The sequence below is a fragment of the Schistosoma haematobium genome, chromosome 2 (assembly GCF_000699445.3).
Source record: "Schistosoma haematobium chromosome 2, whole genome shotgun sequence".
NCBI lineage: Eukaryota > Metazoa > Platyhelminthes > Trematoda > Strigeidida > Schistosomatidae > Schistosoma > Schistosoma haematobium.
Window position 1 is genome coordinate 39,269,671 of NC_067197.1, and position 144,179 is coordinate 39,413,849.

General features: G+C 32.6%; 2 protein-coding genes across 2 annotated transcripts; both read left to right on the top strand.

The window, feature by feature from the left end:
• Positions 1-23,967: 23,967 nt before the first annotated feature.
• On the top strand, positions 23,968-98,295 carry CDH2_5 (Chromodomain-helicase DNA-binding protein; the record flags this gene model as incomplete). Its single annotated transcript, XM_035729651.2, has 2 exons — positions 23,968-28,315; positions 97,965-98,295. The coding sequence occupies one exon, from the start codon at positions 23,968-23,970 to the stop codon at positions 28,042-28,044; it is 4,077 nt and encodes a 1,358-aa protein (XP_035586460.2). The 3' UTR covers positions 28,045-28,315; positions 97,965-98,295.
• MS3_00006931 (uncharacterized protein) lies at positions 36,276-39,245 on the top strand. The gene is made up of 2 exons (XM_051215167.1): positions 36,276-36,502; positions 38,313-39,245. Exon 2 carries the CDS (start codon positions 38,479-38,481, stop codon positions 38,809-38,811), a length of 333 nt encoding a protein of 110 aa, XP_051068357.1. The 5' UTR covers positions 36,276-36,502; positions 38,313-38,478; the 3' UTR covers positions 38,812-39,245.
• Positions 98,296-144,179: the final 45,884 nt, after the last annotated feature.

Consider the following 144,179-nt stretch of genomic DNA (forward strand, 5'->3'; position numbering starts at 1 on the left):
CATCATCATCATCATCATCATCATCATCATCATCATCATCATCATCATCATCATCATCATCATCATCATCATCATCATCATCATCATCATCATCATCATCATCATCATCATCATCATCATCATCATCATCATCATCATCATCATCATCATCATCATCATCTTTATGTTAACAATCACAATCATTATAAATATCCTGAAATGTTTTGTTGAAATAGTAAGTTTACTTTTTGTTAAGAAATGTGATTTATGGTTAATTGCAAAATCTTATTCTTTCTTCTATAAAGTATCCAGAATGATTAAGAATAAATGGGTTAATCGGTCATGTTACCGTTTCAATATTTTAAATTTGTTTAAAAAAAGTATAGATTTGATCTTTTTGTATAAATTCTTTCGAAAGTTCAATCTATGACATTGGGCGTAAGGTTATTTTTTTCTAGAAAAAATACAAGTTAGACATTAACATTATTGGATTCCAGCTTAATGGTCTAGAGTTTAAGTGTTCGTGCACGAAACTGATAGGTCCTGGGTTCGGATCTCCCGAGGAGGGATCGTGGATGCACACTGTTGAGAAGTCCTAAAATAGGACGAAACGGCCATCCAGTACTTGCACATTTTCCATGGTGGTCTAGCTTTAATTGACTTATGATCTCAACAATTAACCTTGATTGTTTTTATCTGAACTTATGTGTGTACACTTAATCCTACTCATCACATGTTTGTAGCTTACTTTTGTGTGACTGTAAATTTTGATTAACTCTTGCCTAAATAGAGTTGGCTCACACGCCCTCTTCACTACGCGTCATTTAGTTACGCTTCGCTTTTTCTTCTTCGCTTCATTTGCCGCGATTCTCTGATTGTCTGTCCAGATCAATGAGTGTATAAAATATACATATTCAAACATCCATTCTCGCATTTGACTTATTTGATTCCATTATTTACCAACGCCATTTCAGTCGATGGTTATGTACAAAGATTGACGATATTTAGATTTCAGTAACAATCAGATATATGATATGACTGGATTCAGATAGCGGTCCACAAAAATACCATTAAGATATTCACAAATAATCAATGAGAAATGAAAAATATTAAGGGTTACACTTACAATATATCGGTAAACTCAGTAAAAAGTATTACAATGGAATTTTCATTGTTGTGATGTGAGTAGTTTGAGAAACACATCGATTATAAGATTTTGTACTGTTCTAAGTAAAGTAGTTAATATTGTGTTCCAGGATAGAAGTTCTGAGTCTCAATTTGTAACATAACTATACGTGGTCTTCAACCATAGGTTAACTGTTATTGTTCGACAGTAAAGAAAGAGGGTATTGGAGTAAATTTTCAAAAAAAAGACCATTAGATGAAAGATGAGCTAGTTGATTATTAAGCATGTAGGATGTGACTAAATTAGTTGATAAGGGCAGTCAAATACGATTAGGATTCAAATAAATAGGTTTCAGGTTTGATACACTGTACTTATAAGCTTTATTGGGTATATCACAAGATATTTAGCTGTAATTCAGTGTTTCTAAGAAGGGCTTGAAGATAATTCCTTTTTTGAACATCAAAATTTTGTTAAGTACTAAGTACATAAAATAGAAAAATGAAAGGATTTACTATCATCAGTCTAAAAATATAATACTTCACTACTTCAGCAGGTCGAGGTCATCCCAACATGTTACTCACAAAAGAGATCTGTATTAAATTATTTAAGTGACCTCCAAATATCTGAACTCAGGAACACAGCGTATAAAGCGTTAACGTTAAAAAACAAAAGGTATCAGGTTCTAGTTCCGCTGTAAACATGAGCATTGAATTACAGGTATTTTGAATGAACGAGTAGCAATTAGGGTTGGGGGGGGGAGGAAATCAAGTTGCGGATTTTAATACTAACCACAATCTAATTTTATTAATGAGTTTAATTCAATTAAACTAATTCAACGAACAACTGACATAAATTACCTCAAGCATTTGTAACCCTTCAGATTATTTACATTCTTTTATTTGTTCAAATAATATTGTCTTGAGTAATAAGAAACTCATGAATAAATTATGTTCTTTATAGATTTCTACAAATGTATTTTTTCCTTTCTATAAACTGAAATGATTTAATCCACTCAAAATACACTTGTAAAGAATGAGATTGATCATTTACTATCTTACGTAACAAAAATGAAGTTCTATATACCTTTACTTAATAATTCATCTGTATAACCGAGTTTTTTTATGTATATCAACAAACATCATCAGATGGTGGAGAAAGATTTGTAGCTCAGGTGGATGATTTTGGTGGAGTTTCGTTCTCTGAGCTGGAATGTTTGGTCGTGGAGCTTTCACTGTTCTTCTGAAAGACATCATCCGCACAAACTTCAGATAGAAGTGAATTTCTAATTTCTCCAGCTCACAGAACGAAACTCCATCAAAAACAGACATCATCAACTATGAATTTAATTTGCATATACTGTACTAATTTTAAGATGATTAACAATTGTTGAACATCTTACTGGACGATTTTCGAAATTGTATTGGTTTTGTACAAGGACGTAAATTTTGTTTTCATTTTGAAAAATCGTCATGAATGATAAAGTTCAGAATTAGCTTACGGTATAGAATGACAATGTATTTGTAAATTGATGGTGGAATTCACCCTGAAAAACCTAGAAGCACTGGATGGCTATTTTGTTCTAGTATAGGACTCCTCAGCAGTGCACATCCACAAAACTCGAACCCGGGACCTTCGATCTCGCACTCGAACTCTTAACCTCTATTTATAGTCATTTTTATAATGAATGTGAGGAATACAATCCGACAGATATTTTAAAATAATTCATTTTTGAAATTGATATCATGAGACGGATCACTGGCGAGACTATAATGTATGGACTAACCAATCACGTATAAGATTACAGATCTCACATTTTGGATTGAAATTCACTCATCCATTTGACTAAATAGAGTTTTGGTCTTATAGGTGATGTGAGTTCGAGATGAAAACCCTAAATCTAATTTCTAACCTTAACCATCAAATGCAAATCATAATTCTAATTCTTCACATAGATTGATATAACTCATTTGGTCCTGGTTATTAGATGGACACTCTCAAGGTCAGTTTAGCACCACTATAAGATGGTTTATAAATTATAGTCTCATCATAACTAGTATTGTGGGGAAAAGAATTATCTTTGGAAAACCAGATATAAATATCGTGTTTAAATTTATTTTCAAACAAATCCGTAATCCTTCCATATATTCATATATACTATTATCTTTATTTAACTGTAACTCATTATGAAATTTTGTAACAACCCTAAATTTATGTTCTAAGCTTAATCATCAACTGTAATTTGTAATTATAGGTTGATAACGCTCATTTAGTCCTGGTTATTAAGTGAACACTCAAGTTTAGTCTAGCGTTGCTCAAAAGTCGTCGATAAATTATAGTCTCACCGGATCACTTTCAATTATAGATGGATCATTATTGTAAAGATGGTGCTATTTCTAAAATATTTGCTCAGAGAATGAGTATTTAACTGTACATTATATTAGTTAATCAATTTTCACTATATTACATGAATTATCAGAAGGGGTTTGTGGAGATTTTTTGAAATTTCACAGGTTGAAATCATGATTCAATTGGAGCTAAACCACCATGGAAAACCTGGAAGCACTGGACGGCCGTTTCGTCCTAGTATGGGACTCCTCAGCGATGCGCATTCACGATTCCGCACCCCACGAGATGCGATTACAGGACCTATCAGTCCCACACCAAGCGCTTAACCAACTAAACCACTGAGTCTACCTCCAGTTGACTCATGATTTCAATCTGTGATATTACATGAATTAATGTATAAATTGACTTATAACTTCTGTAATAAATAGATTACATAAACCCATAAACATTCGACTAACCTAATAGTTTTGTACATTTACAATGCTCATCAATACAAACAACAAATACTATTGAACTAGAAACTATTTTATTTAATTAACACTGTACCAATTTTCGGACACTAATTTATTCTGTCTTTAGTAAAGTAATAAAATTTTTCTATAAATAAAAAATATGTATGTAGGCATTTTTGGTTATTCAACTGTTTAATTAAACACATTTTATGTAGGATAAAGTAACTACACAAACCCTGAAATAAATTCCTTTACAAGCATAATGTTTAGCTAACTAAACTTTAACGGTGGTTTAAGAAGACAAATTATATAAACAATAGTAACAATCATTGAAAATCAGAGAGCAAACAACACAGCTTATTCATTTTAGTATGGAAATTGCAGCATTTTACAAACAGTAAGCTATAAGGAATTGAACCCTGAACGTTTAACTTTCATGATGAACATTTAACGTGTGGATCAATGAATTAGAGTCCAGTGGTTGACATTTAAAACTTTAATCAGTGATCTACTTCATGGTTAAAGAAATTGTATTGAATCAATGAAGATTTCTAAAGATTTAAAATTTGATGGCTTATAACTTAATAAGTGACCGAACAGTTGATCAGTCTTTATTAGTCATGTTACTATGTAAGCTCTAGTATAAGTTATTTGTGGTTTAAGGTATGCTACTTATACGGATAGATATAAGTATTAAGTATCAAGAATTAGAAGTAGGATTCTTATTGACAAAACAGGAACATCAGTAGAACAGAAAAGAAAACTAAAATAGTCAAAGTAGCAAAAGGAAAGCAAGAACGATGAAGTTTGTAATACACAATTCAGGGAAGACATGAAAATCTTGTATTCAATGTATTGTTTTAATATTTTACAAATGATTTTGATTGATATGATGAACTGATCAAGCTTACCTAAGTCGTTATTCACTACACTGTCGTTAAACGTTAGGTCACTGAAAACAGTCAGCAGGGAATACCTCTTGGCAGTTAATATTCATAAGTAAGATGTATCTTTAATCTTAAGATACCCTATGTTTACTACGGCAATTGAAGCAGTGTCGTCTAACTTCATAGCAAGGAACAAGATAATTGATCTATTCAGTGTGCAACTAACGTCCTATTTGACAGAGATATTTTATATTTGATTAATTACAAAGTAGCATTGATTATTGGTGTATTTGTCCTGTAGTATTAATTTACATCAGTTAAAATATAGGTCAGTGGAAAAGTTTCATATTGTGAAACTGGTTGACTTGATGAGAATCTCAAAAAAGATAGTCGGTTTCCTCAAGATTATAAATATTCCTTGCTGACGAATTATAACTTTTAAGAGACTAATTTACTGAAAACTTCCTCCAATCGCCTAAAATTAAAAGAATATTCCGCCTTTTTGTCTATGATAAGTCATTTATAAAGTTTTACTGTAAATGGTGATTAAAAGAATACTTATCAGTGATAAATAACAACGTCGTTTTTCAGTTAAAGGAATACTTATCGTGCAGGCACCTGAGAGGTTGTAGGATGTGCTTATAACAATTAAGTACAGGTTTAAAAAACGGCAGATTTTGCTATAAGATAACGTATAAAGAAACCCCTATTTAATTTTATTTAGTAACTATAGAATGTTATTATGTATTTACTCTGAAGAAGTGGCTTATATTAAGTCACGAAACTTTAAAAAATGCACTTTTTCCTACTCATTCGGATATAACAAAAATATATTTATCATTAACTCTCTACCCAGTGCCTAATTTATAAGAAACCATCAAGTCCAATCTTGTTATTTAGTGTCATCATTATTCGTTTACTTATCCATTTCAAGGATGAAGATAAGAGCTATTGCATGTTTCAGAAATTAAATATAAAACAAAATAAATCTACTATACAAATAACATTCTTCCTCATGTTTTTGGTTCGGATACCTGAGTTCGCGCATAAAATAATTCTTTGATTTATATTAAAGACTGATATTAGTTAGATAATCTGTTAAAACTAAGATATTTTCTCCCAGTAAGGGACCTTTTGGATATATGTACCTGCGACATCACCGAAGATCGTACCAACTGCTGTGAGATCTGTTAATGTGCACCTAATTTTTGATACAATGAACTGGCACTCACTCGTATTGTTCAACTTTTATCAACTTGAAATAGTTCAGAACCATCCACTAGTACAATTGATTAGTAACAACAACCAAATAGTTGTCCATCATTCCCTGGTTTTAAATAGTCGTCTAACGAGGACTAATAAATTCATTAATCTATGTAGTACAAGCTCTTTGTAGCAATAAAACGATTTCTATTTATGGTTCACGAAGAAAAAAGTGAACGTTCACAATTACATTCAGTTGCTTACAAGTCATATACTGAAAAAAAATCATGCTGTGTCATAAAAGTTATTTATTCAATAGTTTTTACGGTTAGGTTCCTAACACATTATCAAACAAATTGGACGTTTCACTTTTGTTGTTAGCCTGTAAATACATTTTCATTAGATTTTAAGACAGTTTAGTAAACAATCATATAGTTACCTGGCGCCGAGTTGAGGGTGATCAGGAATGCTCTGACCCCCACGTGGAAGCTCACCATTGCACCATGGTGAGTTGAAACTCGCGACGACCCCTAATCAGGTGAGCTCGGGCGTGTAGTTTTTTACAAACAACTGAAAATCTGTGGTACATACAGTCATTTCATTTTTACATATGAATTTTATTATTTAAATAAGGTTTAGAACATACACTCCTTATGTATTCAGAAATAATAATATGTGGACATATTCATAAAACTTAATACAAGGTCCGTATTTTATCGGAAAATATCAATCCGTAAGTAGAGTCAAAAAGTAAAGTTTACAGTAATTGTTTTTGGTTTGACGACTGAACTTTACTTTGTCATCGTTGTTTTTAATCTAAATATCAACTACCTCCAACCACTTAACATTCAAAACATACTGTACATGAAATGATGGACAGTGGCTAGCAGTGGAACCCAGGACGCACGTTTCGTCCTATTTTGGACTCGTCAGCTGAATGTACCTGCATATCAGAGTTGATGTTCAACCTGAGACTCGAACCCAGTGCTGTTCGCATCAAACGCCATCTCGTTATCCACTTAGCTACCGAGTCCTGATAGCCAGTTGCTTGTGCAATGAGGTGCACATTGGTGCATATGTTCATAATGTGCGTATGCCTCGATATTGCCTTATTGCCGATAACAGACTGATCAATTGCAGTCTTAAACCTCAACGGGAAGATACAAGTCAAATAATACCAAGTGAATACTGTACATGATATTAAATAATGTAAAATAATGGTTACACTGTAACTTATGCAATGTAATTCAGTCAGTATTTAAGAATGAATGTCCTGTGTCATGGAGATATCTTGCAATGTCATTGTTGAATGCTTTCAATTCATTCGATGTTAAACTTTTCAGAATATATTCTTTGAATCGGATAATGACTCTCCTTTCTTGTTCTACCAATTAAAAGAATGAATTGTTTTCAATAAATTCGTCATCAAACTATATAGATATGTCTATAATTATTTTGATATTTGACAAAAGTCAAAACTAGGAATGCACCACTGAATTAGACATAGTTGTATGTTACAAATGTTAAACTTTCACATCTGTGACGGTATAAATACAGGGTTATTTGTAAAGAAGAAAAGTCGTTTAATAAAAGATCAGAATGATTCGTAGTAAGGTGTCAAATTGTAATCAATATAATATTCATATAACAAATCGTGTGAATAAAATGCATCGTAAGAGAATTTTGCCTCTCAATGGAGATAACAATAATATTAGTACTAATGATAATAATAATAATGACAATAGTAATAGTAATAACGGTATGTGAATATAATAAGACTTGTGATTTCAAAAAAATAGTGTACCGTTTAAGCGTAAGGAATCGATAGGGGAATGAAAGGCTTATAATATCCTGTTTAGGTATTTGATGATGAGCCAAAATAAACACAAAACCTGAATATGCCTCTGCTCAAGTAGATTTAGATGACATAAGCTATGTAAAGGAGTCGTATTTTAGCTTCTTTAGGTAGGTTGTAAAGAACATGATACAAAACGGAGAGAGCTGAATATGTTTTAATATGACGTTCACCACCTACTTAGTGAGAAAGGATGGAGTTGTTAACAGATTTCGTGATTCCTTTTCCAAACCATGGTGGTAAACGTTGTCGAGCACGAAATAATAGAGCTCTCTGAGTAAAGCCTACATATCTAGCTTCATAGGAGTTGTTGAATTGGTATACATATATGAATGATCTCATTATCGGTAACCTATCCTAGATTAGTTGTGTAAATACTGGTTTGGTTGACAAGACTATATGTAAATCCGCTGCTTGAAACATCGTTTTAACAGATCTTTTGAGTCGAGAATCAAACAAATATGACACTAGGCATTACTTGTTGACTAATCTATCATAAATACACCAGCCTCATAGAGGTCGTTCACAGACAACAGTTGTAATATCTCAGAGTATGAAACTAGGTGAATCACTTTAATTCCTACAAGGAACACAAGTTCTCTCAAGATTTCAGGTACTTTTTGCTGGCTGGTGTGAAACAACACGATATGCAGTCTTAAAGTTTCCACCGATTATCACTAAAGACATAATAATGTATCGTTTCTTTTTCTCAAGTTAATGATGTAAGTTACTGCTATTCACATTCTTTATGGATTAGAGATTTTCCAATAATATATGTGCGCTTTGAATGATTATGTCAACATAAATATCTTATATACAGTTTCATACTTTCAGATTGACAAACTTTGCATTCTGACACAAATAGACTTTTTGAACCATCGTTTGTTAATGTATTGAATATGTTCAATGACCAAGAAGTTTCTTACATTCATTCCTTTTGTCAGTATTGAAAATAAAAATAAAGCAGTCAAAAAAACATCACTGTTTCCTGTCGTTCTTCTTGATTTTATAAGTAGACTAGTGTAACATGAAATAAACTTTACAACATTAACAGTTTTGCAAGTTTTAATTGATCGTCACACACTGTCATCGATCATACCAGTCTCACAACTGACATGAGTAAGCTACTTTGAGCCTGGTTTCCTATTAGAACTCAAATAATTTTATTTCATAGTTATAGAAACCAGTAAACCGTTAAGTTTGAAATTATTATCCAATACACAACAACCTGATGGTTCAGGTAAAACTTATTCTCCAGAAACCAAACAGGTCACAGACACAAGCTTATTGATGGTCGAGTACACTTATTTCTAAAGAGTCATGTTCAAAGACAAAGTCTTTGTCCAGTGATTCGTGATGAATGTAAACCAAAAGTTGCCTGGAGGTGTTTCCGTTATTTTCCTTGATATTAAATGTGACTAGTCTTTCTACTTTATCAAAATATATTCTTTAAATTTGGATGTTTTACAGACTCTTAGAACAATCGTAAATAAAAGTAAACATTCTCATAAATTCTTGAATAGTAGAATAGATTTTAATGTTAATATGAAAACAATATATCTAGTGACTTATCCTTTATAATAAATCAAATAATTCCACGAATATTACTGATAATACTTACTACGTACTTAAGTCTGTTACTACTAATAGAGGAGCATAGTCCATCCTCAGGCATTCTGCATCCATCTCTGTCGTGGCCAATCCTATCCAGTTCATTTAAGTTATTATTCATCTTTTTCATATCTGCTTCCAATTCTCAACAAACTATATGCTTTGATCTTCCTCTTTTATGTTACCCTTTCAAGATTTCAAGTTAGCGCTTGTTTAGTGATATAGTATGATCATTTTCACAATCATGATCTATCCATTAATAATTATGAATGTATGGTATCAGTTGAGCAATATATGTACAAATCAATTTTTTTGCTTTAGTATCTTAGTTCATTTGAATTATATAAATAGTTTAAGGTAATAGTTAACAATATACCTTGATAGTTAACATCATTTCCATTAATCTAGCCTAAAATATAACTTCAAAGAGACAGACGTCGGCTTGGACATATGTAATTGATAAAATGAAATATCTGCCTATCTTTCTATCATTTTAAATATCAAATAATTACAACGATAAACTGTCAAAATACATGAAGATAATTGATTGAATTAATACCGCCAGATTAGATATAGAAATTACGTTTTTTTTCTACTATAATTCTGTTTGGAAAACATAGTTGTATAAGTACCTTATTCTTTTTAATAATAAAAAAATATCAGAAACCCACATGTTCTAACATTAAGTTTATAGAATTTTGAATAATATACTGATATATCCTTTTGCTCTTTTTAGTGTTTATCAATGATGTTTGTGAAAGTTTTTGTGTGGGTAAGCCCCTTCTATATGCAGATGATCTTAAAGTAGTATATTCATTTTCTCCATATGAGCTGAAAAATATGCAAAATTGCATCAGCATGGAACTTAACAAGGTAGCACAGTGTTGCTTAAAATGGCAACTGGAGCTTAATAAGGCTAAATGTTGATGGATATGCTTCAGCGATACATCACTCAACCTAGACATTACCATAAATGGAGAAGTGTTATCTAGGTTACATACGGTAGTAGACTTAGGACTTAGATATTCTCAAGACTTGTCGTTTACAGAACATATATTAAAACAGACCTCCAAGTCTCAACGTCTGGTAGGTTACATAACTCGAAACCTTTGTAACAATGAGTCACGTTTTTTAATGTACAAAGTCTGTGTTCGACCCCTTCTAGAATATTGTACGTTTATTCTTAGAAGTGCGCGCATAAAGGATAAATTAAGGCTGGAATCAGTACACAGACGATTTACACTTCGTATTCTTGGAGCTGATTGTACCTTAACTTATAATTCTAGATGTTATAAACTTGGGCTAGACCCTTTATGTAAGAAGTGACTCAAACTAAATCTTATCTTTTTCCTCAAACTACTTAATAAACTATCCTTTACATCCAATCACGTGATTCGATATGCAGACGCTTCTCATTATTACGACAACAGTAATTCCTTGGCACTAGTGAAAAAAATTATTCTAAATCATCTCTTTATATGAATTACTTCACCAATAAATTTTCTAGACTGTGGAATAACCTACCACAATCTATCCGTACGATAAAATCACTCCCATTATTTGTTCGCTGCATCGATTCATACTGCTCCTATGAAAATGCATTGAATGTTCTAGCACCTGTAAGTGTATGTCATTCCACAAATGATATTATAGGAACTCTAACTGTTTAGCCATTTTTATTGGTGTATTCCCTAAATAAAACCGCTTACTTGCTGTCACTTTATGTTAACACCGTCCACAGAAAGTTTAACTAATTTGAATAATATCAACAGTATATCACTGTGTCTCATGACACATGCATTTTGTTAGACCTGATTGACATATTTTGGTAATTACTGCTTTGTTGTTCCGTGCTCTCTGTTTTCGTTTTAATTTCTCTAATTGTAGATAATTATCATTAATTCGATCTGGCACAGGAAATGACCTTAATTACTCCGTACATAAATCAACAGGCTGTCCATTTAGGAAATATTAAAAATTCCCGGCTGATGCATTGGATCGCTGTAATACATGTACTACCTAAACAATTACTGAACTAGTATACCTAAAACTTTCTTCTATCACATGTTTGTTCTGTACATCTAATGTTACTACTTATATCAAGTTGATCATGACTGTAAACTGGCGTGAATTCTGTAATTATTATTTTCAGAATATAAAATTATTATATGGTTACTGTTGGGATCCTTTCATTGTTTAATACTATACATATATTTTCATTGTATAATTATTAAGTAGCTAAACTATGCATATTCATGTCCCTCTTACTATAAGCTTTATTTTGACCCACAGACTTTTATTATACGACTTACCATTCCTAAGTTATGCTCAATCTACTGATCACAGTCACCCACATTCACAACCACATTTGCGTTGACCTTGTACAAATGTTATTTTCTATTTCATACTACGATATGGTCTGTTTGGTTTGCATATAAGCCCAGTATGTTTGAAATACATGATTCATATTGTAGAGGCTGAGGTCGGTGTTTTGGACGTACTAGGCAGGGCTAGGCGGGAAGAATGACCGATAAAGACTCGAGACTGCTATTACACGTTTATACCTCATTGATCCGGTCGATAAATCACTGTTCTCTAATTGGTGATATTGTAGTAGGCCTATCCAACTATTGTATTGTTTATCCGCTTACTGTAATTTAGACACTTGATCCACCATGTAATTGAGTCTAATTGAGCACATGTCAATCCCTAATCTGTTCTCCCATTGGTTGTAATACATAGACAATCAATAATTTATCCATACTTGATTAACACTCATAAATATATATGGATTTTTAGCACTCACACACACACATTCTTGGTTTCCCTGTGTGCTTGCTTGCTGTACGCTTGCGGATTTTACCAATCTTAAACAATAAACTATCTCTATAACCGATGTTCGGGCTTTTGAATAATCTCGAGTAAATCCATAATTCTACTAGGAGATGTAGCCTACCTAAAATACTCAGTTGACGGGATACTATTTATTGGAATCAGATATAGAGGATACTAGCCTCTACCGTATCAATACATTTATATATTAATAAATCACAAGGTTCACAATTTCTAACACATACAAGACGTAAGAAATATTGTCGAAATTTGAAGTAATACACAGAAAAAAAATAAAAATAATTTAAACATAAGGAATAATATATTGATAGGTATATCTGTAAATTATAGTTAATGGGATAATTCGTTTTGTAGACCATGTTTGATTTTTGCGGATCCTGTAGTGTGCATCCGGATGCACACTATACACTACCAACACGTCATAGAGGACCAAAAGATGAAGCTACAAAAAACACTCACGTCAGAACATTTGGAAATCTTGACAACAGCCATCGAGATATCATGCAAACGACACAGAGAACAAAGAAGAAACACCTTAAAGAAAAAACTAATCAAGATCTCAAAACCACCCATGTAAGAAAACACAAACAACTGCGTGATCAATCTGTCAAAACAACCACTAACAAATACAGAAGAACATCTACTCCAAAAAGGATTAAACTACAATACAAGCGACGCCTCAAAGCTGGAAGTCTTTTCAGCACCATAGCCATCACTCAAAACTTCTGGAATCAGTGAAGAAACACAACAGAAAATAAGACAAACTAAAGTACCGCTAACTTAACAGGTGAAGGAAAACAACCAACTGACTCCACAAGACTAAAAGGCTTTGAAGGAACTCAGAAATAGAAAGGATATTATCATAATACTAGCAGACAAAGGACGCACCACAGTAGTCATGGACAAAGAAGAATGCGTCAAAGAAGCCGAAGGACTACTTGAAGATAAGAGCACATACAAACTGATGGATACAAATCCCGCGAAAAAATTAGACAACCAGATCTCAAAGACTTTAAACAAGCTAGTCAAAGCAGGAGAAATAACAAAACAAGACCAATGGAGAATGAAATCCAATGGACCAGTACACCTTCGATGCTACGGCAGACCCAAAATACACAAACCAAACATTCTACTACGTCCAATTGTAGCACTCCCCGGAACGCCAACGTACAATCTGTCAAAAGAAATTTCACAAATACTGAAACATTTAGTAGATTCAGCCAACAACTTCATCAAATTCCCCACACAATTCCTGAACCAAATTAAGCACATTCAAATCAACAACGACGAATGATCGCCATGTTTTATTATAAGTGTCATTCATTTTAATGATAAAAACATTGATCTATTTAAAATTGTAATGTACAAAGACTTGGGTAAAGTTAAACAATTTATTGTACTAAGGAAAATCATATACTGCATTTGTTCTACCGATGTTCCCGTTTTCTCCTACTTTCAATTTTTGATACTTACTACTTACATATGTCTTTTTCAGTAGCCTACTACACACAATGATTTCTTGGTGTTCTACAGATCATTAAAGGTTGATTAATGTTCAACTACTGTTTTAGTTATTGAATAAACGGATTTGTTCATGAGCACAGTTATTTTATTGACTGGTAGTGTAGTGAACGAAAACACCAGTAGGAACAACCGGATGTATTTGAATACAAAATTACAGAATGTCTCAGTAGAACATGAGTTCCATACAATAAATATTTCATTTTCAAAATGTCAATCAATCGTCTAAGACTTGATTGTTACTACATTTCCACACTAATCATTCTCTGTCCTCATTCTCTTCTCTTCGATTTTCTTTACCTTCTAACTCGAGGCATTTTACTTCTAACTGATGCTACATACTACTTATATCTGTCGACATCAGTAGCACACACCACAGTCCTAGTAAGCTGTTCAACTAAAAAATTGTTATTGTGAACCAATTAAATTTAATAAACTCAACTCTACAATATAACATTTAGGAATTTTGTTGCTTTTTCTCTTAATTATCATTTTGAACAAGGTCTTCCCATTCTTCTTTTTCTGAATAGTCACAAAAAAGAATAAAATTCAAATATTTACATTTATATATACACAGATCTTCAAATATAACAAACAAACCACTGAGTCGGTATCCAACGGTGTTTGTGTCTAACTTCAACTAATGCACGAAATTGACCGACATATCCACTATTGTTTTCAATGAGTTACAATCTCACAACATATCCTGTTGAACTCCACTAGTCACTGCTTCTCACTAGAACTCCAGGATATACCTCTTGAAATCAGTCACTACTGAGCATTCGATAATTATTATCACAAGGGATTTTGTGGAGATTTTAGTAATTTTATAGTTGAATTCATGAGTCAATTGAAGCTAGATCATCATGTAAAACCTGAAAGCACTGGATGGCTGTTTCTTCCTAGTATGGGACTCCTCAGCGATGCGCGTCCACGATCCCGCCTCGCGAGAATTAAACACAGGACATATCAGTCTCACGCACAAACCCTTAACATCTAGGCCACTGAGGTTAAGCAAAATAGCGGTCCAGTGCTTCCAGGTTTTTCATGGTGGTCTAGTTTTAATTGACTCATGAATTCAACTATTAAAATTAAGATATTTTTATTCAGTGTTTTGTAGCAACAATTTTCGTATCAATTTCGTTAAACGTTTTCTACGTAAACAAAAAAAATAGTCCTAAACAATTAATGTGAATCTGTGTTGCCTTAAACAGTAATACTACAAAATTGTATGACTAAGCATCGGGGTATATGTAATTTATAGATTGATAATCTTATAACATTGATTATCAAATAATTCATCATAAAACACTTAGAATTTCCGACAATATGCATTGGAAAAACTGACCGTGCTATGATCAAATTCGAAAAGGTGACCTGTTTGCAAGCCACATTGGAAGTTGATTTGTCATTTATTCATACTATTTATTGATATTTCAATGAAATGCAATGAAGTTACATTGAAATATAATGTCGAGTTCCCACTTCTCTGAGGACTTACTAACCGTATTATAATGTCGTTGTGCTTTAAGGAAAGAAGTATTTCTAGGACAATACAATTTATAGATTTTTTGAATTAATTTTAGTTCTTTTTGGATTTTCAATAACTTCAATTTATTTTACTCTAACGTACAACATTGGATGAATTTGTCAACTGAGCCTATTTTACTGAGATCATGAATAGACTTAGACAATCATTAAACATTAGCAAGCTATAAAGAATTGTTTCGTCTAAGAATATGGGACTCTTCAGAAATCTTCATCGGCAACACCTTCAGTGATGGAACCTAGGACTCTCAGGTTTCACAGTGAGTGCTTAAAATTTAGATTACCAAACCAGCATAATCTTCATTGACCCATACTCTTAAAGTGTTCTATAACATAACTAAATAGCTGTCTATTGTTTCTTAGTTTGCAATGATTTTCTAACTTAGATTGTGTTTCGAACGTTCGATCCCCAGAACTCACTTGAAAAAGGTCTTAATTTTGTAATTTTATTTTGAAAATTTGGATTTCTTTGGTTTCGCGCCAAAAGCGCTCTTTTCACCTTCATGTCGTATTTCCCACTTGAGAGAATCCTAAACGCTATTGGTTCATTGTGTCTTTAGGTATGCTATTTTGTAACGCTTCCCAAGGACGGTTTTGTGCTATATATATATATATATATATATATATATATATATATATATTTATTTATTTATTTATTTATTTATATATACGTTTTGATTTGCGTCTGTTGTTATCGCTCGTGCTTCTGACTTTTTGAGGAATATACTTCCTCTTTCGGACTTCGACTTCTCTCTCTAGTTAGTGGGGCTAAGAAGCAACAAAATAGCTAGTTTATTGGTCTTTGGTCACCAGTCTTTGTTCCGTTCACAGACTAAGTGAACTCGTAACCGCTACAAACCTTGTAGATCGATCTATAATCTCAATTATATTCAAAAATCTTCATATAACTTCCATAGTGATATAGCTTAGTTTACAATTTACTAATGCAACAGAATCTAGATTTCTAATAGTTAATTACGTTACATCATGAAATTGACACACAGAACAACGAAATTTCGTTTTCAACTAGAAAATAATACTGGTCATTAGAATAATCTATAAAATAAAAAAGAAGAAAATTTTATCTGAAACAGGATTAAAGAAAAACATTCTCTAGAAAAAAAAGTGATTTCTATTTATCGATCAACCTAATTTTGAAAATTCAAAATTTTCTATGGAAACGTTTCTCTTCATCAAATGATATTCATCAACATATGCTCAGTAGTGATTGACTTCAAGAGGTATTTCCTGGAGTTCTACTGTGAAGCAGTGACCAGTGGAGTTCAACTGGGTCTGTTGTGAGATAGTAACCAACTGAAGACAATGGTGGATGTGTTGCTCAATTTCGTGGATTAGTCGAAGTTAGATATTAATACCTTTGGATGCTGGCTCAGTGGTCTAGTGGTTAAGCGCTCGCGCGCTAGGCTGATAGATTCTGGGTTCGAATCTTTCGGGGTGGGAGCGTTTGATGCGCTCTGCTGATCAGGAGTCTCATTCGAGGACGAAACGGCTGTCCAGTGCTTCCAGGTTTCCCATGGTTGTCTAGCTTCAATTGATTCAATGATCTCAACTATTGAGATTTTAATCAAATTGAAGCTTTTTTTTAACATTTTAAATTTTTATTTTTCCTTCATTCAATTTAATAATAGTTAATAGTTACCAAGGCAAATAAAGTAATACAGTTTTAAAAGTTGATGTTTCATTATTACTATCATGTCACATCCAGATTATATCTTGATACTAGGGTAATAATCAATGTCTAATTTCCTTTTTCGATTTTGATTTTCACTTATAGACAAAGAAAATATTATCTATATTTATCTGCTTATTTATTTATTAGAGGTGGATTGATGATGTAATTAGAATGATAGTTTCAAGTTTTTATCTTATTTTGTCAATTATAAATGATGAATAGAAATTATTTATCAAAAAAATAACAAAAATTATGTAGGTTATACTTTACTCATAAAATGCTTAGGGTTACTCGCAAATTGTTACCATAGTTAATATATAGTTGTTGACGAAATTCATAGTTAATGAAGTTATTTGAAATAGCTTTACAAAGAGTTTCTAATAGATTCATTGTTAAGTTTATCAAATTACTTATGAGAAAAGATGGATAGTGACTAGCAGCAGAATCCAGGAGGCGGGTTTCGTCCTAATTGGGACACGTCAGCTGGATGTACTTGCATCTCAGAGTTGATGTTCACTCTGGGACTAACCCGGTACCTTTCGCTTAAAACACCAACTCGTTATCCACTTACCTACTGGGTCTTGGTAGCACAGTATGTACATATGCCAGCAAGGGACTGGTCAATTGCAGTCCTAAATATCAATGGAAAGATTCAAGTAAAACAACATCAAATGAATTTACACTTCACCACATTGCACAAGCAAATGGCTATCAGGATTCAGTAGCTAGGTAGAAAACGCAAAGGCATTTGAAGCGAAAGGTACTGGGTTCGAGCTGTAGAGTGAACAATAACTCTGAGATGCAGGCACATTTAGCTGACTAATCTAAAATAGGACGAAACGCACTTCCTGGATTCCACTGCTAACCGCTATCCATTTTTGCTTATAATGCTTGTGAATTAGAGCAATATCAAGGCAATATGCACAGTATGCACATATGCCAATAAAAGACTGATCAATTGGAGTCTTAAACATCAATGGGAAGAATACAAAGTGAATTTATCAAATTATTTGTTCAACTTTCAGAAGTTGTAAGTAAGCGAAATAGAACTAAAGTAAACTTTTGTACATCACAATAGTCTTAATTAATATATTACAAATAACTTACGTAATAAGTAGATAATTTATACAAATTGAACATTTGATATTTAAAGTTTAATCTATTTCATTAAATGATCACATCAAAATCACGCAAAATTACCTAGTCCAGATTGAAGAAACTGAATATTTAGTAGAAATCAAAATAAACCTGATCAACTTTATGTTCATATCATGCCATGTCAAGCTGTGTTTATGTTTATTATTGCGTACGCTCATAGTGTTAACAATGTTTGTATTCATAATAAGAAAAAAAGGTGTAGTGAATTTTGAATATGAGTTTATGGTGTAAAATATGAACAGATTATTTTAAGTTGTTTGAATAAGTACTTTGAGTTGAAAGAATGCTTATATCTTTTGCCTATTATTGAACTCAATAGTGTTTGAGAACCAATGAACGGTTCAGTTAATTCACTGTCGTAATAAATGAAAAAAAATATGTTTTCAACGTCAAGTTGATGGTTAGTAAAAATAATGTCTACTGCTATTGTTGATTTTCAAGTAACATAATCTTGGGAGAGCAGATATATTAGATGGCCGTTTCATCCTATTGTGGTACTCCTCAACAGTGCGCACACACCATCCCGATCGCGGGATTCGAACCCAGGGCCTTCAGTCTCGTGCACAAACGCTTAACCTACTGAACCACTGAGCCGGCATCCAATGGTAATAGTGTCTAACATCAACCAATCCACGAAATTGCGCGACCATCCTCCATTGTACCGAGGTAGATATCTGTCTCTACCCGATATGGATTAGCTCCACTGGTCACTGTTATGCTATTTATTACTTAATATACTTCAAAATTGTGCTTATATTCAATGTATAATTTTCATCCATTATGTAAATTCACTTAAACATCTTCTACTCATATTATTTCACCGTCATTCCCAATTCATTTGTTCTATATAAATTGTGCTTTAAAATTTCTCCATATTTTGCAAAACATCTTTTTGTTAGTTATTTATTAACATAAGCAAATTTATTCAAACTATTAACAACAATAATTCTTTATTATTATCATTTCGAATCAGTACACTTTGTTAATTCAATTACAGGATTATAAACAGTTGAAAAGGATTCAAGTAAAAAGAAATGAAATGAAAATGTATTATTCAGCTATAATGATTATTTTTATTCTTCACTAATTTCATTAAATGAATAACTGTATACATATATATGTTGTTGACAATAACATAAATCATTACATAATGTTAGATAATGCATTAATTAAATTGGATAACTTGTTGGATTTTCTGGTTAGTGTATTTTTTAGCGGGTTAGTTTTCTATGGAATGGGGTCGCTAACCCCATGCTCAACCCTCTTCCTTCACCCAGGCTTGAGACCGGCAGTAACTCTAGAAGAGATACAAGCGGAGTTAATTTGTTGCATACATCACTTTATTTATTAAACAAATGATCAGTTAGACCATATTCGTAATATTTGTTACGTTGTTCCTTAGACGATTTCTCATGAAAGTTTACCATAAATAAACAATGAGGGTTTTTTGAAAAACGTTTTCTTGATCGACGGTCAATATTTATCAACTTTTAATCATTAAATCTTGAGTTTATGATATGATATATGTGTTAAAATATTTTCATTGCTAGTTCCAAACAAAGACACCTTCTTATCAATTTATTTGACAAATAGATTCGTTTAAATCAAGGATTATCTAGTTTTAATTCGAACCTATGTTACTCAGATTTCATGATACAACCTTATTATAACTAAGATGAGACTATAATTTATGGACGAACCAATCTTGTATAGCTGATGTAAGTTCGTGATGAAAGCCCTAAATCTAATTCCCAACCTTAATCATCAAATGCAAATCATAATTCTAATTCTTCACATAGGTTGATGACCATCGTTTTATCCTGGTTATTAGATGGACACTCTCAAGGTCAGTTTAGCATCCATTTAAGGTAGCTCATAAGTTATAGTTTCATCATAACTAGTATTGTAGAAAAAAGAATGACCCTTGGAAAACCAAATATAAATATCGTGTTTAAACGTATTTTCAGTCAAATCCGTATTCTTACCGTATATTCATATATGCTATTATCTTCATTTAATTGTAACTTATTATGAAGTTTTGTAACAACAATTTCACATTAATAAAAGTTTTTACGTTGACGACCGACAAGAAAAATGTCAAATTGGTAACATTGGAATGTTTTGTTTCTATTAAGCAAAATAGAAAATAATGAATTTACATAGTATGCATGATTCTATTTTGTGAACAAACTGAATTCACTAATCAGCTACAAACATTATCCAACAAGAACATTAAATGTTTATCTTATTTTTCACCTTATTAATAAAACATGTTAAATTCCAATCTAAGTATTTCAAAGGTACTTTTATAGTGTGTGCTACTTATATCAACATACACAAGTAGTATGTCACACCAATCAGAAGTGGAGTGCATGGCAGTAGAAAACTAACACAATCGAGTTGAAGAAAACAGAAAGTGAAATAGAATAGTATTGTGAATTGGGGGAATCATATAGAATGTGAAAGACAGTTAATGGAAGATTTGAAAATGAAGTATTTTATGTAGGCTTCGCATATTTTACGACTGTATTCTGTAATTTTGTATCAAACAATAAATTACTTTACCTCACTTGAGTCTTCGTTAATTACACTATCAGTTTCTGAATAATATTTAAGAACAAAGTACTTTCTAAACAACGTTTGATTGGTAACTTTTTATTCCTACGTCAAATGGATTTAATATTCACTTTCTGGTTTACAAACATTGTTTTTAAACTAAAACAACTAAAAAGATCTATCCAACTTTGATTAATCACTTCTTTAAAACTAACAACCTTTAGGTCATATTCAGGTCATATAATATTTAAATTCATGATTAAAAGTATAGATACAGTTGCTTAGCAATCTGTAATGTGTAGAGATTTCAGCTTTATTCGTGTTTTATGGGTTAGACTCCAAATTCAAATATAAGTTGAAATTATCTATTAGTCAAGACATGATAATCATATATTTGAAATTTTAATAAAACATGAATTGTAACACTTGAATTCTAGAGTCAATCTTGGCTGGACTACCAATCGATAACCTGGAAGCATTGGATGGCCGTTTCGCCCCTGTATGGGACTCCTCACCAGTCTGCATCCACGATCCTTTACATGAGACAGGAACCCAGTACCTCCAGGCTCGTGCACGAACACCTAACCTCTGACCACTGAACCGGTATCCAACGGTGTAAATGTCAAATACCATTTGATCCATAATCTTGTGCAATCCTTCATCTATTGTCTGAGGTGTATTACTGTCTCACAACCAACATTAATTTAACTCTACTGGTCACGGCTTCTCACTAGAACTCCAGGAATTCCATCTTGAAGCTTGCCACTTACCTCCACTCTGAAAACCATGAATTAATGTTTTTTCACATAAATATATATACTTACAAGAGATCGGTTTAAAAACTGATAATTTCATTTCATGATTTAAAAATAATATTCAGTACAGGTTATAAAATTGTGTTCTATATGTGTTATAGACTTTTAAAAGGTATGTTACAGTTTGATTTACAAAATTGACTGATATTTCGCGAAACTTACGGGAAAGTTCATTTACAAGATTTTCAGAACGATTAATATCTAATGTACATGAACTTAAGTAAATATCTCAATGGTTCACGTCTAAAAATAATTTAGAATCAAAGGTATATTATAGAAGCTGCACCGTTCTACTAATCTTTTTTTCACAGTTTCATCCATCTTTATTTTCAGTATAGGTTAGGAAACAGTTACTTTAATGATATCTAAACTCTGTGACATACCGTCGAAATTCGGTTTCAAGTTACCCTGGGAGTTGATGGCAAAACCTTGCTGATGTTTAATAACAATCAATAATTTTAAGTCGAATGATTCATTTTGATTATCTTAAACGGATATGAACGAATACTATGCACTTTGGCTTATGCCTTAACTGCAAACATGATGCAATCATCTCTAAGGAACGAAACAACATGGTATTCATTTTTACGGCGGCTGCTTCATGTCTAATACACCTTTGGTTGTAATTCACTTTGATAACATTGTTTATCGTGTTTTATTTTCAGTTCAAGGAGTGTGTTCTGTTCGTTTTAAGTACAGTATCTATCAGGTTATCATGCGCTTTGTTCTTATTATTTTGGCATTTTTCACTTTATAATATAACAAACATGCAGGAAATTGTAGAGGACTGACTCTTTCATTAATCCCATAATAATTCATCTTTAGGCTTTTCTTTGTGCTGAGGAGTCCCGTACTAGGACGAAATGGCCGTCCAGTGCTTCCAGGTTTTCCATGGTGGTCTAGCTTCAATCGACTCATGATTTCAACCTGTGAAATTTCTATAACTCTCCACAAAACCTATTCTGATAACCTTCTTTCATTGATAGTTATAATTTATTGACATTTGCACATACATTTGTAGCGTTTACACAGTTTCCAACTTACCAGTTCATAAGTATTGCATAATTTCACAGTCAATAAAAAGAAATATCATTTCAGTTATATTTTAGGTAAAGCTGTTTGATAAACTAAGTCGAATTCAGTTTACCAACAATCACTATTTTCATCTCAATTGAAAAAAGTTTCATTTCGGTATTTAATCACCATTTATCGAACACCGGAGGAAAAATAACAAGTTCTAAATCTGTTGTTGATGAACTTCACATGATTGCAGAAAAAAACTTACAAAAATATTAAATACTTTAATTTTAAATGATATACATGGGTTGTTTGGAACTCCCCATTGATCTTTAGAACTGCAATTGATCAGTTCATTATTGGCATATATACATCCTGTGCGGATTGCCTCAATATTATCTTCAATCATAAGCATTTTAAACAAAGGTGGATGGTGGCTAGTAGTAGAATCCATAACGCGCTTTTCATCTTATTTGGGACTCATCAAATGGATGAACCTATATTCCAAAGTGGATATTTACTCTCGGACTTAAACCCTATACGTTCATTTTAATCACCATTACCTTATCAACTCAGCTACTTAGACTTGATGTCGAGGCATTGCGCACAGAATGCACATATATCAACAAGAGACAGATTAATTTCAGTCCTAAACAACAATGGGTAGATACAATCAAACAATACTAAGTGAAATATCATGCTCTTTTTCACGGACTAATTTTATACTACATTTAGAAATGTGCTAAATCTTGCACTGAAAAGTATCTTAAACATATTGACTATTCTGAATGGTTTCATTCGATTATTTCACAGATTTATTCACCATATATCTATATATTTAACATGTGAATTACATATACACTCTTCTCTTAAACAAAATGTCATATTAAAAAAAGAAATTATTTATATACAATAAAACAGATTACTATTCAGTTTCCTATTGGTCAATTGTATTGTCCAATGAAAATTAAGCATCCTTATTTGTCTTTTATTTGTTATCTTTTGAATATGAAAGTAATCTTTATAAAATGAATTGAACATTCCATTATACAACTGGGATATATATATATATATATTCTTTGCATATTTGGTTACATTTTCATATACCCTACTCATTATTATATACATTTCAAAAGAGAAAAACAAACAAACATGTTATGTATATACATGATGAGCAATACATTTATCATTGCTCATTCATTCCATAATCATGAATCATAATACTACTACTACTAATAATAATAATAATAATAATTCTATGAATTACACCTTATGCAATCATCATTCTGTTTGTATTTATCTTTATATTTATATTTCATATTTATATTCATAATTAATATCAAAACAATGAATAATTCAATAAAAGAAATTACATTTTATATAAAAGAACATCCAGAATTCAATACATTCATAGGTAATATATATAAATCAAATGAATTATTTAATAGTAGTTTTATAAGTAGTATACAATTAGAAACAATCAATTTTAAATATTCAAAATGTTTTCGTATTGATCGTTATACTGGTAATTTATATACAACCATTGATGCTAAATATTTATTAGATAATGAAAAAATTTGTATTAAAAATAAAAATTCTAAAATTCTATTTCATCAATTCTATCATAATATAACACAATATTGTTCAATTCATCTTATTATTACAATTAATCATCGTTTATTAATATCGATTATGATAGAAATTGAAGATATTAATGATAATTCACCAATATTTCTAAATGATGATCGTCATCATAGTGATAATAATACAGAAATAATTTATATTAATGAAACAGATTTACCGGAATATACTAAAATTCCATTGAAACCAGCTTATGATCCTGATTTTAATGGATATAATAAATTATATTATTATTTAACACTTATTATAGACCCTGAACAAAAGGAACAACAATCATTAGTTCATTCTATGAATATTCATAATCCATTTCGTCTACATAACAATGATGATAATGATAATGATAACGATAATGATGGTGTAATAACACATTTCAATGAATCCTATCAATCAAATAATTTATATCTTCAATTAATAAAGCCATTAGATTATGAAATTCAATCAGAATATCAATATAATTTAACTGTATGTGATAATCGATTAAATCAATTATCAATTATTGATTTATATATCATACATTGTACATGGAAATTAATAAAAATTTATATTAATAATATGAATGATGAATTACCATGGTTTCAACAAACGAATTATTCTATTATAATACATGAAAATTTTTTAATTGGTAATGAAATAATAAAAATGACAGCCAGAGATAATGATTCTATACCATATAATAATATAAAATATCGTTTATTACCTAGTCATGATATGATTTTATTAAATAATGAAAATCTATTTCATATTGATACGAATAGTGGGATAATAATACTTAATCAATCAATAAAAAAACCTGGTATTTATCGATTTTTAGTTGAAGCATATAATGATGATTATATTTATAATCATAATAATAATAATAATCAATATTTATCAACAATCGATCATATATCATTGATTAGAAATGATTCAATGAAAGATTATAAAAATATTGCCAATGTACAAATTCATATTATTGATGTCAATAATCATGCACCAAATATAGAAATTCAACAAACTCAAGATACTTTAATATATTACTTAAATAATAATAATAATCATACTATTCAACATATCAATAATTCAAAATTAATTTTATTAAAAATTTCAGAAACATTATCTCTTAATACACCTATAGCATATTTTAAAATTACTGATGATGATGAATTAGATAATGCTGATATTACATGTCATTTAATTCGATCCAATGATAATGATCCATTTATTTATACTTATCATGATAATCAAAAAAGACAATATGAATTAGATATATTTCAATTAATATTTGTAAATCGTATTAGTGATAATACAATTATTATTAAATTAATTTTATCAAAAAATTTAGATGCAGAAAATTTATCAAAAAATTTATTATTAAATAATATGAAATTGAATTTTGAATTAGAATCAATAGCTGGTTACTATGGTTTATTATTTAGTTGTCATGATGATGGTATACCACAATTAACTACATCTATACCAATTATTATAGCGATATATGATATTGATGAATATTATCCAAATATTAAATTTATCAATACATCATTATGTAATACATGGCAACTAAAATCATCCATAAATCATTCATATATATATGATATAAATATCAATGAAAATATACCAATTCATTCACAAATTTTAACATTAGATGCAATTGATGAAGATGTAACATCGAAATTACAATTTATACAACAAACAACAAAGTTATCCATACCATTTAGTATTGAAAAATATAATGGAATTATAATCAATAATGATTTAATTGATTATGAATATAATAATTATTATCAAATGTATATTAGTATCTATGATGAAAATAATTTACAAAAATCACTTGTTACTAAGGTGATAATTAATATATATATTGAAGATTTAAATGATAATTCACCAGAATTTATTATATCACCATTAAATGATATACAATATGATAGTAATTCATTCATTGAACCAATTCAATATCATATGAATAATTTAAGAATTATTGAATTAGATGAAGAATTAATACAAACTAAACCAATAGGTTATGTTAAAGCCATAGATCGTGATACTGGTAAAAATGCTGAAATTATATATTTTATTGCAGAAATTTCATATCAATTCAATAATACAAATCAAATTGTCAATGTTATTATCAATCAAACAATGAACGGAAAACAAATATTGAATACACCAAAATTATTAATCGATTCAAATGGTGCTTTATGGTGTGAAAATAAATTAGATAGAGAAATAACACCAATGATTGATTTATTGATTGGTGCACATGATCTTGGTGAACCTAAATTAACATCTTATACAAAAATTCGTATATTAATTAATGATATTAATGATAATAATCCAATATGGCAATTTCCCACAGAAACTGATTTTTTAGTTTATGTACCAAAATCAATAACTATTGGTAAAGTGATTACTAGAATACATGCTATTGATAAAGATGAATTAACTAAAAATGGTCATATTACTTATTATATATATAATTCAAATGATACTACAATACATAAATCTAACTTGGATATAATTTCACAAAATATTATTTCACAATTTTTTATATTAAATTCTAATTCAGGTGAATTAATTGTAAAACATTCATTAATTCAATTACCAGATGGATTTCTTGATATTTGGTTTAAAGCTAAAGATAATGGTAAAATACCTAGATATTCCATTGCAAAATTAGTATTATACATAACTACTATTAATAATAATCATAATAATCATGATCATTTTTTAAATTTGGATAATCCACAAAAATTAATTAGTTACTATGAAGAAAATAAACATACTAAAGATATTACTATACAATTACATTCCATGGGAAATTTCAATGAGATTCTTCCTATGAAAATGAAGTTGAATTCAAATCATGTATATATCACTACAACACCATTCTATAAGAATAATATTAAAACTTTATCATTATTAATTAGTGGTTCAATTGTTGGTATCATCATTATTATTATATTTTTAATATTATTTATCATATGTTTTAAATATAATTCATATTATCATAATCATAATCCGAATGTAAAATGTAATTCCATGACACAAATCAATACAATAGAATGTAGTAATAATGTATCAATGAAATTAACGAATAGTAACTATGCTAAAGAGAATCATTGTCCGGAATCTAAATTAAATTATGAAACATTACCAACTACCTCAAATATGGAAATAATAAATAATCATATAAATGATGAAGAAAATCAATGTCATGATCAAATAAATAAAGAATTAAGAAAACATAACGATTTGAATAGATCCAGTAATGCATCATTATCCATTAATGATACGACTATTCAAACTTATATACCAATGAATTTCATGAGAAATTGTGATGAATTACATTATTCACCGATTACATCAGTGATTGATATATCGGATAAAATTCCAATACATTTGCTACATGTATCAAATGATACTTTTGCTGTACCATTATGCATGACACATGATATTACAACTAGTAACAATAATAATAATAATAATCATTATTGTCATAATCATCATCATAATAATTACACTACTATTGAACATAATAATAATCGTGAAGAAGAACTAACAACACATCCTCTTACAATTGTTGCCACAGTTGTATCAACAGATAATATTAAACAAGGTTTATTACCAATTTTAACCGAACAATCAAATAATAATAATAATAATAATAATATAGTTGATATTACAAATAATAAATTATATGAAAGTGATCATTTTATAAAATTAGAAAATTTAACACATTCCGATGCATATTACACTACATACACTCCTTGTTTATTGAGTACAACTGGTGAAAATACCTCATGAACTATGAATATCTTGAATTCAATACTGACATATATATATATATATGTATATATATAGAGAGAGGGGGAGCGGAGAGAGAGACAGATATATATATATCTATATATATATATTTGTATAAATTAATATCTAATCCTAGTAACTACTGATTTTTACTCATTTAGACACTTCTTTTTTTTTAGAAAAAAATAATGAATTAACAACAATTTTTTGTATGTCATTGTATGTGTACCTCTTAGGGAGGGTGATAGATTTGTACAGAATAATTAATAAGGTAAGTAAATTGTTCACAGTGACAAATAGTTGAATGTATTTTGTATTTTTTAAAGAAGAGGAATAATAATAATATTGTTTAATGAAACATTCTATAGTTCTCGTTCGTTTGTTTGTTTTTTATTATTAACTAAAACCGTTTATTTCAATCTATCAATTATTGTCTGCTTCATTTATGAATTAAGAAAAAAGGCAAAAGTGTTATTTGAAAATTTATAATTGAATAACTAACTACTGAATAATCAGTAATATATATAATTTCAGTGAAGTGAAACATTGAACAATATAGCAACATATTTTATGGGGCATTCATGCAGAGTATTAGTTAGTTAGATGATTTAAAGGTGATATTTCATCTGAAGAGTTGCATACTAGGACGAAACGTTCGTCCAGTGCTTCCATGTTTTCCATGATGATCTACCTTTAATTGACTCATGAATTCAATTATTTAATTACTATAATTATTCACAAAACCCCTTGCTAATTATAATATTTAAAAGCCAGTTGATATATAATGGGAATACAATAGAAAAAGAGAAGGGTATTCAACTTAACTCAAAAATAAATTTTGTCAATTATCTTACAATGTTTAGAAAGATTGTTTTCTTCTAGTTACTAGGAATAAATCAATTAATTCGTCAGGGATCTGAATAACATTTCTTAGATCATGTACAGCAAGAAAAAAAGACAGAGAAGACTTTGAAAGTAGGTGTCTTAGTTTTCTTGTAGATAAATATGGATCATGAGATTGATTTTGTTTCAATGTATTTAATAATGATGTAATAGATAAGCTTTACATATTATGTAATAGCAGAAGTTATTGATAGTATTAAAATGATTAATATATACAAACTATCTCTTCAGATTTTCATACTGATATGAACTATTACAAAATGAATATCATAATTTCAAAGAATCTACTGATTATCATCTATATAGTTTTATTTTACGAATTATATATATATATAGGTAGATAGATAGATAGATAGATAGATAGATAGATAGTAGATAGATTTATAGCTAACAGTGAAATTCAGGATCTTAATTTCTTTCTATTTGGTTTGTATCAGAATGTGATCAGGATTTAGGAAAAGGAAAAATATGATATTTTTTATTGCCGTCCAGGCACTATTCATTAACATTTATCATCTGTCTTTTTTATCTTCAAGCAGAAGAAACTGTTGTGGTAATGTGTTTGTCTTTTAATTAGATAAGTATTTTTAAAGATCGTTTTTAAATTAAATAAAACCTTCGTTTAATATCACTTTTTGAAATGTTCGGTAAATGTATGCTTATTTGTTCTACCGTTTTTCGCTTAGTGTTTATCACACCTTAAGTTTCTTACTGTTATTCTGTTGTTGAATTCTTTGATATAGATGATTAGACTGTACAGCATTCGCTGTCGTTCTAGAAAATAACACCAGAGCTTATTTCATTCACAAATGACCTTTTCAGTTATTTCATAAGGATTAAATCAGTGTCCTTTTGTCAGTCTAATGGTTTGTTATCTTGGTAGATTTCTGTTTATATTTGATTTGCATTTAAGTTCATTATCTTGTTCCGTATACATCCCATCATGTCGTTAATTTGTGTTTATTTATTGAGTTTGTAGATTGTGTTTGTCTTGTTGTGTCTGTTGATCACTGACTAATTTGAACACTATAATTTCAAAGATTTTACATTATTCTTAAGATTCCCTTGATTGATAATCTAGACGTTTTACTAGTCAACCTAACCTCTTTAGATGATTGCTTATATCGACGTCAGTAAAAACATGCCTAGTCGTATCAATGATTGTTATTGTGTATGCAAAATGTGTAACACGTCCACTTGGTCAATATAGTGTTTATTGCAAGGGGTGGTTTGTGAAATATTTTCTATAGATGCTCGAATTATCGTTTTTCTAAAACTAAAAGCACCCACTTAAACTCGAAATATTTCTACTGGGCTTGGCATGACATAGTTCTATAATTCATAACATTAATGGTTATTTATATATGTAACACTTATAGCCTCCATTACCTTTCTATAAAAAGGTGGACACAAATGATTAGACTGTTTAGTTTTTATCACAAATGTGTAACAGATTTTTTGGGATCAAATTTGAATATTTGATATAATAAAATGAAAGTTACCTATTTAAATTCCACAACATTCCAAATCATTTATTCTCTCATTTAACTATTTTTCAGTACCTTTGTAATATTATTCTGTCTAAAGAGCTTTATTTTACAAATTTCCGCATGTGAAAGTGTCTAGTAATTTACATTGTAATAAAGAAGAACACAGGTGAGGACAACCGAATTATGTTTATCACAACATTACAGAGCTACTTGGGAAAATAGAGAAACCATACTATAATACTTAATTTGCAAGATGTTCAATAATTGTCTCGGACTTCATTGTTCTTGCATTTCTATACTAATTGCTTTCTATCCCCGCTCTTCCTTTCTTGATCTTCCCCATCTTCTGCCGCCAGACATTACATTCCTGACTCGCGTTATGTACCACTTATGTCAATATAGGTAGCACTCACCACAACATCAGAGACTAACCCTAGTTAGATAACCATTACAAATCACGGGCTACTATTACATTCTAGTATCGAATTGTTCAGCACTGCGAATCCACGACCTCACTATCAGGATGAGCGATCAACTCCTAAATTATTCAATAAAGATTTAACGTTTTAGATTTTTGACTTCTATCTTTTTCTTTATATTAAACTACCACCTTCCAATAATATCAATAATCAAGTGCTTGACACATCAACAGTTACGGTTTTTTTACCAAACCTTTTAGGTTCTATTTTCGTAAAGTTTATGCATATACATTATTCAAGAGTTTTATATCTAGACAAAACCATCGCCATATTCTTTATGGTTATTAAACCCAATTTCATTCTTTATATAAACAATATTTTAATTTATAGATTTTTTACGATACATACTAAATCGTAAAATAAGCGTATCGCAGTGTATTAGAAAAAAAAAACGGGTGTTCAAATATAAACACATAACAGATAAACAAAACCAAGAGAGAGAAAAAAAGTTGAGAGAAAAACAAGTGAAAAGAAAGATACAAGAAGAAATTAGATTTAGTCTTAAAAAGAAAAATTATTCCTCTTTTTTTTTCTTTAAAATAACATTTGTAACAGCAATTTGTATGAAATTTTACTTAAACGACTGAAATTTGAACTGTTTCATGTAGTGTATAAATTGATCAACTTACAATAAGTAAACTTTAAGATTTGACTAGTTAAAATATATATTATTTCAATAGTTAAGATTATGAGTTAATTGAAGCTGGACCACCATGAAAAACCAGAACAGTTATTTCGTCCTGTTGTGGAACTCTTCAACAGTGTGCATCCACGATCCCGTCTAGCGAGATTTGAACCCAGGTCTGTTGTGAGATAGTAACTTACTGAAGAAAATGGTGGATGTGTTGCTCGATTTCGTGGATTAGTTGAAGATAGATATTACCACGATTGGATGCCGGCTTCATGGTCTAGAGTTTGAGCTTTTGCGTGCGAGACCGATAGGGCCCGCGAGGCGGGATCGTGGATACGCACTGCTGAAGAGTCCAACAATAGGACGAAACGACCGTTCAGTGATTCCAGGTTTTCCATGGTTGTCTAGCTTCAATTTTCTCATGACTTCAACTATTAACGCATGCTATAATATCTACAAAAACTCTTCTGATACATATATTATTATCGAAAAGCACTGTTATGGTTTGATAAATCTATGCTCATTTTTAATGTATACTGTGATATTACGTACTTACTTACTTGCAGCTGTTACTCCTCGTGAAGGAACATAGGCCGCTCACCAGCATTCTCCATCCAACCCTGTCCTGGGCAATCCTTTCGAGCTCCTTCCAGTTGTTAGTCATCCTTTCCATATCTGCTTTTATTTCCTGACGTAATGTGTTCTTTGGCCTTCTCCTTTTCCGCTTCCCTTCAGGATTCCAAGTTAGGACTTGCCTCGTGATGCAGTTTGAGGATTTGCGTAGTGTATGTTCTATCCATTTCCATCGTCTTTTCCTAATTTCTTCTTCAGCTGGAAGCTGGTTTGTTCTCTCCCACAGAAGGCTGTTGCTGATGGTATCCGGCCAATGGATGTTGAGTATCTTGCGTAGACAGCTATTTAAAAATACTTGCACCTTCTTGATGATGGTTGTTGTAGTTCTCCAAGTTTCAGCTCCGTACAGTAGATGCTGTGATATACTGAGATATATTTAGATTTAAGTAGGTAAGTAAGTAATAAGAACATCTATTTTATAGGCGTGTAGAGGTCTTGATTTTTCATACATGAATAAAACAATTATATACGTTAACCTCATTTTTGTACTCACATAGTTGTTATGATCTGATATTAAAAATCTTAATAGTTAACAACGTGATGATCGTAATATTTACATTCAGTTGTCTATCTTTTGACAACTTACGTGATGTTTGCTTGGTAACTCATGTTTTGAATATGAGCTGCATACTACGTTTGCTGAAAGACAAGGTAGTATGTAACACCAATCTGATATGGAATCCTTGTCTGAAGGAGTTTGAGAAGAGTGAACTGAAAAAAAGCACACAACAGAAATGGAAACATAAATGAATTGAGAATTGGATAAATCATGAAAAGTGTAAATGAGAAACTATGGGAAATTTGCAAATGAAGTATTTGATGTATGTTTTTCACATTTTATCAAACATCTTTATACTTTTGCATTATATAATTAGTATTCTCTACTTCAGTGTTAATTCATTACAAATATCCTGGTGGTAGAACTAGTTCAGAACGTTTTTAACTAGAGACTATCAAACCACTGATATGAATAAGAATTTAGTCGAGAATAGTAAGATTTTATAGTAAGGTGTTATTTCTAATCCATTAAGTTTTGATCCAATGGTTAACATTTCAAACTTCCCTCAATTCCCAATATAATATTAATAATGTAATTCAGAAACTGTTACGCACAGTTTTTGTTAAGGAGTGTTTCTGAAAGTGTTCATTGAATTAGCTAAGATCTATTTCTAGTTGATTTCGTACTAAATAAATACCAACTGGACATAAATTCATCTGAATGTCAGTGACCTCATGAATGTTCACATAGCTTACAAACCTATAATATTGAACAGATATAATAGTGGCTAACAATGAAATCCAAGATCGAGAAGTAATAACTTTGAAATAACATTATTGATTTTTCATGGATTGCTTACTGTTTACATTCAAGTATTAATTACAGAATTGGAAACTATTGTTTTTGTACTGTCATAATTTTTGGATGTCCACTGCTGAGGAGATATACTATTAGGACAAAACAATTATTTGGTACGTTCATGTTTCATACAGTTGTCCAACTAAATTCAGCTCATAATGTAAAAAAATGTAATTTAGTAATCTTGTCAATGCTTATAAAACAATAATATTTATTACAAATAAATGTAAGATTTTAAAACGTTAATTAGCATCATAAACAGATATATATAACCAATGCAATCCTTCATATGAGTAACGGGAAGATCCAAAATCTTAAAAATAAAATAAAATCTAGTCTTTTTACACATATCAGCAGTCATCTGGATTTAGTAGCTAAAATAGTAAGGCTGAGGGAATTTCGGGCGGACAGTACTAGGTTATTGTGTACCTGTGTGTGTCATCACTGGGATGAAGTGTAATGTAGCTGACTAGTCCCCAAAAAGAAAACAAGACTCACTACTAACGTTTATTTAAACTGTATAAAAATGCTCCGAATCTAATGACAACTTCCAGAGATTCGCTCAGGCTGCACATATGCTTTAAGAAGCTGGTCAATTTTAGTCCATATCTTCAAATGGATAAAAATTCTAGCTATTAAAAATGAAATAAATAATCTTGAAGACGTTTTTTTGCTACTATCTTATGTAAAATCTATTCAAAAAGAATAGCTCAATATTTTGATGGAGTTTTGTTCGCTGAGCTAGATGGTTCGGTCGTGAAGCTTTCATAGTGTTACTGAACAATATCATCAACACAAACTTCAGGTAGAAATCTACTTTGATGACCAAATCATCCAGCTCAGAGAACAAAACTCCACTAAAATCATCCAACTGAGCTACAAATCTTCTTCACCATCTCAGAATAAATCTATAATTATGGCTCTATGACTAATTCATTTTAAAACTGAAAATTGTCTATGAGTGTTATATCATACTATTTTACAGAGTTTTACTTAAGAATGAAAAAAACTTTTTCTCTGTTTTCTTGTGGAAAATCGTTACACTAAAACAACTATATGTATCAATATGATATTTCGGTTTCTATGTGGTTTTTCACTCCTTATCTAGATTATTGATATGATCTGCTTACTATGGATGTGAGCCAATTTTCTGCCATACATATGTCTAACTAAACTATATATATATATTGTTATCTGATAAAGACTAACTATTATAAAGTTGTATTTTTTACAAGTTATCATTATTATTATTACCTATCTGCAATCAAGATGGAATCAGAACTCCCTGAGGAAATTAATTTGGAGTCAGAGTCTAAAATGTTACATCTAGTCTATTCTATCTGTGACTAATTGTTTTCAAGAGTAAGATTCATACATGAATTAATGACTTAATTGCAATCAATACAGTATCATCTAGTTCATAGTTGCAAAGAATTTTCATCATATTTTGTAACAAAGGATTAAGTCTAAAGGATAATCTACAAACAAATGAAATCAAATAATGCATGTTGTAGAGTATAAACTGATTGATAAAAGTCTAGTAAACACTAATGAGATTTTTCGTAGTTTACTAAATAATCATTCAGTGTAAAATATCTGATTATACTTATAATACTGACTATTGTTCATTTATCTGCAGAACTAAATGACCAATAAAAGCTAAATAATGTATATCTGAAGAAGATGAACATGTAGAGGTTTCGTGGTCAAAACTTTCGGTGTATTTACTAAAACGATTGGAGAGTCCAAGTTTCATATTCATCTGTAAACAGTTTTAAACTTGTATGGAAATAGTTGTTCAAACCTATCAGTTCTTCTCTTGTTCTTCAAACAATAGAGAATTCTATCCACTCAGAAATGTCATTTGAAATAAGTGAATGTATATCTTATCATTTTAAATTAATAATAACATTTTACAGTCATTTTTCATCTATACTACTTAATCAAAGAATACTGCAAAATAGACTATAGGAGAAAACTAGTGTAGTGATCAAGAACACAAATGGGGACAACTGAATGTCAGTATAGGGGTTGTGGAGATTGTTAAGTTTTTGATTGAGATCATGAACCGATTGATGTTAGGCCACAATTGAAAACCTGGAAGCACTGGACAGCCGTTTCGTCCCATTGTGGAACTCCTTAGCAGTGCGCATCCACGATCCAGCTCGCGAGATTCAGACCCAAGGCCTTCAGTCTTGCGCGCGAACGCTTAACCTACTGGACCACTGAGCTCGCATCGAATGATGTTAATGTCTAACGTCAACCAGTCCACGAAGTTGCGGGACCATCTTCCATTGTACTGAGATAGACACCTGTTTCCACCCAACACGGATTAGCTCCACTGATCACGTCTTCCCACCAGAACTCCGAGAAATTTCTCCCGAAGCTAGTCACTAGTGGGCACATGGTAATCATCAGTGTATGAATTTGGGAGATTGTTAAGTTTTTGATTGAGGTTAGACATTAACACCATTCAATGCCGGCTCAGTGGTCCAGTAGGTTAAGCGTTCGCGCACGAAACTGAAGGCCCTGGGTTCGAACCCTGCAGGCGGGATCGTGGATGTGCACTGCTGAGGAGTCCCACAATAAGGGGAAACGGCGGTCCAGTGCCTCTAGGCTTTCAATAGTGGTCTAACATCAATCGGTTCATGATCTCAATCAACAGCTGAATGTATTTAAACACAAAATTTCAGTAGAATTTGAGAACCATACAGTAAATACTTCGTTTTCAAATTGACAATAAATTGTCTCAAACATTACTGTTTCATTTGTAAACATCAATCAATTGTTTCAGGCTCCATTATTCTTGTTGTCTTTTCTTTGATCTTCATAACCTTCTGCTTCCAGGCACTTCACTTTCGATTGCTGATACATACTACTTATATCTATCGACATCAGTAGCACACACCTCACTAGTACATAATCATTGGAAAAATCCAAATGACAATTCTGTTCAGATTTTCACGTGAGCTATTCTTCATATTCCACTTTATATGCAATCAATTTAAATAATCTTGTCATCGACCCATATCATAGGGTTATATATCAAAACATAACCATTATCATAACCAGTTATAGAGTACAAATGATGATTATTTTAATGATTCATATTAACAAACTTTGTATTACATTAAAGAGGACGAATGTATTTGTAAAATCTTAGCAAAAGAATTTGAAGTAAATCCAACGTTTCACCTAGCAATCTAGTCTAAGCTTTTTCAAGGATGTTGCAAATACATCCTTCCTCTTTAATGTCTCACACTGACTCAGTGCCTAAATACTGTGAAACTATTTGATCAAATTTAGATGAAAGTTCTTATTTATTAAACTTTGTATTAATTTAATATAAATTCTGGAAGATATTGAAAACATTGAACAATTTGTCCAGAATAAAAACAATGTGATTGAACGAAAATATTGTTAAGACCATTTATATATAAAAATAAAAGGTCAACTACACTGTAAATAGGGTAAGAGGAGATAAAGATAATAGTAATAAGAGTAATAAATATAATGTGAACACTATTATTTTGGCAGATGTGTTCATGGCTTATGTTGAAAATCTGGCTGATGACCTAATCGAAAACATGTCATTTTATAAGAGATACGTGGACGATATCTTAATTATTTGTGAAAGAAATGAGGATTTGTACTGTTTATTAAATAAATTTAATACTCTCCAAAACCATATCAGTCCCTCATCTCAAAAGAAGAAGAACGATCAGCTTCCCTTCCTAGATATACTTCTGAGTATACGAGAAGATGGCTCAGTTAAACGGTCCATTTTTAGAAAACCAACGTAGACAGGTCAATAAATTAGTTATTATAGTTATTGCCCAGTGCAATACAAACGTGGTTCGAAAAGGTGCCTATTCAACAGACTTGATCGTATTCAACCCAAAACTTCCACTTAATTAAGATGTACCTAAATGTCTGCAGAAACAAAGGGAATCAAATAACCCAATAAGAGTAGAGGATAAACATCCATCATACTCTATTGTCAAATACATAATTGTAACAGATCATAAGATTGATTTAACTCGGCTTTTATGGTATTGTACAAAGGTGTTAAAGGGCTTATATAAAGCCATATGAAAATTCAAACTCCCTTTGTGTACTTCAAGACGGTTTGTTCTCACCTTAAACCTACCCTGATAGTATTAGTTTATTATCCAGAGTGTTGAGGTTTCAAATCGATTTCATATTATTTCTTTATTATCCTTGTCACTTATTGCCCTCCATTTCCAGTCTAGTTAACCTTTAGTTTTCATATATAAATGTTCTTCACAACTCTATTACATGTGATCAGATTGTTCGAAAAGTGTAGTTGTCGTCACGTTTGACTACTTCACTAACAAGTCTATTACGTGTGATCAGATTGTTCGAATTGTATTGCGTTAATATATCACATAGTTCTGATAATATTCATCTTCTTATTACATTATCGAAATTTGTTAAAGGTACTAATTGCTTTAAAAAATATTATATTGTTTTCTAATTTATTTGCGACATTCCTTTATTATCGATCAAAGTTATTGGTTAATATCTGCTATATATTTGCATTATGTAACTGGCTATTGTTGAAATATCTAGAATCAGGCATATCGTAACAAAATGCACACTTTCCATTTACATAATTTTCGATATCTGAAACAATTTTGAAAATCTATTAAGCATATTCAGCATTTGGTTATTGTTAGAGAAAAATGTGTTATATTTTTAAGATGAATTTATTAAACTTACTTACTTACTTACTCCTGTTACTCCTCGTGAAGGAGCATGGGCCGCTCACCAGCATTCACCATCTAATCATGTCGTGGGCAATCGCTTCTTGGCTCCCTGAGCTAAAATCATGTGTAATATCTGTTCATTGCGATGTAATTTTTGTAATTCATTAAACTACTTATAAAGAAAATTTCTTACGTTTAGTTTTCTTTTTCAATGTTTGTTGTTGATAAAAAGACAAAAAAAGTCGAAAGAGAAGTAATATTCTGTTATTCAGTTGATATTAGTTATATAGTAATAATGAGAAATATTAAGGTGAGTGATAACCTTGGTGATTGGATTTGTAGTGTCGGTTATTATGTTGAGCCCATATACCTTATTCTAGCTTTCGGACAGCCCACTCTATTCATTCTACTTGAGTCACATTCTGACCCTGTTATTTATTCGCTTATCAATCTTGACTGTTTTCATATGAACGCGTACACTTCTTATCCCATTACTCATCACATGTCTGTAACTTACTTTTGTGTAACTATAAATATTGATTAACGTTTGGTTAAATGGGAGTTGGCTTACCAGCCATCTCCACTGTGCATCGTTTCTTCTCTCTCTATTCCATTCACTTCATATACAAAATATATGTATTCACAAGTTCATTCTCGTTATTCGACTTATTTAATTCTGTTATTGACTAACGCGATTAAAGTCGATGATTATATACGAGGATAGGTGATAACAAACATCCATTACGATCTTTTTGGAGTCAGATCTACGGGCCACTAAACATTTTCGAGACATTACTACTCTTATAGTTTTATGTATAATTATGAACAGTTGGTTTTAGTGTTTCAACTGTTATTATATCTTTGTATGCTTTCAAATTATTGTAATTTAGTTATGGGTTTAGTATCAAAATTTTGTACTATAAATGTACTATTGTGGTATATACTGTTTTTTTATTTATTCACTGTGTTCTGTAGTTCAGTTAATCGTATATTTCTTCATGTATATTTTGGAGTCAGAAAAAGAAAGACAGATTTGTGCTACAACGGTTTCTTATTTCTCTTGTCAACCAATCAGTGTCTCTCTAGTAGATCATTAATCAGCTAATAGGTTGGTTCTCTGCTATCAAAGCCAATTAGTCACAAGTCAAACTCACACAAATGTAGTCTGAACGTTTACCTTCAGTAGACTTGCATATAGATGTCGTTGATTAGTTTCGAGATGAATTACCCTGGATATTTAACTACAGGGACAGTGGGTAGATAGAATTCCTAAAAACATTGACATACATGAATAGCTTACTGTTCAGCGGAATAATGCAAACTAGTGTGATCCCAATATCCATTGGTTTGCAGCTAATTGATTTCAATCATTCATCGTTTAAATATGGCGTATAGAATGTCAAGTCACTTAAACAACTGATCAATTTACGAATCAATAATAAAACTTTGATTAGAAATTTGGCGTAGATGAACACATCATTGATTACGACTTAGTGACTGACTACTACGAACTTGCATGACCAAACATTTATAGAATTCAGGCATTGAAGTAAGTGATACAACATCAGACGTTAATTGATGTTCATATCGAAGTACAAAAGATAGCAAGCATTTGTTTCTCTATTTAGATTAATATTGATCGGTTGTCTACTATTATGACAAGAGGTTAATGAAAATTATCCATTTCGATTTATGGTCAACTTTTAAAAAATAAGAATTAGGTTTTTTTTACATTAACCTACGGTTAATCCTAATTAAAAATGACTGGAATATTCTTCAAATACTAATTGGGTCTAAATGAACCTAATCGACAGAATGACTCACACGTAGCAATCCAACAATGAGGTATGAAACATTAAGTTAAATCAGTAACCCAAAAGAATTTCGATATGCAAGACGTCAAGTTTAAAATAACTGTGTATAAGCAGCGACTGACAAAACCAGCATACTGAAAGTGGAAATAAATAATCAAGTGATAGCAAATATCACTGAAAGGAGATTAGTTAGGAGCATTTTATCACGAGTATCCTCACATGTTACAAATATTATCCATTAACATTAAACTAGATACTCTATGGTCTTACCAGTGGTATCGTTGTGAACGAGAACATATGTGGGGACAATCGACCATATTTTAACATCATATTACATAATTATTCGATAAAATATCAAAACCATAAGTTCAATCCTTTATATGCAAAATGTCAAATAATTGTCTCAAACCTCATTATTCCTTCATTCCCATACCAATCAAGCTTTATTCCTGTTCTCTTCTGTTCGATCTTCTCAACCTTCTGTTGTCAGGCGTTCCATTTTTGATTGGCGTTACATACTACTTATATCTGTCAACATATGTAGACCACATCAAAATATAGTCACTAAATTACCAATGAAAAAATACTCGCCGTAACTCCTAAAGTTCTATCGTTAACAGAGAATCATAAATATGTAATACAAAGAAGTAATATATAGAGACTAAATATTTAATGGTTTGAGGATTACCATGATTATATGAATATATAACCTTAATATCAATAGGAAGATATAAGGTTGATACTGGCTTCCTTAAGACTTTTCTGTCCAATTATCATAGTTGACTTTTGTTGTATAGTTTACTGTTATCAAAGCTCACGTCATTCTGATTTATTTATTTATTTATTACGTTTATTAGTTAACATCTTGTAAAAGAAATAATAAGTCGGATAACGTTGTTGTCTTTACACAAGAGAATAAGTTCAGTAATGTTCAACACAAAAAATGTTTAAGTTACTTCGACGGTTGTATAAATGTTATGTGGTGTGTGCTACTGATGTCGATAGATATAAGTAGTATGTATCAGCAATCAAAGTGAAATGTCTGACGTCAGAATGTTAGGAAGATCAAAGAAAAGAGAACAAGAACAAACAATGATTGGTGTGGAAACAAAAGAACAATGATGTCTGAGACGATTGACTGAAATTTACGAAAGGAGGCGAGATTATAATTTATGGACGATCCAATCAAGTATAAGATAAGAGATTTTGGATCTTGGCGCGAAATTCACTCATCCGTTTGATTAAATAGAGTTTTGGCATTATAGCTGATATCAGTTCGTGATGAAAACTCGAAATCTAATTCCTAAGCTTAGTCATGAATTGCAAATTATAATTATAATTCTTCACATAAGTTTACAAACTTCATTTAGTCCTGGTTATCAAGCGGATACTCCCAAGGTCAGTCTAGCGTCACTCAAAGGTCGTCCATAATTTTTAGTCTCAACCAAAAGGAACAGTTAAGTTTGAGACCATTGACTGAAATGAAGTATTTACAGTGTGGTTCTCAGATTCCACTGTAATTTTGTGTTCAAATACATTCGATTGTCCCTATTTGTGTTCTTGATCACTACACTAGTTTTCTCTTGTAGTCTATTTTGTAGTATTCTTTGATTAAGTAGTATAGATGAAAAATGACTGTAAAATGTTATCATTAATTCAAAATGATAAGATATACATTCACTTATTTCAAATGACATTTCTGAGTGGATAGAATTCTCTATTGTTTGAAGAACAAGAGAAGAACTGATAGGTTTGAACAACTATTTCCATACAAGTTTAAAACTGTTTACAGATTAAAATGAAACTTAGACCAAAAAACCTCTGTTCTTACCACATAATTATCTTCTTAAGTGGCTCAATGAAATAATACCTGTGAAAAACATTTCCAGTGTTTGCTACCGATGTTTATGGATTTAAGTAGTATGTAACAGCAATCGGAAGTGGAATGTCTGGAGATAGAATGTTAAAAAGATTAAAGTAAAGAGAACGAGAACAAAGAATGTCTGGTGTGAAAACAAAAGAACAATGAAGTCTGAGATGATTGATCGATTGTGTAATTCAATTATAATCATTTATTTTAGTCTTTTAAGAATTAGGTCACTCCTGAATGATGTGGCCTCTGAACAAACACGTGACATAATTTTCGAACAGATTATTGGAACACCTTGTTGACAACTGTCAACTAGAATGATATCTAGGTCTTTGGTTCACTACCAGTTGTTTTCAGCAACCTAACATTAAATAGTGTCCATATTTATGTTGAAAACTGCAATCTTGTGACAATGTACCCTAATCATAGTAATTAAAAACCTAACGGTATTTAGGACATTTATTATATTTAATCCAGATGTGTCCTTATTAATTATTAGTCTAAATTAATACAAGATATGCCTGAATGTACAGAAAATAAATCATGAGTTAAAGATAATCACTGTTTTCCTAATTACTCTTTACAATGTATATTATTATTACTAACGACGGTTTATTAGGAAATTTTGTAAATATAAATATTGAATTGAGACTATTAACGGATTCAAGGAAGTGAGTTTCGACATGTTTGACATATCACTTAGAGTTACTTGAAATGCAGTGCTGATTGTTGTATTGAAACTAAAGAAGACTCGATTACAATGAAACCCACGACTCAGACTACATCGATTGATTGAATGATAAACTTCAATCAGTTCATGATGTTACTCAGTCATCATCTTATACCGTTGGTGGGTATTTACCTCATATTTAAAACGGTTGTACTCCACTGGTGATTTCTTTCCACTAGAACACAGGTAATTACAATTCATAATTAGCTATTAGTGATCATATGGTCGTTGTGAAATAATAAAATACATAATATCATAAAACTTTCCTTGGTTCACAACTCTGTATCCATCTTTGTGGACAAAATATATGCTCACTTCTAAATCAAATCCCCTAAAAAAGGTTCCATCAAATCTTACACAAGTTTTGAATAATTTTTGATCATAAATTATACACACGTATGTTATTTTCCTTACCGTATATCTTTGACGTATATAATGCAGTATTTAACGGAAACCCACTAAATCTTATATCAACTTATCGGTAAGAAATTCATTTTTACTTTGTTGGTTTGAAGTAATTCCGGTCTTTGTGGTTGATCACATAGATTGAAGTTTACTTAATTTGTCCGAAATATAAAACTCAATACTGAAGTGAATAAATGTACTTTATATGTACTGTATGTAAATTTTTTCCTTTGAGTCAATTTGATAATCGGTCGAGTGTAAATCAAGAATACATTATCTCTTAATTTATTTATAGCATATGAACTGTTAAAAGTCCACGTGAAAAGAATAAGATCTTTGTATTTTTTCAATGCTACAATTGAAGTAGTAAAACGTACACTGCTATTTTGAACGATTATCCAAATTAACTAAATAAACATCAGTTTTGTGTAGAATGTCTGGAACTTCCCATTGATGTTTAGAACTGCAATTGATCAGTCTCTTATTGGTATATGAATATCTTGTGTGGCCTTAAGTCGCAAGTATTGTAAACAGAGATGAATGGTGGATAGCAATCGAACCAAGGGCGCGCGTTTCGTTCTATTTAGGACTCGTGAGCTGAATGTGTCTGCATCCAGAGTTAATATCTACTCAGTGACTCGGTGACTTTTATCTCCAAACGTCATCGCGTTATCAATTTAGCTACTGAGTTCAGATAGCCACTAGCTTGTGCAATGGGATGTAGTTTAACTCATTTCTTACACAAATTAGCAGCTCAATGGACGAGAAGGCGTCAGAAACGAATGGTACTAGTTACGAGCCCCGGAGTGAACATCAACTCTGGGATGCAGGCACACCCAGTTAACGAGTCTCATGTAGAGCAGAACGAGAGTTCTGTATTCGACTGCTAGCCAACATTCATTTCTGCTTAGAAATAAACATCGGTTTTACATTCAATAATTCTCTAATTCTATGATGTATGACAATTTTCCAGTTATTTTTGTCTTTATTTATCTGACTATTATTAAGGTTTCTTCAATAATTGTTCTTTCTAAACTGAATTAGATGAATGTTATCATCTAGGGCTTGCATGCTTTGATAACGTTCCATTTGTCGTTTAGTCGTAAAACAATAACGGAAAAAAATTAAATTAGTAAAACATTATGACTGCCGATATGATAAGTTTATGGAGACTGTTGAATGATATAGTTTATTTCACGAATCAACTTTAGGTAAACAACCATTATAAACTAAGAAACACTTAATAGCTGTTTTGATTTTTAAGTTTTGGGTCCGATCTCACGTAGAGTAATGAACGATCATTGCTTAGGATTTCCATAACAGAACGGATTTGTTATCAAATGATTCTCCGGTTTTAATGCCTGAGGTAAATTTGTGATGTACACAAGAGAAAATTGCCAAATACTGCTTGTTTTCTACAAAGGAAATTCAGGGAAGCATACTGACTTAAAGATGATTCTTTGACATGTGAGGGTATATTTTATAGTAAATGGATAGATCATTTCCATGTTCATACTCATTAATTGATTGTAAACTATCTTTTATATCAAATTAGAAATTGTCTCATGCAATCAATCTTTGTTACTCTAAGCAGTTTTCGTGAGAGGAATAGTCTCACAAATAGGATGCAAATAATGTTGTCAGGTATATTATTACGCGACAGTTTATTCAATGTCTATCCTAAGGTAACCTATCATTAGTTAATTCCTTCTTTATTAAATGGATTTTACTTAGCTAAACTGAATACCATAATTCTCTTTTTAACAAAATGTTCGGAAGAATCTGTGGTCCGTCTCATCCTGTCAACGGAATTCTGTTGATCAACTTATACTGTTATTTTAATTGATTTAATACCTCGTGTACCATGTTTAGATATTCGTTTGAAGAACAGACTATTCACAAAGAATCTTCGCTCAAGTCTCCAGATATCTAGTACTTAACGAGCACATTCATAACACCAGTGAATTTGACATGATGATTAACACTTATTAAATAGTTGTATCTATCATCAGTTAAAAACTTTCTACTTGGTTATATAGTTCCATATAAACTGATCCATAGTTGTTTTTCTCTTTATATTTCAGGTATAATTGCTATTCTATTTATTAAATATGGATTAAGTAAACTTTCTAGGATAAGGATTTTACACATTTATAAGTCTTAGAAAGATTAAAGCAGATCTCATTTTCTTATTCTTGAATAAATTACTGATAACGAAAATGATTTGTCTTTGTTGGGAATGTTAATTTTGTTATTAATCCCACTTTACTATAAGTCTATAGTTGAATTATGTTAACTAGTAAGATTATATATATAGATATGCCTAAACGCGCCTTTAAGAAGTGAATAACTATTTGACTGGTAGATAATTAGTTGGCGCCTTATAATCAATCAACAATTTGTAAATGACTCTATCTTGTCTAATCTGTAATGTTGGTCTAACAAATCAATATGTTGTAGTTACTAACTAGGACGAACTAATGTTATTATGTAATTGAAAGTATATACTACTTGCAAAAGTAAAACGATCTGATTTCAATTGCATTCCATTTTGAGTGAATTTCATATTTTCTCAATGTATGATAGACTTCACTTAACAATATATTGCGAATAGATTTATTTCTTTTACAATTTAACCAGGAAGCCAGTTGTTTTATATAGGAGTTCCGTACTTGTTTAAATAATTAAGTGGTCATTTTTCTGATAAAGTGATACGGATGTCTATACATTGGAGATCTTGATATTAGTTAATAATTTTATATCATTCGCTATCAAATTGGTTACCAAGAGAAAAAAAGAGGTGTAATATTCTGATTATAAGATTGAAGATGATGATATTCCTAAACAATTGTTAGGTTTACAAGTTGATCAAAGAATTATTTGTCGAATTTACTCATTTTACACTCATGTAATTGAATATTCGCATACGCAACAACCAATCCAGGAGAAGACGATCAGTGTAGCAGCAGCCACAGCAGCAGTAGGTCTCAACATACACAAAGGGAAAAGCAAGATTCTCCGATACAACACAACATGCAACAATTCAATCACAATTGACGGAGAAGATTTGGAAGATGTAAAAACCTTTACATATCTGAGCAGCATCATTGATGAACAGGGTGGATCTGATGCAGATATGAAGGCGCGGATCAGTAAAGCAAGAGCAGTATATTTACAATTGAAGAACATCTGGAACTCAAAAAAAAATTGTCAACCAACACCAAAGACACAATTTTCAATACAAATGTCAAGACAGTTCTACTGTATGAAGTGGAAACGTGGAGAACTACGAAAGCCATCATCCAGAAGATACAAGTGTTTATTAACAGTTGTCTACACAAAATACTTCGAATCTGTTGGCCAGACACCATTAATAATAACCTACTGTGAGAGAGATCAAACCAGATTCCAGTGGAGGAAGAGATTGTGAAGAAGCGCTGGAAGTGGATAGGACACACAATGAGGAAAGCACCGAACTGCTTCACAAGGCAAGCCACCACTTGAAATTCTCAAGGCCGAAGAAAGAGAGGCATACCAAAGAACACATTACTCCGAGAAATGGGAACAGACACGAGAAGAGTGAACAAAAATTGGATAGAACTAGAAAGGAAGGCTGAGGACAGAGTGTGTTGTAGAATGCTGCGGTTTATTCACCATTGGGGTCAACAAGCGTAAGTAATTGAATATTCATGTAAGAAATAATTATGTACGCAAAATTCGTGGATTGGTTGAAGTTCGACATTAACACCGTTGGGTGCTGGCTAAATAGTCTACAGTTTAAGCGCTCGCGTGCGAGACTGTTAGGTCCTGGGTTCAAATCTTACGAAGTGTGATCCTCGATGCGCACTGCTGAGGTGTTCCATACTAGGACAAAACGGCCGTTCACTGCTTCCAGGTTTTCCATGGTTGTCTAGCTTTAGTTGATTCAAATTCAACTACTAAAATCCTAAGTGTTAACCATGTCACTTAATTCTCAAATATTTTATTTTCCTATTACGTAATATAATCCATGGAATGTTTTACTTCATAGTTTTTAGTTTAAACATTGATATTCAATCGAAAATAATAAAAAACATGAATAATTCATTTTATTTCAATAAAACATTCGGTTAGTTTATTCCGGACCACCTAATAAGAAATAACCTTTAATTGTTAAAGATAATTAAAGTATAAACTTTGCAAGACAGTTGAAAGAAAATAGGTATTCGTAGGGATTTTATTCTTCTTCTTCTTTGTGTGTGTGTGTGTGTGAATATCATTTTTTGTAAAAAGAAATCATTGAAGAAATACTGTTAATGATATTGAATAATGAAGCGTTATTATAAATAAGTTTCCTGTTTAAATAATATCAAATTTTGTTAGGTTTTTGGTAAAGTTTTATATAGTAGTAATGACCTGCTTTTATCTTACACTAATGGATCATCTTTGGTACATTCATATATATATATATATATATATATATATATATATATATATATATATATATGTAAGGAAAGGAAAAAGTAAATATCAAGTCACCTTAAATACACACTTCAAAGAATCGAAAATGTAGTAAATAGTTCATTAAAATGAAACTGTTCTGTGATACATAATAACGATGAAGCATACATATCTGAACAGCATCATTGATGAACACGGTGAAACTGAGGCAGATGTGAAAGCGCAGATCGGTAAAGCAAGAGCAGTATATTTACAACTGAAGAACATCTGGAACTAAAAAAAAAATTGTCAACCAACACCAAAGACACAATTTCCAATGCAAATGTCAAGACAGTTCTACTGTATGAAGTGGAAACGTGGAGAACTACGAAAGCCATCATCCAGAAGATACAAGTGTTTATTAACAGTTGTCTACACAAAATACTTCAGATCCGTTGGCCAGACACTATTAGCAACAACCTACTGTGAGAGAGAACAAACCAGATCTTAGTGGAAGAAGAAATCAGGAAGAGGTGTTGGAAGTGTATAGGACACATATTGAGGAAAGCACTCAATTGAGTCATAAGGCAAGCCTCCACATGGAATCCTCAGGGCCGAATCAGAAGAGGAATATCAAAGAACACATTACTCCGAGAAACGGAAATAGACATGAGACAAATGAACAAGAATTGGATGGAATTAGAAAGAAAGTTCCAGGACAGAGTGGGTTGGTGGCCAATGCTTCATTGGGAGTAACAGGTGTAAATAAGCAGTAAATTGCTGACTCATTAATTTAGAACAAGGCGACATTTTAATTCATTTGAATGATTTACTTTAAATCACAACAAACGTTTGTTGATAAAAATATAAACTTTTGTAAACTATATATATAAGGAACTCTTGAAACAATAAGCCAACCACCTGAAACTACTTTACTTGATGATCGTCTTTCAGTTTGTTTTAAATGCTATACATTTTACTAGAAATTGAAGCATCAACTAATTAAAAAAAAATATAACAGTATTCAACTACATTGAATGACCTAGTGTTCAATATGAATATCTCATATTATTTGGGGATTTTAGGTTAAATAATCCAATATTTAAGAAGAAAATGATTTAGATATGATTCCATTCAAGTTGATATCCATATTATTTCAGTGTGATTTCAGTTACAGGATAATTTTCATACAGAAAACATTCATGGAGAGACTATAATTTATGAACGGATCAATCAGATTTAATATAACAGATCTCAGATTTTATCGCGAAATTCATACACTCATTCAGTTAAATACTATTTCTTCATTAAAGCTGATGTCAATTTGTGATGAAAACCTCAAGTTTAATTCCTAACCCAAACGATCAACTGTAAATCATAATTACAATTCCTCACACTGATTTATAACCCTCATTTAGTCCTAGTTAGTAGGTGGACAATTTCAAGGTCATTTTAGCAATGCTCAAAAGTCATCTATAATTTATAGTCTCACCACATTTTAACTTTCTATTCATAGAACTTCAAGATAAGTTTGCTTTTTACTGTTTCTCTATATTGTAAACAGAGAAGTTAGAGATAAACAGCAATTTCATTCAATGTCAATAAAATTATGATTAAAAACTATTCACATAGTATATGGTTATATTATAAGTTTAATTAAACGGATTCGCTATCAAATTTCCTACCATTCTATTACTAAGAGATCTAATTATATTTATCTCTTATCTGAACTCAACTATTTGATAAATCATTCATAATTCTGATTCACGTGCTTTATGAGATTACAATCATAATTAATAAGATTTGACATTGTTTACAATTATATTCCAATATGATATTCATTCTACTAATTACAGCACTCTAGTTATTGACAGTAATTTGGAGATTAAATCATAATTACGTCATATATATGTGTTATACGTTACTCATATGACTTGATGATGTATAGAATACTAAATATTTAGTTACTTTAGACATATCAGTAGTATATACACTAAACGTTTTCTGTTTTTTTCTCATATGAAGTGAATAAATAAAATATGTGAATTTATTTGACTCAAACAAATTCATTGTGTATACGTTACATTAAAAGATTTGTACACATGAATGAGATAATAAAATGGATTTATTCAATCTGTAATGAACTGAGAGATTTCCTCTAAAAAACAAAACAATATTAAGTATACATTCGTTTAGTTCACTATGATTTGAAACAACCCAAAAAGTATAAATAGGTTCTTATTATTCATTTGGTATTTATTTACTTTAACACATAGATATTGGTACAAGGAGGCACCAAATATATATGCGCCACACAAATCTCATTCGATATGTGTGAGGGCTGTGATACTGTCCGGGTACCCAAACCGAAGCAGGTGGTTTTCTTAGGGGGCCACTCCCCGAGCCTTCGACCCGAAGGTATGATACACAAGGCAGTGGAGCATCGTAAGAAGATGCAGTCCCATGAAAGCCGGTGACCAACAGTTCATACGCCATTTGTTCTCGCAGGATACTGGAGCCCATGTGCACCATTGATTTGGAATCCGGTTAAAGCGCCAGACATCCGGTTTTCGTCCTCTCAATTTCGTAAACAACACCCCCGCGACGAGAAGGCAGTGAGTAGGACTTCCCTCGCAGAGGCTATATACTCGTAGCCATGTGAGAGCATTTCGAGAGGGAGAGAGGACTCTCCCCATTCTCGGCCGTATCAGGGCATTTGGGGGCATAGATAAATAGATAGTGGCTAGCAGTGGAATCCAGTTTGATGCGCATTTCGTCCTACTTGAGACTCGTCAGCTGGATTCACCCGCATTGCAGAGTTGATGTTTACTCCAGGACTCAAACCCACTACCGTTCACTTCAAATGCCTTCGCGTTATCCACTTAGCTATTAATCCCTGATAGCCACCTGCTTGTGCAAAGGGGTGAAGTACAATTCATTTGGTATTGTTTGATTGCATCTTTTGATTGTTATTTAGAACTTCGATTGATCAGTCTCATGTTGATATATGTGCATTCTGTGTAGATCGCCTCGGTATAGCCATTAAATCTCAAGTTTTTTAAGCAAAAATGGATAGTGGATAGCAGTGGAATCCAAGACGCGTGTTTCATCCTATTTGGGACTCGTCAGCTGGATGGACCTGAATCTCAGAGTCGATGTTCACTTGAGACAATCCGCACAGAACGGAAATATGTCAACAAGAGACTGATCAATTGCAGTTCTAAATAACAATGGAAAGATACAAGCAAACAATACCAAGATAATTGAACTTCACTCCTTTGCACAAGCAGTTGGCTATCAGGGATTAATAGCTAAGTGGATAACGCGAATTCATTTGAAGCGAACGGTAGTGGGTTTGAGTCCTGGAGTAAACATCAACTCTGCAATGCGGTAACATACAGCTGGCGAGTCTCAGGTAGGACGAAACGCGCATCAAACTCGATTCCACTGCTAGCCATTATCCATCTTGGTTTTTATAGTTTATAATCAGTTAAAAAAACATAGTGTATTTCTATTTTAAACATATTTACTTGTACACAAATGATTAGCTCTGATTATAAGTTTAGTGTTACTGAACATTTATCATCGGGAAAATAAAGTAAAAAAATATACTGATCAAGGGAAATTAATCTAAAATATGGATTATGAACTTTGGATTTTCACTTTCTATAATATGCTTACCATTTGCAAATTATGCTTATTAGATTGCAAAAGACTTATTATACGATTTATGTAATTTACCACAAACTCATTCATGCAAACAAAACATGTTTTGATTGAGTCTATAAACTGATTCAGTGAAACAAAGCATGAATTAATTGAAACCATTATAGTTTATGGCTTTTAATTAAATAATGAGCAATTGATAAGCATACAATTATTGTATTATTTCCGATGGAACTAACAAATAAATGTATTATATTTTAAAAATTAATTACAGAGAACATCTTGGTTTACAGGCATGTCTAGGTTGATACATAAAAGGATGTAATATGAAAATGTTCTGTTATGACTAGGAGTACTAAATTGCGAGGCTAGTTGGTGAATGGTATATTGAAAGGTGATTTCAGTGCTATGATAGGGTACTTATAATAAATATTATTATAAATAACAAACCCTGGACCCGGTTTTCATGCTACTTGACAGTCGTCAGCAAGGTGTACCTGTAATCTTGTGGGAACTAGTGCTCCCTGAAGGATTCGATCCTGTGTCACATGTTGAGTCACCTAGACTAGTGGCCATATTGAAACTTGGCCGATAGTATTCGATCTGCACTAAGAAGGACTTGACACACATGACATTGATCACCACCCAGTGATCGATTAATTGTGAGGGTACTTATAATCATTTACAACTTGGAATAATAAAATGAGAACTTACACCACGAAACTAATTAAAATTATTGAGGTAAGTCTACCAAAGTATATGCACTTGAATATTTTGTGGTCTATTGTTTTGTAAAGAATGTATTTAAACTAATCAGATTAACCAGAGATAGCATATGTGTGAAATATCAGGAAGAAAGAAAGCTTAAGGACCGAGCTCAGTGACCGAATGTTTGATGTTTCGAAATTTTATCAATGGATTAAGGTGTAATCACTGGTCCATGAAAAGAAACTTTCATCTGTTAATACGAGATATTTGCGTAGATTATGATTTGTATTCGAGAACAATTTCAGCTAGACAGCTCTTGAAAACCAAGAATCATTAAATGTTTTTAATCCATAATTTATTAGCATTGCAATCCTTCTACTGTAAAGGGAATCAGAGATAACGACTTCATGCCTTATGTTCAGGCTAAACTTTCGGATCTCTTATCGGATATTTAATAACTAGCAATTCTAGTTTAAGTTTAATAACGATGTTAAGCGACTAATGATTATCACAAGTGATACCATCCACTTGCTCCACTTATCTAAACTACATTATTAAGACTTATAGATAGATCTTATAGAAATTTCTCTTGAAGTTAGTAACTTGCAGATATAAGATAATTATTAACATCTGAGGAGTGCGACTAGTCAGTTTCATAGAATGACAAGCCTTCTGTCCACTGACCACTAGTTTTCACTTGTTGTTTAGATAATCAGTCCATAGTGCAAAATGTAAAAAAAATGTATTCAGTCATTTAAATATAAGCATATTATTAAATAAGAACTTTCGTCTAAATTTGAACGAATAGTGTCACAATATTTGGGCGCCGAGTTAATGTTATGGCCTTTGTTTAATATTTTTATAGATCACTATATAATGTCCGTATTTGATATGTTAAAAACGGGCCGGTACGATAAATACTTCAGTAAGTACGGAATGATCACTTTAAATAGTCACTTCTTACTTAACATAGATGCATAACTTTATTGTACAATACTAAGATATCCTTGAGTTTAGTTTTTAATTACTGTATCATCTTCCTACTGACAAATTACCTGGAGTTTCTTGAAGAAATAAATTAGTAGAATATAATTATTGTCTATCTTGCATTTAAATCTTTCATTCGTTCAGTCAGTTTTACATCTTTTTAAGTGCTACTTATAAACCCATATGAACGTTTAACAAATTTCTATAATTGACCACTGAAAAATTGTCGACTTATTTTAAATAAGATGGTGGAGAAGATTTGTAGCTTAGGTAGATGATTTCGATGGAGTTTTATTCTCTGAGCTGGATGGTTTGGTCATGGAGCTTTCATTGATCTTCTGAACGCCATTATCAGCATAAACTTCAGGTAGAAGTGAAGTGTTCGAATTTCTCCACATGTGGTTCACAGCTTGTCTTGTACACCTCGATGTTAATTGGTTCTTGTTGACCTTAAACTTGTCATTGTTTACTTCTTTGTTTTGTTATTTAAAATAAGAAATGTGATTAAAGTAAGTTAACTACTGAGTAATTTGTTTAACTGTACACGTCAAATAGGTGACGTTCATGTGGTTTACAAAGATATCTAGGTATCAATTACAATGAATAACAATGTACAAACGTAGTTAGTATTTTTTTTAGAATTACAGGTAAACACAAGACTACAGAGAACTGCTGAGAAAACCTATGGACTAACTAGATGACGAAAACCTAAAGTTATCTTTATTTAATATTTCCCATTCATATTGTTTAATATGAAGTGAGAAAAGAAATTTTTATCGAATAATGTGTCAATTTCCACCACGTTACTGATATAGTTCAATTTGCTGGAGATGTACTTACTTACTTACTTACGCCTGTTACCCCTCATCGATGAGCATAGACCTCTCCATTCACCCCTGTCCTGAGCAATCCTTTCCAGTTCTTTCCAGTTGCTATTCATCCTTTTCATGTCTGCTTCCAATTCCCGACACTATGTTCTTCGGCCTTCCTCTTTTCCGTTTCCCTTCTGAAGATGTGGGCCACATCTAATTCTACAAGATTAATGGTCATAATAATGATTAGACTTCTCAAGTACCTTTTATTAATAAAATGTATAATAAAGCAATAATGTACAATTTTAACATTTAAAGTACTTATATATTTGTATGAAATCTATGCAGCTGATTCATTTATGACTTCTGACTTGCTTAACAGATTTAATGTATGTGATTACTTGATAGAGTTGGTTTATGACCAAACTATTTATGCTATTTAAATAATGACAACTTGGAAGTATACTATTGCACACCGAATATATATTTTTGCAATAACAGCGGGAAAAGCTACAATAGAGAGAAATTTGGGACAACTATATGATACAATGAAGACGCTAGAAGGGAAATGTAGTAAGTTAGAGTAACTGGTCAAGTAAAAAGAAGGCAAGTAAACCACTGAGATTCAAGAACAATGAGACAGGTAGGCAGAATTCTTTAAAGAACTCTTGAATCGAACGGCCTCAGTAAGCCCACCGGATATCAAAGCAGGAGACAGAATTTCTAATACCTTCTACCCCACCAGCAGTCGAAGGAATTCGTATGCCTATGAGACAAATCAAGAGTAGAAAAGCATCAGGACAAGACAACATGCCATCTGAAGCACTAAAGTCAGACTTAGAAGCAACTACGAGGATGCCCCACGTTTTATACAAAACGATTAAGGAGGAGGAAAAAGTGTCAACCGAATAGGAAGAAGGATCTCTCAGCAAGATATCAAAGAAAGTAGATCACAGCAAGTATGAAAACTACTGAGGAACCACACTACTATCGGCACCAGGAAGATTTTTCAAAGTAGTGTTGTCAAACTGGATGAAAGATTAAGTAGACTCTCAATTTTGTGATCAACAGGTCGTTCGTTCACAGACCGAATCGCAACAGTACGGATAACCATTAAACAATTAATTTAATGTGATTCGGTACTTGACCATGAGAACGTATCTGACAGCATAGTTTGGAATACCATATGGAACCTTCTTTGACACTATAATATATCTAAGATGATTTTTCGCATCAAACAGAATTCTTACGACTTGCCAAACAGCAAAGTCATTCATGGAAAATAGCTCAAAGATTCATTGCAAGTTGAGACGAATGTCAGATAAGGCTACATACTCTCTCCCTTTCTCTTTATTCTGGTGGTCGACTGAATTATGATGAACTCCACATTTGACGAGAACCATGAAATACAATGGACAGCTTGCATGCCACTAATCAATAAAGACTTCACAAATAACTCGGCTCTTTTATCCCATACACACGATCAAATGCAGATCACGACAGCCAGTGTGGCAGAAGCCTCTACAGAAGTAGGCCTCAACACACCAGGCAAAAGCAATGTCCTGAAACCAAACACGGAGAACATCAACTCAATCACACTTGATGGAGAAACAAAGGAAGAGGTGGAATCCTTAACGTACCTAGACAGTATCACTGATGAACAAGGAGGATCTGATACAGACGTTAAGGCGAGGATTAACAAAGCAAGTACAGCATTTCTACAACTGAAGAACAGATGAAACTCAAAACATTTGTCGGCCAACATTAAAGTCAGAATCTTCAATACGAATACCAAGACAGTTGTACTGTACGGAGTTGCAACTTAGAGGACTACTACAATCACTATCAATAAAGTACGTTTATTTATAAACATTTATCTACGCAAGATACTGAATGTTCGTTGGTCAGTTACCATCAGTAACAGACTACTGTGCAGGAGAACAAACCAGATTCCGTCTGAATAGGTAGTTAGGAAAAGACGCTGGAAGTGGATAGAACATACATTGTGGGAATCATCAAACTGCATCATTAGGAAAGCTCTAAACTGGAATCCTGGAGTGAAAAGTTAAAGAGGCAGACCAAGTAACACATTGCGTTGGAGATTTGAGCCGACATTAGGAAAATAAATAGCATTTGTAAACATCTGGAAAGGATTTCCCAGGGTAATCATGTCTGATGTACCCCAGTGGAGACCTAAGCTCCTTTACGAGAGGTGACATGCGCAAGTGATTGAGTACAGTGAACGTACAATGACAATGAACGCTGGATTGTAAAACTTACATTTTAAGTGTTACTGACAAAAGGAAATAAATGATAAGAATGGAGGCATGTTGAGATTGTAGTAATTGTAATAGTTGAATTCATGTATCGACGTAGGCTTGACCACCATTGAAAACCTGGAAGCACTGAGCGATCGTTTCGTCACAGTATGGAACTCCCCAACAGCATCTACTGCATGCGTGACTCAAACTCATGACCTTCGGTCATCGTACGCGAACGCTTAACCTCTAGACCACTGATCCGGCATCCAACGGCGATGATGTCTAACTTCAAATGACCAATGATCTTGCGCAATGCTTATCCGTCGTCTGAGGTAGATATATGTCTTTAACCGACACGGATTGGACTTCACTGGTCATGGCTTCTCTTTTGAACTCTGGGAAATCCATTTTCAAGCCAGCCATTAGTGAGCATATGTTGATTATGATCAGTATGAAGGTACGTTGAAATTGAAGTAATTTAATAGTTGAATTCATCAGTCGACTCATACATTCAACTATTATAGTAAATTGCGAAGTCATAATTGTTATAACTTTTGGCCTTGTGCTCCTATCAGTTTATAATGTAATAATACCGCCATTTGTAGAACAGGGAATTATCGACTGGACCACTGACATGTAAAACCCGTACGAGCAGTCTAGAGTTCTTATCGGTCCTTTTTCCCGCCTAGTCCTGCCTATTACGTCCAAAACACCGATCTCAGCCTCTACAATATGAATCATGTATTTCAAACATACTGAGCTTATATGCAAACTAAACAGACCATATCTTACCATAAAGTTGAAAATAACAATTGTACAAGATCAAGGCAAAAGTGGTTGTGAATGTGGGTGACTGTGATCAGTAGACTGGGTATAAGTTAGGAATGGTAAATCGTATAATAATAGTGTGTGGGTCAAACTAAAGCTTATAATAAGAAGAACATAAATATGAATAGTTTAGCTACTTAATAATTATACAATAAAAATATATGTATATTATTATACCATGAATAGATCCCAACAGTAACCATACCTTATTCTCCTCGGGATATAACAATCGTGTGAATAAAATGTATAGTAGGAGAGTCGTCTTGTTAATCTTAATAATAATAATAATAAAAGTAATGATAATAATAACGTCGTGTGAATATAATATGTTATATGAGAGGTGTTATCAAGGAATTACGATAAGTAAAATATCATGTGAATTGGGAAAGATAAACGTGAAGACTAAGGAAGATATGAACACAAAAAGAATTGGGAATGGGATAGGAAGTTTATAATATCCAGTCTAGGTGTCTGATGCTTCAATTGTGGACTAAGGTAAACATAGAGAATGGATATACCTCTTCTGGGTACATAAGTTGGGTGTCCCGGAGTTGATCCAAATGGCTTAAGCTATGTAGAACTGACGTAATTTAGGTAGATTGTTTGAAACTTGACATAAAAAAATAAATTTTCATTTAGTTTATTATGCTGTTAACTATCCGTCAAGTAAGAAAGAATAATGCTGTTGATAAATTTACTAACTTTTTTTCCCAACCATTCTGGCACACTTACGAACACGCAAGAATAAAGCTCTCTGAGTACAACCTATGTAACTAGCTCCACAGGAACAGTTGAATCGGTATACGCACATGGAGAAGCCCATCATCGGTAACCTGTCCTTGATTTGTTGTGTAAGTACTGGTTTAGTTGAGAAAATTATATGTAGCTTAGAGGTGTGAAACGTCCTTTCAACAGATCTTCTGAGTCGACGTGTCAAAATGTCACCTGCTATGTCCCCTTTAAAATCCAGTTTCACAAAGAGAAATAGGTTTTATTACTGAACGAATAACAGTTTGTTCTTTTTTCTTACGAAATTATCTGAATAGCCGTTACTTCGTAAAGTGTTGTTTAGTTTATCTATTTCGCTATCTACACTATCTTCAGAACGTAACGGTTTGATCGCAAGGCTGAGATATTTGAACAAATTTATTTTGTATCGAAGAGGTGTAAAAATATTGAAGTGGAAATAGCAACCTGCCCAAGTATTCTTTTTAAGTACATACCTTTTTATGGAACCATTTATCCTTCTAGAACGTAGGACATCAAGGAAAGTTGTATTATTGTTGTTCTCCTTTTCGTCGGCGATTTTAATAGTTAGGTGGATATTATTGAAACAGCCCTTGTTTGTTGACACGTTCGTCATATACGATTAGTGTGTCTTCTATGCATGGATAGCAATATTCTAGTTTATTTAGAATGTCTTTCAACGGTCAATGTTTTAGTTTGGACAGCAAAATATTAGCAAGGATCGGGTCTAGGGTTGATCCCATTGCTACTCATTTTTATTGTCTATAAAATTCATTGCTAAACAAAGAGTTGATATTCATAATACATTTCAACAGAATCTCCTTCATTTTATTTTTTGGCATCGGTATCTTTCTTTTCTTTTCATATGTAACCGATGATTTCAGTCAGTGTGATGTTAGTGAACAAAAATGCTATACCTAGTGATAACACACCTTTGGCATTTATATTCATATATTGTATTGCATCCACAAATTCAAATACATCTTTAACGCTGTAGTTTACCAATTCTCAGTGTAATGGTTCTAATAATTTCAATAACCATTTTACTGTTGAATGCTAAGGTATGTTTGACATATTTAGAATTATCAGAAGGGGTTTTGTGGAGATTTTAGTAATTGCAATAGTTGAAATCATGTGTCAGTTGAAGCTAGACTGCCATGGAAAACATCGAAGCACTGGACGGCCATTTCGTCCTAGCATGAGACTCGTCAGTGATGCGCATCCACGGTCTTTTGGTTTATGACCCTTAGGTAGGCCATAGAGTCGAAGAGTATATTGTCCAGAAAGCTTGAGAGCATTATAGGTAATACCCATAGATGTACCAATGTTGTTTTAAACGTTTTAATACCACAGATAATAGACTTTCAGTTTTCTTTTTTCATTGAGATCTTTACATAACCCGGATTTTTTGAAATTTCGTTTGTTCCTTCAACAAAGTATTCATCTTATCTATGTAGTCTTTGTTGTTTGGAATTACAGCGCATAATCATTGATCAGATTCGATGATAAAATTATGACCATACGATATTACTTACTGGATAATTTCTCAATATTTATCAATCAACATCCTATTTAGATAATGCTTGTTACTTTGAAATTGATTACAACAAACGATCATATACTCTGAAAATCTTTGTTATAAAATAACCTCATGAATGTCAAATTCAGTTACATTATTATTAAAAGACTAATACTTGAACGAAAAATATTCTTTTCGATAACTTCTCTTCAGCTTCTGCAATTCATATATCCAAATTAATAATCTGTAAAATGACCAGGTTGAGGGCAAAGTACATGGTTTAAAGTATGTGAATTTAGGATTTTTAAACAAAATACAATAAAATTGTTAATGTTAATATGACTCAGATAGAATGTTAACTTGAATCTGCATATATGTGAAGTGAAATTTAAAATCCGTGATCAGAATAAATATGGGTCAGATAAGGTCAGAGAAATGAAAGTGCAATTTCGATAGTTGAAATCTCCACAAAACCCATTCTGATAATAATCATCTGCTCACTAATGACTGACTTCAAGAGGCATTTCCTGAAGTTCTAGTGAGAAGTCGTTACCAGTGGAGTTCAACCAGGTCCGCTATGAGATATCAACTCACTGAAGACAATGGTGTATGGTGGCGCAACTTCGTGGGTTGGTTGAAGTTAGACATTAACACAGTTGGATGACAGCCGGCTCAGTGGTCTAATGGTTAAGCGCTTGCGCGCAAGACTGACAGGTTCTGGGTTCGAATCTCGCGGAGGGCGGGAGCGTGAATGCGCACTGCTGAGGTGTTTCATACTAGAACGAAACGGCCGTCCAGTGCTCGCAGCTTTCTCATGGTGGTCTAGCTTCAATTGACTCATGATTTCAACCATTGAAATTTCTAAAAATCTCCACTAAATCCCTTCTGATAATAGTGCAATTACAATTCGATCAAATGTTTAGTGAAAGGCTATATTATGAAAAATTAGTAAGACGTTATAAGATGGGATAAATACGAAGTGAATGAATTATGTATACGGGAGATTAATGATGATGTTTAATCAATAATAATAATAATAATAATAATAATAATACAAAGATTTGTGAATAAAAATAACAGAGACAATTACAACTTACTACGAATGGTCGTAGTCGAATTAGATCATTCAATAGCTAAAATTGACCTTGATGTTGGCCAAAGAATATTCTTCGTTCAAATATTAGTCTTTTAATATAATGGGGATCTTTAAATGATTAAAATGTTGTAAATAACCCACTACATTATTACTATGATTATTAATGGCTTTATTGAATATTATATTTTGGTAAAATATAGAGTTCTCAGCACAAGGTATTTCAACAAGTTTCTTTCATAAAAAAACAAAGGCAAAGACAAAAAAGAGAGGAAAAAAGTTTAAAAAAAGTAATCTGAAAAACTGTATAACTTTTCAAATTACAGACATGTTTAAGAATGCAGTTTATTTGACTAGGTTAACTCTAACAACCTATTCATCACAGAGTATATTTGCTAGGTATCATAGAACTTTTATACTTTTATATATAACAAATTATTCTTTTTCCTTCAGAATCTATGATGCTATGGCTAATGTATAAAATAATGAGACGAAATGTTCAATAGTTCTATTTTTATTATATCCATCTATCTATATATCTATCTATCTATCTATCTATCTATCTATATATATATATATATATATATATATATATATATATATATATATATATATATATATATATATATGGGGTTATTGGATTGAGTAAATCACTAGGTTCACAACTAAACTGATGTCATTTAATTTCCTTCCTGTGTGTTATTTTTTTTCTTTTTTGAATGAAATTTATTTTTAAATTACATATTGTTTTATTAAAAGAGTAGGTAGTTGCCTACAATATATATATATGACATATTAGACGTGTGAATGTTCTCATTTTATAGCAGAAACATATTGCTAATGCTTCCGTTAGTAGTAAATCATTTCTGTTTTAAAAAATTGAACTAAGTATGGTATGTTAAATAAGAAAATTTAGTGTTTTATCATTAAAATTTCATACATATTTTATTTGTTATTTTTATTCAATTCAAACAACAACAACAACAACTTTAAGTGGACTTTTAATGAAGTTGAAAAGAAAATACAAAATACTTATCAGATAGTATAATCTAGTTCATAATTTGTGATTGAAAATTAAAGTTTGGTTGATTTGTTAATGAAAAAATAGATATGTAAGTACACATAATTTATTGGTTACTGGGTGGTGATCAATGTTATATGTATTAGATCTTTTTTAGTTCAGATCGAATGTTATCGACCAAGTTGAAATGTGGTCACTAGTCTATGAGACTCGATATCGAGTACACAATGTTGAGATAAGATGGTGGTTTGAGGTGTACCTGTAATGATGAGGGAACTGATGCACAACTCTACAGGAAGTCAGTCGCTGTCTTAATAGCTTAGTGGTAACATCTCTGACTGTGAAGCTGAGTGACATCGGATCGAGTGCGTCAGGGAGCACCAGTTCCCTCAAGATTACAGGTACATCTTGCTGACGATTGCCAAATAGCACGAAACCCGGGTTCATGGTTTCCTCCAACCTCCAACCACCATCTTATATGTAAGTACGTTTAAAGGAATAATTTGTTTGTACTTCAATTTAGTTTAAATTTCTTCTATGATATTATTTTAAGTGTATGTATGATATTAGAGGTTCAGATAATAGAAATGTTTATTTGTAAGATTTTTAACCAGTAAGTTATTATATTATTCCAACTTTAACTGAAAGTTACAAAGTCTGATTAAATTTTCTGAAAAAGTGAAGGATACTATTGATAGGAAAATAAATGAATATGCAACTTACAATGTTAGCAGACTTCAAACACTCTTTATATATTCTTTTATTTTCTGGTTAGCGATGTTTTAGCGAGTTAGTTTTTTTTCCCCAACTCTTCTCTTCTATCCGGGCTTTGGACAAACAGTAGCCCCAGAGGGTCTCCAGGCAGAGTTTTTATATATACTATGGTATAATTTATCATAAGTGAATAAACTAAATTTTAATGATTGTTTATTATATCCATAATCTAATGGGTATACTTTTATCTCATATGATGACTAGAAAGATGTTTCGAAATATTCCAAACTTTGTTAATGAATATTGAACATTATTTCAAATCACTCAGTGATAAAACGAGATGACAAGGCAAAATTACATTCAGTTAATCATTATGGTTGTTGTTCAACAATTACTTCCACTTTTAATTCTATAAGATGATTATTCAGTGTAGGTTTTGTTTCTGTTTTCCAGTATGATATTTTATTCCGTATAACATATGATATTCCTGTATTAAATTAACATAGACTATGCATATCATGACATACAGAATGTGATTTAATAATGCGGTTTAATCCTTAACAAAATGGGTGAATAATAAATACATAAATGTGAGTGTATTTTCAACTAGGGTCATTGTCACGTTTTGAGGTTAATAAATCTTCAGTCATGGTGTTCACACTTTGCGCTGTGTGAATTGCAGTGTTTCCTCGTTTTACGAGTGCAAGGAATGAGCAATTCCGACACAACAATTAGCGACGACCAGTCATAACAAATTTGTGACGAGATATAACACTCATAACACTCATCGAATTAATCTGGTACCAAGTTTAATAACAATGGGATGTTATATCAGTGAAAAGTTTTGGAAATGATCATTAAATATCAGTATGTGGTTGTGGAGATTGTTGAGTTTAGATTGTGATGTGTGGGCGAGAATAATAATGATTGATTGTCTGCTTAGTCAGATGTGCAGATAGTCTGACAGGTGTCAGATGAGTTATATATTCCCCTGTCCTTGTTATTATTTTCACTTACCACTGATTGTTCATTACTGTTGGATTGTGCAGGTTTTCGGTGTGAAAATATATTTAAGTTCTAGTCAGGCTAATCACTTGTACTTGATTTGAGTTGTGTTGAAGTCCTGCAGAATATACACTGGGATGGAACCTAGTGTAGATCCAACCGTTATAACATGTACACTTATTCTTCATTTTGTAATAGTTAAAATCAAATTTATTCAAGTAATTTTCACTGACTACTTCACAAGACTAAGTATCAACTAATTTGTAACATTCAATAACCTGTTTTTTTCATAAACATCATGGTAGTGTTCTATCGTCAAAGATATTCATTCTGAAGTATTCAATAATATATATAAATTATTATTTTGGATAAACGTTCGATTTTGATATTGATATAGATCCTTAGTGTAGTTGTGCTTAACAAGTTGCTTTGGTGAAAAAAATGAAAAGAGTGAATAGGAAGGTGAATTAGTTAAGCGAATTGGTTATATACTCAAACTCATCCACAAATATATTTATATTTATTCCTCAGACAATTGAGTCGGACCCCGATTAATAATGTTCATCCATCAACAAAATTCGACCTAAGGCCCACTTGCTGTGCTGCTGGATGGTAGAGGCAACCTTGCTAGCCAACGTATGTGGTCAGTGGAAATCGAATCGATCGCACACTCTGTTGTATTCTTGATCAATTCGGGTTCAAACTCGAGGTTCATCTAACCACACTGGACCATCTGATGTGTATGCTTCTGTAAAAGGATTCCATACGTCCTCAGGCCTACGTAGTTCATGTATGTAGGTATATACAAAGGGTACACGTGTGGTGTCGTACAAAGGAAATGTTGGCTGAAATATTTTCCGTCCTGTGTGTAAAAAAATCAGCGGAGTAATCTATCAGGTCAAAAACATTATAAAAAATATGGTAGAAAATACTAGAGAGAGGCGACCAACAATCTTCCCTCAGAGAATGCTTATGTGTATGTTAGGAAGTACTGGGACGGTTGTCATTGGCTAAATGATATGCATGTAATGTGTAAAGAGACAGCCTGTTGTAGCGAATAAATTTTAAAGAGGGCATCAAACATATAACCTCCCATGTAAGTGAAGGTATCTATAAGTATGCTATGGGGTGCATGGGATAAAACTTGTATACTACCTGTGTGCACGTAGCGTATATTCCCTTACAAGGTAGATACACCTATATGTATACTAAGGAATACTCGGATGAAAGTCTATATGTTACCTAGTATGTATTTAGACCATACCTATCCAGGGTAAGTAAAAACTTCAAAAATCCTTTACTCACTCTTCTTACGATACCACAATACACGTAAAAGCTGGTGGGACCGCTGTTCCCCACAAAATCACATCCACGCCATGGGTCGGTGAGCCTCGAAAACACGGAATTCATTCCAGAACGTCATACACAGGCTTCACCAGAAAAGGCTTTACCAACCATTCTCGCTGGAACACCATCAACGTCTCTCACATACCACTTGCTCTTAAGTGAGCATTTGTGAACAAGTAATATGATTCATCAGTATTGTCCAAAACCATCAAAACATTTGTATTCTCTGTAAATGTTATTCATCGAAAAAACATCATTTATTGATTTACTTGAGATTCTCGAATAATGTAAAGTGCAATATAGCATATAATGCTTGAATAAACCGATATACACGGGAATATATTGCAGAAAAACTAAGAAAATATTTCATTACTATTCTTCTACTCTGCCATTAACTAGTAAATAAGTTTTTTAATACATTTCATCATTTATTTTTTTATGACACTGTGGTTACTAAGGCGACTACAACCATTGCCTGGTACGACTTCAGAGAGCCAGTTAATATAACTGGAGAACTTCCGTGTCAGGGATGACGAAAATTTGTTGTATGTTTCAAATTGTTCCTTAACATAATTCCTGTTTTTGATTACTGAAGTCTTCATCAAATTTCGCATCCCAATCTGCACATCATGAAGAGGTCGCACCTGAAGGGTACATTTATAGGTAGTCACTTGTATAATGTAATCACAAGGAATAGTAGCGTCCATGAGGCAAGTGAAATATTTCGTTGTTAGAGAACGCTACAAAGTAGATTTAACATATTCAGTAGATAGACTGTATAAAAGTGCAAGGTAATTGCAGGACAAGATCGATATTCTCCATAGCCTAACTGTATCGTAGTGATTACCTCACTCATTGAAGTACAGATGATGTACAAGTAATCGATGTTTGCCTGATATGATTTTTTAAAGGTTCATGAAGATAAACTAATGTAGATCTTAGTTTTTAGTGTCATCAACTCGATTAGTTGTAAATGTTCCTTTAATTCGCAGTCTAACACCTAGCAGCCCAGATTATTTCCCAGTAAAATACTCCATACCCGTTCTAGAAAAAAACATTGGTTGCTTATTTTTCGGTGTATGTTATATATATACTATTGGCAAAAGATATGGTGAGCGAAAACTTAATCGATTGGAATAAGAATAACGTTCGAATCGCCTGTAATCACGTCCTTAGAAGGAACATTTATGTAACTTAGTCAATTTGTCACATTTGTTAGCTTAAAACGTTTAATTTCATTAAACTGCACAGTAAGTTAGTAATTATCTTATGTTAAATAGTATGCAGTGACGATAAATCAATTATGTAAAAGGTAATGTATTTATTTATCACTGATTTGTTTTGAAAATCAAATAAAACCTTATCTATCCTCTTCGTAATCTTGCTCGTATCATTCGATCAACTCTTTCGTAGTACGAAGTATTAAGTCTATAAGAAATTAGATATTGCTTATTAATTATTAGTTGCCATGGGACAGCTAGTTGTATTCGATCTCTCCTGTTAATACTGATTGGATTAGCCCATATATGTAGGGCTTCGGCTGTTAGTCTTTCTTTGTAAGAATTAAAGCTTTTTTGAAGAATTCTTGTGCCATTCAAATCAGTTGTAGGACCCAATTCTATCGAGTGTAATGCTATCGCTGATTTGTTCTTGAGTTTTCGCACTGTTATAACTTTATGTCCGGCTAGTTCTTACGTGATTTATTCACCAATCATAATACGACTTATACAATCGTAGCCCTGTGCCAAACCAATGACGTTTGACCGGTATGAGCAGCCTAGCGTCCTTATCGGTCCTATATCCACCTAGCCCGTCCACTTGAGTCCAGAACACCAATACCAGCTTCCACTATGTGAATCATATATTTCAAAAATAGTGTTTATATATCAAACAAACAGACCGCAACGCACCATAAAATAGGAAATAACATTTGTACACAATAAAGCCCAAAAGTGACGGTGAACGTGGGATGCAGTAGTCAATAAACTGAACAAAGCATAAGAACAGTAAATCGTACAATAATAATATATAGGTCAAAATGAAGCTTATAACAAGGGGAATGTAGATATACATAATTTAGTTAGTGAATATTTATACCATAAGAATATATAAATAATACTAGTCCATTAATAGGTCTCAGAAGTTACTCGTAATGTAAACTTCACTAGGATATAACACTTACCTCAACTGAAGATTTAGGAATGTGCTTTAAACAAAGTTTGTGTTCCTTCACTCTCAACAATCTTGTGTTTTTTTTTGGCTAAACAGATTTCCCTCCATCCAGGATTCCTAATCTCTTGATAGTTGTTATATGTTATATGACAGAAGGTATAGTATTATGTTTATTAATATTCTTTATTAAACACATTCTAATCGAGTTGTAGTCACTTATCAACAGATATTAACATATATTATCTTTGTAAAACTATGCACTGTGACATTTTCATTTTATATCCGGTTAACCATGGGTTACAACTATTTACAAGTTTATATATTTCAATGAAGAATATGCATACAGATATACTACATAGTCCGGTCGTCTAAGGAGGGGCGGACAAGACCGAACCACAATAATTTTCGTTTACCCATATCAATCATATCACTAATCTAAGAATCGATATTTCAAACAACAAAAAGAAAACAAAAAAAAATTAACTTTTATAAGAATCTCAATTCACTTTAAAAATAAATTATGATCCGTTCAAAACAATATAATTTGATCAACAATAATATGTCAATCAACTAAGATTGCTCTAAACAATGAAAACAATCAAACCAATATGATTTACATATAGAATGAAACAACATAGAAGATCATATAATTATGTTGTTCAATGATAACTATGATAGGAAATTAATGTATAAATATCTATTCAATATTGTATGCTATTCACATTTTATTTAAACAACTATATATAGATATATGAACGAACTTTGATTAGGTTTAAATTAATAATCGAAATGAATAGTGAAGATTGAACAGAAGATACTTTCTAATGGATTACATCATATGAATTTTGATAAATAATGAAATAAATTTGTTATTGTTGACATGACAACAACTCCATATTCACTTGTTCATGATTAAATAATGATAATGGTAAATGTTAGATAAAATAATGATAGAAAGGGAAAAGTTATTGTATTTAGAAATGTTTGTTCGAAGACAACATAAAGATATGAATAAGTAGGAAAAAAATAGTAAAATGGAGTGAGTGGTAATTAAATTCTTATTATCCACTTGATATTGTTTACTTGTAGCTTCACATTGTTATTTAGAACTGCAATTGATCAGTATCTTGCTGGCATATGCGCATCCTGTGCGGATTACCTTAGGTCACAAGCTTTATAAGCAATGGCGGACAGTGGCTAGCAGTGGAATCCAGGACTGGCGTTTCATCCTATTTAGGATAGTGTTTATCCCATTGTACAAGTAGGTGGCTATCAAGACTCAGTAGCTAAGTGGATCACGCGATGACATTTGAGGCGAACGATTCCGGAGTGAACATTAACTCTGAGATGAAAGTACATCTAGCTGACTAGTCTCAAATAGAACGAAGCGTGTCCTGGATTCCACTGCTAGCCACTATCAATCTCTGCTTATAAATTCTTATCAGTATGTGGTATTTTGTATCAGTTGTAAACATGAATCGATCATAGCTAGACCATAACCAAAAATCTAGAATCACTGGACGGCCATTTCGTTCTAGTATAGGGCTCGTCATATTCTAACTGATACTAATGGCTTTTTGAAAATGTTGTACTGATCATTTTATTAGGAGTTGTCCCTATATTGCTACAGAGTAAAAAAATCCCAGTGATAAATCTAACGACAACTTCTCTGCTGTATATAACAGACTTCGTCTTTTGAAATACCGAATTCATACAAAAAGACTCACTGCAAACAGCAATATAATGAATGCAAATGAACAGAATTTTTTTCTAATCAATGTATTAATTGAACATAAAATTTCTACCTATATTTGTGGTGTTTGCTACTTATATTGACGGATATAAGGAGTTGGTAACCTCAATCGAAAGTGTAGGGCTTGCCAATAGACTTTTGAGATGATTAAATAGGAAAAAAATGGGAACAGATGGCGACAGGTATGAAAATGAAGGAACAATAAAGTCTGAGACAATTGAAAAACATTTTGTATATGAAGTATGGTATTGACATTTTAATCAAATAACTCTAACATCTTATACTCCTACATGTTTCGTTGTCCCTACCTGTGTTCTTGTTCACTACATACTTAGTGATTTAGAATCTTAGACAGTAGAATATATATATTCAAAGGTTAATATATAAAATATTGACTTTGAGAAGATAATTCATGAAAGACCCAGTGAATGATTATGCACTGATAATTGATTTCTAGACTTAAAATGATCAGTTTATTGATAACATTACAAAAAATATTTATCCACAATGATGAACAAACAAAAAAGAAACCTCGTTTCCGGTTATATTTTCATATGTACGTATTCATATCATTATTCTTATGAATAGAAAAGATTTTCCTTTTATTTTGACAAACATTTCCCAGTTTTTCAACTATTTGATCCAATATGTCATAATTTTACTGAAGGGTTACACTCTTTGAAAAAGAAACATCATAATGTATTCTGTGTTTATCTGTGATGCTTCAGTACCGTTGCAAAAAAAGTCGACAACTTTTCATCGAATTCAGAGCGATACATAATTCACTGTTTAACTTAAGAATTAATTGAATATGCTTCAAAGACACATTATGCAAGGAACTGCTACAGCTTCGCCAAAGAGAGAAACAATAAACTAAACATACTCTCCGATAGATCATCCACAACAAACTCTTTTTATGAAAATTGGGTTAAAATAAGATATTACGACAAAACGAAATTGAAAATTTGAGTGGTGAAATGTTAGAAAATAAAACATTTTATTCGGCTAAGGTGTATAACGCTTTGTCCTACAGCTGTATATATCGATGTGTCAGAGATAAACTACCAATTTTTGTCACATCGATATCTGTCGATAAGTTTGATTGATCTTGTTGAACAAATGATAATGATCACAAACAACAGGCACAAACATTATCTTGCCTAGCTTCATAAATGCTAATATGAAACAGTCAACAATTCAATATTGGAACATATTGTTAATTCTGGTTATACTAAATCATTAAATATGTGCTTTAAAATCATTTATACAGTCCAATAAATTACTTCAAAACAAACACAGATCGATAATTTATGGACGGCTAAAATGTCACCAATGTATTATTACACATACGAATTCTATTCGTTAAAACGGTACATATAAACTCTGATGTATTCATTACCCTAGGACTTTTCATTTACAATAAATTACTTGCGAATATATAATTTTGATATTTATTATTTGTAATTAATTGTTATTATGAACATTTAGTTTATCATCTATTCTGCATATTCTGAATCCCATCTTAACTTTGAATATCTAAATAATTACGTAACCCTCTTTGAATACCTCAAATTATATAAACCTCGTTATATTATTCAACAGATTACTTTATTGATTAATTTACTGTAAATCTACATAGAAAATATGATGAAATGACGTCGTCTAGAATACAAAACATCCTCTTAAGTAAATTGTTTTAGTTTTTGTTTATTTACCTGATGTGTACAAATCACGTATAAACTAATTTATTTCATCAACAACGAAAAAGAGAAGGAGCATTAAATAACGGTGGTAACTAATTTTTAAATTCATGACAATGATTATTACTATCAGAAGGGGTTTGTGGAGATTTTAGAAATTTCACAGATTGAAATCACGAGTCAATTGAAACTAGACCACCATGGAAAACCTGAAAGCACTGGACAGCCGTTTCGTCCTAGCATGGTACTCTTCAGCAGTGAGCATCCACGATCCCGCACCCAACGGGGCCCGAACCCAGGACCTATCTGTCTCAAGCCAGGCGCTTAACCAACTAGACCACTGAGCCGGTATCCAATGGTGTTAACGTCTAACTTCAACCAATCTACGAAATTGCGCCACCGTATACCATTGTCTTCAGTGAGCTGATATGTCATAACAGACCTGGTTGAACTCCACTGGTAACGGTTTCTCACTAGAACTCCAGGAAACGCCCCTTGAAGTCAGTCACTAGTGAGCAGATGACCTAGTGGTCTAGTTGGTTAAGCACCTGGCGCGAGACTGACAGATCCTGGGTTCGAATCTCGCGGGGTGCGGCATCGTGGATGCATACTGTTGAGATGTCTCATACTAGGACGAGACGGCCGTTCAGTGCTTCCAGTTTTTCCATGGTGGTCTAATTATTGTTACTATCATAAACGATTTTGGTGAGATTATAATTTATAGATGGCGATGTTAAAGCGACTTTAAGAATGTCCACCTACATACTACAGCTAACTGAGGTTTATAAACCAGTATGAAGAATTACAATCCATATTAATAGTTGAAAGTTAGGGTTAGGAATCCGATATATGGTTTTCATCACGAACTGACATCAGCTATAATGAATGCTAAAACTCTATTCAATCAAATGGACGAGTAAAATGTCTCGCCGAAATTCAAGATCTTTTATCGTAAATCTGATTGATTTGTCCATAAATGATAGTTTCGTCAAGATTTCTTTTGTATAATTGATTAAAAAATTTAATAAATATAATACATGTTATTACTGATTTTTTTTATTGATTTATTCTATTTTAAATAATTAATCAATAAATCAAATAAATTTAAATTAATATCGATAAAATTTGAAATTTTTAGTCTAAATTAAAATCAATGATTTTATCAATTGGCCTAGTAACAAAAAAAGAAAAAAAATTATTTTATCTACTTAGAACAACAAGGAAAAAAAATAAAAAATTTTTTTTACAATATTCTTTAAGTACAATATGGTGAAAATGAGAAAGAAGGTAAAAGGAGAAAAGCAAATAGTTCAGTTCAAAATATTGTTATAATTAAATAATTTTATAAAATAATCGGAATAGTGATAAGTAGTAAATAAGACATATAAGAGAGTTTTGTGGAGATTTTAGTAATTGTATAGTTTAAAAGGTATTTTCTGCAGTTCTAGTAAAGAGCAGTGACCAGTAAAATTCAATCGAGTATGTTGTGGGATAGTAACTCACTGAAGACAATGATGGGGAGTAGTTTAATTTCATGGATTGGCTGAAGTTAGACATTAAGACCGTTGGATGCCGGCCATCTCAGGTTAAGCGGTTGTGTACAAGACTGGTAGGTCCTGTATTCGAATGTCTCAGAGGACGGGATCGTGAATGCGCACTGTTGAAGTGTCCCATACTAGGACGAAACGGTCATCCAGTGCTTCTAGGTTTTGCTATAGTGGTTTAGATTCAGTCGACTAATGAATTTGACTATAAAATAAAACATGACCAAGAAATATAAAAAATATTAACCTTTTAAATTGTCTAATGTGATTAAACACTATAAAGTATGAATATGAGCTAAAAATAAATCCGCAAGGATTGCATTAATAATATTAGTAATTAAACAATTCCTCTATAATTCAGTAAGGTATGAAATTATAGTTCATAATTTCAAAGTTATCTACCAGCTTCAACTTGAAGTAGGATCAAAACGTAATTAATTAAATAGAATGAATAGTAAGGATAAGATAACTTGAATTTGGAAACTATCAAGTTATTAATTAATAAATTTTTGTGTTTGTATACAGTAAGATATAGTGATATAGTCACTACAGTGTAACGACTCTAAATAACGATGTCATTATGCTTGTGACATTCAACTTCCTATTCTTATTTCATCATATAAATGTTCACTTGACATGAAGCAATATCACTGAGAAAAAATGATTGGAATTATATGAAGTACCAATTTCCAGTCTAGAGGTTAAACGTTCGGGTTCGAAACCGAACGACACGGTTTCAAGCCTCACATGTGATAGATCATGGATTCAAACTGTTAAGAAGTTCCGTACGAGAACAAGATGATCATCCAGTACTTTGAAGTTTGTAATGGTGGTTTAAGCTTCAATCAACTTATAACATCCAACTATTATAGCAGTGACCAGTAGAGTTCAACCGGGTCAGTTGTGAGTTAGTAACTCAGTGATGACAATGGTGGATGTGTCGCTCAATTTTGTGGATTAGTTGAAATTAGCCAATAACACCGTTGGATGACGACTGGCTCAGTGGTCTAGTTGGTTAAGCACCTGGCGCGAGACTGATAGATCCTGGGTTCGGATGTCTCGGGGAGGCGGGGCCGTGGACGCGCACTACTGAGGAGTCCCAAAATAGGACGAAACGGCTGTTCAGTGCTTCCAGGTTTTCCATGGTTGTCTAACTTCAATTGACTCATGATCTCAACAATTGAAATTACTACAATCTTCACATAACCCCTTCTGAAACTATTAAAATGTCTAATCTTTGAAATTTATTTAATTTCTATAAAAATCAAGTTTATAAATAAATTAACTTAAAACTAATTCATCTTCTATATTGTTTTTTTCCAGCGTAAACTAAACATTGAACAAGGGTTAACAAAATAAATCTGATCTAGTCAATATTATGTCCTTATTTTTGTTCGAATGAAGTTTGTTTAGTCTTAAAATAAAAAAAGTAAAACTAGAAATAGATCGTTCTTTTATTTTTTTATTTATTATTTTCTTGTTGTTTAGATTTTGATGATTAAATTAGGAATAAAGAAAAAGGATTAAAGTCTCTGGTAAAATGTATATTTATCAAATTTTAACTGTATTAAATTATGTTTATGATTGAAAAAGTTTAAGTTATCAGGATGGAGATTTGTGGAGATTGTAGTAAGTTTATTGGTTGAATTTATGAGTTGATCTAAGTTAAAGCACCCATTGAAAAAACCTGGAAGGACTAAACAACAGTTTTGTCCTAGTATGAGATTCTTCAACATTGCTCATTCACTATCTCACATATGTGACTCGAACCTAGGTCCTTACACTCGATTTCTTAACCTCTAGTCTACTGATCTGGTATCCAAAGTTTTTAGTGTCTAATTCCAATTGATGCATGATCTTGCGCAATCATTCATCGATTGTCTGAGGAAGATAGCTGTCTCACAGCCGACAGGGATTGTAATCTAATAGTTAAAGCTTTCCATCGGAAGCTAGTCCCTAGTGAGTACAAGATGACTATTATTAGAATGAGAGTTTATGTATTGAATTCATCTGTTAAAATTTTTATTTTAATTTATACTTACTATTATTAAGGAATGAAACTATGAAATTTAATGCTTGTTTACGAATTCACTCGAATGTATAAAGAAATTTAGATCTATCTTTTTTTCTATTCTGGTTTCGTTATTTTTATATGATAACCTTTCTATTATACCCATCAACATACTAAAATATATAAATCGGATTTGCTCTTGGCAGTGCATATACAATCACTGGAATTTCTACATAAAATACACTAGATTCTGTAAAGAGTTTTCTTTTCAGTAAATTTAATATGATGCTATACAACTGTATGTCATTAGGGCCTAATTTTATGAGTAAATATGAACATTGAATATAAGTAATTATCCAACAGAATTATTATTTAAAATAATATTTATATTTTTGTTATATCCCAGTGAGTAGAAAAACTGTATTTCCTGAAGAGATGGTTTAGATTAAGTCACGAAACATCAAAGATACATTTTTTTCCTCATTGGAATATAGCAAAAATGTATTTATTATTAATAACCTTCTATCTAATTCTCAATTTATTTGAAATTATCGAATTCAACATTAGCATTGATACATATAATATTGAGAATGTTGAAGTTCATAAAAGAAAAGTGTTTACTTCATTGTTTCACAATATCAAGCGAATAGATTTATGTAACGTAGTTGTTTTTCTTCATGATAATAAAATATGAAACAAAAAATCTAGAATTAGAAGGGTCTTTCTAGAGATTTGATTGTACTATAAACATTGAAAAACTATAATGTATTTCCACGTGAATTAAATTTATGCTTTACTCATTTTGATAGTATTCTATTCATAACAACGATACATGTTTCGTTTATAGGGCAAAACTATAATTTATGAACGAACCAATCACGTATAAGATAAGAGATCTCGCACTTTGACGAGAAATTCACTCATCCATTTGGCTAAATAGATTTTTGGCATTATAGCTGATATCAGTTCGTGATGAAAACCCGAAATTCAATTCCTAACCTGTGAATTCTAATTCTGATTCTTCACACAGGTTCATAACCTTCATTTGGTCTTGGTTATTAGGTCAGTTTAGCATCGCTCAATGGTCGTCCATAAATTATAGTCATATCATTTAAAGTCTTTGTATAACGTGCTCCGAGCTTGACTGTTTAATCATGAAGCTTCTCTTAACATTCTGAGCAACATGATTGATGAAGATGACTTATTTATCCATTATAGCTTCAAACGTACTCTTAATACAGTGTTTTGTACTGAAATACCAAAGAAAGCATTATATATTTAATCCATTAGAACTAATTAACTCAATTTATCGTGATTTGATATTTTCTGAAAAACATATTTTACTTTTCATTTGATCAAATATACAACAATCTTGTAGTGAAATACGGGAATTCAATGATTATGTTTAGATCATATACTGATCTACAATCTAGCAATATTACATTTTCACTTGGTGTTGTTTAACATGTAACTTCCCATTGTTATTTACAACTGCAATTGATCAGTCTCATGTCGACATATGTGCATCCTGTGCGGATCGCCTCGATATAGCCTTAAGTCACAAGCATTTTTAAGCAAAGATAGATAGTAGCTAACACCAGCAAGTGACTATCAGGACATTTGAAATGAACGGTACTGGGTTCGAGTCATGGAGGGAACATCAACTCTGGAATTCAGGTACATCCAGCTGACGAGTCCCAAATAGGACGAAACGCGCATCAAACTGGATTCCACTGCTAGCCACTATCCATCTTTGCCTAATATTACACTTTGTTCATATTTATTTTACCAAAAAAACAAAAGAAAAAAATGGTTTTAATAAATCCCATGACAACAACTCAAATATTCATTAAACAACTAAATAACAATATTGGAGAAAATGATTTTCGCCTTTCACAAACATCTTAAACAATAACGTTATTCACACACACACACACACACACACCAGAAACAACCTTATCACATTATTCATTTACCTATCTCATCAATTTTCCTCATCAACAACAACAACCAACCAACAAAAAATATCTTAGTTATATGACATTGACAAGAGAATGTCATTTACATGTAGACATAATACACAAATGAATGAACAAATATAAAATTAAAAACAAACAAACAATTTATTCACACGTAAACAGTTTTCTATCTATGGTTCTTGTTGTGTCTTTATAAATATTGAAAATACCAACATAGAGAATGCTAAATGGATGTACAATATAGAAATGGTATAGAAATTAGAAGGGAAAAAATCAACAACGAACTGTTCAGATGTACCATACAGTTGTTTCTGATTATTACTTAATAGTTAATATATACTAATCAAAATATGATAAATTACATAAAATAATGAATAGTTATTACCATTGTAGGTGTATTTGACAGATAATTATGAATGAAATATAAAAGTGTTTGTGTGGTTATGTCATAAATATTTTGTAGTTTATTTCATTGGTAATTATAAGTACAAAGTTGTAAAGATTGTTAAGTATTGATTAGGATTATGAATCAATCAGTGTTAGATCATTATTGAAAACCTGTAAGCATTTGACAGACGTTTCGTACTAGTATGGGTTTGAATCTCATGTGAAGGATTATGAATGCACACTGTTGAAGAGTTCCGTAATAGAATGAAACGGCTGTCCAGTGTTTCCAGGTATTCTATGGTGGTCTAATATTAATGTATTCATGATCTCAGTCATTGGTGATTATTGGTTTATATATATATTTTTATTTTCAAAGTGAAACTTGTATTTTCATTTTGGGAGGCTGTATACAACCAAAAGAATACAGATTGATTTAAAATGAGAAAAACTATATTAAAATATATATACCTCCTCATAAAATACCCAGGGTTACCAGTAATATGTACTGTATTAGTTTGACTTGAGGTTACGTAGAGTTGTGTGAATATAAAATCTCGATGGCGTGGTCCAGGGAAAACCCATTTTAAAGCCATTCAATAGTGTATACACAGTTACCAATTAGTTTAGAGGTTTACTTACTTACTTACGCCTGTTACTCCTAATAGAACAATGGCCTCTGACCAGCATTCTGCAACCCACTTGACTTAATGTAATAATCCTATTCATCTGTTACACTGAAAATGCCAAGGTTCTTTTGTCTGGAACATTCATATATTTCACTGAAAATATGGATGAAGTGAAATCCATGTAGTAAGACAATAGTACGAGACAGATATATTCATCATACCAGAAAGTTAAGATGATGGAGAAGTTCTGTATCTCAAGCTATATGGCTTAATTATGAAGCATTCATTGTTCATTTGGACAAAATCAGCAGTGCAAATGTCATGGAGAATTGAAAATTTTTGATTGTCTCATCTAGCTAGTTATGGATTGGTTGTTGTTGACCCTTATGAACATAGAGAAAATATTGACGTTTTGACCAGGGGGAACTGAACAAAAAAGACGTGAATTCCTGGAAGATTGTCATTGAATTGAAACAAATATCAAAAGGTATATCAAAAACGGCTCAAATTATCGATGAATTAAACGGATAATGGACAAATACACGGTAAACAGCCAAATTAAAATGAAAAATAAATATAGAAAAAGTGGTAGAACAGAGGTCAACAACAATCCATCAAACACAAGGTCGACTGGATAGTTTATCTGTCGCATATAGAGAAATTCGGATAGCTCATTCAACTCTAAACTATGTATAGAAGAATGTTTTCAGAAAGATAAACAAAGCTTCATGATTAATTCATTTAGATAAAAGTTTAAAACTTCACTAGCAATAAAACCTACTGTTTATTATTTTACATACCTAAAACAATACTTGTACTTATAGTTTATAAAACTGCTTTGTACTTACTAACGCTAACAATTATTTATATACATCATTCGTTTGACATCTTCCCAATGCTTCTATAATTCTGAGTTCCGTAAATAAAACATTTGACCAACATTTCAGATTACTCTGGGACAGCCTATTTACTGAACTTTGGAGTCGTAAATAACAATGGGAAGATACATGTTAAACAACACCAAGTGAATTTACTCAGTTTTCTGTTTCTTGGAAACTATTTGCTTTTTAGTCAATTTATACTTATTTGTAAATTGAAGCCAGAAACTGATTGACAATGTTCAAGAGAGCAAGAACAAAGAACTGATGCAGAATAATATGAATTTATTTTATTTTGTTCGATTCCCATCAGCTGCTTACAACACAGAATATTTAAAATTAACGTGATTACAGATATTGAGGGGGGGGATTAGAAATGAATATGTGTTTCATGATGTAACGAAGATTCCAATAGAGTTAATAGGGTCATAAAAAATTGTTTGTTTCGGAGATAGTGATTAGAACTCATAGAGTAAACAAACAATAAATGATTATGTAATGAAGTAACTGAGAACAGATTAATAGTAATAAAGAAAGATATGACGAACTGATTTCAATGTTCTGAAACTTTTTCTCTCTCAATACTGATTAATTAATCCGAAACAAAAATTTTTATGACCCGATTAACTGTCTTTGAAATCTTTGCGACATCATGATACACATATTCATCTCTAATCACTTACCCCCCCCTAATATTTGTAATAACTTGAATTTTAAATATGTTGTAATTTGTAAGCACCTGATGAGAATCTAAAGAAATATAATGAATCCGTTTAGTATTCTACATCAATCTTTGTTGTTACTCTCTTCAAGACAATAAAACGGAACCATGTATATGACACTGTTCAAATACGATCACATTTATTCAATTGTTATTGATTGAAATAGAACAACTGACTTACACAATGTATAATTCAATTCTAAATGATGTAAATATCAATTCTGTTACATATATGTAATAACAGAAATAATAATTGTGAAACAATCTTATGTAACCAATATTCGACAAATAATGAATCTTTATTGACATGATTTATTAATTTTATAAACAATTAACTTGTCATAATTAATTATGCTTATTTAAATTAAAATAATTTGGTTGACAGATTTATAATACAAAATAAACTATTCCTAAATATCAGAAAGGGTTTTGTAAATATTATAATAATTTTAAGCGAATAGTTATGTGCTCCCTCGCGAGACTGATAGTTCCTGTGTTTGAATCTTGCGGGGGTGGGGATCGTGGATGTGCACTGCTAAGGAGTGGCGCAATAGGATGAAACGGCCATCCAATGCTTCTAGGTTTTTCATGGTGATCTAGCTTCAATTGACTCATGATTTCAACTAGTGAAATTTATAAAATCTCCACAAAACACTTTCTGATAATAATCATCTGCTCACTAGTGAATGACATCAAGAGGAGTTTCCTGGAGTTCTAGTGAGAAGCCATTACCGATGGAGTTCATCCAGGTCTGTTGTAAGATATCAGGTCACTGAAGACAATGGTGTACAATAACCCGATTTCGTAGATTGGTTGAAGTTAGACATTAACATTATTGGATGCCAGCTCAGTGACCTAGAGGTTAAGTGCTCGAGCGTGAGACTGACAGGTCCCGGGTTCGAATCCCACAGAGCGGAATCATGGATACTCACTGCTGAGATGTCTCATACTAGGACGAAACGGCCGTCCAATGCTTCAAGGTTTCCATGGTGTCCTAGCTTCAGTTGACTCACGATCTCATCTATTGAAATTACTAAAATCTCCACAGAAATCCTTTTATTACTAATATTTATATATTGGATCCAGATCACTAAATAACAGATCAGCATAAATGTAGTATTTCCTTTATTATTGTATAATAATCAAACTGCAAATATGTTCTAACGTATAGATAAAGAATATTTATTTCATTTCAATATGATTTATATTTTCATTACATCTAAATATGGGTATTATATAGTAACCATAGTGATCCATCACACACACACAAGCACATAATTCTTATGATTGGTAATTATCACTTACAATGTAGAAAAAATATTTTGACGTGTATATAAATAAATATTCTATTCTATTCACAAAACAAAGTGTTTCCTAAGAAAAAATTACAATTGCAAGATGTATATGCCGGATTTGGAGAGAAAAAAACGACACTTTCATCTTGCCGGTACATTTACATTGGAATTTACAGATGAAAAACAAACAAAACAGAAAAAACAAGAAAAGAAATACAAATGTGAAATGTTAATTTTATTCATTCATATGATTGTCCATATTGTTTTCATATGACATCTCAACATGGGTTTAATTACTTTTTCTATTTTACAAAATATAGGATGATACTTTGAGATGGTGGAGAAGATTTGTAGCTCAGGTGGATGATTTTGGTGGAGTTTCGTTCTCTGAGAACCACCACCTCCACTAAAAAAGGATGATACTTTATTTAAAATAATTAGGATGAATTATATATTGTCAAGTATGTAGTTATTACATAATCATTGTGTTTGGGTTCATTGAGGTGGAACTATAATTTATGTACGATCATTTGTGTAATACAATAGTCATCTTGAGAAATGTCAAATTTTTATTAACACTTATAAATTAATTTCAGTGGTTAAGATCATGAGTCATTTGAAGCTAGAACACCATGGAAAACCTGGAAGCACTGAACGGCCGTTTCGTCCTATTGTGTGAGCATACCCATGACATCACCCCCTGTGAGACTGGAACCCAAGACCTAGTGGACTCGCGTGCGAGCACTTAACCACCAGACCATTGAGCCGGATGGCATCCAATGATGTTAATGTCTAACTTCAACTAATCCATGAAGTTGAGAGACACATCCATCATTATCTTCAGTGAGTTACTATCTCACAACAGACCTGGTTGAACTCCACTGATTACTACTTCTCACTAGAACTCCAGGATATATCTCTTGAAGCCAGTCACTAGTGAGCATATGTTATTAATATCAGTTGGGTTTCGTGGATATTATAGTGATTTCAATGGTTAGGATCACGAGTCAATTGAAGCTAGACCACCATGGAAAACCTGGAAGTACTGTACGGCCGTTTCGTCCTATTGTGGGACTCCTCAGCAGTAGTTGAGTTCATAAGTTAGATATAAACAGCGTTAGATACTGGCCGGCTCATTGGTCTCGATATTAAGCGCTCGCGCTAGAGACCGAAAGTTTTGTGTTTGAATCCCGCAAGCGTGATCGTGGATGCATACTACTGAGGAGTACCATACTAGAATGAAACAGCTGTCCAGTGCCTCTAGGTTTTCCATGGTGATCTAACATCAATTGACTCATGAACTGAAGTATTAAAATAAAATAATCTCTACAGAAGCCCTTTTCTGTTAATAAGAAATTAGGATAGGGATTTATTGTTGGAACTTGAAGTTGGTAATAATAATTATTATTATTGTTATTATAGTTTTCATCGCAAACTGACATCAGCTTTATTGTCAAAATGTTATTTAACCATTAGGATGAACGACTTTTGTTCGAAAATTGAAAAAGTTGATAATTTGTATTAAATTTCTTTGTCCTTAAATTATAATTCAATAGTCCAAGATACATCTAACCACTTTGATTATTAATTTAGTTTCGGTAAAAGAATATTCCTTAATTGTTTTTGTATTACTGTTTGTCCATAATTTCAAACATTAAACAATATTTCAATTTAAAGGAATTTCACATGTTTTACATATTGAAACTAAAGGTGGCGCTACATGCATATTCGAAGTATAAGTTTTAAGATCCATGCTTAGTAATTAAACACAAAACTATTTCAATGTGTATGAAAGTTTTTCATTACTCTGTGTAATCTCAACCTTCTATGTGATCCTTCTGAAATATCATACTGTATGAGTCTAATACAAGGATTCATAAAACTATACACTTAAATTGGATATGATTGTTATACAATCTGACTAATAAACATTATCTCAAGATTTACCTTATTTAATAAAATGAAGAGTGGAAATTTATGATCTCTAAACTACCTAAAAATCGTACCTTTTATGCTTGAATTATGGTGGGTGATTTTATATTTCATTGATCCACTGAAGAATCTTATTCAATTGACGTAATCGTCTCAACTTAACAAGCTCAACTTTTTTTTTAAAAAAAGTACGCTTTTACCTCCAATTTGAAAAACAGATAATTTTATACAAGAAGGGAGTTTTTTTACCATGTCATCATAGTTACTTTATGATGTAACTAGAGCACAGTTATTTATTTATTTACAGATTAGATTAAGAGATTCATATGTTTATGTGACACTATATAGTCATAGTAACATTGAGTATAAGATAAACGTAGAAAACTCATTTATTTCAACATTATCATAACGTTCTGATAGGAAAATAGCAACAGAACTGATTTCAGTTCAATTAAATGGTGACAATTCTCTTCATATAATCAAAAAAATATGAATCCACCTACAATGTAGTATGCTTTATTCTAGATAAATTCTAGATAGATGGCGAAATGCTAAGGCCCAGCGGTATAGTGGTGAAGTGCTTGCGAGCAAGTGTAATGGTCCTAGGTTCGAATATCACCGGGGTAGAGATCGTGGATGCGCACTGCTGAAGAGTCCCACAATGGGACGAAACGACCAACCAGCGCTTCTAAGTTTTCCATGGTGATCTAGCTTCAATGAACTCAGGATTTCAACTATGGAAAATGCAAAATGTAGATCTTGATCTGTATTGAGAAATCTTAATTATCATGTTAAATAAACAGTAAACGTTTCTAGATATTCGTATGAAGTTTGCTTTTTCACATTATTAGTATTTGAGACTGAAATTCGAATAGTCTTTGTTGATACATGTGCGCGGTGAATGGACAGCTCATTATTACACACTGTTATATGCTTTCTTATGTTATAAATTTGTGGTTAAAAGTGGATTTCAGGAAGAAAGTTTCGTTCAATTCGCAACTCAGAATTTCAATATACACCCAATATATTAATAAGCAAAGATGGATAGTGGCTAGCAGTGAAATCCAGGATGCTCGTTTCGTCCTATTTAGAACTCGTCAGCTGGATGTAACTGCGTCTCAGATGTGATGTACACTGATCATTTGCAGTCCAAGATATGAAGGGGAAGATTAAAGTAAACAATACCAAGTGAATTATATCTTAGTGTTGATGTGTAAAGTAAAATGCAAATCCTATGGAATTATTCACTATATGGTAAAGTCTAAATTGTCACTTGTCAAGTATAAATAAAATAATTCAAATTGAACTTTCGTCTAGTTCTAATATCGAAAGGATCATAAATACAATATAAATACAAATACAAACATTAATTAAAAACCTGCATAAAACAAAAATACAATTTCATAGTTAAACAGTAAAGGATTTTCACCTATCCATAGCTATTTTCTAAAGTTATTTCTAAGTATCGTGTTTGTGTTCGAAATCTACTTTCAATGTTCTGTACCATCTTTCGGATTGCAGCATAATTGACAGGATTCGATCACCAGACAAATCTGCTATTGCCAATCACTCAGTAATCAGTGGATTATCAATATCCCGATTTTACAAAACCATGGCGGCTGAGTAAACAGCTCAAGGGTGGTCTTTCAGACTGTGAAGTTAAGCGATACATGTTTAAATGCAACAAGGAATAGAAAATCCTTCAAAACTATCGACATGAAGTTGCGTCACGTGGCAAGTAGCTCGAAACCTAAGCTTAAGGTCCCATTTATTTAACCTCCAACCATTTAATAGGCCCTACATAATCTTCTATATTTAGGACATAGTTTATTATGATATAGTGAAATAACTGAGGGCTGTGCCTTAATACAATAAATTATTTTGTTTTGTATGATACTAATGTAGTGAACGAATATTTATAAATTATGTTAAACATACATTGAAGATTTCATTCGCACATCTTCCATCAGTTTTTATTTACTTTCTTCATGATTCTTCCTGTTCTGCTTTTAAATCAGTTGCATTCTGTTTTTCTTTTAGTTCTTTTGCATTTCAATCTTTACAATCCTCTTTCAATAGGCATTTCACTTCTGATGGTGTTACATACTACTTATAATCTATCATCATAAGTAGTACAAACCACACTAATACGATTATTTCCGAAAGAAATTTCAAAGAAATATACATAAGTCTACCGACCAATCTGTAAGATAAACATAAATTATTTCGTTCGTAAATTTAGTTAGGTGATAAATTTAGGACGGTTTTTAAGAGTGACTTGAATAAAATTTAATGTTTCGCTCTTTTTTAAACTTAATGAAACATGTTCAAAGGTTATGTCAGTGGTGTGTAGTTCATCATGTGTTACAATTAAAACGACAATTCTAAACCAGGTACTATCACCAAAATATAGGTTAACTACAATCTTCTTAGAATCTGTTCTGAGAATTATGCATATCAATATAAATGGAACCTCATCACATAATTTTTCAAATTCTATTGGTTGATTCTCTTTTCCATAGTCTAATCCACAGTTATTTTTCGATGTAGGGAATCTGAACTTTTACGGTATTTGTGTTTCGTTGTATCTAACAAATATTATTACATAGTCTTGTATCTATGTACTGACTGAAATCAGAAATTTTGTTTCTTGGAAACTATGATCCAAAATAATTCTATTATTATAATTTTGTTAGTGAAGTCATCTCTTTGATAAAGGTGATTAAGCATTTATGCGTTACACTCTACTAGTCATCTGTATTTTTGTAGAAACTTATAGAAGTTTTTTGGTGAGTTGAAGTTCTATAAGCTTGACTCATTATTCTTGAGGCTTTTACTAAATTTTGTCAAGTATCTTCATCAAAACTCCTCCGTTACATGGATAAACAGTTGACGGTAAACAAACAAATTTGCACAAAAGTTATGTCATTAAAAAGCTTCATCGTATCAGCTGTGTAATTAATCCATTGACCAAGTCGAAGCCAACCGTTTTTGTAGTACTAGCATTCCTAAAGTCATTTCATAATTTGATCATTCTTTATTTTTGATTATCATATGATGACTTCATCGAATACCTCTCATGTAAAATGATGATTTAATTCAGAAAGTCAAAATAATAATCTGCTTTCTCAATGATTAATTACACTGACAATTATATGACTACACATAACAAATATACTTTTAACTGAGATCATGAATCGATGAGTGTTAGACCACCATTGAAAACCTGGGAGCACTGGACGATTGTTTCGTCCTAGTAAGGGACTCCTCAACATTGCGCACCCAATGGTGGTCTAACATTCATCAATTAATGATCTCAATCAAATACTTAACAATCTCCACAACCTCACAATGATAATAGATATGTTTGTCAAAGCAATAATTATTTACATTTTTGATGTTATATTACAATCAGATATGAATAATGAAAACACAGAAATGTTCTCTATCTGTCTAGGAGAGATTTCCATTATTTATATTCATTGATAAATCCAAGGTGTTGAATCAGATGAAGTTAGATGGTACAGATACATTTTGGTAAAAATATATCCTATAATTTACAAAATTAAGTTGTCTTTTTGTTCACTGAACTGACAAGTACAGTACCCTGTATTTAAACAAAATAATAACAGATAGTGTAGTGGTTGTGCTTCGTTGACCAATCACCCTCGTAACCGTTACCATATAATCCTAAACGGTGTTTGAAATTAGAAGGCAAAGAGAAGCAGCGACTATAGCTTTATTAGCAAATAACTCAGACCACAAAGGAGTGAGGCGAATGAATGAGTCAGCGAACCGATAGTGTAGAGTGTGTAGAGTGTAAATGTACATGTATATATATATAGGGAAATGAATGGATCATCGAATCAACTAAGCAGTTAGTAATAAAGCTAGCAGAATGAATATATGCGTAGGCGGTAAGCAATGTTCAAGCATACATATTTCATACAAGCACAACAATAATAAATGTACAATGAGTTGTTATAGTACGGATGGATCTGTCCGCTAAATAAGTTAACCAAAGAGCTTAGCTGAGATAAATGAGAACAAACTCAATTGCACGTGAGTTGCTATGATAGAATGTGTGTGTATTTAGTTTTAATTATATTCAGTAGTAAATTTGTATTTAAAGCAATTAAGTCCAAAATTTCTTTAGGTTGACATATGTATTCATCACGTAGTTTATTGAATACAGAAAAATGTTTAAAGATTACGCTTGAACTCATATTATGTACGACAGTTTTGATAGTAGTTCAGTGAGTTCGATAATAAAAACGAATAATCTGAAAGTGATAATTGCTAATTGTAAATTAGTTTAAAGAGATTAAATAGGCAAGACTCTAATTTATGGACGAGCCAATCAGAAGCGTTTGAGAGATTACAAGGTCATGGCGCCAATTTTAGTGCTTAATACTAACGTACGATCGGTTCGCAGGGAATTTTGTACAAAACGTGATAATTGAGGGCTATAAAAAATAAAACTGCGAGACTATAATTTGTGGACTACTCAATCAGGTATAAGATGACAGATCTCATTCATTTGGCTAAATAGATTTCTGGCATTATAGCTGATGTCAGTTCGTGATGAAAACCCCACATATAATTCCTAACTAAAGCGAATTATGACAACTGGATAATAAAAGTATCAGTAAAACTTGCTGCAGCCAGGTACTACAATATATACGGATGATTGGAAAGCGTACAGACTCCTACATAGGCTTGATTATTTGCATCGTGTCGTTATCCACAAGTGGCATTTTTTGGACTCAACAACCGGAGTGCACACAAACAATGTTGAAGCTATGCGGTGGAGGCTGAAAGTTTTTGAGACTTTATCATGGCTCCAGAGGCCGACTATCCTGTAGTCCTATGGATGATCTCCTCTACTGCATGCATTACGATTTCCGAACCTCTATCTAACCTTGAAAAGTTTTTGAACCACATATAAGAAGTGTATCCACCTAACTTCCTTGGTTTTGTATAACATATTTTTACTCTATACTGACTGTTTGCTGATTGGCTAATATTTCTCAAGATTTTTTTAGATTCGTTCAAATGTCGTCCATGAATTATCGTCTCGTCATTAAATAAATCATTTTATCCAACAGCAGATATCATTATTAATTGTGTTAAAATAAATCAATAAAATTCACGTTATTCTAAACCGTTGTTTAGGTAGTGTTATTTAGACGATTATGCTATATACGACTCATGTGCATGACACATTTTAACAGTTTTTGTAATGTATAAATAAGTCAGCTGATCCGAACCCAAAAACGTGTTGTATTCTAATGACTGCTAAATCAGATACTTTTATATATTACTTGTGACTTAAATTGCTTCGGTGGATATCAATCATTAAGGTATCATTTTAAAGATGTAAAAATTTACATTTGTGAAATGTGTTAAATCTGCTAACAGGTATACAACGTATGAAGAAAGATATGACTTCATTGCTAATTCATAATATGACGTTTCAATACTCAAATACACGACAAGCTATTTCATACAACTTAATACGCGAATAGAGCGTTTATATTTTGGAATAATTGAATCGATGAATGAATGAGCTTATGAACATAACAAAATAATTTATTAGCAAAGATGGATAATGGCCGACGGGTTCGAGTCCCGAAGTGAAAATCAACTTTGGGATACAGGTACATCTCTTTAGGATTCCACTAATAGCCACTATCCATCTTTACTTATAAAGCTTGTGATTTAAAGAAATATTGAGGCACTCTGCACAGGATGCACATATACGAACAAGAGACTGATCAATTGTAGCCTTAGACAACAATGGGAAGATACAAACAAACAACACTAAGTGAATATAACAAAATAATTATTAAGTTGAATTTTATATTTGAGAAAAATCTTTAATATACAATATACACCAGTATCTACTCATATTTATTGTCAGAGGAAATTTTATTTCCTTATATATGGAATGTCAAATGAAAGAATACACACCTATTCTTGCATAGTGATTTAGCTATCATTCATTATTCATAATATGTTTCCTGTGTAGAGTTGTTTTATATATAAGTATATCAAACGGTACGGTTAACTAACAAAATCTATCACCAGAAGTATTCTAATCACGGTATCGTTTATCATCATGAAAAATTGATTTTTTTTAAAATCTGTGTGAAAAGAACCATCTGTTGTGAATTCGACTGACATCAATAATCTTAACAAAGGAAATCGTGTGCTTAATTCTATTGCTATTTAAGACTATAATCTTGTGGTTGAACCGAATGGTTTATTGTAAGGTATATTAAATACAATTTATGGTACATAATGTTTATTATCATAAAGCATATAAATGTAATGTGGTGTGGGTTACTTATATCCATATAAGTAGTATATAACGGTGGTCAGGTATAGAATGTATTTCAGCAGAAGATCGATAAGGAAAGAACGGAGACGGAACGCATTTTGTATGGAGATGCACAAACAATGAAATCTGAGACAATGAACTGAGTATACATCAAAAGTGAAGATCAAATAGAAGAGAACATGTACAGAAAGTGGTTGGTGCGAAAAAGAAGGAACAATCAAGTCTGAAACAATTGATTGATATTTTTCAAATAAAGTATTACTGTATGGTTATTAGATTTTACTAAGAGATTCTGTTCACGTTCACTAAAATGCTATATATCTGGACATTTTATTTCACAGTGAATGGTTATTTCTTATTCAGATTCAAATCTCCAGGTTGTACTACTAGCTGATGACAAGTTTCTACTTTCTTTTACAAAGTGTATGTTTAATAAGTAACACAAAATGTTTGAGATAAAGTCCAGTAGCTATTTTTTAATAGTTCTACGTTCAATAACTACTAACGTAATTACTTACGACTGTCACCACCCCCGTCGAGGAGCATAGGCCACTCATCAGCCCTCTCCATCCAACCCTGTTGTTTTGAGTTCCATATGTTCTTCAAATGTAGGAATGCGGTCCTTGCTTTGCCAATCCCTGCCTTTACGTTCGCATCTGATCATCCTTGCTCATCGTGAAAGATTCTATACCTTCCAGAGCTTCTCCAGTTAACTACTATCTAATACATGAAATGTCTTAAAAATAGTAATTTTTAAACTGAATCGAAATCAACTGCAAGAAAGCATTTATTGATTTAATATGTTATAAAAATATCTGTTGACTAAATTGACAAAATAGACGAACAGAGGAGGGAACACAGTTTTACCTAATAGCTTATCGTCATACCTCTACATTTGTGTGATATAATGCCAAGTGATGAGCTTGTTTGACAGAAATATTATTCTTCGAAATATCTTATAAGTTTAATGATGCTGCATTTAAGAAATAATTAAAGGTTAAAGGTAAACAGCGCCATTATCTTAGCATTCAAAGATTTTGATGATCAAGTCTGAACAAATTATTAATACATTCAAAAAATACATTAAGGTTAAGGAATTATGTTGGATGTTTTTGATTGAGACTGTGAGTCGATCACTTTTAGACTACAATTAGAGACCTGGAACCACTGGACAGATGTTTCGTTCTAGTGTGGGACTCCTCAATAGTGCATATCCACCAGTCCGCATGTGGGATTCGAATCCAGGACTTTCGGTCTCGCACGCGAACGCTTGAACTCTAGGTCGTTTAATGTGTATCAAGAGAATGTCAAAATAAACATCTACCATGGTGAGGAATATCGATGAACATGTTAATTTAAAGCTATAAGTCAACGGGCTACTTTAAATGTAATCTGTACAATTACTGGACCAATGCATGCAAATGTAAATTCAACAAAAAAATGTCATAATTTGTTAACAGCTTATTTCACCACACAATTACATAAACCAAACCTTGGATTAATGACATAATCGTTGAAAGTTAGACTGTAATTATTAAAGCTGAAGGGTGGAAAGTTTAATGGTAGTATTCAAGACAAATAAATATATATCATTCATGGCAAATAACGTTAAATTATAGATGTATACTCTTCATCTCCATTAAATTATTATTAACACACTTGCTTAAAAAGGTATCATCATGTCTTATGAAGTAATATCAAATATATGAAAAAGCTTGACTGAGTAATCTATAAAATAGACTTGTGTTTCTGAAGTTCCATCCTTTGTTGTATAGCTGATACTTACTTCTGAGGAGTCACACGAAAAAATGAATTAACTAGTCAATGATTCTCAGTTTTCAGTGATTGCCTAACTAAAATTGGTTCATAATACAAATAACAGAAGTTCAGTTTATTGAATCTTTATGGGCGAACAAATCAGATTTAGGACAGTAGGTCGTGGGTTTCGGCGCGAATTTCACTCAGTTATTTGGCAACAAAGTATCCTAACAATCATTTGAGCAATTGTTTGCTTTATATACCATCTATAAAAGGCTACTACCAACTATTAGTAAAAATGTAAAAGTAGTCTTGTTTAAATAACCAGATTTGATAATTGTATGTTATGTAGGTATAATGTAAAAAAATCCAAGTTTTACTATATCAAGCATAATATACAACATGTCATGTGTAAGTTACCGTGGACTATTGCTATTTGACGAATTCTTGCATCAAACAATTTCTCTATTCATAACAATCTTAAGTAACATGACGCGATCATATTCCCACCAGTTAACATAATTACATTTTTACAAGCCTTAAAATATCGAAGTAATCTACTCAATATGACCATAAAGAAGAAGTGACTGATTAAGTGTAATTTTCGGTAGTTCAATAATTTGATGAATCCGAAATTTAATGAATAATAAATTGGTGTTTAAACGTATCATTATTGGATCTCAGTCTGAATATACAAATTTACGCTAAGATTTCGAATATTCATTTACCTGAAGAGTACCAAACATGACGAAACATTCATCTAATATTTCATTTCTTGACAAACATTATATATCTATAATAAGAAACAAATGAAAATTACTAGATTCAGATTATAATAAAAATTTTATGTATATATTATTAGCTTACTTACTTATGGACCGCTCATCAGCACTTTCCATCCAACCCTGTCCTGGGCAATTCTTCCCAGATCTTTTCAGTTGCTGCGCGTCCTTTCCACATCTGCTTCCAGTTCTCGATACAATGTGTTCTTCGGCCTTCTACTTTATCGCTTCCCTTCAGGATTCCAAGTAAGTGCTTACCTCGTGATTTCCTTAATGTTTATCCTATCCAGTTCCAACGTCTTTTCCTAACTTTACCTTCAGCTGAAAGCTGTTTCGTCTTCTCCAACAGTAGGCTGTTGCTGATGATATCCGGCCAACGGACAGTTACTCTCTCATGTAGACATTTGTTTTTAAATACTTGTACTATTTTGACGATGGTTGTAGTAGTTCTTCGAGTTTTACCACCGTACACTAAAACTTTCTTGACGTTCGTATTGAAGATCCTAACTTTGATATTGATTGATAGTTGTTTTGAGTTCCATATGTTTTTTAACTGCAAGAATGTTGCTCTTGTTTTGCCAATCCTTGAAAGATCCCACATCTTCCAAAGTTTCTCTATCAAATGTGATTGAGTTGGCGTTCCCCGTGTTGCATTTGAGGATCTTACTTTATCCTTTGTGTATGTTAAGGCATACTGATGCAAAGCCCGCTGCTACACTAGTCGTCTTTATCTTCATTTGTTCGTGTTTAAAGGGATAAAAACGGCTAAGTCATCTGAGAAGTCCAAAGCGTCTAATTGATTCAGAGCAGTTCATTGTATTCCATGCTTTGTCACAGATGTCGAGGTCTTCATAATCTCGTCAACCATCAGGAAAAAGATAAAGGGGTAGAGTAGACAGCCTTGTCTGATCAAACAATAGATAATCAGAAAATCGAATCATTCGACTATCAATTATGTTTTTTTCTTGTCAATTTTTCTAAATAGTTAAATTTCTAAAAATAATTGTATTATCAGTAGTTCCATTAGTTTTTTTGTTTTTTTTTGTTGTTGTTACTCTTTTTCATAGTTGCCAATTGTTTTTTTGTTTTTTTTTACAAATAAACACGCATATTGTACGTTGAAAAATTTTTTTTCTCATCAATGATAACAGAATTATAAACTTATCAAGTAAATTTTTATAGGAAGCATGAAACAAATTTTTCAAGTACTATTCAATATTTATAGTTTGTATAGTTTTATTGTGTAATATTCTATTTTATTTTATTTGAGCACATAGATATTGGTACAAGAGGGCACCAGATACATGTGCGACACAGAAATCTCATTTGATTTGTATGAGGGCTGTGATACGACCTGGGTGCCCAGAACAAAGTTGGTGGTTTTCTTAATGGGCTACATCCAGAGCCTTCGATCTAAAGGTCTGATCCACAAGGCAGTGCAGCAACGTCAGGTGATGCAGTCCTATGGAAGCCGGTGACAGTTGATTGGTTCATACACCATTTGTTCCTTTAGGATACTGGAGCCCATATGCACTATTGATTTTGAATCAGGGTTTTCCAACTCCGTTGGGTGAATTCTCCGTGTCCACCGACACGATTAAAGAGCCTGATATTCGCTTTTCGTCCTCTCAAATTCTTAAGCAACACCCCCACCACAAGAAGAAAGCGATTAGGACTTCCCTGTCAGAGGCTATATAAGTGTGGCCACGTGACAGCATATCGAGAGGGAGAGTTGACTCTCCCCACTCTCGTCACTCTCGGGTATTTAGGAATTGTGTAATAAATATCAAAGATTTTGATGCAATTCTATTTATTTAGGTGTTATTCACTGATAGATTAATAATTGTAAGGTCAACTTTGTAAAATGTTAAAACCAAATGTTATGAGACTCATCTCTTTATAAGATTAAATAATGTAAACTAATGGATGTAGACTAATTGATATAAAGTCTACAGAATTAAGATCATAAGATTCTAAGTTGATCCCTGTTAAAGTCGTGAATGAACACCGCTGTGAAGAATAAAACATTTGCCAAAGATTACTGATTATTTAACTAAGATCAATTTGTGATACAAACTAATATAAAACATTGATTAATGACATAATTCTTTATGTTAAAACATAACATTCATCTTATACCCTCATTACTTCTATTAAATAAGTAGTAGAAAATGATAATTAGTATAATGTAATAAAAATAATCGTTCAATAGAAGGCGCAAAGCTTTATTGAATAAATTATTTAGACAGGATTGCATTTTTTTAATTTTTTTATAATAAGTAGGTTAGCAACTATTTTTTTGTACAAACAATCTTCTTAGATATTACACAAAGTAATTTATTGGATAATAAAGTATCTTTTGATAAAATCGAAATCAGGTTATTTTTAGTATAATGTGATACTTCTAAATACAATTTCTTGATACAGTTACTTTGGATTTGTTTTATAAATATAGATAATAATTGAAACCTTTGTGAATGGTATGTTTTGTATGTCGATTCATGGAATAGTTCTAACTTCATTTCCATAGTTCTTAAGCTGATATCACTTTAAACAATAAGTTCCTTTATAACTAAACAATAATGATAAACCTACTTGTTGGAACAACGTCTGAGGCCCTAAAGAAGCCGAAGAGTTTCTATCCAATCAGAGCCTGATGGAGCTTTCTAGAATATCGACGTGGCATGCTACAATTGGACGATAGACCAACTTGCTTCTTTGAGGATTGGCTGAATTATAATGATGTTATAACTAACGCTCATATCTAAAACTACCCATGATTCTTACCGAAAAAATCGCTTGTACTGTTTCTTCTGTCTTCTGATTTAAGACAGTGGGGGGGGAGTTCTATATATTTATGTACAGTTGGTTGTATATCGTATTTCTGCGTTGGTCATGTAGCCAAAGTAACACTATCAACCTATAATCTCGACTTTATTAAGTAATAACTATAAGTGATAGATAAAAATACACCATTTTATTACTGGTCGCTATTACAGTTATTTGTATCTAGATCAGTTTTGTTAGGTTTGATAAATTACCAAATATAACAAGAAAAATCTATTTTCGAATTGGCACATTAATTTGAAACGACTTTTCTTCATAGATTTTCGAGGTATTTCCATTTAAATGGACTCATTCTATTTAAATTAAATATCAGAAGAGGTTTTTTGGAGATTGTAGTAATTTCAACAGTTGAGATCATGAGTTAATTGAAGCTAGACCACCATGGAAAACCTGGAAGTACTGGACGGCCGTTTCGTCCCATTTTGGGACTCCTCAACAGTGCGCATCCACAATACCGCCTCGCGGGGTTCGAACCCAGGTGCTTAACCAACTAGACCACTGAGCCAGTCGTCATCCAACGGTGTTAATGTCTAACTTCAAATAATCCACGAAATTGAGTGACACATCCACCATTGTCATCAGTGAGTTATTACCTCAAAATTGACCCAGTTGAAACAGCCGTCCAGTACTTCCAGGTTTTCAATGGTGGTGTAGCTTCAATTGAATCATGATCTCAACTGTTTAAATCAAACAGTTGACTTTCAATTCATCTGACTCCCTTAATATTGGCGGCATGAAATATAACTAACGGTATATTACTAAAGTAGTAAAGATTTGAATCGATAAAATAAATGAAATTATTCTTACGTTTAAGTGAAATTATCAGTAGTTTGAACCGGTGTAATGTAATTTTAAGTCTCTATCTGATAATTTCAGTAGCGCGTTATATATATATCGATATAGTGGTTAGTTTATACAACAAGGAAAGTATATATATTGTTGGAGTTTTGTTCTCTGATCCGGATGGTGTCGTCATGAAAATTTCATCGTTATTCTGAACAACATCATCAGTAAAAACTTTACATTGGCCACACGACCACACTATCCAACTCACAGAATCAAACTTTATCAAAGTCATCCAACTGAACTGCAAATATTCTACACCATCTCAAAATCATATGAGCGTAGTACGCTTCATGTTGTTCAAAAATGGGCGGGCTTCTACTCAAGAACAAACACATTTTCTCCACGAGTGTCTTCGTCAGTATATATATATATATATATATCATCTATCACCATTTTCTCTAAGTCTCTCGAAAGAAGAGTATAAAAACAATGAAATTCAAACAAAGTATTCTTTAAATTCGTTTACTGATTATGTCAATCAAATCTTTAGACAATATATCACAAGAACATCTAATTAACTGTTTATGAAATCAGATAATATTTAAGAACAACACATCCATTATGATGTATTACTCCCACCAGAAATTTCATCGATAAGTTATGATTTGCTTCAAGTTGTTGTTTTTTTCTCTATAAATTTTCATTCTTCAATTTCATCGTCATTCAAAACTATATTAAAATTCTCATAATTTTAAATAACAAATTTATTTTTTGTTCAATAGTGTAAATGTGAAAAGCAATTGATATTCAAATACTCTGGTAAATTCGAGGGTAGGAAAAGTTATCTCTCTCCCTCTTGAAATACTCTCACATAGCTACGCGTACACATCCACTGTCATGGAAGACCTACACAGTACATTCTCGCTGCATTACTGTTGTTTACGAAATTGAGAGGACGTAAAGTGAATTATAAGGAACATTAATCGGCCTGGTGGAGGCAGAAGGTTCACCTAGGAGAGGTGGAAAATCGTAACTCTAAACCAATGATGCACATAAGGTTGCAGGATCCTGAGGAAACAAATGGCGTATGAATTAATTGTTGGTCACCTGACATCTCTCCACTGCCTTGTGAATCAGACCATTAGATTGAAGACTCGGGATGTGACCTCCTAAGAAAACCATCCACTTTGGTTTCGACACTTAGACAGTAGTCTTGAAACTATAATTAATAATAACTATCTCCTCTTGCAAAATAATTACAAAATTGCTCGGAATTTAAATAAATATATAAGTATATACTTTAATTTTAGATGAATTTAAATAAGACATACTTTTTGTGATTTCATTTTAATTTACATTAGTTTCTTATACCATTTCAGTCTATTCATTTTGTATCCCTAGTGAATTAATGGACAAATTATCTTAGTATTTCATTTCATTTAAAAACAAGTATATAATTACACTAGGTTAAAATATCTCATTTCATTTTAGTATGTCAGCTTAGATTTCTTTGTAATTTTTATTGTTATCAAACGGTACACAATCATCATTCATTATATGTATGAATAGTTTCTTACCTATAATTCATGCATATACTTCATGATTATGTTTTAAAGTAAACTTGCCATAGGTTTCTAAAGATGTTAAATTAGGTTTACCATTAAACAGCAATCGTTAGTAGATTGTCCATTTATACCATACTTATTAGAAACGATATATAGAATAAATTCACTTGGTGTTGCTTTACGTGTATCTTCCCAGGTGGCTATCAGGACTGAGTAGCTAAATGGGTAACGCGATAGTGTTTGAAGCATTGGGTTCGAGTCCCGGAACGAACATCAACTCTGCGATGCAGGTACATCCAGCTGATAAGTTCCAAATAGAACGAAACCCGCATCCTGGATTCCACTGCTAGCCACTATCCATCTTTGCTTAAAAAGATATATGGAATAGTTTCGAAAGACTAATTCAACACATTTAGAATTGAATATTCAATGTGTTTCAATATCGGCTGAAGTAATGAATAATTTATTACTCGAAATAGTGAAATAAGATTTTTGATGACATGATGATATATCACAAGTCTGTTTTGGTTAATAATTAACAATGAATTAATTGAACTTGGATCATATAGCAATGACTCAAACCTAACTATACAATAAGCTCTTAAATCCTCATAGTTCTTAACGTAATCGATAAATCTAGATTCGTTTATAAAAATTTATATTTCGTATTGTTAAAATTAATTCCTGTAACCGTTTTGTCTCCATTTCCATTTTCTTATTATCTAGGATGGTTTGATTTAGTGTAATTTTCAATAACAAGATGTTAATAAACTTGAGTAAACAGTTAGTTGATGTCTTTCTAAAAATGAGTTAAATATATCTGAAAAGAGTTTTGTGGATATTTTAGTAATTCCATAGTTGAATTCATGAGTCAATTAACGCTAGACCATCATGGAAAACAAGGAAGCACTGGATGGCCGTTTTGTCCTAATATAGGACTCCTTAGCAGTGCGCATCCACGATCCCGACCCTACGAGACTCGAACCCAGAACCTATTGGTCTCGCATGCGAACGCTCAACCTCTAAACTACTGAACTGGCATCCAACATTGTTTATACCTAACTTCAACCAATTCATGAAATTGAGCCGCTGCTGAGGAGTCCAACATTTGGACAAAACGGCCGTCCAGTGCTTCTAAGTTTTCCATGGTGGTTTAGCTTCAATTAATTCAATTAAACTCAACTAGTAAATATATCTGTTTAAAACTTCATTACAAAAGTAACTTCATTGTATTTTACCGACTTATTAGATACCTACTAGAATTATATACCAAAATAAAAACGTTACATAGATATATGTCGATTAAAATTTATATCATATATTTATTAATAACACTGATGAAAATAATTGTGTGTTTTCTTTCTTTTAAAATGCAAATCCCATGATTATTCAAGCTACTTATTTTGATAACGGCGCAATTAAATAGAAAATTAAATTTGAGCCCTATTCTCAGATTTGGCATGCAGATTGTATTGGTTAACCAAAAATAATAAAAGAATAAAAAAAAAGAAAGAAAAACCGACTTTCATTTATTGGCTTATATAAGCCTGCATCATTATACTGTAGTATATCAAAGTTATTTCCCCAGATGAGTATTTGTTGTTGTTGTTGTTTCTAAGTTTATTTGTAATCAATTTTTTTATTTTTAGATTTTTCAAAAGAAGATATTCACAAATCAAATGATAAATATAATAGACTAACGTATCCATTATAAACGATAGAAAATTGAATTATTTTGTTGAGACAGGACATTATCAGTTAACAATATATTCTATGTGAATGGGTAATAATTAACAGAATGATAATGAACTATTGTAATTGAACTAAACAGTAAGATATAGTGAATAATAATAATCAGATAGTACAATTACATTGAAGAAAAATCATTGAACTATTTAATGAATATAATATTCACAAAACCCATTCTTATTAGTGACGATCTTCAAGAGGTATTTCCTAAAGTTCAATGATGGAGTTCAACCGGGTCAGTTGTGAGATAGTAACTCATTGAAGACAATAGAGGACGATGGTGCAATTTCGTGGATTAGTTGAAGTTAGACATTAACACCGTTGGATACCGACTCATTGGTCTACAGGTTAAGCGGTCGTGCATGAGACCAATAGGTCTTGGGTTCAAATCTTGTGAGACGGGATCATGGATGCTCATTGCTGAGGAGTCCTACACTAAGACGAAATAGCCATCCAGTGCTTCCAGGTATTCCATAGTGGTCTAGCTACAATTGACTCATGAATTCAGCTATTCAATTAATACAATATCCGCGAAACTCCTCTCTGATTAAAATATTATTAATTAGAAACATTTAGTCCTGAGTAGTGCATAAACTACTCAGCTTCTTAAATAGTATTTTCTGTTTCGTTAAAACAAACTTTAAAGGCCTATGAAATATAATTCGTGTATATTATCACCTTGCTGTAAACTGAATACAAAAACTCAAATATGAGTTTTGATTATATTTTATTTTAAGTAAAAATTTATTGATAGAAATTAATCAGTGGATAAGCAACCTGTTTATTATTTCAGATTATCAAATTAAGCTGATCGCCTAAACCAATAGGTTCCAAAATAATGTTTTTCTCATGTTATAATTAGCCATGACTATTTACATTTTTATTCAGTCAGTCATCAATCTTTTCCATTCGTTTGACTATAGGGATGTGTGCTACTGGTCTCGACAGATATAAGTAGTACGTATCATCAATCGAAAGTGAAATGCCTGAAGGCAAAAGGTTGAGAAGATCAAAGAAAAGGGAACTAAAACAAAGAACGGTTGGTTTGGAATCGAAAGAACAATGAAATTTGAGACGATTGATTAACATTTTGCAAATGAAGTATTTAATATATGGTTTTCAGATTTTACTAAGAAATTCGGCATTTTGTATTTACATATATTCGGTTGTTCCCATGTGCATTTTTGTTCACTACACCAGTATACTTTATACTTGTGTCTGCACATTACTTACATTTTAATCTTTATTTTTCCCGTTTTCTCCTTACTTTTACGAATCACTTTATTGAATATTATATATTCGGTACAATAAAGAATCCCCAGAACATAGTATTTCAGCAAGTTTCTTTGATCGATACTGACGATAAATATTGAGTGATAGCTAGTTAGATATTAACATTTCAATAGTCGACATCTGATTAATGTTAATTCTTTCCAATTCATATTGCCAGTCATCACGATGTCTCCGATTGCAAATTTTTGTAACTCGTAGAGTGAAAGGTCTTAAACGTTTCAAAAACGAACCTGAATTGGTTATGCAAATAATTGACAAAGTGATCTGTTAAAATAAATAAGAAAACAGAAAACTTGCTGAAATATCTAGATAGCAGGAACAGGTAGCCCAGATATTCAAGCAGGCCACTCGAGTGAAGCGTTAATCAAGTGGTTAAAAGCATAATGCTTGATGACCGAACATCGCTGTAACTTAAAAATCTATTGGACTATTTTGACATGCATATCTCATGTCACTTGTCATTATTGTAAATAGAATTACTGTACTCTATGTATTGTACAATGGAAAACTTTATTTCACTTATATTCAACCACGAGTTTACTCTTCTTCAGCCTATCAAACATAACGATGAAAAGCGATCAATGCATACAGTCCATATAGCGTAAACCGTTCATCAGGCAGATGACAAATTTTAACTATGAACCTTATCACTACAAATTTTAAGAATAAAATTAGTAAGAACTATGATACAGTTTTTATTTCATGACTTTATAAAAGGAATTGAGATCAGTAACAGTAAATAGGCCGCAACAACTAACAGACACGATACATAACAAGTTACATATAGTTATTATTGTGTGGAAGCTTACCAAATATCCAATCAATGATAATATCTTCATTAAACGTCTTTTACATTCACACGAAAATATAATTACAACTATATCGTTGGTTGCTATGACAACTAAATGGTGGGCATATTCTTCTGAATTTACATAATCCATATGTAAAACTTAACTCAGAATGAATCTCTTCATATAAAGTTAGTATTTTATTGTGTTTATAATTTCAATATAATTGACACGTGATCAAAGGATTAATTTTATAATTATTTTCTAGTGAGCTACATAATTCCAATGTACTGTAAAAAAATTATTATGGATGTCATTGACAAAACCCTCATAATCGCATATTACAATAAGATGTAATTTACACTAGTCAATGTCATCAATTTCCTTTCCTGATTCCATGGTAATGTTCACTATTCTATCTATATCATTATCTTTGTTTAAGTGACAACCAAAAGGTTGTTTTCACACATTCAATTTTCATAGATTTAGTGAGCAGGTAAACTAAATGTACGTGTCAATTTTGCACGGTTTGTTTTAATTCCAAGTAAAAATGATTAGATAACCTGTATTCATTGTTAAACAAATGAAGATAGAAATTTTATGTTGCTAAAATTAGGTTTGGTTTATAAATCATCAAGAAATATATGATGTATACTACTTATGTCGACAGAAATAAGTAATATGTAACACCAATCAGAAGTGAAGTGCATGGTAGTATAAGTCTAAGAAAGTCGGGTTGGAGTAAACCATAATGGAAAAAGAAAGGAACTGTGAAAGACAATTGATGGATGATTTGCAAATGAAGTATCTAATGTAGGCTTCTCATATTCTACGACTGTATTCTGGAATTTTCTATTACACATTAAATTGATTATCCTCAACTGAATGTTCGTTCACTACAATTACAGTAAATAATAACTTGCGAAACTGAGAAAAACGATTTAAAAAACAGCTTTAATATCTAATAGGTTTCTTGTTCATAAATACAAGACTCTGTATATCTTTGTATGTATGGTAAGATGTATTTTAATACACAACGAAGAATTGAATTTTGATATGAATAATAACCCTAGACAATACAATGGACTTGAATATTGTGATGAGTTTTTAGCACCGATTACGCAATAATATATTAAGTATTACTTTGATGTGCATTCTTGTTGTAATTTCTTTATGAAATTGCTTTTTAAATGTTTCTATCTGTACTCAGTCATTACAGATTTATGCGATTTAAACAGTTTGTAGTGGTTGGTTCTGTGTTGAGCCTACATAGCTTATTCTACCTTCTGGACAAACCAGCTTATCCATTCTTCTCAAGTTTTATTTTAGCCATGTCGATTATTTGCTTATTAGCTGTTATTATATGAGCGTATATGTGTGCACTTCTTATCCTATTCAGTACATGCCTGTAACTTATATTTGGTCTGACGATATATATCGATTCACCATTGGTTAAATTGAGTTAGCCCACTCGCCTTCTCCATTACGCGTCATTTAGTTTCGCTTCTCTTTATGTATTCGCTTCTATCGCTCCGTCTTCCCGATTGCCTAGGTAGATCAATGATTGTACAAAATATATGCATTCCAAATTCATTCTTGTATTTGACTTATTCATTTTGTTGTTCACCAACGAGATTTAAATCTATGATAGTACACAAGAATAGTCTGGATGTATACTTCGACAGCAGTCATTCGATAACGATCATTTTTCTGATCCAACGAGTAAGATATAGGGCCACTAAATGTTACAACTATCTATCTATCTATCCATCATAAAATAAGTGATCGATTTCCAATATATTTGTAACTCGTTTCATCAAAGAATTGAATAAAAAGAATAAATTTTATTAAAACAAAATACAACAACGTGGCTAAACGTAACAAAAATAATCTTATAATAATGATGGCTAACAAAATTATGCATCCATCTCATTGAAGATTTACAAAGCTTCACCATTACATGAATGTTCAGTTTTCTTATTGAAATATTTGATTAAAAAATGAGTTAATATGTATTTAAGTTCGATTGCATGGTAATGTCCTTTATCTGTCTATCTATCTATCTATCTATCTATCTATCTATCTATCTATCTATCTATCTATCTATCTATCTATCTATCTATCTATCTATCTATCTATCTATCTATCTATCTATCTATCTATCTATCTATCAATCTATCTATCTATCTATCTATCTATCTATCTATCTATCTATCTATCTATCTATCTATCTATCAATCTATCTATCTATCTATCTATCTATCTATCTATCTATCTATCTATCTATCTATCTATCTATCTATCTATCTATCTATCTATCTATCTAATAATCTTTGTTTAAGTGACAAATAAACGTTTGTTTTCATACATTTAATGTACGTGAAATTAAAACAGTATTGCCGTTACATGTTTATTCAAATGACATTACTCTGGCGAAAGAGACTACAATAACTTGTAATCCCTTTCTGTATTTTATTATGTAATTAGTGAATACCTGAATGACTATTGTAATAAAGATTTAAGAAAATGCCTTGAATAATCATGTGCTCAATTATTAAGTTATTTACAAGAATAGATTTTATTCAATTTCTTTCCAGTGTTTGAAATGATTTATTTACATTGAGAAGTTTTGTTTTGAAACGTGATAAATTAAAATAAATAAACATTTTAATGAAAAACAAAAGAAATAACTAAATAATCTCCACAACACCATACTGATAATTATCATATGCTCACTAATGACTAGCTTCGTGAGGGAATTTTCGGAGTTCTAATGAGAAGACGTAACCAGTGCAACTAATCCGTGTCTGGTAGTGATAGGTATCTACCTCAGTACAATCAAAGATGGTCGCACAATTTTATGGATTGTTTGAGATTAGACATTGACACCATTGGATGTCGGCTCGGTGATCTAGTAGATTGAACATTCGCATGCGATACCAAAGGCCCTGGGTTGTAATCGTACGAGTGAAACTGTAGATGTGCACTGCTGAGGAGTCCCACAACGGGACGAAACGATCATCCAGTGCTTCCAGGTTTTCCATGGTTGTCTAACATCAATCGGCTCATGATTTCAATCAACATATGAAAAGCGTGATAATGTCTATCATCACAAAAAGAATTACTAATACATTCAAGTATTTCAATCAAGATAATTATCAAATAATCATTTAAATATTCCAAACAAACAAACTTGATATCTAAAGTTATAAGTAGAATATTAACTATTAATTAAAAATTAAATGATGTAATATTTTTTGACTTTAGTAAAGTAATAACGGTTCTCGTTTATCAGGTTGGAATAACATATTGAGTATTATTCCAATAGTGCAAAAGTTTATGTTATTCATTCATTAAAAATCCGGAAATACTGAGCAACTATTCAATTTTAGTATGAGACACTTAGGCATTACGTCTTCTGACAATGCTACAAATTCAAGCCATGGTCTTCAAGCTCTATGCAGACGCCTTAACTTCTAATTACTGAGGCAACATCCAAAGCTGAATGTACTTAACAACAAGATGGTGGCGTAATGACATTAGTTGATTAAAGTTATGTGAGGTATACAGATAGACGCTGTCTCAGTGATTGAAAAGCTTATGGCTTACTGCTAGACCTATAACATTTAGTTCGATCTCCGTTGTAGTTGTTCATATGGCCGGTAAGGAGTGCCTAATTAGGATAAAACGCCTGGATTTCAATGGATGTCCTCTAAGCTGCCTGATACTAGGATGAAACCGATGCTTAGTATTTTCCAGTTTCAAATAATGTACTAGTTTATTTCAATTGGTAACCGAAATACAATATGTTTCTAGTGAAAACCTCTCATTTAGTTGAATACATCTTGGCATTAAACGACGGATATATTTAAAAATGGTTGTAATAAAGTCAATCCAATAAACCAGTAACATTAAAAATATGATTGAGTAAAGTTTCTATTTTACATTTTTTTCACCATGAATCACATCATAAACCTATAAGGTTATTTCAGTATATTTAATCAACTAACACTTCACACAAATAAAAAAGTTCAGATCTAATCAAGTTAATCAACTTTCTTTAATCTGTAGTTTAAGGGATAAATTGAAGTATAATTTGATGTTTAAATATTAAGTTAACTTTAGAAAAGAACCCCTTTATACATATTATGAGGTATGTGATAAGATGTTCGTAGGTAAATCATTGTTACTATGCAATACTTTTTTTCTTTAAAAAGTTTTATTTCATAATCAATAGAATCACGACATTTTGTATAACGTTACTTCATTAGACTAGAGCAATTTGTAAAGTTTACTAGGGTGAGTTTATTGATCGGGAATTTCTTTTAAAAATTTTTTACAGTAAAATAAGAAAATAACTGAACACATACTGTACATATAGATAAATAAAAATGACTTCTTTGAATAACCCTAGATGAGTGAAAGAAGTATAACAATATAGGTAAAATAAATGTTTCTTTCTTATTTGTAAAACTAATTATCTATTATAAGCAAAGTTGGATAGTGGCTAGTAGTGATATCCAGCATGCTCGTTTCGTCCTATTTCGCGCTCATCAGCTGTATGTGTCTGCATCTCAGAATTGATGTTCATTCCGGGACTCGAACACATTGCCGTTCGTTTCAAACACCATCGCGTTATCCACTTAGCTAATGAGTCCTGACAGTCACTTACTTATACAAATAGAACGAAACGTGCGTCCCGGATCCCAATGCTAATCACTATCCATCTTTGCTTATAAAGCTTGTGACTTCAGGCAATATCGAGGCAATCCGCACAGGATGCACATATGCGAGCAAGAGATTGATCAATTTCAGTCCTAAACAATAATGTGAAGGTACAAGCAAACAACACTAAATGAATTTAATTCTCTGTTATTTTCAAACGAAAATAAGTTGTTATTAGTTCAGAATGCTTATTTTAATATGATTGTGAACTACGTTTTAAATTTAACATTCCTAAGAAAATCCTTGAGTCAACTCATTGTTGATTATTTTAGCTAAATGGATCATGGGTTTCGCTGCTAGCCGTGATATGTAAATTTGTTGGGGACGTTAGATCCCTAGAACTAACTTGGGAAAGGACCTAATTTTGTAATTTTATTTAGAAAATTTTGATTTCTTTGTTTTCGCGCCAAAGACACTCTTTTCACCTTCATGTTGTATTTCCCACTTGGGAGAATCTTAAATGCTATTGGTCCGTCGTGCCTTTTAGTATGCTATTTTGTAACTCTCCCCAAGGACGGTTTTGTGCTGCATATATCCGTTTTGATTTGTGTTTGTTGTTATCGCTCGTGATTCTGGCTGTTTGCGGAATAGACTTCCCCATTCCAAGCTTGGACTACTTCCTCTAGTTAGCGGGGCTGGGTCGCATCGAATAGCTAGTTTATTGGTCTTTGGTCATCGGGTCTTTGTTTCTGTTCTCAGTCTAAGTGAACTCGTAACCGCTTCAAACTTAGCAGAATTCTACGGAAAGCCTTGATCATCTGAAAAAGTAATCGTCCATTAATATGCAACAGAAAATGAGTACTTTTTACAGGATTAACCTGAATCTAAATTGCTTTATTCTATTACATGTGTAGTTACGATATAAAATGCACGCTTTGAACATTCTTCTTCTCTTTAACAGTATATACTTCGTGTAAAAGTCAAGTAAACATCTAGTTTGTATTCATTACTGTAATATTTCGTACATTTCCTGTCTTTTCCAAAAAAAACATTACTTGATTCATTTTGTTTTTGTAATGTTTGGAGATTTTCTCTTTTTTATTGATGCTTGAATCCTGTAAGTACCAATTTAGTGAACGAGAACACCAGTAGGGACAATCGAACGTATTTAAACAAAAAATTACAGCACATCTGATTAAAATCTGAGAACCATACAGTAAATACTTAATTTGCAAAATATCAATCATTGGTCTCAAACTTGATCGTTCCTTCTACAAAATATCAATCAATCGTCTCAGACTTCATTGTTCCTGAATTTTCATGCCAATTAATTTCTGTTCACTTATTTTCCTTCCCGACATTCTGCTGCCAGACATTCTAATCCTGACTATCGTTACATACAACTCATGTCTATATAAGTAGCACACACCACACCTAGACATTAAGAACTATTATCAAGGAAGGGATTTTATGGATTTTATAGTAATTGTATTAGTTTAATTCATGAGTCGATTGAAGTTAGACCACCATGGAAAATCTGGAAGCACTGGTTGGCCGTTTCGTCCCACTGTGGGACTCCGCAGTTGTGCGCACCCACGATCTCAATTCGCGGTATTCGAACCCAACACCTGTTGGTCTCGCGCGCGAACGCTGAACCTCTAGACCTCTAGACCACTAAGAATTGTATCTAAAAATTCAAAGGTGAACTGAACATTGTTACTAACTTCAAAAATGTATGTAGTTCCTTCCATTCCTAACCACTGTTTTTACATTGTGACAATATTATAGTCCTGAATTATATAATGAACATGATATAAGAAAATCAATGGATTCACACAATCAAATGAAATCAATTTAACTACAATATTACTTACGTACTAAAGTTTGAAGTGATTGAAGACTTGGTGAGGTGAGCCACTTTATTGTTTAGTGTAAAACTACAAACATTCATGATAAATTATGAAAACCATTAACGACTTCATGTGCACATCTTCAATCAGTTTCTATTTAGACTCCTCATGATTCTTTCAATTCTTTCTTTTATTCCTAGTTCATTATATTTTCTTTCCTGTTCTCTTCAGTCCAATCTTTTCAATCCTCTTTTGATAGTCATTTTGCGGTGAGGGTTATTTATATCCATATAAGTAGTATATAACGGTGGTCAGGCATAGAATGTATTTTAGTAGAAGGAACGGGAGTGGAACACAGTTGATATGAAAATGCAGGAACAATGAAGTCCGAGACGATTGAATAATATTTTGTGTAAGGAACAGTCAAGTTTGAGACCAATGATTGATATTTTGCAAATTAAGTATTTACTGTATGGTTCTCAGATTTTAGTGAGATGCTCTGTTATTTCATGTTCATGTGTATTCGATTGTCCTAACTGGTGTTCTTGTTCACTATAATTCCAACTCCGAACGATTCTACTAACTACTTATGTCTTTCCATATAAGTAGTATATATCACAAATATGTACATTTAATAAATTTGAATCAGCTTTAATGTATTTCATTCAAATTCATAAAAAGCAAATGAATATACATTCAAGCAAGGATAACAAATTCAATGAAAGTTAATTTAAATATTTACCGAAATATAAAATTAAATTAAATTAATTTAATTTTTATTAAAATAATATCCTTTTACAAAAAAAACAATTAGGCGTCAGATATTACGTAAGTCTAAAAGTTAAACTAACTGTATTGATTTTGATAACAGTTTTAAGATCAGAATGTTTGTTTTTGTAAGCAGTGATGGAAAGTCTACAGCAGTGGAAACCCGGACGCGCGTCTCATCCTATTTGGAGCTCATCAGCTGGATGTACCTGCATCTCAGAGTTGATGTTCACTCCAGGACTCAAACCCAGTACCATTCGCTTCAAACGCCATCGCGTTATCCACTCAGCTACTGAATCCTGATAGCCACTTGCTTGTGCAATGGGGCAGATTTAAATTCACTTGGTATTGTTTGGCTTGTATCTTCCCATTGAGGTCTTAGACTGCAGTTGATCAGTCTATTACTGGCATATGTGCATACTGTGCGTATGTCTCGATATTGCCTTAATTCAGGACTCAGTAGCTGAGTGGATAAAGCGATGGTGTTTGAAGCGAATGGTACTGGGTTCGAGTCCTAGAGTGAACATCAACTCTGAGATGCAGGTACATCCAGCTGACGAGTCCCGAATAGGACGAAACACGCGTCCTGGATTCCACTGCTGTAGACTATCCATCATTGCTTACGAAGAGCTTGTGAATTAGGGCTATATCGAGGCATATGCACAGTATGCACATATGCCAATAACAGACTGATCAATTTCAGTCTTAAACCTCAATGGGAAGATACAAGCCAAACAATACCTACAGAATGTTTGTTTGTTTGTTTTTGTAATGTATATTATGTTTTGTATTTTGGTATGTGTAATTTAAATTCGTTTATATTTGATCTCTATATAATTTTAGAACTCTGTAAGAGAAATAATTTCTAACTAGGAAAAAGGATAATTTTTTCATAATTCTAAGATAATACACAATGAATTGATGTACTACATGTTGACTTATGATATCAGATTCTAGAACTATTTAACTAGATCATTATACTAATTTACAATATTCAATTGATGATTTAAAAACATACAATGGATCATAAGCATAGATTCTGGATATAGGATAAAAAAAGCAATCATGTAATGCAAATTTTGAATACAATTTCAATGAAATCAGAGTAAAAATCATTAGTGAGAGGGCGATCATAATATTAAGAAAATGATACATATGGTAAGTTCAGTGCCTGTTTGTTCAGACTTATTATTCGAATACCATATGCTTCGTGAGGGAATTGTCGGAGTTCTAATGAGAAGACGTGACCAGTGCAGCTAATCCGTGTCTGGTAGTGATAGGTATCTACCTCAGTACAATGAGAGATGGTCGCATAATTTCATGGATTGGTTGAGATTAGACATTGACACGGTTGGATGTCGGCTCTGTAATCTAGTAGGTTGAACGTTTGCATGCGAGACTGAAGGTCTTGGATTGAAATCCCGCGAATGGGACCGTGGATACATACTGCCGAGGAGTCGAACAATGGGACGAAACGGCCATCCAGTGCTTCCCGATTTTCCATGGTGGTCCAACATCAATCGGTTCATGCTCTCAATCAAAAACATTCAACCTTCACTGACCATATATAAGTTATGCTGTTTTCATAAATACAGGATCATTTTATTTTAGAAAGTTATGTACTTTCAATTAAACGACTTTCGAAACAGTAACTTTTCGGTAATTAATTGAACTCTAAATGAATTGATTTTTAATAATCAGTCGTATTTCTTTGAAAAGACTCAAACAAAACTTTCTGATATTTGGGTGCTTAAGAATGTTGCTTCTGCTATGAAAATGTCACGCAACTACAAATAAAATTCAAGTGTAATAGTTAGGTATATTCCCACTTAATTTGATCACTTAAATAGTTATAGTTTTGCTTAAGACGTGTCTGTGCTAAAATCACTAACTGTTCAAGAGAATAGGTCTAAAATAAGTTATATTGATGAATGAAAGAATATAGACACTACCTTTTTTAAATTATTACATTTATTCTGACTTTTTTCATTGACACGTTTAACTTTATGAGAGTATCTGCTGTAAACATTTTCTATAAACACTAGGCATTACATTTATAAGGCAATTGATTAGAACTTCTGAATAAAAAACGATTTAAAACTGAGCAACTAACATATAATTCTGCACGATTTTAACCCTAAACACCAATACAATCGAAATCAGTACAAACTGAAAGTCAAGCAGCTGTTATGTAGGTTGTGTTTTTGCTGAATATTAGAACAAACACATGATTGATTCAATATGACTTTGTATTTTGTTCACGAATACTACGCTATAGAATACTTTGACTAGTCTAGAAATAGTAACGTATTGTCCTGATGCTTGAAATACTGTAAAAGAATATCAATAATCTTAAGACAAAGATTTCATCAGTAATATATAAACATTATAAATTAAAGACATTTCCATAACTTTTCAATAGCTCGCTGATTCGGTGTGGTAGATTGAACCATGATTATTTCACCGCTTGACTGTTTTATACATACCAACAGTCAACTGAGCACTATTGTGTGAACGGCTTTTAAGATTAAGTAATCTCATTTATGCTTATTTCAGTATATCATTTGCACATATATATTGCCAGACACTGACTTTATCATAATTTTTTTGTTTTCATAATCTCCCTGTTATAACGGCTATGATAGGCAAATAATGGGATATTTATCTTAAAGTACCTTATTTATTCTAGTCGATCTAGTTTTGTTAGCTAACGTTTTGTCATAGTAAAATAGAGTTTACTTAAGTATTCCAAAATAGGTATATTGTGAAATGTAACATAATAAATTATTGTATGGATAAACCTTTCCTTGTGTACATCATAATTTACAGCTAGTGGAAATAGCCTATTCAGAAGCCGAAATCACAGTCTCGATCAAATTACTTTGTTAGTAGTATTGAAATATTTAATTGAGTGCAGTTCAAGGGTCATTTACGTAATGTTATGTGTTTATCAAGAGACGTTAGCAAATATTGGCATATGCTAACAGTTCGTTTACTGATCTTAATCAATAGATGTTCTGCAAAATTTTTTTCAAGCATTCTAAATTAATCGACCGTAGAGTGAGCTTCAGTTGGCACTTCGTATGATTTCTAGGAAAATATTTTGACCATTTATACTATCCGAAAAGAAATAAATTCTTGTTATTGTTTTTACTTAATGGATTCTACTTTACTTTCACTAAATAAAAGTGTTGAACAAAGACGTATGAAAGAATCCACCAACATATGTCAAAACTTCATTCAAATTTATATGTATCTTATGTTGAAGAAAATAATACTAAGTTCATAAATGTTTATTAATTAAACTAAGAAATGAATTGCTGGTGGATTTACTGCGACAAATGCTGCTACTCACTGCCATATACACAATGTATCAAATAGGTTGTCCTAGATTTTTATCACGAGGTTGACAATTTCACAAATCCGCACGTGGGACTCGAATCTGAGATCTACGGTATCATACGCGAACACTTAACCTCTACACCACTAAGCCAGTATCCAACAGTGTCAGCGTGGAGTTCAACTGTGTCTGTTAAGAGTCAGTTACTCACTGAAGACAATGATGAACGGTCGCGCAATATCGTGGATTGGTTGCAGTTAGACAGTAACACCGTTGATTGTCGGCAAACTCTGTGGTATAGGGGATAAACGTTCGCGCGCAAGATCGAAGGCTTTGGATTCGATTCCCACGTGCGGGACAGTAGATGCGCACTGTTGAGTTGCCCTATACTGGGACAAAACGGGTACCCAGTGCTTCCAGCTTTTCAATGGTAGCGTAACATAGACCCACTCATGATATCAAACTAAATTTCATAAATAGTCATAAAACATTTTTTCGTGGTTGAGAAGCAGTTGAATTCCAATAACCGCACTAAGGTACATTTATTATTCATCGTTAGATTCTCATATAGATAAGTTGTTATCCATTTGGATCAATCTGTCCGATTCTTACAAAAGGCATAGACAAAATTTTCTATAATTGACACTTTCTGACGCTTATTTGTGTTAAACCATAATGACTACTTATATTATATCTATTTACAGCTTGTTCTTCAAGATCAAATGATCATTTCCATCACACCTATGAAATCCGGTATGCTTTGATTCTAGGTGATAGCGGTGTTTTTTTATATATATGTCGCCATAATCAATTTGAATTTTTAACGCTTTTATAATATTGCAAAAATGTTTCCTACACCGTGCCATACAGTTTATTGTAATTGAAACAAAAGCCACTTAAAAACAGGCTTGACTGCAAGAGAATTATCAATTCAGAAGTGTGACGTATTCGTTCTACAAGCTTATAGAGACCAATTTTGCCGGAAAATAAACTGTATTTTAAAAAAAGAAACAAATTTGTAGAATTTATTAAGAAAATCAACATGGAAATGTTCAATTCTGTTAGAACTAAATTAATTTCATGCAAATTACTTGATATGATTATGATACATTGAGAAAGTATTTATTTATTTGAACACTTGAATATTGATACAAGTAGGCATCAAATAGATATGTGCCATATAAATCATCCGATTTGTGCGAGGGTTGGGATACTGACCATGCGCCCAAACCGAGCCAGGTGGTCTACTTAGGGGACCACACTCAGAGCATTCGAACTAAAGGTCTGATCCATAAGGTAGTGGAGCAACGCCAGATGATGCAGTCTCATGGTAGTCAGTGACCAATACTCGGTTCATACGTCATTTGTTCCCTCAAAACCATGCAACCAATGTACACCACTGGTTTGGAATCAGGATTTTCCTACTCTCTTAGATGGACCCTCCATATCCACCGACCCGGTTAGAGCTCCAGATATTCGCTTTCCTTCCTCTCAATTTCGTAAACAACAGTAATGCAGAGAGAATGGAGTGAGTAGGACTTTTATGTTAGTGGCTGTATACGCGTGACCATGTGAGAGTTTTTGAAGGGAGAGATCTGACTCTCCTCATCCTCGACCGTAATAGGGCATTTGGGGGTACATTAATAAAGAAATTATTCTGTAACAAAATTGTTTGGCTACCGTTCGCACGGGATGCACATATACCAACACGAAACGATCAATTGCAGTCTTAAATAACAATGGGAAGATAAAAACAATCAACACCAACTGAATTAAATATTAAAATCTGGAAGGGTTTGTGGAGATTTTAGCGATTTCACAGGTTGAAATCTTGAGTCAATTGAAGCTAGACAACCATGGAAAACCTGGAAACACTGGACGACCGTTTCGTCCTGGTATGGGACTCCTCAGCAACTGGCATCCACGATCCCGCACCCCTCGAGATTCGAACCCAGAACCTATCAGTCTCGCGCCAAGCGATTAACTAACTCGACCACTGAGCCGGCATCCAATGGTGTTAATATTTAACTTCAACCAATTCACGAGGTTGCACCACGAAATGGACGTCCAGTGCTTCCAGGTTTTCTATGGTGGTCTAGCTTCAATTGACTGATGATTTCAATCTGTGGTAAATAATAATGGTTAATCCGTTTCATTTATTTTTACTGAAGTGAAATGATTTAACTTAATTACTCAAAATAAACCTAAAAATGCATATGAGTACAATGAAGAAAAAAGTAATACCATTTCATCTTATTATATACTTGAATATTTTTCTTTTTCTCTTATTTAGAAAAACACTAATGGTCTAATGTGATTCATAACTTAACACTGAAAACCAAAAAAAACAACCAAATACCCAACTACATTTATGAGATTGCATGATAAAATCTGATTATAATTATACCAGAAAAAAAGGCAATGACACGAAACATATACCCAATTGTATCTTTTAATTATAGAATTCAGCATTATATTGAAATAATTTGCAAATGGGAAAAAAACAATAGTGTGTATGTGTGTGTGTGTTTTGTTTTTTCATGTCACATTTTACGCAATAACATAATTACAAAGCTTAATGTAGAGTTCTAAATTTTTAAAAAATACAATACATATGAATTCATTTATTCAGAAGATCGTTCCTTTGTTACAAGAATGAAATAAGATTGAGATCATGAGTCAATTGAAGCTAGATCACCATGTAAAACCTGACTGTACTGGACTGCTGTTTTGTCCTATTGTGAGACTCCTTGGTAGTGCGCATTCATGATACCGCTTCGTGAGATTTGAACCCAGGATCTGTCAGTCTCAGTGGTTTAGTGGTTAAGCGTCTGCACGCGAGACCGATAGGTTCTGGGTTTGAATCTCACGAGATGATACGGTGGATGAGCACTGTCGAGGAGACCCACAATAGGACGAAACAGCAGTCCAGTGATTTCAGGTTTTCTATGGTTATCTAGTTTCAGTTGACTCATAATCTCAACTATTAAAATTACTATAATATCCACAAAACCCCTTCTGAATGAAATAAGGAATTAACTTATTATTTGATTAAAAATTCTTATGTGGATATAGTAAGGTTAAACTTTTATTTCATTGTACAGTAATTATTCTAAGACACGGATTTTAGTTTATTTTTAGGCAAGAACCAGTTAATAACTATGAATGTAGCAGAAGCCTTTTATTCATACAATTAATTCATTTTATCTACATTTCAACCTAGTTCAAATCCAAATCAAGATATTCTGAACAGATCTATGGGTTGATGTTAACACTAGAATTTAGCAGTGGACTGAGAAAATAATGCGTTATTTACTGAGCTACTAAATCTAGAAAGGCACAAGGTTAATCAACAGTTATGGAGTTATTTATGTAAGAAGTTCTGGTTTCTAATCTTTTCTGATATCATTGACTTCAAATAATTAACATTATTAACTTTATTCAATATTATGGTTTTGGTACAATATGGAATTTTCAATAGAAAATATTCCGCCAAGTCTTCTTTTCTTAATGCTTCGTCGATCTTGACGAGAAATATTAAAACCTTGTAGAGATAATGAGCAGTTGTCTTATAAATAATTTAAACAGGATTCTTGAATTGTGATTACACCACAATTACAACGTATGTTTAGATTTAGTTGAAATTAAAGACAGTCTGCCTTGTCAATTAGCGATCACTAATTATCCCGATATAATGATAGGGAGTGAAGCAGTTGAGCGTGTCGACCGCTTCACTTATCTTGGAAGTCTTATCAGCCCTTGTGGTCTGGTGTGTGACGAAATCTCAGCACGGATACAGAAGGCTCGACTAGCTTTTACCAACTTGCGTCATTTATGGCGTAGGCGAGATATCTGTCTATCAACCAAAGGACGGGTTTACTGCGCAGCAGTTCGTTCCGTCCTACTTTATGGCAGTGAAACATGGCCGGTAAGAGTAGAGGATATTCGTAGGTTACTAGTATTTGATCATAGGTGTCTTCGAAACATTGCTCATATATCCTGGGACCATCGAGTAAGTAATGCAGTTGTTAGGAAACGGGTACTAGGTAAGGATGGCAAATCAATTGATGAAGTAGTGAAACTCCATCAGTTGAGATGGCTGGGACATGTGTTACGTATACCCAACCACCGACTGCCTCGACATGCGATGTTCATTGGTATAGGAGTAGGTTGGAAGAAGGCTAGGGGCGGCCAGACCAAAACATGGCACAAGTCCATGAAGTCACTGACAAGTGGACTGAGCCATGTTGGCAGGTGTAGACGACCTGGTTGGGGACGGCGAGATGATAACAACCGATGATTAGAGACCCTGAATGACATGGCTCAAAATCGTTTGCAATGACTCAGGTGCATCCACTCTTTGTGTTCTCCAGAATTCTAATCTCCTGAATCCTCCTTGTCTCTTGTTTTCTCTTTCCAAATTTATTTCACTGTATTATACTCTTTAAATAACATCTTCAAACCCTAGTCTGTCCGACTACTGCTTATACTCTTACCGCCCCTACCACTACGAGATTTGAATCGACAACTGCATCTCTGTGCTAATGTGGTATAGTAACTCGAACTGATGAACGTACGTACGAGGTTTTACGTTGTTACTGACTGATCGATCACTAAATACATGTTAACAGTTTAGGAATCGATCTCTGAATATTGTTTATTGTTTTCAATGCACATTACCAGTCGCCATGATATCTCTGATTGTAATTCTTCGGAAGTTGTACAGCAAATTGTCGTAAACTTTTTCTAAACGCGCATGAATAGGTTATGCAATTAATCGACATAATAGTATGATTGTAGTTCATTATACTGAATATATTAAAGATTCCACAGTCATTAAAATCACTGGTATCCTGAACAATATTCAACAAACTGTTCATTGTCATGTCATAATTTATATCTAATAAATGTCTATATCCATCCATAAATGAATCAAGTTTAAGTATATTGCCTATCAAACTGTGAAACTTCTCGTTACATAATTGAATATAGATGTAAAAATATTCTTTTTGACAATAAACATATTAGAAACGGAAGATTTATTTCTAGAAAAATAAGAAAGATTAGTTCAGTGAAGAGTTCTCTTTTCGGCAGCTGTACAGCTTTGAAAATGAATTCATCGAAAAGAGAACTCTTCACTGAACTAATCTTTCTTATTTAATGTCTTAATGGGTGTATTCCGTTTTCTAGGAAAATAATGTAAAATAAACACAACGCCGAAACTATAATTTATGGATGAACCAATTAGATTTACAATAACAGATCTTGAAATTTTGCGCAAAATTAATTCATTCATGTGGCTAAATAAAGTTTCCGTATTATAGCTGAAGTCAGTTCATTATCAAAACCCTAAATATAATTCCTAATCCTAACTATCAACTATTAATATTAATTCTAATTCTTCACACTGATTTATAACTCTCATTGAACCGTAGTATCTAGTTGGACATTCTCAAGGTCATTTTAGTGTCGTTCAAAGGTCGTCCATAAATTATAGTCTAACCAAAATAAATTCTATGCTTTAAAATAATTACACACATAATCATATCATCATTGTAAATAAGATATCCTTGATTATTACCATACAAATGATATCTATGAATGGTAAAATAAGACCCCGATGTTCAGCTACGCGTAATCCTACTCAAAGCAAAGTTCCAAGAATTTGAACAGTGAAATCATGCCAGTTAAGTATTGAACAAAAAATTACCATTGTTTAACGTGTTTACAGTCGTTGATAACACATCTTTGTAGAAATTCATTCAGGACTGCAAGACTGATTAGTTTGTCTGGAAATTTTGTGAACTATAAAGTTAGACAACAAAAAAATCCAGGATGTGTTTCGTCTCAATAAGAACTTATCAGCTCTACATAGTAATATTCCTGAATTGATTTTCATACTGAAGCTATAACCGAATGTACATAGGCTTGTAAAGCTAATGCTTTGTCTGTTGAATTATGAAAACAATAAAAACATCAACAAATAATTTATAATATTATACGTCTTTGACAGGATGTTGAAATTATTTTATATTGTAGAAATTCTCATCAGTTGCTTGAGGATTCCAAGTGAGGGAATGCCTTGTGACCCAGTTGAGTGCTTTTCTTAACATGTATACTATCCACTTCAAGAGCTTCTTCCTGATTTCGTCCTCTGCTGAGATCTGGTTTATTCTCTCCCACAGTACGTTGTTGCTAATAGTGTCTGGCCAACCGATCCGAAGTATTTTGTGTAGACAACTGTTAATAAACACCTCTATTTTCTGGATGATAGCTTTCTTAGTTCTCCAGGTTTCTGCCCCATACAGTAGAACTGTCTTGACATTCGTATTGAAAATTGTGACTTTGGTTGGTTGACAGTTGTTTTGAGTTCCAGATGTTCCTCAGTTGTAAATATGCTGCTCTTGCTTTGCCAATTCGCACCTTCATACCTGCATCAGATCCACCGTGTTCATCAATGATGCTGCCCAAATATGTAAAGGATTTACATCTTCCAAATCTTCTCCGTCAATTGTGATTCGATTGTTGCATGCTGTGTTGTATCGGCGAATCTTGCTTTTCCCTTTGTGTATTTTGAGACCTACTACTGCTGAGGCTGCTGCTACACTGATCGTCTTCTCCTGCATTTATTATTGCGTGTTCGATAGAAGGGTCAGATCATCTGCGAAGTCTAGATCGTACAGCTGCATCCTATCTGTCCACTATATCCCATGCTTCTCCTCAGATATTTACGTCTTCATGATCCAGTCGATCACGAGGAGACAGAAAAAAAGTGAGAGTAAGCAGTTTTGCCTGACACCGGTCTTCACTTCGAACGATTCTGTCAACTGTCCTCCATGCACAATTTTGCAGTTTAATCCATCATAAGAATTCCATATGATATTGACTACCTTCTGGCTATAAAAAAACGCTAACCAGAAAAAAAGGCAACGTTTCACTACTCTTTTATTTTCAATGTTCTATCTGATTATATCAATAATTGATGTTAAACTTCTTCAATTTAGCAGATTTTGTTTTTCAATCTTATATTATTTCAATCAAAGTAGACATTTCAAAATTCATTAACACAACGATCCGCTCACTTCATTGAACTATGTAAAACGCTGATATATGTTTTGATGACAAAACGGGTATTATTAACTGTTTTAATTTGGTTGTTACCTAGGAAATTTAAAATTAGGCTTGCTAAACTAGTCATAAGTAAATATCTTCACAATAGAAAATAACAATTATTTCTTCTTTTAATTTATATAAATGAATCTCATTACAAAATATCTAACTCATTTCAGTAATATCCTATTTTGAAGGTATACAAATGTGATATAATTAATAATATCCACGTATATATTCATTATCTGATTATACATGTAGACTTGTTTTTATGACTACTATTAATAATATCAACGATAATTTCCACAAGTTGACAATGATACTTATTTTCATTGTCATTATAGAATGACTTAAAACAATTGGTTAATGTTCAGTAATCGTTAGATCTTCCACCTAGATAAATGAATTCCAAAAGTAGATTAACTAAACTAGATCAGTTAAATGTTGACAATTTATACTCAAGATAAATAAATAGGTAACATATTAAAGATAGATTATCAAGTGATATGTAACAGAAAAATGTCTGTAGTATTTTTATCAACATGTGTTAGCTGTAGTACATTTTCCGATGTACGGAAATGTCATGAAATAAAAGAATGTGTTTCTTCTTTTTTTTGAATATTTGTGTTACAATCAATGTGTGTTATCCATATCCTCGACTACAATAATCAGGAAGGTCATAAATTATTCTTCTTAGAAAAAAATACATAGAACATGAGAACATGTACTGACCTCAGTAACTCGAAAATGAGTTCTTGTTTTGAATGAAAATATGTCAGATAGAACTGGTATAGTGCACACTAAGTATATATACATCTAATAAACTTGGGATGAACATAATAGTGTGAACACAAATTTATTTACCTTGATAAAGAATTGGGAATTGTTGCGCAGGTAAAATTGCTACTCTGTATTTCTCAAAATAATATTTTGTAGTTTACTCAAACAACATATGTTACTGCAAGAAGCATAAAACACAGTAAACTATTTCTATTGTTAGTAAAGAGGCCGTGGAGATTATTAAGTTTTTGATTGAGATCATGAACCGATCGATATTAGACCACAGTTGAAAACCTGGAAGCACTGGACGGCCGTTTCGTCCCATTGTGGAACTCCTCAGCAGTGCGCATCCACGATCCTGCTCGTGGGATTCGAACCCAGGGCCTTCGGTCTCGCTCGCGAACGCTTAACCAACTGGACCACTGGGCCGGCATCCAATGGTGATAGTGTCTAGTATCAACCAATCCACGAAAATGCGCGACTAAATTCCGTTGTACTGAGGTAGATACCTGTCTCTATCCGACATGGATTAGCTCCACTGGTCACGGCTTCTCACTAGAACTACGAGAATTCGCTCACGAAGCTAGTCACTAATGAGCACGTGTTGATTACTAGAATAAGGATTGTGGAGATTATTAAGTTTTTGATTGAGATCATGAACCGATCGATGTTAGACCACCTTTGGAAACCTGGAAGCCCTGGACTTTACATTATAGCAAAAATGTAATCACAAAAATTAATATTCTGACCAATTGACGATTTCAATAAAATTCAACAGTCTCCAAAAATTCAAACTGAAAATTAACATGTGCTCACTAGTGAATAAGTTTGAAAGGGAATTCTCGGAGTTCTAGTGAAAAGCTATGACTAGTGAAGTTAAACTATGTCTGGTATGAAGCAGAAACCTATCGAACCCACAAATTCATGGATTGAATGACGTCAGATATTGATATTGTTAGATGTTGGTTCAGTGGTCTAGATGTCAAGCATTCGTGAATGCCACCAGAGTTCTTGGGTTCGATTTCCTCGCGCAAGATCGTAGACACGCTGGGCTGAGAAGCCGCATACTAATATGAAATAGATTTCAGATTTTTTCAGATGGTTTCAACGAAATTCAACAATCTCCACAACTTCAAACTGAAGATATCCTAGATTTATCAAGTACAACCCTATTTAACCACAATCTAAATATATATCGAGCAGATAACATGATGTACAATACATATTTGCTCTACCTTATTTATTTGTTTATTACTCATTCATACCAGCGAATAACAAATAACAATAATATATTCCAAGCAAACGTTACTAATCACAATATAATACTTCTTAATTTTCTTGCATAACATTACTCATAAATATTTCAATACAAATGCCCTAGTACGGTCAAGGGTGGGGAGAGCCAGATCTCTCTCTTCAAACACTCACACATGGCCACGCGTATACCACCACTACAATGGAAGTCCTACTCACTCCATTCTCTCTGCATTACTGTTGTTTACGAAATTGAGAGGAAGGAAAGCGAATATTCGGAGCTCTAACCGGGTCGGTGGATATGTAGGGTTCATTTAAGAGAGTAGGAAAATCCTGATTCCAAACCGGTGGTGTAAATGGGTTGCAGGGATATGGGGAAACAAATGAACCGAGTATTGGTCCCTGGCTACCATGAGACTGAATCACCTAGCGTTGCTCTACTGCCTTATGCATCTGACCTTTAGGTCGAATGCTCTGAGTGTGGTCCCCTAAGTAGACCACCTAGTTCGGTTTGGGCTCCCGGTCAGTATCCCAGCCTTCGCACAAATCGGATGATTTATATGGCACATATCTATTTGGTGCTTACTTGTACCAATGTTTATGTGTTTAAATAAACAAATAAATAACACAAGAAACCAAAGATACACTGAATATTTATTCTGTTCCATAAATCATTTCAGTTTTCATCATTGAGCGATCAACTCTATTGAAATACTGGAAAAATGATGGACACGCAATAAGTAAATAAATTAGAAACCACTATCAATTGTGAAATATTTCTTCTTTTGGAGTAAAAAGTACAAAATCAAAATATTGTTTATTGAATAATATACTCACTTAAACAAAGTTTTCATTAAGAAACTAACTATACATAAAGTTTTTCCTTTTGTATCTTGGATGTTCATTCAGTTTGTTGTACAATAATTAATCTTCATAAATAATCAATATCATTTGAGTTGCGAACTGGATAAGGTAGCAACTGTTACATAACATAATAATCTTCTAAGACAAATTTACATACACGTAGTTTCATTTGTTCTTTTAAAGAGAGGAAGAACAAAGACTGATGCAGAATAATATGAATTCATTTTATTTCGTTAAGTTCTTTAGGTAATTCTTGAAGCAAATGGCGTTGCAACTCTTCATCATTAGTCATTCAACTTTGAGATTTCTTAAATAACAATTACATAATAGAAAACAGTTAAAACTTGAAACATATAGCATGTTACAGAAAAATAATATTGAAGAGAATGATCAGGAAGGTACAAAATCAACAGTTCATGTATAAACTATGGAAGTACACAAGGCAAGCTTGACAGTGATAATAAATGTATTCGTGTTATACTGAGAAATTTCTAAATCATCAGGATATTCAATAAACGCAGCTATATCAAATGGAATATTAACACAGGTTCAAGGGAACACTTTCTAACTAACAACAAGCAAATGACTTTCAGTCACACAATCTAGCAAAACAAAATAGAGCAAGAACGAAGTTTAATGCTTACAACCTAAAATATTGACATACTTATACATAAGAGGGTAGGTAATTAAAGATGAATCATGATGTAGCGAAGATTTCAATAGAGTTATTAAGGTCATAAAAATTTGTTTCGGATAAATTTAAGTTTGAGGGGGAAAGTTTCAGAACATTGAAACAGTAATTAGAATTCATGAAGTGAACAAACATTAGATGAATGTGCAATGAAGCAACGGGAAACAGATTAATGGTAAAAGAAAGAAAGATATGAATCGAAATCAGTCACTTATGAATTGAAGAAAAATGATAATGATGCAATTTAAACTTCAGAAAGAGTTGGAATAATGAATGACGTATTAAATAAAAAAGGAGGGTTTAATGTTACCAGGGCAAAGAAAGATTTATTACTGTCTCTTTTTGTATACATAGATCTGGTTTAAGACGTTTGATTGCTATCGCTTCGGCAAATTTCAAATGGTTAAAGTTTGATTGTTTATTAAACATCTTTAAGGACTTCAGTGTATCGACTTCATGTCCTGTATCAAAGAGATGTCTTGCGATGGCACTACTTAAAAAAGAAGTAAGTACAATTAAACATCAGATATTTATCGGATATAATCTTGTAAAACAGAAACATTGACAAACTAAAAGTGGTAACAACCAGTCAAATATGTAAAGCTTATATTATATATATATATATATATATATATATATATATATATACCACTCTATTAGCATTTTAATAAAACTTATGTTCAAATCATAACTCCGCCTGGAGTCCCTCCGGAGGCGTCAGGGGAGCTTCTGTTATACTCCGGCCATGAAGAAGAGAATGCTTCACATAGACAATGAGTTGGATTGATACTGTCTAAACAAGCACAAAAGGCACTTATAGGATGGGAATCTCATGGACCAAGGATCATCAAAGCCTCCTTCAAAACAAAAAAGAGGCTATTTCAATGAACATCATCCAATGCTATGCACCTACCAACGATTACAATGAAGACGCTAAAGATCAATTCTACAATAGGCTGCAGTCAATCATCAAGAAGTGCCCAACAAAGGATCTGACCATTCTGATGGGAGATTTTAATGTCAAGGTTGGAACGGACAGCACTGGGTATGAAGAAATCACGGGACGACACGGACTGGGAGAAAGGAACGAAAATGGTGAGAGATTTGCAAACCTATGTGCCTTCAATAAACTGGTCATAGGCAGCACCATATTCCCACATAAACACATACACAACCACAAAACCACCGGATCACTCTACACAAAACCAAATCGACCATATTTGCATCAACAAAACGTTCAGGAAGACTATAGAGGACGTGAGAACCAAGAGAGGAGCTGATATAGCATCAGATCATAACTTGCTGGTCGCCAAGATGAAATTGAAACTCAAGAAGCACTGGACAACGAGGCGGACAATATCACAAAAGTTCAATACGGCCTTTCTTCAGGATACTAACAAACTCAACAAATTCAAGATAGACCTCAGTAATAAGTTCCAGGTCTTTCATGATCTACTCAATGGAGAAGGAACTACTGTGGAGAGCAACTGGAAGGGGATCAAAGAGGCAATCACTTCAACATGTCATGAGGTCCTTTATCACAAGAAGCACCATCACAAGGAATGGATCACTGTTGATACACTGGATAAGATTCAAGAGAGAAGGAACAAGAAGGCAGCAATTAATACCAGCCGAACAAGAGCAGAAAAAGCCAAGACACAAGCTGAATACACGGAAATAAACAAACAAGTGAAGAGGAGCATCAGAACCGACAAATGTAAATATGTGGAAGATTTAGCAACGACGGCGGAAATGGCTGCAAGAGAAGGAAACATGAGACAACTGTATGACACGACAAAGAAACTCTCTGGAAATCGCCGCAAACCAGAACGACCAGTGAAAAGCAAGGAAGGCGAGGTAATCATCAACATTGAAGAGCAACAAAACAGGTGGGTAGAACACTTCAAAGAACTCTTGAATCCACCAACCCCACTGAACCCATCCAATATCGAGGCAGCACCCACGGATCACCCAATCAATGTTGGCCCACCAACAATTGAAGAAATCAGCATGGCCATCAGACAAATCAAGAGTGGCAAAGCAGCAGGACCGGACAACATCCCAGCAGAGGCACTAAAAGCAGACGTAGCGGCAACTGCAAGGATACTCCACATTCTCTTCAATAAGATTTGGAATGAGGAACAAGTACCAAAAGACTGGAAGGACTCCTGATCAAAATACCGAAGAAAGGCGATCTCAGCAAGTGTGATAACTACAGGGGCATCACTCTTCTCTCAGTACCGGGGAAAGTCTTCAACAGGGTATTGTTAAACAGGATGAAGGACTGCGTAGACGCCCAACTTCGTGACCAACAGGCAGGATTCCGTAAGGATAGATCATGTACAGACCAAATCGCAACTCTACGGATCATTGTGGAACAATCAACTGAATGGAATTCATCACTCTACATCAACTTCATTGACTACGAAAAGGCATTTGATAGCGTGGACAGAACAACACTATGGAAACTTCTTCGACACTACGGCGTGCCTCAGAAGATATTCAATGTCACATAGAGTTCATATGATAGATTACACTACAAAATTGTGCATGGAGGACAGTTGACAGAATCGTTCGAAGTAAAGACCGGTGTCAGGCAAAACTGCTTACTCTCACTTTTTTTCTGTCTCCTCGTGATCGACTGGATCATGAAGACGTAAATATCTGAGGAGAAGCATGGGATATAGTGGACAGATAGGATGCAGCTGTACGATCTAGACTTCGCAGATGATCTGACCCTTCTATCGAACACGCAATAATAAATGCAGGAGAAGACGATCAGTGTAGCAGCAGCCTCAGCAGTAGTAGGTCTCAAAATACACAAAGGGAAAAGCAAGATTCGCCGATACAACACAGCATGCAACAATCGAATCACAATTGACGGAGAAGATTTGGAAGATGTAAATCCTTTACATATTTGGGCAGCATCATTGATGAACACGGTGGATCTGATGCAGGTATGAAGGTGCGAATTGGCAAAGCAAGAGCAGCATATTTACAACTGAGGAACATCTGGAACTCAAAACAACTGTCAACCAACCAAAGTCACAATTTTCAATACGAATGTCAAGACAGTTCTACTGTATGGGGCAGAAACCTGGAGAACTAAGAAAGCTATCATCCAGAAAATAGAGGTGTTTATTAACAGTTGTCTACACAAAATACTTCGGATCGGTTGGCCAGACACCATCAGCAACAGCCTACTATGGGAGAGAACATCCGGATCTGAGCAGAGGAATAAATCAGGAAGAAGCGCTGGAAATGGATAGGACACACATTGAGGAAAGCACTCAACTGCTTCACAAGACAAGCTCTCACATGGAATCCTGAAGGTCAAAGGAAAAGAGGAAGACCAAAGAATACATTACTCCGGGAAATGGAAATAGACATGAGAAAAATGAACAAGAATTAGATGGAACTAAAAAAGGAGGCCCAGGACAGAATGGGTTGGAGAATGCTGGTCGGTGGCCTATGCTCCATTAGGAGTAACAGGCGTAAGTAAGTAAGTAAGTATGTTCAAATCATTAACGATATATTTCACAGGGTTAGTTTGTATGAAATCTTTGGGTTTTTTTCATTTAACTAAAACGACAAATTGATTAATCAACTGTAATGTTACGTAATTTATTGTGTTTATGATCACTTAAAAAAGTGATATTTTCCTTTCCGTTGAAATGATTTCCGATTATTCAAATGGATTGTTTGTGTCCACATTCTCTTTTATAGAAATGGAAAAACATTGGATGCTACATAAAACAAAAATAGATCGTATTCTAAGGGGCTTTTTTACCGACCATAATCAACAATAATCACTAGATATAAATCGATGTTTGTCAATTGGAACTTCAATGTCATCAATAAATAATGAGAATGAGAATAAATAGAGAATAATGAAGAAGCCTACTGTCAGAAGGCCGAATATCAGGCGACTAATGATCAATGATTTGTGCATTCAACTATGAGATTCTAATTTAAAGTAGAAGAAAAAGAAATAGATGGGGATGTTTGCATTCGCTAGTCAAAACTAAGTTCTTCTGCAAAAATAATTACCTGGACATTGATTTTATGGCAACGTATTCTCATTTTAATACTGTGCGTTTTCTTAGTTATAAAAAGTAAGCGTAATTCAGCTTTTCTTGATACTGAACTATGTTAAACTCACATTAGTTAAAAGTCAAAAGTATTAGGCTAAAACACGATTATTATACATTTCTGTAATATGCATTACAGTATTGTAACACTATGAATTAATAAGTGACCACGTGAGTCTTGTTACTCGTTTTATGAAAGATAATTGAAATAAAACGATGATAAAAATTGATCATCCGATTCGGAAGTTCGTGTAATATCACTGACTGAAGTTAAACTTGTATGCCACTGAATCGTGCCTCCGTAGTTTGGAGGTTATGTTTTCGTGCTCGAGATCGAGGTTTTGGGGTTCGATTCTTGGTTGCCAAGTTGTAGATACGTACTTTTCAGACGTCTCACTTTGTGACGAAATGACCATCTAGTGCTTCTGGGTATTCAATGATGGTATGTTTAAACTCAGTGATTTAAACTATGGAATATTCTATAATCTTCAGAACTCCATAATTACAAAGATAACAATGATCATAACCAACTAGTTTATTATACGTAACATTGAACCCTGAACTTTTGTTCATCGACTTAAACTGCCATGCTTTCAAGGTGCGGCCAGTTAAATTTATGAAAAGTAATACTGGAGTAATATAACGGTATCAGTGGTAGTTGGAAAAAAACAATTTTAAAACTCATTATCTAGGGGAAGATATTGAGTAAATTCATAATAGCCCGTTCGAACTATTTTAAATAAAGTAACTCTGCATCTCCAATAATGATTCATGAAAGTCTCACCGATCCGAAAAAACACCTTTTCTTTTCTGCTTATAATGCTTGTGATTTAATGCAATATCGAGGCGATCCTCACAGGATACATACATGTTAATAAGAGACCGATCCATTGCATTCCTATGAATTCCTATGCATTCAATGAAAAGATTCAAACAACCAACAAAAACATGAATTAAAACATTTTTTTTCAATCTAGCGTAGCACGGCACAGTAGTCAATAACTTCTTAAACAGACACCACATTCCTATTCGACAGACGGTAGTCTTCTTCCTCCTTGATCATATGTTAGCAGACGTCGCACATCTATATAGGTAATGATTGGGAAAACTTGCTTCGCGTCCCAGCCATCACAGTTACGAAGATACACTACCTGATCAAATGATTTGTAGTGTCTACTTAGTGATCTTTATCTGATTTCAACGTCTATTATCAAGAAATATTCATAACCAACTTTCAAATGGTAATTTATTACTTACGACTCTGTGCTCACATCAAATATTCATTGAAAATGGTAAAACTAAATAGTAGCATATATATATAAACACGACCATTGATATACTTCACCACATATCGTTGAATAAACGAGAGTAAGCAAGGACAAAAAATTATTTCTTTCACATCTTCCTAACACCTATGTGCTCATATATACGGGAATGTATATAGGCATTTATATGGGTCAACAGTAACCCGTTTACATGATCGGATTAATAATGTTGATACATTCCAAATAAAACTGAAACGATTTCTTTCATTGTTTCGTTCCATCTATTTAGAAAGAAACGTTAATTTATAATTAAAATAAATCATTTATATTTCTATATACAGTTATTGGAAAAGCAATGTTTCTCTAGAACCATTCAAGTTATCCATTTTGTTCTCATATTTACTTTATTAATTGAGATAAAATGGTTTAATTTATTAAATGCCTATCATTCATTATAAAATTATAAACATTCAAGATCTATAATGGATGATAACTGATTTACATGATAAGATTTTAATTTAATCACTAATCAATGTTTCATCTTCTTGGACACCTACTGATAATGATTAGATGATATCAAAGAGATAGACTGACATGTTGTTTTGATGATTATGGAAAGGTATTTCAATCAATGCTATTGTGAAAGAAAAATGTATTTGATAAATCTTCTAACTGAACGCTTGAATCGGTTTCCAAAGCTCTTCTAATAACTCCAAGCAAAATCCACACGACAAATTGAACACGAAAAAAAGGCGCGAAATATAGAAAGAACGGTTTATTCAAAGGTTAGTTTATGTACAAAAAATTGAGGGTGTTTATAGCGTTTCATATGGCCTTGGGCTTTTGGAAAGTTCTGGAACCCTACTAAACACGGTATCAGAATAGGCATTCATCCAATCAGAAATGGGACACGTAACTCTTTGCTTTTTAGATGTTTCTGAGATACTTTTATTCGATGCTTATTAGATAAAACATTTCTCAGTGTTTTTAGGGTCCTTTCGTGCTTTTTCAAAGAATCTTCTGGGTCTCCTTAACACCATGATCATAAGTTGATTAGATCACAATATAATTAAGTAAATAAAAGCAAGTGTATACCGTTTTATATTTAACTCTTTATTTGATAGTATAAGATTCCAAGAAATAATGTACTATTCACTAAGTCCATTTGGATAATCAATCAAAACCTAGGAAGATTGTCTTATTGCTTCCTCTTACTGTTCGACGCTTGTGACGGATATGCCCACGATTTTGTCAAGGATAGGAGGAAGAACGTGAAACGTTTACTTGAAACAGATTATGTTAAATTCACTCGCTTTACACTGTTTAGCTTGAAATGTGTTAATTACAGCAATTTATTTACTACCATTTATCGGAATCAGGGGGGGGGCAGCGTGAAATTGTACCAGCCGATTGTTGGAATTCACTCAATGAACTCGTGAAATAAAATACACTTTCAATAAAACATTTAGTACAGTAAAATATTCATTAAAATTTAATATGTGACTTTATTTATTTTGACTCTGCTTGGTTACACAACAATTGAAAACTAGATACCGGCATATATCTGTCTCAATTAAGCACTGGCTTCATCAGACATATGCTCAGAATTCCAAAATTCACTAAACACATAATAAGTTATAAAATGACTATATTTTTTATTTGTATCTACAACCCTAACAAGGGTCTCGATTGCATGTGAATATACCATACTACGGTCGCTGAGAATTCTCTCATTCCCATTAAGTACGAACTTATTTATCAAAAATTCACTACACTATATAAACGTGTATGCGATCTGAGGAGAGCATTAAAGTTTTAATCAATAAAATATATTTACAACTTTATTTGCTTGTATTGTATTGGATGAAATAGTAAAACCTTCCTTAGCTATTTATTAGACGTGAAAAAAACGGTATCATCTAAATATTGGGTAATAATAACATCAACATCTATTACTTACTTACTTACGCCTGTTACTCCCAATGGAGCATAGGACGCCGACCTGCATTCTCCAACCCACTCTGTCTTGGGCCTTCTTTTCTAGTTCCATCCAATTCTTGTTCATTCTTCTCATGTCTATTTCCATTTCCCGGAGTAATGTGTTCTTTGATTTTCCTCTTTTCCTTTGACTTTGAGGATTCCATGTGAGAGCTTGTCTTGTGAAGCAGTTGAGTGCTTTCCTCAATGTGTGTCCTATCCATTTCCAGCGCTTCTTCCTGATTTCTTCCTCCGCTGGGATTAACGTCTATACCAAATTATAATAGTGGAATTCTTATGCTCACAATTTCTATCTGTTTTATGGTGAACTTAAAAACATCTTCAAAATGTTTTCAGTATAAAGTTCCCTTGTTGTTGTTTACTCGTAACATCCCATTGTTACATTGGACTGCCATTGATTAGTCTATTGTTCGCATATGTGCATTCTATGCGGATTGCTATATAAGCGAAAATGGATGATGGCTAGCAGTGGAATACAGGATGCGCGTCTCGTCCTATTTGGGACTCGTCAGAGGGACGTACCTGCATCTCAAGGTTGATGTTCACACTGTGACTCGAACCCAGTATCGTTCGCTTCAAACTTCATCTCATTATCCACTTAGCCACTTAATCATTTTTAGTCCTTGCTACTTCTTTGATCTGTCTACCCACTTCTGGTGCAGAGAATAACTTATCTCATCTAGATTAAGACGTTGAAGCGATAGGCTGACCGGCTAGTATACGTGATTTCGAAGTGGGGTAGAGAGAAGAAAACTATTCTGTCAACTGATTGACTGACAAGCACATGAGTGAGAGAAGTCAACTAGAACACTACTCGATTTATTCCTGATTTCAATCTGGGTCCAGATTTCAGATCAGTGTAAAAAAATACATGAATAAATAGATGACTAACCAGACCACAACGCACACACAATCAGGAAAATATAATTATGTCCAAAACTGGAGATCAGCGTAGGAAATGAAATGTAAACCAATACGTTGAATTTACAATAGCTTCGGAACAAAAAGGGATATGCCAGTGGATCATACATCAACCGAAAGCTTATGCTCTGTAGAATAGACTAGGGATAAAAATAAATGTTATTGTTTTACAAGCTTTGAATTAAATGAAATAATGTCCCGAAAAATAGCTTCCGTAGTTTGTCAAGGCTTCTTGCTTCTCTGTTCACATCAATCCTAAATAACAACGAGAAGATACAAGCAAACGATACTAATTGAATTTAAAACTTCACTTCATTGCACAAACAAATGTTTATCAAGACTTAGTAACTAAGTGGATAATTTGATAGAGTTTGAAGCAAACAATACTAGGTTCGATTCCTAGAGTGAACATCAACTCTAAGTTTCAGGTACATCTCTTTTAATTCGTTCAAAACAGAAATGAAACGCATATCCTAAATCTCACTGCTGTCTACTATCCATCCATCTTTATTTTCAATAATTTGAAATAAACAATTTAATTATCAATTACATTTGACCTCTATTAAATGACACTTGATTTATTCTAATATTCTAATAATTGGGTAATTTATTTCAAATATGTATTTACCTAGAATTTAACTCTATGGGATGTAACGTTTAACCTAATTGAAACTAATTGTTTATCAATGGAACAATATTTAAACGATAAAATAAGAACCATTCGTCTGTTAGTTGTTTAATTAATTCAATGTCAAGTATCTTGTCTTTTAGTTTTGTTTTTCTTTCTTTCTTTCTTTCTTTCGTTCTTCCAAAATTATTGAAATAAACCAATGTAGACAAAAATAGAATTATGTTTCTATGGATTATAATGGTAAAGTTTATATTTGAAATTTCATTTAAATTGTTCACTTAGATTCTTCTCTTTTTTTGTTTTAATTTATTTTCGGTTAGAAATCAAATTAGAAGTGACAAGATAAACTTAGTGTTGGATACATTTTTTGTTTGTTTGTTTGAGGATTGATCCATTTCAATAAGTATAGAAGTTATGCCTATATGGTGAAATCGAGTGTTCATGAATAACGATGGAAATACTTGGAGAACTACTAAGAATATCATCATAAATGTACAAGTATTTCTAAATAATTGTCCAAGAAAGATATACAGTGTTCATTGGTCTGATACTATCATCAACAACCTACTGTGGGATACGACATACGTTGCGGAAACCTTCAAACTGAATCACTAAGCAATCGTTAACATGACATCTTAAAGGGGAACAAACAAAAAGGAAAGCCAAAGAATACAATGCATCGGGAATTGTAATAAGACATGGATAGGAAATAATAGCAACTAGAAACAATTGGAAAGGAATGCCCAAGACAGAGTTGGATGAAGAATGCTGGTGTGTGGTGTTATAAATTGTATCTTGTGTCCTATCAATGTATAACGTAATGATACGGCCAATTAGAGTACAGGGAATTATCGACTGAACCAATGACGCGTAAAACGCGTACGAGCAGTCTACAGTCCTTATGGGTTTTTCTTCCTGTCTAGCCCTGTCTATTAAGTACAAAACACCGATTTCAGCCTCTACAATATGAATCATGTATTTCAAACATACTGGGTTTATATACAAATCAAGCGGACCGCATCACATCATAAAATGGAAAGTAACATTTGTACAAGATCTAGCCAAAAGTAGCTGTGAATGTGGAAGACTTTAATTAATAAAGTGAGAATAACTTAAGAATGGTAAATCGTATAATAATAGTTCATAGGTCAAAATAAAGCCTATAATAAGAGACACGAATATGAATAGTTTAGTTACTTAACAATTATACGATAAAAATATACGTACAGTATTATTCCATAAATGGATCCCAACAGTTATCATTCATTATTCTCATCGGGATATAACAGGTGGCCGATGCTCTTCCACGAGGGGTAACAGGTGTATGTAAGTAAGTAATAATGGAGTTTTTCCACCCAATATATGTGTTAAAGTTCAGTTACCATATAAATAAATCTTCCGATTGCATATTAGCATCAAATGTAATACAGATATCATAAATGCTTACAGTAATAATTTACCAAGAAGTGTCAGAAGTGATTCTATTGGATATTACATTATTATTTAAAGATTCTAAAATAGTAGCTGTGTAACGAATGGAAGTGACTCCTACTAAATATTTATAATTATTGATAATACCTGTGTTCCAAAAATATTGGTCGTAATAGGAAACCAAAAAACTACAAAATCTTAATTGAGGAAGAACCGTTCATTAAACGGTTACGTAGTCTACCATCGCCTGTTGCTATACTACTAATTATTCGTACAGAAGTTAAGTTTCATTTCGTTTGATTGATATTTGAAAAATCTCTCTTCAGCATGAAAATATTATTTGTTAGCTTTTTCATTTTTACCGCTAATCTTCTTTTTTTAATTTGTTGACTTAGTTTAAACTGTTCGAATTGTAACACGTTGTAATGCCTATATGATATCAATTAAATATGTGCACATAATTTGTGTTAAACGGTTAAGAATATGTTCTTGGTTTGAATCTTTCAAGGCGGGATCGTGGATGCGCACTGCTGAGGAGTCCCACAATAGGATGAAACGGCCGTCCATTGCATCCAGGCTTTTTATGGTGGTCTAGCCTCAATTGACTCATGATCTCAATTATTGAAGTTAGGAATTTATTGATAATTTACAAGTGACATACTTTCGTAAAATGAAATTGTACTTTTATTCTACGATAATTCAATCCATCTTTACTGTTGAATTCTGAACACAATTTGATAAACAAGATGATCTTTTTAATGAACAATCTAGTGTTTTTTGATTAAAATTTCATGGAATATCTCATAAAATTGAATGAATTACTTTTTATCAGCATAAAGTTGTGGAGATCGTTGAGTTTTATTTGAGTTTGTGAACCGATCCATCATGGACCATTGGTAAACTATGTAAGCCATTCACGCACATGAGACTCAACCCAGTACCTTCGGTCTCGTGCGTATACTTAACCTCTAAACCACTGATCAGGTATCCAACAGTGTTAGTGACTAACCTTGAATTCGTAGTACGGTATAATGGATGCGCAATGCTGAGGACTTCCATACTAAGATGAAACGGCCGTTCAGTGCTTCCATGGATTCCATGGTGGCATAACATTATTCGATTCATGATCTCAATTAGAATTACTTTTTCTAAGTAAAAATGTGGTTTTAAAAATAAAAATAAATGTTTCGCTACCTCGCATACGCAATCCATATTAAATTGGTCTCCTTCAAATCACTGTTACACTTATAGTTTATCATATGAAATTTTAGTGTACTTCAGTGTTCTGTGCATTTTAGAAACCACTAAAATAAACGATTAAGCAACTGAAAAATGATGAATGCTAACATTTGATAACATGTAACGTACTCTGTTTCATATGCTGTTCATCCATCTGTGGACAGGTTACTTTCAGTTGTTACAGAACGCTCCTAATTATTTAAATAATTCGGGGCTAACAGGCACGATCATGTCGATGATTGTGTCGAAAATTCTAAATATCACACATATATTAACTCAATAATTGTTTTCGTTCACAATAAGATGGTAAGGATAATAACTAAAATCTCATCATTTATGTACTCTGAAAATATGGATTGTTTCTTAATGTTTTGTTTCTCAGGTTGTTATTCATCGTCACTAATTCATTTATTTCTGTTCTGATGAGGATGGATGAACTATCATGGTTGGTAAACTACTAAGAGTATTGAAACTGATTACTAACAGTGTTAAGATGTTAACACATGACTTATTTTTGACTAACATGTCCATCCTTGTGTCTGGAACGTAATATATGCGGAATATATATAAGCACTAGTGAAATAAACTTATTCTAAATCATCTCTTCATATGAATTACTTCACCTGTAAATTTTCTAGACTCTGGAATAACCTACCACAATCTATCCGTACGATAAACTCACTCTCATTATTTGTTCGCTGCATCGATGCATACTGCTCCTCTGGAAATGAATTGAATGTTCTAGCACCTGTAAGTGTATCTCATTCAACAAGTGATATTATAGGAACTTTAAATGTTTAGCCATCTTTATTAGTGAATTCCCTAAGTAAAACTACTTACTTGCTGTCACTTTATGTTAACACCATCCCCAGAAAGTTTAACTAATTTGAATAGCATCAACAGTATATCACTGTGTCACATGACACACGCATTTTGTTAGACCTGATTGATATATTTTGGTAATTACTGCTTTGTTGTTCCGTGCTCTCTGTTTTCGTTCTGGCACACGAAATGACCTTAATTACTTCGTTCATAAATCAACAGGCTGTCCATTTGAAAAATATTAAAAATTCCCGGCTGATGCATTGGATCGCTGTAATACATGTACTATCTAAACAATTACTGAACTAGTATATTTAAAGCTTTCTTCTATTATATGTTTGTTCTGTAAATCTAATGTTACTATTTATATCAAATTGATCATGCCTGTAAACTGGCATGAATTCTGTAATTATTATTTTCAGAATATATAAATTATTATTTTAACGTAACTAGGTTCAAAAGGAACCCGAGCGTCCTTCTCTGAATTAAATGAACTGATTGGTGGCGAAACTCAGTACGTGTAATATGGTACTTCATGCAAGTTTTGTCACGGTGCATGAGTAAATGTTTATCACTCTAGTTACTAAGAGAGTCAGTTTCTGGATGATAATAGGGATCAATATACCCTCTCCCTGTTCTTCTTCTATGATATCACATGACTTACACAGCTTGTATAAAGAGCATGTGTCGAATGAGTGGATGTGACAGCCAAAAACTGGATAATGTTTGTTTCTGTTCATTTGGACAAGCGCTATCCATTTGCATGACTTAATAAAGTGTCACTTCCATACAATTGTTTGTCGCATTTTACATACATGATGTATCTTGATATTTATCTGGATATTCTTCTAAGCCGTAAATGATTAGTCATACAATGGCATAATCTAAGTTTACTTTGTCAAGAAATGACTGAGGATCAGTGTACGTTAAAATAGAACGTCATTTCGAGGACTGCAAATCAAAATTATTATAGTTAGTGTCAATTGATATAGCATTTTTGGATATCTGTAGAAGCTGAATACTGTTCCATAGTTGGACAAATTAGAATAAATCAAGAAAAGCATTTACTAAGAATTTTACTGATTCGCAAATTATAACACTTATTAGGACAAGGATGACCATCATACGAATCATGAGCGGGAAAGCATCAGGATCTGACAATATACGAGCTGAAACACTGAAGTCAGACATTGAAGTAACTACAAACATGCTTCATCTTCTATTCAAGAAGATTTGGGAGGAAGAACAAGTGACGACGCACTGGAAAGAAGAACATCTCATCAGCATACCAAAGAAAGGAGATCTGAGCAAATGTGAGAACTACAGAGGCATCATACTACTGTCAGTACCAGAAAATCACCAAACTGTATCAAGAGGAAGGCCCTAACTTGGGATTCTAAAGGGAAGCGGAAAAGGCTAAAGAACACATTACGTCAGGTAGTACAAGCCGATATGTAGAGGATGAATAACAACTGGAGAAAGCTGGAAAGGATTTCCAAGAACATGGTTGGATGGAAAGTGCTGGTGGGCAGCCTATGCTCCGCCACAAGGTGTAATAGACGTAAAATAAGTAAGTATTAGAACAAGTATCTATCTATCAAATATAATGTTAATAATTATCAGTTTCAGAAGCGCAAGTTTTGAAATTTTAAAAGTTACGAATATCGAAATCTAACATACGACTCCACATATTAGGTATATGTTACTATTCACTGAGACAGGAAGTAAATTCCTTAAATATTGAAAAAATATATATTTCATTGTTTTAATCGGATAAATTCTAGGCTCCACATTTAAATGAATGAAAATTTTTAAGAATTGATTTCACTGAAAATTAGCGTTCAATATCTTTTCATTCAAGAATTGAATTCATGAGTCACTTGAAGCTAGACCGCCGTTGAAAACCAACAAGCAATGGACGACCGTTTTGTTCTATTCTGGGACTCCTCAGCAGTGAATATTCACTATCCCGCCCCGCTATATTCGAACCAAAGACCTATCGGTCTCACGCGCGAACGCATGACCTCTAAATAACTGAACCGGCACCCATCGGTGTTAATGTCTAACTTTAAGCAATCCATCTTTTCATTCATAATTTATTACAAGTTTCTAGTACCCTCATTTTTATACGTAAATAAATGTTGCAATGAGTGAAACTTTTCTGTAGATATATTTTGGTTGCAATTCTGTATGTAAATTCGTTTATGGTTAATCATTTGTTAACACTAATCACTTTATACTGTTGACTTTATATAATAATCGCTAAACTTAAAAAGTACTGACAACTTGTTGCAAACCATTGACGGACTTTTCATAGATTTTAACCTGAGGATTACAGGTCTTACGATCCTAAGGGCAATGAGATGGCATCCAGTTGTATACATCATCAACCTTAGTTCATTCTTGATATAGCGGAGTTTTTGCCTTTTGTCATCAGTGAAACGTACGTCAGTTACTGCATGTTCCTACTCTCTTGGCCATCACTCTTCAATTTAATCTTTAGAAATGTGTCTCAAAGTTGGTCGCTGGTGATTACATATTTAATATTAGTTGTAGTATGTGAAACAATTAGAGATTTTTGTGATGGAATCTGTTAATTAACCAACTTATTACGAGACAAATTTCTACTTCTTGAAGCACTCATTTCACTCTTTTGACTAAGAATACCATCCCAGATATATGTTCGTCAAATATATGTTTGCTAAACCTGTGACAGCCATCATAGTATCAACCATACATAATCTGGTCTTAAACTTCAGTAAGTTTATATTTTATATACTCTGATAGAGAATGTAAGTTTTCAAATACTTGATGTCGTTTATAAAAGCGTAATTTAAATAACTTAATTGACCGGTTGCATGACAGTTTTAAAGGAATCAAAACTTGGCATACTAATCGTCATTGTCAGGTATCTTTCGGAATGAAGTGGTTGTTTGACCTGGTTTTAAGCTTAAAATACTGGGCAAACTAGTTTGTAAAATAATTGTAAGTATTCAATAACATTTAATTTGTTTATTCAATTTTCTTGATTTTTAATTGTGGAGAAACGCCTTTCTCTCTTTGTTTGTGCTTTGACGCAGACAAACAGAAATTCATTTATTCAAACTCATTTGAACATCAACAACGACATTCACCATTTTATGCAAAACCCATTAAGCATCAATATGCTCTTGTAACTAAACATGAAACCGCACTATGGTATGAATATCACGCCGTAAACTCAACGAAGTTATCCGATTCTTAATTTTAATATTTATCACATGTTTCTTATTTACTCATTTAAATTTGAGAGACAGTCTAAATTATCATAGATTAGGTGCATTTTGATTGTGTGTGGAATCCATGATTCAGGTTTTATCTTGATTAGAGCCCATCGGCTTGATACACTTGTATGCTAGAGGTTTTTGCACTAGAACTCTAACAGATGTACATTCTTCAGCACAAAGTGAAATCGATTCAATTTACTAACCAATCAGAAGATTATGTACAAAAATAGAACCAAGAATCAAATTAATGGGAGATACAATCAAAATGAAGTAAACAATGACAGGTTGAAAGTCAACAATAACCAATCAGAATAGAGGTCCACAGGATAAACTGGCAGTCACATGTGGAGAAATTCAAACACTTCACTTCTACTTGAAGTTTGTGCTAACGACGTCGTTCAGAATAACGATGAAAGCTCCATGACCAAACCATCCAGTTCAAAGAACAAAAGCTCACCAAAATGACAATAAATTCATTTGTAAAAATGTCTCCTGTATTTATGTAGATTTGCTTAGTGACTCACTGTATTCTAAAAATCACAAATTGTTTTAACTTGATCGGTTGCTTCTCTAAACATACATAAATACAGTAAATCGAATGTTTTCAGTATGCATTCATTCAACTTACATTTTATTACTTGTATTCAAACAAGATTTGAGATCAGTTTATTATATAAGAAGACTTGATTCAGTAATCATTTTAAACAAGACGATTGTTCAATTCTCATGACAACAATTAATCATATTCAGTTCAAACAGAACGTGAATATCATTGAAAATTACAATAACAATTAAGGAATCTCAGTGTATTTTCTTTATCTATATCACATGATACCATATACAAAGAGTTTATTTCAGTATTAGATAACAGATTGCTAAGTCTAGTGAATATTATGTCATTGGTAATACTTTTTTTCTTGTAAAACAACATTTATTCTGACTTTTTTTTGCGGTTAAAGTGGCAAAGAAATTAGTCAATATAAACGACTTTCCCTTAACTTTTATAAAATTGAAAAGTTTCCATTAGCTTAGCTTCGTTAATCAATCACCTTGATAACCGTTACTATATAAGTCCATAAGGTGTTTGAATTCAGAAGGTTATAATAAGCGGCAAAGATAACAAAGTTACAAGCATATCGAGCATATTTGGAACAAAGAGGCTAATGTGTGTAAGTAAGCGAATACAGAGGTGAATTTATAGTCAAATCGAATTAAAGCGTAGCTAGGCAAGGCAAAGTCTAATAATAGGATTCGAGTACATATATACATGGGGAAGAGAATGATTCACTGAACGATGTTTAAGCTATCAACATTTTCAATGTTTGAGATCATGGGTCAATTGAAACTAGACCACCATGGAAAACCTGAAAGCACTGGACGGCCGTTTCATCCTATTGTGGGACTCCACAGTAGTTCACATCCACGATCCCGCCCACGGGATTCGAACCCAGGAACCAACTGTCTCGTGCGCAAGCGCCTAATCATAAGACGACTGAGCCGGCATCCAACGGTGTTAATGTCTAACTTCAACTAGTCCACGAAATTGAGGGACACATCCACCAATGTCATCAGTCAGTTACTATCTCACAGCAGATCTGGTTGAACTCCACCGATCACTAATTCTCACTGGAACTCAATAAACTCATTATCTTAACCATTGAAATTACTACAGTACCCACAAAATACCTTCTGACATGTATCAACATTTCATCTATAGAGAGTTATGTGCGTAGGCTGTCATATGATCACGAGTACACATTTATACAGACATAATAGTACAAAGAAATATGCGAATTGTTACTGTTCGAATAACATTATCTGTTAAGCAAGTTAAAAAGAGTCTTATATAAATAAATAAATATAAATAGGATATTAGCTTGGTGATATGCTTCAATCTATCATGTCAACGTCAGAAAAAAGATCACACAACAATTTATAACAATTCATCTTTAATTCATGATACGATTGTGCATTTGATTAAGTATTTATGCTTAAATTCATTAAGAGTCATTACATACTAGTGAGAATTCATGTTTAGTGAATAACAGATTTATCAAAAGTTATTACCGAAAGAAATTTCTAAGCCATTGTGTTCATATTTGATTATTCTGTAGTTAAAAGAGCTTACTGTCTTATTTAAAGATCTTAAACTCGAGTACTGATTGAATCATGGATAGTCAATGTTGAAAAACCACATGACAATCTGTATTCATAATGAACACAATACTTCTTAATATTCAGTCTGTGGAAAAAAAATATTCTTATAGCGAGAAACGTTTTTGGAAAATATACTTCTCAATATGTCTTTGTCAGCTATTCAGATTTTCACATTTAAGATAGAAGTATTACTAGTGTTTCAGTTTCCAATAATTTTTGTTGACATTAAAAATCAATTTAAATATGCTTAATCAAGCATACAATACAGTAACAGAATGTTTCCACTATAATCAACCATGCAATATTCAGTTTCAAATTATTTATTTCTTCCTTATATTTCTCGAAAAAACAATAACTAACAAACTACACATTTATTTTGTATTGTTTGTTTGAATCTTCCATTAATGTATAGGACTGCAATCGATCATTATCTTATTGGCATATACGCATCCTGTACGAATTGTGTCGGTATTACCTTGAGTCATTAGTATTATAAACAAATATGGATAGTGGCTAGCAATGGGATCTAGGACGTGTGTTTCTTCCTATTTGGGACCATTTAGTTGGATGTTAAATCCCAATGGGAAGATTCAAATAAACAATACAAAATGATGGATAGTGGCTAGCAGTGGAATCCAGGACGCGCGTTTCATGCCAATAACCGACTGATCAATTGCAGTCTTAAACCTCAATGGGAAGATACAAGACAAACAATACCAAGTGAATACAAAATGAATTTAAATTTCACCTCATTGCACATGCTAGCGTCTATCAGGGCTCATTAGCTAAGTGGATAGAGTGGTGACGTTTGAAGCGAACGGTATTGGGTTCGAGTCCCAAAGTGAACATCAACTCTGAGACACAGGCACATTCAGTCGTCAAGTTTGAAATAGAACAAAACGCGCATTCTAAATTCCTTCTCTAGCCACCATCTATCTTTACTTGAATTACACAGTTTAAGGCCTTTTGATCAATAAACCGCATTTATAAGGCAACATTTTGATCACATTCTATCATATATACTTTTGTTGGACATCAACAAAATCTTTTTCGAAGAAAGATTGGTCCAATTACAGTGGATCTTTGAATCTATGTAAAACAATATGTTCTTCAATGACTGAATAACTTCATACTTGTAATTCTGTCATGAAATATTTCACTTTTATTCTATTTTGATAAATAGTTATTGTGTATATTTTGATCAGTTACTGATAAAGATTGTTCATTATTGATGATAGTTACCTATAGGAATCTTCATTTTAGATATAAGTAACATTACATTTTGATCCCAATTAAAGAGTCACTCTGGATGGTGATTAGAGGTAGTCAACAGGAAACCCTGGACCCGGGTTTCGTGCTGCTTAGCACTCGTCAGCAAGATGTGTCTGTAATCTTCAGGGAACTGGTGCTCCCTGGCAGATTCGATCTTGTGTCACCCAGCTTCACAGTCAGAGACGTTACCACTGAGCTATCCGAGCCGTGACTAACCTCCTGTAGGACTGAGATGTAATCACAATTGATTGATCACTGTGTGGTGAACAACGTCATGTGTGTCAAGTCCTTCTTAGTGCAGATTGAATGCTATCGACCATGTTGCAATGTTTCCACCAGTCCAGGTGACTCGACATTGAGGGCACTATATATTGAGATTAGATGGTGGTTGGAGGTAGTCAACAGGAAACCCTGGACCCGGGTTTCCTGTCGACTACCTCCAACCACCATCTAATCTATTTACCCATGTTTGACCTTCTATTTACAATGTTTAACTATTGTTATTACTTTTATTATCGTATTTTATTGTTCTTACCACTATCAGTACACCTGTCTTCCTACTATAAATTTGCATTTTTACCTATTATGCGTGGTGACTTGTACACCGATCGACCTATTATGTAAGTAAACTTGTTAAATAGATGATAACAATTACTACTATGGTTGATGCATTAATCTACTTCTCAATAATTGTTTCTTAATAGCTAAATGAAATTATTTAGTGTTATAACTTATAGCCTTGTGCATTATTATTATACATAATGTAATGATACCACCAATTAGAGAACATTGGTTTATCGACTGGACCAATGACGCATAAAACCTATACGAGCAGTCTAGAGACTTTATCGGTCCTTCTTCCCGCCTAACACTGCCTGTTACGTTCAGAGCATCGATCTTAGCCTCTGCGATATGAATCATGTATTTCAGACATACTGGGCTTAGATACATAGCAAACAGACTACATCGCACCATAAAATAGAAAATAACATTTGTACAAGATCAAGGCAAAAGTGACTGTGAATGTAGGAGACTGTAATTAATAGACTGGGCATAATTCAAGAACGGTAAATCGTATAATAATAGTCTATGGGTCAAAATAAAGCTTATAATAAGAGGAACATGAATATGCATAGTTTAGCTATTTAATAATTATACAGTAAAAATATATGTATCGTATTCATCCATAAATAGTTCTCAAAAGGTACCATTACTCATTTTTGTCGGGATATAACATTTAGGATGAGACAATATCAGTGATATTTATCTATAGATAGGAGTTACATTTGTAATCTGATTACAGAAATAGTTCAGTCTTAGCATTCATGATGATTAATATATTATCACTGAAAATAAATACCCAACTTAGAATTACTTTGCATCAAAATTAATGTTTACCTATTGCATAATATTCTGGTTATTTAGACCATAAATGTTATATACTCAAGGTATTTTTGAAATCCGTACATGATATCGATTAAGAATAGTAATTGTCTTTCAATGAATAAAACAAGCTGAATGTTTGAGAACATATGGAATTGATGAATCAATGTAAAAACTCCGATTTATAAACAACTGATGTTTCTAACTAGTACAATCGATAACTTTTGCAAACCGAAGAAAATATCTCTACAATTAAGCTAGCATATAAAAAATCGTGGAGATTTGTAATTCAGGTGGATGATTTTGATGGAGTTTTGTTCTCTGAGCTGGATGGTTTGGTCGCTGAGCTTTCATCGTTCTTTTGAATGACATCATCAGCACAAACTTGAGATAGAAGTGAAGTGTTCGAATTTCTCCATATGCATTTCACAGCTCGACGTTGATTGGTTCTTATTGACCTTTAAGATCAATGATGAAAGCTTCACGACCAAACCATCAAGCTCAGAGAACAAAACTCCACCAAAATTTAAAAGATTCCAATGATGAAATGGTCAGTAGTATACTATAACAGATGATTCTCATTTATTTTTACGATTTAATGAAAATATTTATACAGAATTATGTATGAGTCAACTGGATGTAACTGCATCCAAGAGTTGACATCCACTCCAGTACTAGAACCGAGTATCATTCGCTTCAAACGCCATCACATTATCTACTTAGCTACTCAGTTCTGATAGTCACCTGTTTGTGCAACCGGATGAAGTTTAAATTCCCTAAGTATTGTTTAATTGTATAATCTCACTGTTATTTAGCACTACAATTGATCAGTCTCTTATTGGCATATGTTCATCCTGTGCGGATTACCTTGATACTGCTTTAAGTCACAAACTTTATAAGCAAAGATAGATGGCGGCTAACAATGAAAGTTACAAGCAAATAATATCAAGTGAATGAGAATTTCAAAAATGATAAATAAATTGAATATATTTACATTCAAACATTCTAAATATGAATTGAACAATGAAATACTCTCTACTGATTGGATTTTTATGATTATAGATTTTAATAGACCAAAACCAATTCAATCAGTTACTTATAATCAGGTTAGTAATAGAATTTATTAAACAGTAAATCTATCTATTAATGATCATAATAAAGTTTTGTTTCATTTTACAGATTTTAATTTCACAAATTGAAATCATGAGTCAATTGAAGCTAGACAACCATGGAAAACCTGGAAGCACTGGAAGGCCGTTTCGTTCCAGTATGGGACTCTTCAGCAGTACGCACCCACGATCTCACACCCCGCGGGATTCGAATCCAGGACCTATCAGTCTCGCGCCAGGTGCCTGACCAACTCAACCACGGAGCCGGCATCCAACTTCAAGAGATACTCCTGGAGTTCCAGTGAGAAGCCGTTACCAGTGGAGCTCAACCAGGTCTGTTGTGAGATATCAGCTCACTGAAGACAATGGTAAACGGTGGCGCAACGTCGTGAATTGGTTGAAGTTAAACATTAACACCATTGGATGCCGGCTCAGTGGTCAAGTTGGTTAATCGCTTGGCTCGAGACTGATGGGTCCTGGGTTCGAATCTAGAGGGGTGTGGGATCGTGGATGCGCATTGCTGAGGAGTCCCATACCAGGATAAAACGGCCGTCCAGTGCTTCCAGGTTTTCCATGGTTGTCTAGCTTCAATTGACTCATGATTTCAATCTGTGAAATTTCTAAAATCTCTACAAACCCCTCCAGATTTTAATTTGAAAGAATGATACATTTTAACAAATTTTCTAACCTTCTACCCTGTTTTCTTTTTCTTATTTCTGGCTCCGATCTAAAATATTTCTTATCGAAATACGATTATATTTCTATCTCGTTCTTTACCTTATAGGATTATATCAACTGATAAATATTCATAGATAAGATGTTAGATGATAATGTGTGATCATTACTGGTTGGTTAAAAACATAAAACATAATATTATAACTTTGAATAACTTTCCTGATCCATATATTCAGTCATGATTCGATGAACAGTAAAACAATTTTTTATTGTCCAAATATTGAGATTTATATCATTATCGATCCTCAATAATGAAACGTTATTTAGAAGATAAGTGTAGCATAGTTCGATTTATATCTTGTTTTTCTTAAAATCATAGTTTCTATCACTAGTAAAGTAATGAAGCTATGATAAGCATACAATATAAGAATGTTACAATGTGAAATACACTTTTGGTTCTGCTATCAATTTCTATGTTAAACTTCTCCCTAATATACAAAAAATTGGTCGTAATAAACCAGGAAATGTTATTTGAAATGTATGAAAAATGTCCATGGATACAATTGCAAACACAATATAAAAACAATTAAATTTAAAAAGAAATACTTTTTCACAGTACTACGTCAACGTTTAAAAGAAAACGAGTTAGATTGTTCCTGTTTCGATTAATATGAAGAGAATTAAGATCAATGACTGAAAATTAGTCTAAACGAAGTAGAACCGGGAGAGATTACTTGGGATCTAACTCCAATTAGATCGGACAAGCGATCGTTATTGAATGATTGCTGTCGAAATATACATCCTAACTATTCTCGTATATCATTATCGACCTAATCCATGTTAGTGAATAACGGAATTAAATAATTTAAATACGAGAATGAATTTTTGAATAAGTATATTTTGTATACTCATTTATCTGGACAAACAATCAGAGAATTGTAGCGAATGAAGCAAAGTAGAGAAAGAAAAGCGAATCTAAAGGATACACAATGGAGAAGGCGAGTGAGTCAACTCTATTTAATCCAGCATGAATCAATATTTATGATGACACAGAAATAAGCTACAGATAGTGATCAGTAGGATGATACACATATGCGCTCATATAAAAACAGTCAAGGTTGATAAGCGAATAATTAACAAGGTTCAATTGCGACTCACAAAGAATGAATAGATTGGTCTGTCCAGAAGCTAGAATACGTTATATGGGTTTAACATAGTAACCGACACTACAACTTCTTCTGATCATATAAAAACCATTATTTATTGGAATTCCAAAGTTGGGCAGTCATCGAAAACTAAGAAACATTTTAAAGATCTCTCGAAATTTCCATCTAAACAACCGAGTATGTAAACTTGTACTTTGTAAATGAGTGACATTTTACTTGACGTGATAAATTTAGTTAAATAATCACTGAAAATAAAGGATGATTCAACAACTAACTCGTCATTGCATGGAACAGCTCAGTTGTACACAT

Excerpts from the sequence above, each read along its gene's own strand:
- MS3_00006931 (XM_051215167.1), top strand. The coding sequence starts at position 38,479 with ATGTTTGTTGTTGATAAAAAGACAAAAAAAGTCGAAAGAGAAGTAATA.